The following is a 144,179-nucleotide window of genomic DNA, read 5'->3' as shown; positions in this document are numbered from 1 at the left end:
AGATGAGTGCGCAGTTTCATTTGATATTATTTTGATTTTTCGGTGATTATCTTCTGATCTCATAATTTTTCTGTGATGTTTATTTGTTGGAGCCTATTTGTTGTCCTGCTTCTCAACCTTCATGTTGGCGGAGAATTAAATTATTTCGATTGGCGCATTTTTGTTTTATTACAATTTTTTACTTGCTGGTTGTAGTCAGGCCGGAAATGGGTTTTTGGACTAAGGTCATTCTGTTCCTTTATTTCCTTTTCTTTTTGTAAAATTTTCTTATTAGCTATTTCAAGTTTGTTTCTTATTGATGGTTCATGTTCTGGTACTTTATGTTAAAGATGTAATTAAAAAATTAAATTTACCTCATTCCATGGCCGAAAGCTCTTTCGGGACAACCAGCGATTTCACACTATATCATTTCTTTTGTATGTTATGTTGATTAGTGATTACTATGTTAAATACAACTTTCACATCTAAGTTACCGGTGATTTTACACTATTCACCTCAAACCATCCAAACCGACACAATACAACCGCCAACTACCGACTGTAAAATATTCTATATTAAGATCTGATAGTCAACGTGCATTGCCTCACTTATTTTTTGCTATCTTAAGTCAAATTTGGACGGGGGTTACTATTTGGCAATTCCTGGTCTTGAACGTGTAATATGTCAATTTTTGTATATTGGGGCATAAAGTATAAAACCTTCTTAGTTTATGAGTGATGTGTATGTAACCCTTTACTATTCACAAGAGTGAAAGTTGCAAAGAAGTAATTTGATTGCTATGGCCCACTGTTCGATCTTATTTGTATTTTAATGTATCACAAACTTTTGGGAAGAACTTTAGGGATGTCCTCGTTCAAATTCTCAATCGTTATGCAGAAGATTCAAGTTTCAGTTCTTTAATTATTTTCTTCTTTTATAATATTATCAGATTTTCAATTTTTGGTTTAAAACGTATTATTTTGGGGAGTATATATGTTCATTTAATAAGGAAAATTTTCTTTCTAAACAGTAAAAAATATTGGTGTTTCATGTCGCCTCCCCTGCTGAGAGCTGTGGAAGGAGAGCAGAGCGATGTCTCTCTAGTGGCTTCTTCACCTACTGTGGACTCTATCTCCCAAAATGGTTCAGGTTTAAAAGAACGCAATTACATGGGTTTGTCAGACTGTTCTTCAGTTGATAGCTCTGCAGTCTCAAGCTTGTCAGAAGAGAAAAACAACAATCTGAACTTGAAGGCAACGGAATTGAGGCTTGGTCTTCCTGGATCCCAATCACCCGAACGAAGCTTGCTGAACACAGGGAAGCTTGATGAGAAGTCACTGTTTCCTTTACTTCCTTCAAAGGAAGGAATCTGCTCATCAATTCAGAAGAATGTTGTTTCGGGCAACAAGCGAGGCTTCTCTGACACCATGGATGGGTTCTCAGAGGTGAAAAATTCTGTGTATACTGCTGGAAATTGGATGTTTAATGCGGCTTCTGAGTCGGAATCTCCACAATCTGTGGAGCAAGGGAAGTTTCCTGGTAATTCTGGGATGAATGTAGTACTATCATCCAGGCCTTCTGGGGCTCAGTCCTCCATAATGAAGGAGTTTCCCGGAAATCTTTTGCAGGAACATCATCGTGCTACAATTGGAACTAGCCACGACCATAAGACTGTTTCAAACAACAACAGCAGTGCTCCCGCTCCTAAGTAAGTGAAGGATCTATGAATAAGGTCCTTAATTTCTTGTTGTATCAGAGAATGGTATTATAATTGAGGATGTTTTGGTTTCTTTTCATAGTTGATCTCAAATTTCTACCCATTACAGGGCTCAGGTTGTTGGTTGGCCTCCAATAAGATCATTTAGGAAGAATTCATTGGCCACCACTTCAAAGAACAATGATGAAGTTGATGGAAAACCAGGCCCCGGTGTTCTTTTTGTGAAGGTCAGCATGGATGGGGCTCCCTATCAGAGGAAGGTAGATCTGAGATTATATGCTGCATATCAAGAACTGTCAACTGCTCTTGAGAAGATGTTCAGTTGTTTCACTATAGGTGAGATATTTTTTTAGCTTTGTTGCAATGGCAATGTACAACAGAAAAGAAAAATAGCAAAAAAACTTAAGATTGGTGGATTGTGATTCTTAATATTGTTCAGATGTGGAGTACGTTAATTTTTTCCCTTGGGTTCGGTTATTAGTATTTATTGTGACATCAGGTCAGTGTGGATCCCGAGGAGCACCAGGAAAGGAAATGATGAGCGAGAGTAAATTAAGGGATCTGCTACATGGATCAGAATATGTGCTTACATATGAGGATAAAGATGGTGACTGGATGCTTGTAGGGGATGTACCGTGGGAGTAAGTATTGATCCCTATATTCTCTTTTCATTTGTCTTATGCTTCTTTCGTTACTTACACTTGTTTCTTAGTGAATAGTAGTTAATCATAAATGATCTGCATGCTCATTGCGATTTTTCTGTAGAACTAAAGATCTATGCTCAAACTGAAATGTGTTGTATGATATTCCTTTGCCTTTTCCATGCAATACAGGTAAATTTGAATGACTTCAACATTAAATATTTGCAAGTTTTTCTATGAGGGTACTATAGCCAGTGGTGGAACCACATTGTGATATCCCATATGATATGGATAAGGGTAGGTGGTGTATGAGATCCCACATTGCTTGGAAATGAGAAGTTATTGCTCTTTATATGGTTCTAATGGGGCTCCAATTGTATAATTGACTAGTTCTTTTGGAGTATAGGTCATGTGGTTTGGGCCTTCCATTGAGGCGTTACAAATGGTATCAAAGTCTATCTCAACCAGTAATGTGGGACTTGAGCCATGCCACCTATAATGGACAGGCCCGACGGGGATGTCGGGAATTTAAGGGGGGTAGATTGTGATACCCCATATGATATGGATAAAAGTAGGTAGTGTATGAGATCCCACATTACTGGGGAAGGAGAAGTTCTTGTTTTTTATAAGGTTCCAATAGAGCTCTAATTGTATCATTGACTAGTCTTTTTGGAATATAGGCCATGTGGTTTGGGCCTTCCATTGGGGCGTTACACACATGGAGAACAATGGGGCCATGCCATCCCACCCAAAGGTTGATTAGTCCTTTACCGTGTGTGTGTGTTTTGGGGGTGGGGGTGGTTTCCAAGAGGCTGAGCTTATGGCTTCCTAAATCCCAAGTGGAGAGAATTTAATTGAGATTTCAGTTAAAGCATTTTGAAATTGATATATCAATCATGGAGAATTATGAAATTTTTGTTCAATGGATGAATCGTGTCAAGGATTAGTAGAGAAAGAAAAGCCAAAGGGGCTTTCCATCTATTAATATATTTGGTTGGTTTGTCTTGTGAGACTCTATTCAACTAGTGACAATGAGCAATTAAACTGTGAAAATTTAAAGCAAGGCTCTGCAACAATATGGCGATTGGTGGCTGGGTTTCTTATAGATAATTTTGTTGGTCATGATTAAAGGGAAATTGCCAAGAAATTCATTTCGAATTCTATTCCTGATGATTGTAGTTTAGCAGAAAAGTTATGTTGCAATTCTCGGGAAATATACTGGCTTTTATAATTTTGTTTCTTTTTGTACCTACATGATGATGGACAAAAGATTGGTGGAGATATCTTATTTTTGTCAATATCTGCACATATTTGGCAGGTTTGATATATGTACTTTTATTAGACATCTATTGGTTTAAAAGACTTGCATCTTAAACTATGTTTACATTTTTTTGGTACTATTATATGTAGCTAAAATACTTGGTATGCAGATGAAGAAATAAAATCTTGGCCCTTCCAAAAATTAAATCATCGCTTTGCTGTGAACTTCTGAGCTAATATTTGGTTTAGCTTAGATTCAACGTTCTGGAAGTTACTAATTCACCATTTGGTGCCTAAGTCTCATTCATGATGGTGGCCATATATAGTTTCTGAGGATTTTCTTGACATGAAACTTAAGACCACGCACGATCCTTCCAAAAAGAATAGAAATAATATAAATTAATATACTTCTTGGATTATTTTTGCTAGAAACAAAGAAAAGTTACAAAATAGTATTATATTTCAGTCATGATATCAACTTCAACCCCCTGCTTTATGTGAATACTGTTATTCAATTATGCAGTTTCCATAAGCGGTGATCAGATTTGAAGAACTTAGTATAGACCAGTGAATTATGTAGTAACTGTCTGCGTTGTCATGCATACCAGAATGTACTTGTAGTTCAATTACTTGTTTTTTCTTACTTTATTTAAACAAACTGGTGAACGGAAAATCTTATTGCCTGTGAATGTTTATTGTGAAATAACGTGAAAGTCCAAGACCAACAAGTGGTGTTTCTTGGATGAATTAGAATGCACAAACCTTTGAGGTTGATAATTATTTCATTTCAAATACATTGTTTGTATGTAGTTTGATCATTACAATCTTAATCTAAGCTTCTTGTTCTACTCATATCTTGCTCAGTTTGCTCTGTAACTTTTTCATTGAGCTGTTTCCACTCCACACGTTCGAACTATTGCATGGGATGACTTGTCCTAAATTAGATTTCTGTTACATGAAAACAAATAGATATTAATCATTGTATGGACCGACCGCACATTTAATATGGATGAGCTGATTTTTTGTGTCACCATATTCTTAGTGGCTGCAACTTGTTATCTTACAGGATGTTTATTGACTCGTGCAAGAGGCTGAAAATCATGAAGGGCTCTGATGCCATTGGCTTAGGTATGTATATTTTATGAATCCACACTTGTATGGATGATATTGGTTCTCATTGCCCAATGTTATCACGTGTAGCTGTTGGCTTGGATGAAGACCAGTCAACTGAAACCTGTATTCCGTTGTACTTTTTTTTTTGTGGGATTGAGAAAGGGGGGGGGGGGGGGGGTTAGCAATAAGAAGAAAGGTCAACATCAGAGAAAGAGTTGGAAAAGAGATGGGGATTTTGATAAAAATCCTCCAAATTTGGTGATTGGATGATTTGTAAATTCCAATTACAGTTGAGGTGACAATGGCACGCTAATGGAGGATTTGCGTCTGATAATACTGCCTGGGGATTGAAAGCTGAAAACCGGAGTGACTACCTTGGGATTGGTGTCATTATCTGCAATGAAAATGGTTCTGAATATAAAACTAAGAACCGTTTTTAGTCAGATGGTCCAAAATATGACTTCATGGCTTCTACATCAATACTCTTCTTTGATCAGCTCATCAATTTGAGGAATCTGCACCATGAACGGTGTGGCAATGAACATAGGTAAAATTAGTGAGAATTGAATCCTGGTGTTTGTAGGCATACTTGCAAAATAGTCATTGTTTAATAGTGAGATATGGCCTGGGCTTTCAATGGTTTGGTTCAGGTAACTCTTGCATTTTTACATACAAAATATAGGACTGCTTCAAATTGGTAGTCTTATTTTATGTGAGTGGTATGTAGTTCCCAGTTATGTATTTGACTTGATATGCCCCATAAGTTTACACCAATGAGATTACAGATTTTAAATTGCAATAGATGCCTGTCATAGTGCTCTGAAGTTTGTATGTTTGTTTGTTTTGTAGCTCCCAGGGCCGTGGAGAAATCCACTAATAGGATCTAGCTAATCTCTGAGACTCTCGACTGTGATGTGGTCACCAAATTAAAGGCTTGAATTTGAAGCGGGTGAGGAAGGTGGAGGAAGCCATTGAATATGAAGGAACAGGAGAGGACAGGATGGCTGCGCCGGATGGGAGGTCATGTTCAAATCTTCATCTTGTCTCTGGAGTATCTATGTTTTGATATCTTCAAAAAAGTTTGCTTGTCTGTCAAAGTCGGATCGTTTAAATGCTGGTAAAGCTGTTGGGAAAAAAAAAAAATTGATATTGGAGTTCATAATCCTTATAAAACCTATTTATTTTATGTGTTCTGTATGAGATGGATGTGTTGGATCAAAGACCACTTGGATGGTATGCAGCTGCTGTTTCTTATTGGCTGCCAAAGTGCTGTGATGGTTTGATATTAACCTCTATTTTGATCAGATGTTACTACTAGTTACTATTTTACAGCCTCCCTCTCCCTTTATTAAAAATGTTTCATCCCTTCTATGTACCCAAACAAATCCACAATTCACATGCCTCTAACGAGTCGTTGAGAGTCGAGTCGAGACGAATCGGAGACTACCCAAATATTTGTAAAATTTGATTGTTCCGGCTCTTTCATTCTTAATCGGTTCAAAATTCTTCTACAAATTGAAGCTTCAGGAATACGTTGTTTTAATGTTTTGCATGCGAAATGGAAAATGGCTTGTTGTAGAGGCCCAGATATGATTTTATATGCAGGAATTGGGTTTAGACAGGTCGCGTGTTCAACCCGTTGTCTTATGCCACTTTAGCTATTCTTTAGTCTGATTAGCATGTGCTTACAGTCAGCATCCTCTCTCGTCTCTCGCACGAGGAGAGGTTTTCTTTCCTATCCTCGTATAGGGATTTAGCAAACTATGTTTTGCCAATTCTTTATGTTTTGATAGTCCAACTGTTGACAAACCATCACTATAACAGGGAAGCTTACAAAAAAATGTTGAAGAAAATATGGCGTCCAGTGAAGTCATTCAAGATTTGGATTCAAAATTTACTATGAAGTCGTTAAAAGATTCAAGATTTGGATTCAAAATTTAATATTGCTGAATTTGAAGATGTTAGAGATAAAGAGAAGGTCATTCAGAAAGGTCTGTGGTCATTTGATAAACAATTGGTATGAGTAAAGAATTTTGATGGATCTCAATAGGGGTGTAAAAATTAATTGGGAAACTCGTTCAGTTTGGGACCCGTTCCCTTAGTTCCAAAACGGGCTGGAACCCATCAGGTTCCGGTTCTTTACTTTTTAGGACTGGTTCACTATATTATATATTTTAAATTAATCTTTTTAAATATTATATATAATTTATATTATTATTAATATAAATTATAATTATATATAAGATAATGTTATTATAATTTATAATATAAAATTTTAATCTTAAACATGAAAATTTATCTGAGTATATGCTTTAAACATAAAATATATAGTTAATAACATTTTATGGCCTAATAAATTTTTAACATATTTATTTTGATACCTACATAATACATTAGTAATATTAATATACATTAGTATATTAATTACATTTCACTTTAGTTAATTACTATATATTAGTATACTAATGTATATTAGTATATTAATTACATTTTATACCCTAATACTAATACAATTAAAATAAAAAAATTAGATCGAACCGGTAAAATCGGAGATACCGGTTTAGGAGGGTAACTGGTGCGAAATCGATTTTTGAAAATGCAAAATCGGTACATATCGATTTGGTCTTAAATTTTGTCCAAAACCTAATCGAATCGGACCTGTTATACTCCTACATCTCAACAAGTTCATCATATACAATTGACGGAGGCCTCTTTCTGAATTATGATTCATGATTTACCACTAATGGCTTGAAATGAGTACATTGGTAAACTAATTGGCAGTGTAATTGGAAGAGTTGAGGAAGTGGATCTTGTTAAAGGGAGATGGCCTGGGGCGAATTCATGAGATTTCGAGTGTGCATGGATATCACCAAACCATTGCTGAAGGGGAAGAAATTATTTATTGGATCCAGTGTACCATATTAGGTTCGATTTTCTTATGAAAGATTGTCGGATTTTTGTTATGGTTGTGGTAAACTAGAACATGGTTATCGGGACTGTGAACACGCTCTAAAGTTTGTCGAAAAGGATGGAAATTTTTCATACGGTCAATGGCAACGTGGTGGAGGTTGAGGGCGTAGAATTGGAGAGAATATGAGCGGAGTTACAACAAATAGTCGCTGGAGGGGGACGTATATCAAACAACTGGTGGCAAGTCGATTACAACGACTAATTAGGAGAATGTTATTGATGATTCACATCCAACAATAACCATATACCAGGTGCGAATAACGGAGGAGATAAAAGGGGGGGACGTGATAATGGGCAGATAGCAGTTATGGGAGATTCCTTATGGAAATCACAGGAATTACGGAATGATAAGGAAGTTCAAAAGGAGGTTGAAGATGAGGAGCTGGAAGTCATGATGGGCCAACGTAGCAATGATGAGGTTAAGGGCCAGGTGGATGTGAGCTAGGTAGAAGGGAAGTGGAATGAAGGCTGACATGATAAAAGTGTAGTAGGCCAACGTAAATGGAAATGGCAATTGAAGTCTATTTTTTCAAGTCCATCAAAAGAGAAAGTGGGTGTTGGTGTAGAGAAGAGGAAATTTTCGATAACAGAGGAAAAAGGGAAAGCACTGTTCGGGAGGAGACAGAAACATATTGTAACTGATGGAAGTCAAGAGGAAGGCCTTTTTAAGGTGCAGATTAAGTTCTCGGCAGAGGCTGGATTCTAGCCCTGCCGATAGCCATGAAAATCCTTTGTTGGAATTCTAGTGAGCTTGGAAACCCACAAGGAATTCGAGCCCTTCACGACGTGATCAAGAAGGAAGATCCTGACTTAGTGTTCCTCCAGGAGAAGAATTTGAGGGCATGAGCTATGGAAAATTATAAACATAGTATTGGTTTTGTTAATTGTATTTTAGTTGATTGTGTTGGGAGAAGTGGAGGTTTAGCTTTGTTATGGTAGAAGGAGATAAATTTATCTGTTAAATCTTTCTCTAGATTTCATATTGACGTTGTGATTAGATATGGTTTTCCTAATGAATGGTTTTTTACAGGAATTTATGGGAACCCTGATATTGCATGTAGAGTTCAAACATGAAATTTGATTAGATTCTTAAATTGGGGGGAAAGGTTTCCTTGGTTGTATGTGGGGATTTCCATGAGATTCTTGATCTATTAGAAAAAAGAGGTGGAAGACCAAGACCTGAGAAACAAATGGTGAAATTTAGAGAAGTGTTACAAGATTGCTTTTTGCGAGATATGGGCTATTGAGGTCCTAAATTTACATTGAGTAACGGGAGAGATGGTAATGGGGGAATTAGTGAAAGGCTTGACAGATTCTTAAGGAATTACCAATTGCACCAATTATTTCCATAGGCTGTGGTGACACATGGGGTTGCAGCACATTCAGACCATTTACCAATATGGTTTGATACTGAGGTGAGTGAAATTATGGTGAGGAAGAAGAAACCATTTAGGTTTGAGGCTATGTGCATTGGGGAGGATAAGTGTGCTCAGATAATCAAGGATGTGTGGGATAGGGGAGTTGCTAGAAATAGTAAGGTGGATGTTATGGGATTGATTAAAGGGTGTAGTGAGAAACTGGAAGTGTGGAATAAGTCTAGTTTTGGACATGTGAGGCATCAATTGAATAATGCAAGAAAGAGACTAGAGCAGCTACATGGAATGGAGCCATTACAGTCTGACCCTGCGAGCATGAATGCTGCGAGAGAAGAGGTTCAAATCTAGCTGGAAAGGGAAGAAGTTATGTGGAGGTAGAGATCTAAGAGCATTGGCAATGGACTAGCCAAATGCCAATACAAGTCCAAACTTTAGCTAGATGTGAGAAAAAGCCTCCACATTGGACTAGCCAATAGTCCAAAGCTTAAGACTTGAGTTATAGTAAATCTTAAATCCTCTCCAAACATGACTAGCTATTATTCACAATGGAAAGTAATATTTTATTATTTCATCACTTCCATCTCTCTTTAAATGGTAAAACATGCATGGTATGCACATTATTTCTACTGATTGCGAATATTGATAGAGTAGACACATTATTTCTACAAAGCATGAAGATCTAGGAAATATATGAATTGTATTTGTAAAATAAATAAATAAATAAATATTATATTATATTATTATTTTAACTTTAAGATAGCTAGTCCAATGTAGACTCATTTAGTCAAAAATTGATACTATAGCTAAAAGTTAAGATTCTAGCTAAATTTTAGACTTGGCAATGGCCAATGCTCTAAGATGTACTGGCTTCAAGATGAGATCAGAATACAAGATATTTCCATTCCAAAGCTTCTCAGAGAATGAAGAAGAATTCTATCAAAAGGTTAAAAGATGAAAGAGGGATATGGCACGAGGGTGATCAAAGGGATGGACTAATTGTATACTACTTTAGATCCATTTTTACTGCTTCTGAACAAAGGGCACATTTGAATATCTTGGAGAGTATAGAACAAAGGGTTTCTGATGAGATGAATATTGAGCTTACAAAAATATACAATGCTGATGAAGTTGTTGCTTTACAACAAATGCACCCCACAAAAGCACCTGGACCAGATGGAATGTCACAAATTTTCTATCAAAAGTTATGGCATGTCATTGGCAACTCAGTTACCTCAGCTGTGCTTTAGACTCTAAACTCAAGTGTGTTGCCTAATGACCTCAATCATATGCTGATTAGTTTGATTCCTAAAAAGAAATGATGTGAGATGGTTGCTGATTATCGCCCTATTAGTCTTTGTAAAAGAATCTATAAGTTGGTATCTAAGGTAATTGCAAATAGACTTAAAAGGGTACTGCCTTCTATTATTTTTGAGTCACAATGTGCTTTTGTTTCTGGGAGGTTGATTACTGATAATGTGCTGTGGCTTATGGTATGTGAATTATTTGAGACATAAGAGAAAAGGGAAAATAGGGTAGATGTCTTTAAAATTGGATATGAGCAAAGCCTATGATAAGGTGGAATGGGGTTTTTCATAGAGGATTATGCAGAAACTTGGCTTTGCTAACAGTTTTGCGAAGTTAATTATGGAGTGTGTCGGAACTGTTTCATTTTCAGTTTTGGTCAATGGTTTACCACATGGTCTAATTTTTCCTAGTAGAGAGATAAGGCAAGGAGATCCATTATCCCCTTACCTATTCCTTCTATGCATAAAGGGCTTAATTGGTCTTTTAAAGTCTACTGAGAGGGATAGCACAGTCAAATGGATGCGAGTTTGTAGAGGAGCTCCTACGATTAATAATCTTCTTTTTACTGATGATAACATCATTTTCTGTAAGGCTGATGTTAGTACTACTAGAAACATTCAGTCTATACTAGAAAAATATGAGTTTGCTTTTGATCAGATAATTAATAAAAAGAAAACTGCTATGGTTTTCTCAAGAAATGTGAAAGAGGACAGTCAAAGGGAGCTTTTGAGTTTGTGGGGTGTTAGCTCTTTTCAATAGCATGAAAAGTACCTAGGTTGCCTAACATGGTAGGTAGGTCAAAATCAATGACTTTTGCTGTGATTAAGAACAGAGTGTGGAGTAAATTACAGAGTTGGAATGAACATTTGCTTTCATAGGGGGAAGAGAAGTGCTTATTAAAGTTGTTGCTTTATCCATACCCACATATGCTATGAGCTGTTTTAAAATACCGATTGGTTTTTGTAAAGATTTGGAGAGGATGATGGCAAGATTCTGGTAGGGGCAGAAAAATAATGAAAAAAAATTGCATTGGATGAGTTGGGACCGTATGTGTCAGTCTAAGTTTAAAGGAAGAATGGGCTTCAAAGATTTAAAGTTTTTTAATATGGCTTTATTAGCTAAGTAGGATGAAGGATTTTACAAACTGAGGATACCCTATTACACAAAATTTTTAAAGCAAGATACTTTCCAAAAGGGAATTTTTTTTAGTCCAAGCTAGGACCAAATCCCTCTTATACATGGGAAGGGATATGGGAAGCCAAAAAATGGTTGTTGAACGGTGGCAGGTGGAGAGTAGGGACAGGGGAAAGCATTAACATTTGGAGGGATGCATGGATTCCTGACCATAAGCCTTTGGTGCAGGAAATGGTATTAAGGAAAGGTACCCATTTGGAAGCGATAGTGGACACTCTCATTGATCAATAGACCAAAGGGTGGAAGGTGGATTATATTAGAGTCTCTTTAATCCAATAGTGGCTGTTGATATCCTGAAAATAAGGCTTTCATCAAACCAATATGAGGATAAATGGATATGGACACAAGAAAAAAGTGGCAATTTCAATGTTAAAAGTGCTTATCGACTAATTCAAGATCAAAGCAACAATAGTCTTGGGGAAAGCTCGAGCATTACAGATAGAAGAAAATGTGGAAAATGATTTGGAAGATGCAGGTCTCAAGGAGAATTAAGACTTTTGCATGGAGAGCCTGCAGAGATATATTGCCAACACTTAGTAACCTGAGAAAAAAGATAGTAGGGGTAGAAGATAGATGTTGCTTCTGCAAGGTAGTCCCAGAAGATGTTCATCATGCCTTAGTTTCTTGTCCTTCATTCAGAGACTTATGGAAGAATTATGTGCCTGTTATGCAGCAACTAACTTCAGATATGGAGTTTTTGGAAGTGATTACATTTGTTCTGGATAAAGGAACCAATTCAGACTTTACTATGTTTTTTTCTAATAACTTGGGGATTGTGGTTCAGACATAATAAGATGCAAATGGAAAAAACTTGGTTCAACCAAGTCAGGTTATAAACCATGCTTTGTCTTGGCATAAATCTTTTAATGGTCTCAAGAGCTCCTCAACTCAAATTGCTAAAAGAATGTGCTGTTAGGAACCTCCTCCAAGGGGTTTTCTCGAGTTGAATGCTGATGGAGCCATGTTTTCAGATTTGAGAAAATCTGGTGTGGGTGTGGTACTTCGAGACAACAAAGGAAAACTGGTGATGGCTACAAGCAAGATGGAAAATGAGGTTGAGAATCCAGCTACCATTGAGTTGCTGGCTTTACTACGAGGATTACAGCTTTGTGTCCACTAAGAATTTTCAAAAATTGTTGTTGAAAGTGATTGTTTGTTGATGATTCAAGAGTTGAAAGATAATCGAGATTCATTCTCAGCAAATGGTAATCTTATTAAGGAAGTAAAGAGTTTACTACAACATTTTCAGGAGATTGAAATCCAACATGTACATCGCATAGAGAATGAGGTAGCACATAAATTAGCTTATTATGCTTGAAATGTTGATAATATTTCCATGTGGTGGGAAAATGTTCCTACTTTTGTTGATCATTCTGTTTGGATTGATCAAAACAATTTGCATTGAAGTTTATGAACGAATGAGTGTTTGGTTATCAAAATAGAAAAAAAGCACGTGCTTACAATACTAGGAAACGACAAGAGAAAATAGTAACAAATCATTGTTGAGGAGGCGTAAAATCCCATCCGTAACCCATTTTTATACATGTTGATTGGCCTTTATAATTTGGCACATCAGAATAGGTGGGCCTTGCATTTGATTAATTTTTCAAGACGGACATGGACTGGAAGATTAGAAAGCTTTTTGCGGGCCGAACAAGCCCAATACTATAGTGATGTGCTAAAGAAGGTAAAAATGGAAACAACACTGGTCTTCATTGACTTGAGGTGCAAATATTGAGATCTCACATAACATGATGGTTCTCGGGATGCTAAGAAGATTGCCAAAGATCTTTTTTACAATTTTTCTTTTTGAAGATGAATGAAAATCTTGCAGTTAAAATATTGAATAATTCTATATTTAAAAGCCTTTACACCACACATCATTCACGTGACATAATTTAATTTAAAAAATAAATTTTAAATCTGAATATTACAAATCAAATTATATCATTGTGTAGATAGAATGTATTATAAAGGCTTGCAAATAGCATTACTTAAAAATCTTATATGGCACTAACAATGGGCCATGATTCAGATTTTATGTCTTACCATAATACCATTGGACAATCTATATTCTCTTACCATTTTTTTAAAATATTCTCTTAATACTTGACGTCTTGAATCAAGATAGTTGGGAGAATAAAAAAGAAGAAGAAAAAAAAGAAAAAAAAATAGTTGGGCGACATTAAACATCTAACAATAATCAAGCAGGATAACATGCCACCGCATAAAAGATCCCGGCATCTTTAATTTAATTTTATTATTATCTTAATTTGATTTCATAATTATCAAATCATCTTATTTGATTTTCATAATTTTCAAAATCAAGATATTTGATATTCAAATAAAATGTTTTGTATTAAAAAACAATTGATAATAGTATTAGGGGATGCTTGGGGAATGAGATGAGATGATAATTTTGTAAATAGTAGTGAAATTATTTGAATTACGATATATTTTGTAAATAGTAGTGAAATTATTTGAGTTACGATATTTTATTGAGTTTTGGGAAATGAGGGAAAAAAATAAATAAAAAATCTTATAAAATTAAAATATTGTTAGAATATAATTTTTTAATATTAGTTTTGTTTCTAAATTTGAAAAAGTAGTTTATTTTTTGTACTTTGTTTGAAAGTTTGAAAAATTTATAATGATTAGATAAAAAAGTTAAAAATTTGAAATTAAAAAGTACTTGTGTTTAAATGATGTTTGTAAAGAAAATTATGAGATGAGATGAGATGAATTATGTTTCCCAAACAATCCCTTAGTGTAAAAATAATATATGGGCATCTTCTTATGACAAAACTTAGTCTAATTGAGTTATAAATATGTTGAGTAGAAAATAGGTTGCAAAGATTGCAAATTCGCAAGACCTAATGAAATCGACCTAACTAAAGTAAATATGTCATAACTTTTGATTCTCATATCAAATTGAGGTGATATTTGTGGTGTTGGAAAACTAAATTAACAAATTCATGCTTCACAATGATCTTCAAATTCCAATGTTGATTAGGTCAAAACAGTTAGACAAAGTCACAAAGGAAAATCTAAACAAAAAGTTTGTTTGACTGTTCACTTGATCTTTGTTCAAGCGAAAATTCTGAAAATCACTTTTCATTAGGTTTGGAAGCTCTAAGTGGCCTATTTAAACCCTAAGTATATATAGAATAACTTGCATGACTTCTAGGTCATTAAGAGAGGTCAAAGTTGTCGTAGTAATTGTATTCTTGAGAGAAAACTGTAAAGAAATCCATTGTACATTGAAGATGTATTCTTTCTTGATAAACATACCTCCATCATATTGTGCTCGTGCTCGAGTACTATTGAATTCATTGACGTGGATGTGTTCTTTTGGCTGAAAGGATTTCCAATGCTGCATGGGTGCTAAGATCGAGTTGGTGCTCATGGTGAAACCATAGAAAGACAGATGGTCTAGCGTTGTCATGGTGCAGAGATCGAGTGGAATACTCGTGGTGTTGCAAATCAGATTTAATTACTTCAAGGGTCTTATAAGTGTTTCTAAAACAGTTGTAATGAATTAAATTTTTATAGTAGATTTTAAATAGTGACTTGCACCTTGAGTGATTTTAGATTTTGTAAGCATTCTTCAAATGAGTTTCTACTTCATTACCAAAAGTGATATGGTGGTTATTTCTTTTGATCTAATTGATTGATTGTTAATTTAAATAGTCCAATAAATTTGGAAAACACCTATTCACCCCTATTTGGGATACAAATTCCTGATTTTTCAAATAGAAAAGATCCCTCAAAATTTTCTCCCCATCACTTTCTACCTAAGCTAAGATGATTTTCTTCCAATGAATTACATTTTCCCTTGTGAATGTTTTTTTTTTCAATTCTGCTAAAAGTAATTGATTTTAGAGACTAGAGGCTATAGATATCAGAGAGACAGAGAGAGTGAGGTGCAATTGGACTCATATGCCGGGTCGAGATTTTTTTTGAAGTGATGATGATGATGATGATATATATATATATATGTATATACACAGCAGAACTTTAATTAAAACAATTAATATATATATTATTATTTATATGATGCCTATGTTGACATTGTGTGCATGGATATGGATCATAACATGAGAATTGTAAAGCCGGAAGATTTTGTATCCAAAAGTAAGATCTTTGTTAGTGGCAGCAATCATTATAGAGTTATTGGAATGTCAACATTATGATTTTGTTCTTTCTTGGTACAAAGTATATTATCTCTTATATATATATATATATATATATATATGCGATCCCAATATGATTGTGCGTACATGAATATTGCCAATACCACATCTCCAAGCTAAGCTAAGCTAAGATAAGCAAAGCTCTCAAGATCAAGTACTCTTTCCTTAAGAGTCATTATGTAAGATGTGACAATTACACAGACTCGATTATTGTACTTCTTGACTTTATTACTAATCTCCAATTTATATATATATATATATATATATATATATATATATTTTTTTTTTTTTTCACGTTTTCCGGTCCTAACTCCCATTATATCTTTTCTCCTGTATTAGCCCTTTGATATGTGGTATTGGCTTTATTTTTATTTACTTTTTTTTCTCGATCAGATAGTGCAAGCAGCTTTAATCATGACAAACAAATTCAGTCAGTTTTTATTTGTTTTATTTTTTATTTTTTCGAGGCTTCGTTGCTTATTCTGGGACGTTCTTTGGATTAATTTATATATATATATATATATATATATATATATTATATATCGTGTTTGTTTTATTACAATCATGTAAAGTTGGACGGCACATGATGGTGTCGCTGCCCTTAGGAATCACAAACGTCCTTTTTTACCAGTAGGGATATGTATTTATACTCTTACTTTTATAAAGTCTATGCAGTAACCTGCGCTCCTGAGGAAAACAGTGCCAAAATGACGGCGGGGATCGATCATAGATTTAGATCAGATAGTCAAAGGAAATATTATGCTTCTGGCTGTGCATGAGTATCATATGGTTTGGAGTTTCAACCCCTTTGTCCCTGATCAATAGATGTAGATCAGATAATTAAATTCAATCCAAGTTTCAATATAATTCTGAGGTTTAATTTGTTGTTTCTGGTTAATCTCAAAAAAAAGCTGTAGTGTTGTTTTTTTTTTTTTTTTAGAAGAAGAAGAAGAATAACTAATTTTATTCAACTTTAGCTTAGCAAATGTTGCATACAAGGAGAGACTCCCTCCAAAGAAATGCTCTCCTCATAGAGGTTTAATGCATTCTTAGCTAAACAGTGAGCAACACAATTGAAATTTCTAAAGACATGCATGACAAGCCAATTTGGCCTGTTTTTGAGCTCGACTTTGATGTCTTGAATGATCAAACCTATTGTACTCCAGTCCCTTGCCTCCCTATTAAGATCTTGAACCACATTAAGTGCATCCCCTTCAAGTATTACATTGGGTATACTTAACTGTTTACACAAAAAAATAGGTTTGAGGGCAGCCACAGCCTCGACAAGCTTGACATCAGGAAACAAACTCCTTTGGGATCTCAATGTAGCAAACACTTGGCCCTCTCAATTCCTGACTACCACCCTATTCCCACTCTGCAACGTACTCGATCAACAACTGCATCCCAATTGGCCTTAAATACATTTAGTGGTGGAGGAGTCCAGTTAGACACATGAGGCCTCTCTAATTCCACAACAACATAGTTCCTTTCATTAGCAAACTTATATTCTCTAACCAATTGTCGAGCAGTATGTACTAGCTCTGTACTGTTGTTGGGTACTAGATCTCTACTCGAGTACTGAGATAAATATTCAAACAATGAGTGCTACAGTCATAAAGAGATTATACAAAAATAATTCTATAAATTGACGTGACTTTATGCGATCCGCCAGATCTACTTTATAATGAAAGTAAGTTTACAATCTGACAAATTATATTAAGTTACATTAGTTTGTGAGATTACTTTTATATAATTACTTTATTTTCTATCCAAAAGAATGTTGCATTTTATATATTGTCCTGGTCAAAAGAAGACTGATTTCATATAATACAAATTCCTTTTGCTTTTTGGGACCATTAAGAGTACTGCTTTCTGGAAGCCATGTTCTGTAATTGAAATAATTAAATGCAATATTGCCGTCTTAAGCAGTGGAACGAAGAATATATAAATACACACACATACATACATATTATATAATATGTATGTATGTATGTACCAAAAAGGTAAAGCCGGCCATCCCGATCGATCGATCCCATGCATATTTTCAACTTTTGGAGAGCTTTTTTTACTTTTGTTGGGTGTTATCTTCATTCTGGTGAAGATTCACTTAATCTTATGTATTGGATTATATATATATATATATATGTGTGTGTTTCTATGATGTGGATGTAAGCTTTTGAAATGTAGTCGAGTTTGTGGGGAATGTGGAATTATTAGTGTCAAAGAGTAATAATTAATATAGAAGAAAAAATAAAACGGAAAGTTGGTGTTGTTGGTAGGATTAGTTGTAATGAACTAATCACGTACGATTAACTAATTAATTGGTGGATCGAGCAAAAAATTAGGTTTTAAGACTGATGATATTTTAGAAACGTCGTCGTCACTGTTTTCACCATGTACGTACGTGTGACAACTGTTGAGAAGAGATGCGACAAATTATACGACAATGGATGATCACAATATTGGGATCTACGAACGTCGATCTAGGACCTTCCTAGCTAAGCTAATTCATGCATCTGTTGTTGCAGAATGAGGTGTTACACGTACGCGCGTACACATGATCATAAACTGCCATTTAAATTCTGTCGTAGTGTCATGAATATGACTTTTCAATACACAATTGCAAGCACGTACGACGTACAGCTCTGAGTAGTAAATTAAGAAGCACAAGCAGCTAGCTGGCTAGGACTTGTCATAATAATATATACATACATATATATATATCCAAGAGCCAGCCAAGTGACGTACTTATTTAGAGCCACGAAAACTAAGGCCGGTTGATCGATGCCCCCACCAAGGATCGATATATATAACTTCTTAGACCCACACTTACTATTCATGATCCAATATCCATCTATCCTTTAGCAATGAATTTAGAACAGTACGTAGTACCTCAAATGGGCGGTTTGAAAATCTATGCATATAGAATAATATAGGGATAGATAGGAGTCATTTTCACACACACACACACACATATATATATATATATAGCTGTTAGCTAGCTAGCTAGCTAGGCAACAACTTGTATGAATGAGCCATGCATGAATATGACGTATCATCCTCACTGAATTATTATTATCATGCACATCTCCCATTGCTCATGTGCACTCACCTCACCAGAAGCTTCATCCGCTTTGCATGCATGTCTAGACATGCATAAATCTTCAAGGGTACTTACATTAATCCCGAAAACCAAGATTTTTCTAAAAACGATATGGCTCTCAGCCTCTCTCTCTCTCTCTCTCTCAAGCCACACGATGACCGTACTCATCAGAATAGAAGACAAATTACACGTCTCATAATTAATGAGAACGAATGTGCAACCGAAATTGATTGGATCCCAATTGTCTCTCACTACCCAGTGGACGACTAGTCCTGATCCTTTCCACCAATTTGCAATCATTTGAGAATCAGTTTCTAAACCTACAACCCATAAAAGTTAATTTCACACAAAAGTTTCAAACAATCCAATAAAACATGCAGGAATTCAGAATCAGGGGTCGCTTAATAGATGAGTTAAAAGTTAAAAGTTGAATAAAATTTTATTAAAATAAAATTTTTTAATATTATATATTTTTGTCTTGAAATTTGAAAAAGTTGAATTATTTATTATATTTTATATAGGAATTTGAGAAAATTGTAATAATTAGATAAGATGAGATAATTTGTGTAACGAAACGATGCTTCAAGTTGAGTTCCCACCTCCAAATGAGCTCATGAAAATGCGTCTACAAAATCACCATCAGTATTAATTATGATCATGATCATTTGAATGGCTTCATTCCTAAAGAGTTGCTATATACAGTTATTTTTACATACTCTTTGTGCACTCCACTGAGATGATTGATCAATCACATTAATAAAATGCATAAAGAGTATGTAAAAGTGACTGCACATAGAATTTTTGTTCTCTAAATTATTGGAGCTTAATTTAAAGATTCACTACATCGATCAAGAGTGGAAATTAAGGTACCCGCCCCTCAGTTATATTAGTTTTCTCATTTCCATTGTTAAATATCTAATCGTGAAAACTAGATCTCATGTAGTAGTTTCAATTGGAACGTCGTACTCGCGTATACGCTCTTAGCTAAAGAAAAAAAAATTTAAAATATGTATTTATTTGCCCACTTTACTCAGCTTATATTTCTAGAACAAGCATGTAAAAATCAATTTGAAAACTTGTTTATTTATATATCTAACACATCTTAATATGTAAACTTTTCATATTTTTAGTATAAAATAACAATAAATTTTGATTTTTTTTTATAATTATAATAAATCTCACAACAAACAACTGATGTCATGTTTACGTACAAACTTGTAAAATATAGCATAACTCGTTATCACTTATGTATGTGCTCAATGCTGCCTCCAAGTATCGCTCCTCGACTGATCAGAGTCCTAATCTGTCTGTCGAGTTCTTCATCGAGGAATCCACACGTTTGATCTCCAGCCACCGCCCCATTCAACCATGTCGTTATATAGCTAGCTAGGTATATATATAGGTTAGGTATCGCATGCATGCAGTCATTCTTAGAAAACCTTTGCAGTCTCTGTCATTCGCTAATTGTAACTTTCTGATATGGACATTCATAAAAGTCTTTTCCTCAATCCGGTTTCAGCAGAATGGAACTATTTTGTATTGGGAGTTTGGGAATCCAACGAAATTGCCGTCCGTTTGTTAAAGTGATAACTGTTAACCGTTCACGTCATGATTTTGAAATCGTACGAACTGATAAAGATGTCGAGGACGGCTAGATCAGACTTCTTCGAAGAATATAATTTCCTTGAGCACTATAGATAAATTGTTCATTTTCTTGACCATAGATTGCAAGAAGAGAAGAAAATAAAAGAGAACATGACTAAACAGTAGAGCAAAGCCTTTATGCAAAACTCATCATGTCTTTTTTATCTTAGTAAAGGTCCGTGAATACAAACCCATCTTAACTCATCTCATCTTATTTCATTGTCAAAACGGCTCATAAATGTTTTATCATCTCATTCTTTCTTCTTTATACATTATTTTTCTCGAAACCCTAGCTTGAGGGTTATCAATTACACCATATACTGCAAAATGACGCCCCCTTAACTCATGTCTTCCCCGAGTATAGCGCGAGATGCGTTGTACGTACCAGACAAATAAGGAGAGGGGGGTAGTTCTGGGATTAATTATAGTTGGTTGGAGGGGGATTTTAACAGTTATGAGTTCGCAGCATGTGCTCTAATAATGGCAACCACGCAACCACCAACCAAGAGGGAAGGGATAACTCAACATCATCTATCACAGAATATGATTATTCCTAGTCCTCTCAACACTAGATTTGTGGGATTAATTATCCCTCCTTCCCGCCTTCCCTATACTAGTGCTTATCCAAGTTACTTTTACTGCCTTGTTCCAATGGCAGTTTAGACGAATCTTCTTGAAACTAAATCATCATCCACTTTTAAATCGATATAGGAATATTAAACAATTGATTTATCTGATCTTTTGGTGATTATTATGTCTGTTCATGCATTCCTTATAGTTGGACATGTTGTGAAGGCAAGCAATATGGTTAACCCATCATTGGCATCTGTCTTTATGCGAAAGGTTTTCAGACTCTTGGCAATTAGCACTTTGCACCAGGGTGCATGGTGATGTGGGGATGTCTTCTTTCTACCCACACTTCACCATTTATACGCTCAAAAGCTCCAAGTTTAGTGGAAACTCGAGAAAATCCCACTTCTTATAAATTGATAGCTATATATATGAGTGGCCATATATTTTATTCCTAAACGTGCTTATCATGAAGTCCCAACATTCTGTAGGATTCTTAAATATTTCACATAAAAAGAAGAAGAGAAACATATACATAATTTTGCCAAGGAAGTATAATATATAATTAATATACTCTCATTCCAATTAATTTATCTCATTCTATTCTATTGACACGACATTACTTATATTTTTCAGGATCAACTGTTGCATTTTCAAGAAAACAATTTTAATAGTTAAGAAGCAATATGACATCAACATAGTGAGATGAAAGTGACATATGAGTATAGGGAGGTGGCTCTATATGAGCCATTGCTGGGGCTACCGATAGTGCATTTTATTATTATTATTATTATTTTTGCTTTATTTTCACATGTATTTTTTAATCACTTTTAAATAATTATTTTTTAAAAAAAATCACATCATTAAAAAATATTTCTTTAATCATTAAGTTCAAAAAAATTCCAGCGGGAGCCCAACAGGATGACTAGCATTTTCCTACAAGTATATTATATAACTTAACTTAATTCGTTTGGCATATGCATTATTTCTGGTGCATGAACCACTCCCCGGTGTGACAAGATAGATCATATGCTTGCTTTCCTTAGATCTAAGAAAAGATCATGAGGGTGTAGACTAATTTCCTTAACCACGTGTTGGAAAAATATACGTTTTTGAGGATCTACCATATGGGGGAGGGTTGTAGCGATTCCATGTGGAAGACTGTACCTTTCAACTTTGTTAATTATCTAACAGGCATAATAATTAATAAGGGTGACCACTTAATTGATTGGTTAACCTCCTTGTATAAGGACACATTTGTCTTCTTAAGAAACTATTTGGCTATCGTGGGCTAGCTAGATGCTTGCAACCACTTCATCCGATACCTATGTAATTAGTCCAAATTAAGCGCACCGGATGTGCGCTAAATGATTGTCACAGTTTTTGTATAATCCTTCCTTGCTAGCTAGCATGCATGACTAGTACTTCAATTTTCGAATAAAAAATTGTATACCCAAAAGGAAGATGGGATTGGGTTTTAATGGTTGTCATGTTGATTAAACTTGAAACTATTTATTAATTACATATAGAAATGTATGATCATATGCTATGCACTCATATATCTCATGACTCCCATCTTAATATATTGATCGATGTGGCATTTAAAATCGTGGTTGATAGAGAATGTTAAATCAACACGATATTACAGAAGGTGGAATGAAAACATAGTATATTCATCTATATATAACTCTTTATTATATCTGTCTACGTACCAAACCCTAATTTCAAATTGTTTTTACAAAATAATTTTTAGAATCTATAAATGGAGAGTGGTCAAAGCTGGAGATATTGCATTTGTCCCTTTAGATACATGATTAAGGATTAAAGGGACAGGTAAGGATGTTTAGACACAACATCTCGCACTACAAATGGGCTTCTACCCTGTGGAATTCATGTGGTTGTGTTCGATACTGCATGTTGCTTGATTTTTTGAATAGGCCTTTTTTGTTTTCTTCATCAGCCGGTGAAAGGTTTTCATAAATGATGGAAGGAGACGTGACATCAGAGTTAGGGATGAGAGAGATTCAAATAGATGGGGAAGGAAAGATTGGTGAGACAGAGCCATCAAAGTCAATAGAGAGGGCCCATCTGGCAGAAGTCATTGAGCTGCGATTGAGGTTACTTGATCTTGTGGATGTGCCATTAGGAGAAAGATCAGGGATCGGTAACATTCACTGAATATGATGGATGGAAATGCATTTGTCAATCTCCTGATGGAGAAGGGTGTTAAATGACTGAGATATGAAAAATCATGATGAATAGGCCTGTACTAGTTCTGTCATCGTCTTGCTGACGAGCCTTCTAGCGAGAGTTTTTTTTTTTTTTTTTTTCCTCCTCCTCCTCCTGAAAGTATAGACGAGAATGATACTTAATTTGATGGATGCGTGAATATTGGTGGTGTTTAGAGTATACAAATGCGCATGTTTTGTGAGCTAGACTGCTAGTTTTTAAATCATACTTCCATTTTATTAATTAATGTTGTTGAGCGCGCTGGAAACCATAACATGTTATTATCTTTGAATTATAATTGTTGTCATAACTTTGCAAAAACAAATAAAAATAAAAATTATGATAAATAGAATTTTTTTTATTATCGAGTTTTTTTAAAGAATCATTCTACGCATCAGCATATAGCCGCAGGACACCACACATTATTATTTTTTATTTTTATTTTTTTTAACACTCACATGAGTGTGCTGCGACTATGGACTGATATGAATAATTTTCCTTTTTTAAATATCTAACAAGAAAAAGAATGCTAGCTGAAGATCGAGACAAGACAAACCATTCTAATCAATTGGAGTGTAACTTTGCATCATGTACACATCAATCTCGCTTAAGCGAGAATCAATTGCTTGAGTCTTTGGATTATATTGTAAAACCCTATATTAATAGGGTAAAATAGATGATCAATTATAAAATTATAATATTTTCAATTGTTGTTTGTATCTCGGATTCGATCCCACGGCCTGTTGTGTTATTTTTTTCATTTACGTATATAATGTCTGCATATTTTGAAGGAAAAAAACACAGAAATCATTGAAGCATTATGCCATCATGTGTCTCACGAGAATATAAGAATCCTCGGCACGTACGTCCGTGTATCGTGTGTGAGAACAATGCTGTACAGTGATGATCTCATACTGTTGTATTTGAAATTTTCTATAAGGCCTCTGTCGAGTCTGGGAACAAAGTGCTATTCTCATATATTCTCAGGAATTTTCATATATTTTATTTTAAAACATTGCTTAAACAAAAAATAATTTTAAATTTAGTTTTAATTTTTTTTATTTAATCATTACAACTTTTTCAAACTTCCAAATAAATTAAACTATATTCAAAAATTATATTCAAAAAAGTTTTTAACTTTATAATATTTTTATTCAAATTTTTCTCCATACTTTCTCAAAACTCAATAAAATATCTTAACTCAAATTATTTCACTATTATTCACAAATTATTTCACAAATATTCTGAGATATTATTATTATATATCCAAACAAGCCCTAAATTTCCAATCCAAATTTTAAGAAAAGAAAACCCAAAATAAAATTATTATATATGTTAAATTGTTTATTACAAGAAAAATAATATTTACAGTCCTGACTATGCGAAGTTTCATGCACCCTCTTTGAAAAAAGTAAATAAATCTAATAGTTACATGAAGAAATTATTTTTTAAATGATAGACTCTACATTTTTCAAATTAAATATGTGAATCTTGCTCATCTTATAACTATACCTAATAATACTCTTGCTACAATGTCTCGGTGAAATCGGATTATTCCGCATCAGCTAGGTGCAGCTTCTTAAAGATTACGTTCACTTTTTTAAAAAAAACTTTTGACTAAAAACCCAGCTTGATCAACTCCACGCATCTAGGAGTTAGGCTAGCGGATCCCAATTCATGCCTCTTAAATGTAGGAGATCAGGACATCAACACTGCCACAAAAATATATAATATCTTTGTAATTTTCTGGAAGAAACTATTTTTTATTCAACAACGTAGTGTACTGAATCTACTGATGCCATTAAAAAAATATATATATATTTTTTATTTTTTTAGATTTTCAACTTGCCGTGTGTTAAGTTCCTCTACATATTTATTTTTGCAATAAATAATCCACAACGTGGTACGTGATGCCAATTTAATACATTTAGTTCATATTTAGACTGAGAATTAATTAAAAGTTCCTTTGTGGTGGAGTAAAATATTTAGTGAGAAGATTGACTATTGAGAAAGAATGACTTTTTTTATCCCCTCTCACAAGCTGCTTGTTTCCAAAGAATTCTTGAAAGGGTATGTTGTAGTATATATATGTGGCTCATATCAAGAGGAACACGTATACAGAAAAAGCAGGCTGATGCCAAAAGTGAAGCAAAATGGAATGAGGGAGCGAAATGGAATGAGGGGAGCATAGGGTAAGTATAAATACATATGATGTAACTCTACTTTTGACAGTTAGTGAGAATTCAGCCCTCGCTCCTGTAGATGTAGGTATACTGCCGAACCACGTTAAATCTATGTGTTTTTCTTGCTTTCTCTTTTTACGTATTGTTCACAACTATCACATGTAGCACATCAGGGTACTTCTACTCACAATCCGTAAATCATGCACACACATGCTAAAAATAAAAGTACATGTATGATATATGGATTATTGGATTATGAGTAAGATTTTTCTTCTTGAAATCGTACCCAAATAGATTTAGATAAACATAAGTTAGTTTGTGGACCATCTAGGTTTACATCTTTAGATTAGTAAGCTTACAGTTTGCTGAGAGTTCATCTGATGTTCTGCTGAGAATCTATGATCTCTTCGTTGCCACCTTGTGTTGCGATCGAGACATTGGCAAATTCGTCCAATATTGGCGATGCTTGACCAACCCTTCTGTGATTCTCACTCTCGTACCTTCTCTCAATCTTCTTTTCAGGTGTGATAGTATCTTACACAACATGTAAATTCGATATGAAATAAAGAATTTAGATTTTTATATAAATTTGATAAAACATAATTTATAAATGAATCAATTATGAGTCAACTAGCTAAACACGTAATTAACCCGTATAACCTAAATTTGTTATATTTTCAACAAGATCAAGGATGACACTCCACTTCTATCTTTCAATTCTATAAAATGCTTGTATTTTTGTCCATGTTGCTATTCATTTGATGTAATAATATTGATATTATTATTTGACAGCTTAATATGTCAAAAGTATTTAACTTTTTTTCGTTGGTATCTAATTTTGTTTAGACATTAACTATAACGTGACAACTAAAAATTATGAATATAATTAGTTTCCTTATGTAGATATTAGTGGTTTAGATATTGATTTGAAATAACTTATCATGAATCTATAGTTTTAGTTGTGAATGATTTGTATAGTTATGATTATTTTATATATATGAAATTATATATGTTAATAGAGTTAAAATAAATATATACAATAGTCAACTCAATCCATTTGTACGAAGTAGGTCAAAAGTAAACTCACCAACTTATATGACTTCATATGATATGTTAACTATACTATACTATAAAATTAGATTTATAATCTAACGTACTAAATCAATCAATTTCAATTAATTATGAGTTTAATTTGATGAGATCTCTTTATATTTAAAGCATTTCTCTTCTCTCAAGCTTTGTTTGGATCCTAAACCTATCTCAACTCATCATTACAATTTTTTTAAATTCTAATATAAAATATAATAAACAATTCAACTTTTCTGAATTTCAAAATAATAATAATATCAAAAAATAATATTGTAATAATATTTTATTATCTCAATTCAACAGATATAGTCTCGAAGCAAACGCGAGATCTACAACTTTTACCCAACAGTTTTGAATGCACCCTTGTTTTACTATTTGAGCATATATAGTAGTACATTGGCGATTGAATATATACAATTTTAGTCAAACGTTTTCTGACTTCTTCATATGTACGATTAGTTGTTGGTAACGGTCTATTGCGCCAATCTTCAGTTGTTGATGGGTTCTCGATTAATGTTGTCGTTACAACAAAGGAATCTCCTTCCCACAACAGCTGATTTATGATTTCTGTTAACAATTTTTTTTTAGGAGTTTTGCTTTACAACTTTCACCACACTCCATACTCTACATTTTTTTAAATTTTTAATTTTTTTAATTTTTTTTATATTTTTTTTGAGTTTATTTTTTTAAAATTATTTCAAATTTTCTATTCATTATTCATATAATATATATTTGATAAAAGAAATATGGTGCTCTATAAAAGAGGTATCTATAAAAGAGGTATTTTCTATAATATATTCTTACCTTACCATTTATCTACAAATTCTAAATTAAAAGCAAAATAATGAGGGCATTAAAAACCTAAGGTAGAAAAATGATGATAGGGTTCCATATAAAAGAGGTGGCCATCTTCTTTTTGTTTTTATTATTATTTTTTTGGTATTTATTTTTATTATATTTTAGTAAGGGCAATATATACGATTTTGTCAAACGTTTTCCGACTTATTCATATTTTACAATTCAATTGAACAGAGGGTATCCATAACAAAATTCTACTCTCAAGTCATGTAACATTTACTTTATTTAAATGGTAATATTTAATTTATAAGATTCAATTTTAAAATTTATCTTTTAAATTATGGCATGTAAATATTTTAATAAATATGTTCTATACACATAACTCAAGAAAAATAATCCTCCGTATTTTAGGATATGATATTGTTTTTTTAGGGTATAAAATATAATTTAAATAACGATTGGTGATTGGGCCATCTCAATAGCTTTTGTAGATATGGAAAATTAAGAGATACGAGAATCCGATCATTATCCAACATCTATCATTTAATAAGAAAAATAAGAAAAATCCTTTAATTGCATCACTTATTGAGTTTTGATTTTTATCCCAATCTCTTAATTTGTAATCAAAAAAATATTTCAGAAAAATAAATTCACAAATTAATATAATTTAATATTATACAATAGATCTAATATATAACCTAAACTCGTGTCAGTTAATTATAAAAGAATTATAATCTTTTTTCTTTTATAACGGTAACATTTTTCTTTCTTAAAAATAAAAAGAAAAAAAAGAAATGTATACTCTTAAGAAAAATGAAGTAAAAGAAAAAACATAATAAACCGGGAGAAAGTAAAAATGATTAAGGACCCACTTAACGAGGTTAAAGTTAAACCGATGTTATTTGTCACTAATTACGTCATCAAGTTTTAGTTTTATTTTTTATTTTTTTTATTTTACCCTGACTTGATGATGACACTAAGAGAACGAGTTTCGAGGTTAAAAAGGAAAATGAGGACGACAGAGTTGACTAACGCCGTCCGACATGGTTGCATTTTCCGATGAAGAGCTAACGGCGTTATACGAATGTACAGTAGCACATGAGTCTTGGAGAGAGAATAATTGAGTGTGAAATACTGTGAATATGTCAAATCAGTCTTTACTCTTAACCCCAATTGGTATTTCTTTTATTTTTATTTTTATTTTTTTGTTGCTTTTATGGGGAAGGGTGCGTACTTCCTCTTCTGCTTCGGTTTTCTCTTCCAAAAGGGCTTTTGTTTTACATTTTTCTATGGTATTTTTGTTTTTCTTTTCTCTTTTTATCTGTTATGATTTTCTCCCTACACGGAATTTGATGGTAAAAATACAACTTTATGACTTTTTAGCAAATAATTGTTTACTACCACTATTACTATGGCTCAAATATATAATCATTTCCTACGTGGACATTTATACTTCAAATATATATATATATATATATATATATTTTTTTTTTTTTTGTTTAAAAGATTCATTTGGTAAATATAGAAATAAGAGACTTACTATCGGTTGATACCTTTATGCAACTTATTAGTAAAATATTAAATTTCTAAAACTCTTTTTTTTTTTAATTTTATATTAATGTGTTTGATTTTTTCTTGAAAAAAACATTATTCTATTATGTAATAATAATATAGTTATAATTTAGTTGCCATCGTATCATTGCTCCAAATACCTTATTCTAAGGATTTTTTCAAATTAAATTCAAAAATTATTAGAAAGTAAGATAAATAATAGAATAATACTAAATATAGTATTAAGGTGTGCAAGTTTTACGTACTTTTTTTTTAAAAAAAAATCTATAATTAAAAAATAACTTATACATCTTAAAACTGAAAATATTATTTTTTAAAATAATAAAAACGAGAAGATAGGATGATATATAATATCTTTCTTTATAAGAATTATAAAGTGTTTTATTTAATAATACTTTTCATATTTTATTTATTCAAATTAGAAAGTGCACTTGATTATGAGGATTTTAATCATTTCGTGGTAAGCCAAAAAGGTATATGGCTCTAGAATCTAGAGACTATTTTACATTATTGTCGATGAAACTCAATTATCCCATGCATAATGCTAGTTGGCATTATCGATATCTTCTCTTTTTGCTATGTATTTTAGACAGCTAGCACAAATTTAATTGCTAGACGTTTTCATTATTGTTGGTGATCTTTATAAGCAGACCCTATGTAGTAATTAGTACTTAGAGACCATAAATTAATAAGAGCACCTCAATTAAATGAATGTATGTTTTTAACATGGAAAGGCCTATAAATTAAACAATTGTAAAAAAAAAAAAAAAAAGTCTCTATTATCAAGTGGGGTAGAGGATTAATTGCCAGTGCTTGATTAATTAGCAACAATATATCTATGGGGCCAGCTAGGATGAATGATTCCATATAACCATCCTTCACCGATCACCATGGCTGTATAATTGCAAGCAAGCTGCACTATCTTCCTAGTAATTTTAAAAGATTAGTGATAATTAAAAAAATTTATCTGCAAGTTAGTGCCATTGATCTCTCCACATTGCTCGTATGTCATATTTAAAATTTAAATGTTAGATTTTAAAGTTCTCTAATAAATTGATTAAAATGTATTTGCTCTGCAGATTTGCACTCGAAGGTTTTTACAAAAAAAAGAATGTTGCATCTCAGCTCCGTTTGGATGTTGAGCTTTTACAAATTTCAAAGCAAATACAATATTAAAAGTTATATTATAACAATATTTTAATTTTATAATATTTTTCTTCAACTTTTTCTCTCTTATTTTTTTAAATTTCATATAACGTCTTAACTTAAACCATTTCACTATTATTTATAGATTCGTCATCTCATATTATCTAATCTCAACATTCAAACGAGACAGAGTTGGTTAGGCCAGACTTTTATGTTTGGTATCTTTTTCTTGAAAAATTATACTTATAATCTCCGATACCATAAATTAATATGTGTTTAAATACATACATATTGATGTGTAAATATATGTATTTAAATATAAAGATAAAAATGATAAATCACATATATTATTAATATATGGTATAAAAATGATAAGAATGATGTCTCTTTTTTCTTTCTTTATTTGCAATGAATATATCGAAATAAAGTTCAAACTAATTTTAAGAATAGACAAGTAAAGATTCGGGACAAGTGCACACGTACATATATACAACACATGATTCAAAGGATAATTTTTCCAAATGATAATTCAAGTGTAATTTATACGAATCTCCAAAAATCACTACGTGACTGCCAACCGTACTCGTTACGATTGACGTATTGATTGGTGTTTTCAAGTGAAAAGATATTTTTGAAAGGGGGATCACAACATTTACGTACTGTGCTGGCCGCTAGCTAGCTGCCTACCACCACCATGCATGCAATAATCTGACCGTATTAGATAATAGATGGCCCACATGAATAGCATACTCATAATGCGTGCAAATCATTAATTTGTCATAACCACTAACTCATTTTCCTCCATAAATTAATGGCAATATATATATATATATATATGATTTTTTTTATTCAATATTGCATGAGAATTATTTGCAAGCCCTTCTTGCCCAACTTGGTAGTTTGTCGAGGCTCCCCCGGTTAAAATATTCTTATTTGCCGAAGAAATATTATAAGGTAGCAATTTTCTTTTATTATCAAAACTTTATTTATTTTTTATTATGAAAATGAAAGTTAGTTGATTCTCGATTCAATTGAGACCAGGGATATGTTATTAACTCAATCAGTTGCATTCTTTCTTTTAGAGTTATGTTATTATCAAGTCGGTGTGTAAAACAAATAATTCGTATCATTTAAATGATAAGATTTGATTTGTAAAATTCAGATTTTAAAAATTATATTCTAAATCAAATTATCTCGTATAAATATTTTACTAAGTTTACTTTACACATCAACTTAAGAATAGAAATTCTCATTCTATAGGTGGGAGTGTCGCTAGTGAGGCGTTACAAATTAAATATAATCAAATTCAGAATTGAGGAAGAAAGATATCATTGAATTGGATGATTTTTACGAAAATTCTTAATTGATATTTTAGTGTTAAAAAGGTTATAAAACACATGTATTATAGAAATTTTAAACAACTAAAACTAAGAGTATGAGGGAGTTTAAAATACAATTAATGAACTATAACTCCAATAAGAATATGATAGAAATTCAAATAACTTTAGTAATACGAAACTGGCATTATTTATTAGTAATGAAGTAAGACCATATATGATCGGAATATTAGGAAGATTATATATAATTGATTTTAAATGAAATATGAATTTTAAATAAAATATTATTTTTTAATATTATTATTATTTTAAAATTTAAAAAATTAAATTATTTTTTATATTTAATGTATAAATTTAATAAAATTAATATGAAATGAGAATAATGAGATAAAATGAAATTAATTCTCTCAAACGCCGCTAATGTTTACTCCATCCTTCAAATTTTGCACCCAGCCATACGTCCGTAATCAATTATTTTCATAAAATAGGTGGCCCATGAATATATACGCAGCAGTAGTACCATAATAATGCAATCGAGTATTGTAATATTAATGCAAGTTCTTATCATCAAGTTTGGAAGTTATTGCTTGTACAACTTGAGTGTGTTTTTGGGATTTTACTCAAGAATACAAAACCTTTTTTTTTTTTTCATTTTTTATTTTATTTTTATAAACGGTTTAAAATCTGATTGTAATATATTAAAGACTAAGAGTGCGTTTGGTTACTAAACTCACCTCAACTCATCTCAACTCATCATTATAATTTTTCAAATTTCAATACAAAATATAATAAACAATTCAACTTTTTCAAATTTTAAAATAATAATAATATTAAAAAATAATATTCTAACAATATTTTATCATCACAACTCAACTCAACTCAACTCACTTCAACATCAACACACACCCTAATAATATTATTCTTATTTCCAACACTTTATATTTTTCTGTTGCATTTATATTTCATTTGTGGCGACTATTTTTTTTTTTTTATTTAAAAAAAATATTTGTAATTGTGAATTATGTAATGACCGTATAATTATTTTAAAAAAAGTAAATAACATATAGGACTCACATAAAAAAAATTAATTTTTTAATAATAAATCTCATTTTTTTTAAAGTGATTACACGACGTTTATGTATTTTACAGTTATATGTAGAATTATTCTTTTATTTATATAAAGAGAGGACTCCTATGTGGGCATTAGAACCTATGAGCCCACTCTCTCTTTTGTTACTACAAAATGAGGAAATTTCTTTTCAAATTTAATATATAATGTTCGAAGCATGAACATTGTCTATTACATTTTTACCATTTTTTGATTAGTACAATGCTCGGATGACTTCCATATGTGCATCCCAATATGCCCCCTAGTGCAATTACGCTTTTTTTTTTTTTTTTTTTCTCATTTTTCATTTTTTTTTAAATATTTTTTAACATTCTTAATTATTAAAAAAAATTTATAAATTCACTAATAATCACTTCTTTAATCATAAAAAAAAATTAAAATATACGAGGAGCACATTTTGGAGTCAACCAATCATTTTCCTTTTGGTTATATTGCATGTTGGGTTAGGTTTGCATCTCCCTCAAATCACACAAAGATGTAGCTTCATAATTACTACCAAAAAGATAATGGTAACTAGTAGAATTAATGTCCCTTAAATTTTTATCTTCTAACTTTGGATCTTAATAGGAGAAATATAGATATATAAAGTTAGTCTTAAACACATAACATTAACTTAAAAATTCAAGTGAATAATAATATGTTGTGAGATTCATATCTATAAGTGTTTATTTCTCTTGCAAGAATTTTTGATAATATTGATTCAGCAATAAGTCACTAAGAAGGGAGAGTACAACAATGATGATTTTCATATTTAATTTTATTATTCTTAATCACATTAATAATAGATGTAACATTTTAATATAACTATAAAATCTGATCGTATCAATTAATACGAAAATTTTAAGTGTTTTCGTAAGTTAATTAAATGAAATAAAAATTATATAAATAAAATTCAAGAACGTCTAAATAATAATAAAAAAAAATCAAGAACATCTTCTTTGCTTTAATGCTGGAAAGGTAGAAGCTACCATCTATAATGCAGACGAGAAACTTACAAAAATAAGGTCCTAGCTAGCTAGCTGGCACGAAAGATGTAGGTATCCGGATATGTGTTGGAGACAATTAAAATATGAGATAAAAAGAGTAATGAGATGAGATGTGATGATTTTAGATTAATTGAATAAAATATTGTTAGATAATATTTTTAATATTATTATTATTTTAAGATTTGAAAAAATTAAATTATTTATTATATTTTATATAAAAATTTAGAAAAATTATAATGATGAGATGAGATAAATTGAGAGTATTTTTATATCCAAACTGAGCCCAAAAGTGTTTGATCATAAAAAATAATTGATAAAAAATTAGAAAAATTATTCTTATTACCTACTATTTATCACCTCACACTCTATCTCATAAAAAATACTTATACATTTTATGAAAAATACATAAACACTTTATAAAAAAAACTATAAAGATGAAGTTTGTGATGTAAACGTTGATTTTCAGCAAAGCTCAAAAAATTTAACATTGTGGTAAGCAAGACACAGATTTGGGGGTTTGAGATTTGTAGCTTTATTGTTACTACATAGGGGGGTTGTGGTATCTCTTGGGATTGATGTAACCCCAAGAAAAAAAAGATGAAAAATAATGGCTGTTTTAATTATTTATTTATTTATTGTAAATTAAATAGGAAATGGGGAGGGAGTAATTATCAATCACAATCAGCTTTAGAGAGAGAAAATGACTATTAACTCCACCCTTTCCAACCACAGAAAAGAAGCCAGCCATATTGACATTACATTGAAGATCCCACCCATTAAATTCACTTGCAACGGAATGGACCCCATCTCCATGAACGGACCAGATCAGAAATGGATCAGACTTCAGAGATCAACTCAGCTGCTGAGTCAGCTAAATTTTGCAGAGAGCAGTGAATTCCCATGACCCCACAGATGTCAGTAACTCCATGCACCATAATATGTCAGATTTCTTAATTATGAGACTGCCAAAAAAAAAAAAAAATACATACCCAGAAAAAGCAAATTTTGCTTTGTGAGAAAAAGGGAAGGTCCCGAAGAGTAAGGCGAAAGGGTGAATCAAATGTGCCCTTAACGAGGGCACCATTGCCACCCCAATGAGATTTGAAATCACGTTGCAGATATAGAGAGAGAGAGAGAGAGAGAGAGAGAGAGGGTCGGTGACCAACTGACCATAACGTGGGAATAGGACAGTGATACCAAATTTCAAGAGACGGCCCCGTTGACTTGTTACAGTACTTGGAAACCTCCAGGAAACCTCCAGTTGCCAGTCATCCCCCACCTTTGTTAATCCCAATACCCTCTAACTTTCATCTTAAATATATAATGATTCCCATATGAGATTGAACTTCTGTATCATGTATTCTATTTGCATAACTCATGTCCCACGGCCATAGAGAGGGATTTCTATTTGGAAGGAACAGTGAGGCCTTTTCATTTCAGAACTCTTTTTGGGGATCTCGAAAGAGGGAAAGAGAAAGAAACATCAGGGATTGTGAAGAAGCAGAGAAATAGGGACATGGAAAAAAGGGAAGCTGGAAAGGGTGTCTCTATCTAATCCATTTCGTTTGTCTTTTTAATCACTTCCATTCCCAGCCCGTTTTGTCCCTCTTCATAATACCACATCAATTTATTTCCTTTTAGAAAAACACCTTTTGCAGAGTAGCAACTGGGAGAGTGAAAATGGTGACTGGGTGGAGACGAGCGTTCTGCACATCCATCCCCAAAGATAGAGAAACCAAAGTATTATCAGAGAAGCATCGTCAGCAACAACAGCAGCATTGCGAGAATAGCAACATCGTCCAAAGTCCAAAACTCAGCTCCAAGTTCGGCTTTTTCTCCAGTCCATCCACGCCTCGGTTGCAGTCTCAACCGGTCTCGAGCTCCAGCCTCCGATGCCGAACCACCTCCACCACCACCACACCCACACCCACTTCGTCGGTACCCAATAGCCCGAAACTTCAATGCAAAACGGCAACTACCCCAAAGAACAACAGCCCCGGATTGTTCCAGCAATCCAATCATCTCTCCCCCAAATCACCCTCCAGCCTCTCACTCCTCAAAGCCAGCTTACGACTCTCCAAAGTAAGCATTTTTCTTTTCTTTTTGTCCGTTCGTACATTTATGTTCGATTCCCATCGACACCTCTCCAGTGAGTCATGAATGTTCTTTATTCCTATTACTTTCCGTGACGTTTTGGGTTATATTTATTGCAGAGTAGATGCGGAATCTGCTTACAGAGCGTGAAGACCGGTCAAGGAACAGCTATTTTCACTGCCGAATGCTCGCACACTTTTCACTTCCATTGCATATCTTCGCACATAAAAAAGCACCAACTTTTGATTTGCCCTGTCTGCAGCGCAACCTGGAAGGATCTTCCTCTACTCGCTTTCCACCAGACCCAGAACCCAGATAATAGCCAAGCAGATAATACTTGTGATAACAACTGTAATAGAGAATTCAAAGTCAGAGATGTCAATACGAAGTGGGTGAAAGTATACAATGACGATGAGCCTTTGATGTCTCCCACTTTGGGTGCTCGGTTCAATCCCATACCGGAATCCGATGAGAACGAAGAGGACGAAAACGGCACCGTTGAGTTCCAAGGATTTTTTGTAAATTCTGGTCCCTCGTCTTCCCCGAGACTTGATGGAAGAGCGACGAGTGATCACGTAGTCAGAAACGTCGAAGTGAGGTTGTTACCGGATGCCGCGGTAGTGGCCGTCGGTAAAAGCTACGAGACCTACGTCGTCGTTCTGAAGGTCAAAGCCCCACCTTGTTCAGTTCTGAAACCGTCGCGTCGGGCTCCTATTGACTTGGTAACGGTGCTTGATGTGAGTCGGAGCATGAGCGGGTCCAAGTTACAGATGATGAAACGTGCTATGAGATTGGTCATATCTTCGCTCTCTACGACGGACCGTCTCTCGATCGTTGCCTTCTCCGCGAGCTCCAAGCGGTTGTTGCCTCTGACGAGGATGACTGCGAAAGGCCGGAGATCGGCGAGAAAGATCGTCGAGGCTATGGGTTGTATCGGTGACGGAACTTGTCCGAACGATGCGCTCGTGAAGGCCGCTAAAGTACTTGAAGATCGACGGGAGAGGAACCCCGTAGCCAGCATTATTCTTCTGTCCAACGGTCACGACGAACGCGACTCAATGAGCTCTGCCAATCGGAAGCGCTCCTCTCCAGCAGTCGTGTCGTCCACGCGATTCGCTCACTGGGAAATCCCTATCCATACCATTGGGTTTAACGATAGCGGCGAGTACGGGCACGCGCATCCAGAAGACGCATTTGCCAAGTGTGTTGGTGGTCTGTTGAGCGTTGTGGTTCAGGATCTAAGGTTTCAACTCGGGTTCGTTTCCGGGTCGGCACCGGCGGAGATTGCGGCGGTATATTCTTTAACGGGTCGGCCGGCGTCGCTCGGATCCTGTTGGGCCCGGCTGGGCGACCTCTACGCTGAGGAGGAGAGGGAACTGCTCTTGGAATTGAAAAGACCGGCTTCTTCCATCGGGTCCCACCTCCTGCTGTCCGTACGACCCTCTTACAGGGACCCTTCGACCCAAGAGCTCGTGTATTTGAAAGAACAGACGTTCCTCGTCCCGCGTCCCCACTCCGTCCGATCCTCGTCTCCCAACATCCAACGGCTGAGAAATCTCCACGTCACCACTCGCGCTGTGGCCGAGTCTCGGCGGTTAATCGAGCACAACAATCTCTCCGGAGCCCACCACTTGCTGTCCTCGGCTCGAGCCTTGCTGATGCAGTCCCAGTCGGCCGAGGAGTTCTTGCGCGGCTTGGAAGCGGAGCTAGCCGAGCTTCAGAGGCGGCAGCAGCAACATCAGCAGCTGCAGAGCCAAAGACAGGGAGGAAACAATGGACGGGAACTCAGTCGAGTGGAAGAGAAGCCGGAGCCGCTTACGCCGACTTCGGCTTGGAGAGCGGCCGAGAGATTGGCTAAAGTGGCGATTATGAGGAAGTCAATGAACAGAGTCAGCGATTTGCACGGCTTTGAAAATGCGAGATTTTAAGTTTAGTTGTGTTCTATTTTTTTTATAATATTTGTAGTATTTAATACAGAGAAAATTTTAAATATAAATAATTTTCATAGAAAAAGGAAAAAGGCAAGAAAAATTATGATTGGAGAGGGCCCAGGCCCATGATGGCGACAAGAAGTACCCGACGGCTAGGCCCTTTTGAGCAGTGGGAAAGTAACGGATAGTGAAAGGACAACCCCACATGAATTAATTGGAGGGCTTTAGGCTCTCTGATTTGTTTCCTTTTTTAATTTTTTTGGCAAAAAAAAAAAAAAAGGAAAGGACTTTAGTAGGGAGTAGGAAGGTATCTCTATAATATGTCTCCCTCTGTTTGCATTATTGAATCTTGGTTGTTTGGTTTTGGGGGCCTAATAGATAATAGAAGAAGAAAATGTACATTTGGGTAGTAGCAAATGATGAAATGGGGTCCATTTTATGAGCTGTAAGTTGTTTTGTTTTGTTTCTTTCTTTTGTGGTTAATGCCAAAGTGGGTTGTCTTTGAAGTTAGGACACATGAGGATGATGCCAAATGCTTGTGGATATTTTGAGTTTTGGGTTGGTGTTGATCGGTTTAAGATCTTTGGGGGGTTTGGTCGGAGTGATTTTGTCCTAAATTATGTAATGTTCGTGGTTTTAATAATATAATCATATGATTTCGTACGTACCTTTGCCCATTCGGTGACATTCTTTTAAGTTTAATGCCACGACAAATGAGGCCATTATTATAGTGTATTTGGTCACAATGAATACTTGAGAGAAGTTGATTGTTTCATCTCCTTTATTTTATGTCTTATGCACACAAAGTAAGACCATCCCCATGTTTGTGTCTGTACACAGGCATCTTAGTTTTAAAGATTTTTTTGTAGGATTTTTGTTTATGTTGCAGTGGTCGTTGTCATGTTAGTCCTGTAGCCTTCAGAGAAACAAACAAAAGACATGATATATAATTTAAGAATAGTTTATACATTAATATTATCTTGTTATTCAAGATAAAAGCATCCTTGCTATATTGTCAACACCATATTTACAAGTTGGTGAGTTTGATGTGCGATTATTGCAAAACCTAAAGGTGATACGTCCTTTTCTTTTGGTCTTCTTGATTTGTTGAGATTTATACGCAAAAGCAAATTGACATAACTTGAATTTTGCTGAAAACTTGCAACTGTTGTATTTTTGTCCTTGTGTATTTTAACCTCGTAATTTTCAAAACTAATGTCCTTCAAGTGTCATGCTATGTCTGAATCATTGTTGCCAATTTTCATGGAAAAAAAAGAAGAGAAGAAGAAGAAGAAGATGAAGAAGCCTTCACTTCAGGTTAGCATGAGTTTGGTTGAGCTTTTTTCTTGAAGAATGAGAGGAAAACAAAGAAAAGGGAGTTGGTGGAGCCTTGAATCTGCGTGAAAAAGATAAAAAGGGTGTGACAGTAACTTTAAGCTTAAAAAAAAAGGTCTGGGTGAGAGACAATTGGATATTGCCTCGGGAGGGTGCTCTTTTTCTACTGAAACGCCTTTTGCAGATGATGCTGATGTTTTCCTTAAATTGCGAAACACTTTTATGCGGTGTTCATGAGTGGCCAACTTTATGTGCTATTATTTATTGTGCGTCCCAACGGACATGCATTTTTTTATTTACCTTTTACACTAAAAGTTTGAACTCAAAGCTGAGCAGTGAGCACATCAAAATCATACAAATTCTAAGCAAGTCTAGAATGCTGAAGTTATGCCCAAACAAGCCAATTGGGTCACTCCAAATGATGGATCCATGTCGGCAAACCAAACCCAAAAGCATGGTCCAATCGAGCAGTTGAACCAAACAATACGGTTCAGTTTGCTTTCTAAAGTATTCATTCTATCCATAGCAATTCAAGACCCAACCCGGTCGATCTGGTCCATTGGCATGGGCATCTCCCCGTCAGCTTGGGCCCGGGCCTTCATCCAAACTCTTACTACTCTGACATTGACGTACAATTTATTAAATAAGAAGAGAATATGAAAAATACTATAAACATAAAAAGATCTTACAAATTAATGTGGCAAGATATCAGTTTTTTTTTTTTTTTTTTTTCTTGGTTTCATTTTCCCCTCCTTTGCACTTGGTTTCATTTTCCCTTTAGGAAAGAAAATTGGAGAAAAAGAAGACAAGAGAATGTCTATAACATTTCAGAATAATCCTTACAAACCATTGCCTCCACTACATTTATTGTCAGGAATCCATAATAGAAATTAACCATAAGGCCATGGGCCAGTTTGAAAATAAGAAGACTTAAGTAAATAAACATAAATCTCTACATTATAACTCCGACCCAAGGAACAAGCTTCCAACCCACTAAGACAAACATAATAATAAAAAAATAAAAAAAATGAAGTAGGCCCATCAGGCCAACCCAGCTCACCTAAGTTGACTAACCCTCGGTGGTTAATCTCAAGTACATAGAACCCTTCTTTCTCCTCTATCCCGAAGCTTTCTCCCTCTTCCAATCTTCTATTTGAAATCCTAAATCTAGCTTATGACAATTCCCTCTCTCTTCAATACACCTTTGCTCGCAAGGTGGAGGAAGGACCCCTTCAACCCTGAATAAGTTTCCCACATTGCATCATCAGTATCTTGCCCTTGCTGGCGGACCATCAACTCTACTTTGGCTCAATTCCTTGCCTAGGTCATGCCACATGCTAAGATTTCTTATGGTTTCAATTTGATGATCCCTTTTAAGATTGTAAATGAATCAGTCTGTTCGATAACTCGCTCGGTATTTACCTAGTTAAATTCGAATTGAATTCAACTTATAAAAAAAAAAAGCTCATTCGTAAAAGCAGATACTCACTCGATTAGTAAATGACACATATCCGAAAAAATTTGACTCAACTTGTTAGCTTGACTCAATTAAAGCTCATTCATATATTAATAAATATATACATACACTTATATATATGTATTACCTGATAATATAAGCATATCACTTTTATAATTAAATATATAATGTATAAATATGTAATCTAAGTAGTTATGCATATTATATTGAATAGAGGAAACCTTCCCACAGGCCAACTCGTTTTTCTCCTTTTAATAGAGTCCAACCAAAAGCTGCCACGTATGCCATACACAGAATAAACTGCGTGATGCATTTCAGAGGAATTATTTTTTGCTCTTAGCCTGAATCAGCTTTCCCTCTTTCTCTCTCATTTTTTTCCCTCTGTTTCTTCTTCCCCACCCCCGAAGGACCCTTCCTGCGTTCCTCCTCTCTCTCATTGAAACTATTCTCTTCCTCCAGCGTCACCCCATCTCTTTCTCATTTTTTTTTCTTCTCTCGAAACCCCTCTCTCTATGTCTCATTTTCTTCTTCCCCAACCCCCGAAGAAATCCTCCTCTCTCTCTCTCTCTCTTTCATTTTCTACGTCCTGCTTCCCCCTCGATTCTCTGCTCCCCTCGACTACAATGAAACTAAAACCCATAAAATCCTAATCTTAACCCTCCCTCCCTCGACTACAATGAAGGTAATTTTCTCCCACCAACGTACTGATATTGGGCATTTGTTGTTAATTGTTTTCATTTTTTGTGGATATATGCGTCTTGGGCATCTGTTTATGTGTAATTTTCTATGGATATATTTTGCATCTTGGGCATCTGTTTATGTGTAAGTTTCTATGCATATATTTTTTTGTCTTGGGCATTTGTTTTGTGTGGATGTATTTTCTTATCTTGGGTGTCTTGGGCATCTGTTTCTGTTAGGAGATTTAGTGGAATTTGTTGTATGGCTAGTTTCTGTGTAATTTTATTTATATGGCCAGTTTTTGTGTAATTTGTTGTATGGCCAGTTTCTGTATTAAACATTTGTTTTCAATTATACATGTGTGGTATGTAAGAGCAAGGGTGATATGTATAAACAATGCTTTCAATTTTTTGCTAGTGCAAAGATGCATGCCATTGTTTCACCCAACACACACCTGTCTAAAGTAGTGTTTTAAATTCCGAGATATATTCCCTGCACTAGTACCAATCCAACACAATATATATAGCCCTTCCGTGAATAATGCCCTTATAAGCCCATTGTAATATATAGCCATTCCGTGAGTAATGCCCTAATGTTTTTGTTGATGTGGACATGTATTCTTAATTCTCATGCAGTGGCAGATTTGCTATGATGATCCTTAGCATGTTAGCTTGTGCATTACAATCATATCTTAGCATCACCATTTGCTATGATGATCCTTAGCATGTTAGCTTATGCATTACAATCATATCTTACCATTTTAGCTTATGCATTACAAAATACTGAGTGTTCTGCTCTGCTTTGTCAACTTCATATAGGACTATCACTGAAAACAACAAGAAACCATGTGAAAAAAAAATCTAAGAGTGTGTTAATTAGTTAAACCATCAAGAGAAATTGTGCAGACATTTAAAAATATTGACCTTTATATTCTGGCCTGAAATTGACATTGCAGACTTTAGGAGGGACTGCATATTGACTGCTTATTTCCTTGACTAAGGATTTCTAGAAAACATACTAGTTTTGGCAGACGTTTTTTCAATTGTCCAAACTATAAGATTAACAAACAATGCAGATTTTTTCAATGGATTGATCTCGATATGGAACAAAATAGTTGTTGCAAAGTGACATTGGAATTAGCTCAAAAAATGAATGACAGGCTCAATCAAGAACATGTAATGACTGAAGAAGCAAGATTTAAAGTTATGGAAAAGAAATACAAAGGAACATTAACGGCTTTACTATTGTCTTGGTTATGTATTGTTGTGATTAGTGTTGTAATTATTTTATATTCGAACAATGGTCATGTATGTCAGCTAATGCTAAGATCCTATGGTTAGCCCATTTTGTGTAAGTTTAAAATGCATTTCCTTATGTATTTGGGAGTGATTGTAGACGTGTTGAAGTTGCAAACGCTAATATATATTTGGGAATATAATGAATATACGTGTTTTTAGATGCTTTTATTTGATCAAAACAAGTTGTCACATCTTCATTATGAGAACATGCTCTTTTCTCAACAAACCATCTCTCTCTTTTTTTTCCTCCCAGCAAAGAAAAAACCTGTTGCACAATCCACTAATACCTGCATTCCCCCACATGTATAAAAATAATGACCAATGAGAATGTACAAATTCATATATAAAGGATTCAACCCAGAACCTGTGTACCAAAAACTAGGAAATTTTTACATTTCACCCTCCAATTTGAGTGATTACTACAAGTCCAAATACATAGGTTCAAATATATTAAGTTTCACTACAAATGTTCAAGATATCCTAAATTCATTCAATAGCCTTAAACAGCTCCACATCTTCAAGAGCTCCAAATAATCCTTCGAGTCCACTCTAACAAGCCTCTATCTCCACCCTCAATAACTGTCACATAATAAAAAGAATCCAATAAGTTTCCGAACAACAACACCATCACGGCATATAGAGAATATTTTAAACACCACCCTCATGTATCTTCTTAAAGATCCACGCTTTGTGATATATTGTCATTTATCTTTTTAAGATCCCTGCATGTAAGACAATACAATAGAAGCATAAAAAATGAAGTTATTAGATTAAAACACAAGTAAAAACGCTAATAAGTACTATACCTCACTGAAGGGCAATTGTTCTTCGCATGACCATCAATCTTGCAAATGCTACTATGCTTTTCTTCATTGATTGAGTTTCTTTCTGGTTCTTTGCTCTCAAAGATTTTGATCTTCCTTTTGTTAGCACCTGTTGAGGATCTTGTAAAGTTTGTGAAAAATTTGATATTATTTGTGATCTTAACATATGGGAATCATTCATTGACATGTCTTCATCTTCCAATTTTTTTTTTCAATATCTTCCATCAAAAGCAACTTGTTGTGGACCTTGTCTAAGGCAAGAAAGAGGTGATTCATTCTCGACTTGATTGTGAGTCAAGTTCTGCAATATCATAGAATTGCATAATCAACTTATTTTTTCGTATTATCGAATCTTCTTGTGGCATTACATGCCCCACCGAATTTGGTATTTCATGTATAGCTCGACTCTTAGCATTGATTGTCCATCGCTCTAGAATATAATAATGTGGCAACATACTCAATTTTCCTTTCTGTCCAAGGACACATAGGATATGCCTACAAAGAATACTCAGAAACTCAAATATATGACATCTACATATTGCGTTTGCTTCTCCACTCTCCAAAGTCACATAATAAATAGGTTTTTCTTTGCCATAATGTGTCACTCTATACATCTTACTTTCACCCACTTTCTAAACTTTGTTCGTATTGTATTGTTGGCTATTAAATAGCTCATCTTGATAGATAATGAAAAACTTTCTTGTATACAATTTTGCCGCTTATTCTACTATTGTGTGACAGGCTTTTAAAATCGCTCTAGTCGATTTCGTTCTCACATCCTTCTCTTTCACCTTGAAATATCGTGCATGTAAGGCTTTCTTGTGTTGATGCACAAAGCCACTCACCATCGTGCTCGAACGAACATAATCCTTGAAAAATCTATTCATACTCTTACTCCTTTGCGTGGTTGACATACTGGCACAAAACGTGATTCGCAAGTAAGCCGAGACCCACTATCCCGTCTGTTGTAAAGATTTTGCAGCCATTCATTATCAACCAGACCATATTTCACCAGTATTGAACTACATTCCTCCTCGAATTCATTAGTTGTTGTTGTCTCATGGATACAATGCCAGAACTCTTTTCCAAAGTCTGGAAACTTGTTATAGAAATGTGCCAATTGTTCAGAAAATTTTTGTAAAGTATGCCACAAGCACAATCGGTGAGTTGTATTTGTGAGTACCTTTGCAATGGCCTTTGATATGGCTTTGTCATCATCAGTAATAATGGTTGGAGGGGCACGCCCAAACATTGCTTCCTGCCATGTTCTCAGTAACCACATATAGGATTCAGTTGTTTCATTAACTAACAACGCACAACCAAATATTATGTTTTGGTGATTATGATTAACTCCTGAAAACGGAACAAATGACATCTTATAAATATTTGTGAGGTACGTTGCATCAAATGTGACAACATTCCCAAAATATTAATATGCAGACCTTGATCTTACATTTACTAAAAAATAACTTCCTATACACTCATTCTCATGAACCTACATGGAGTACACAAACTCAAGTTCTTTACATTGTCGATCAAGAAAGTAGGCATACAATCTTTGTGCATCTCCCTCTTCAAACAAATTTCTTCTTTTATTTTCTAAATAATCTTTGATGTCCTTACCAATATAGCTAATGTTAAAATCACCACCTGATTATTTGCATACACCTTGTAAAATGATTGGGCATCTTCAATCTCATCAAATTCCTTCCCAACAAATGATTCAAAAAGTCTACTAGAGAAAGTGAAATTCATATTGACTCCATCTCCATCACCATCTCCATCTCTCACATTCACTCCATCTTCCAAATTCACTTTATCTACACGATCTTCTATATTCACACCATCTCTGACATTCAATCCATCTCCCACATTTGTTAGCATCTCAACTTTATCACTATCCGAACTCCACATACAATCCTTCATCCCAACATAAAACAATGCGATCAATAAAAAATATCATAGACATATCAAGTTTACAAAATAAATAAACAAATAGATACATCCACATAAGATCCTTTTGTTTTTTCCTCTAAATGCATGACCCAAAACCTAAAGATACATCCATAAAAATCTGCAACCCAGCATACAAGATTGAACCCAAAAACTTAATTTAACTATACGGTTTTGAACCCAACATCCATCAGAGGAAGACCTTTCACTTCCAAGAAAAATAAATCAGAGACTTATAAAAAAATATAAAATGATAGAGTGAATTAATACAGAGACTTAATGTAAAGAGTGAATTAAAACGCAATGGGAAATCAACCAGAACTAGGCACTAGCCATGAGTTTGAGTATGGCTTGAACAAAACATACATTTTTTGGTACTGCATGGAGAAAAATTAAAACGCAAAGTGAAGGGGGTTGGTTAGAGTTTCATTTCTTACCATAGAACTAGCCATTTGCTAACAGACTGTGCTTGATGAATGGACAGTGCTGCGTACGGTGGCAACTAGAAGGAGAAATGGCCAATGGTGAATCAGATGCAAGCAGGGTGAAATTTCTACTGGTTTGTGCTATCGTGTGTGACGAAAAATTAGAAAGGGTGCGACGGAAGGGGTACGCCGGTATACTCTGAATCTCCTCCACTGGCTTGCGGCGTACGGCGTTGGTCGAAGGCTACAATGGGGTGCGGCATATTTTCTATCCAGGGCTTTTGTCGAGAGGGAGGTTTGCTACTGAAGTGAGATTTTAGTAATTGACCAAAATGTCCTTATTATGGTGCAACCCAGATTTAGATTTCATCTTTGTGCAATGCTGAAGTGTCATCCATTTATTGGTGTCCGATAAACTGCCTTTGTAGGACAAACCTACCCAAAGAGGGACTGTATTGAATATGGTTCATAGCTATATTTTAAATTTGTACAATAATTAGTTCATAAGATTTAATAATTTCATATGCTAGTATATGGAAACCATATATGAAATAGATATATGCTATCATATTATGTGTATGTATTAATAATTTATGTAGGCATATAATATATTGTTATTATGGATAAATATCAACTAGTTAAATATTAATTATTTATAAATTTTTAAAATCTTATAATTTAATTGAAGTTCTAATTGTTAGTTGTACAAATTCAATATTAGGCTTTTAATTTTTTATTTATCTAATTTATTAATTATTAAACCTGATTAAAAATAAATAATAAATAAACAACTCGAGTCGAGGTTGAGCTCAAACAATGATTAAATAAAAATCTCGAGCTCAGCTCGAATTTTTTGAGTCGAGCCGAGCTCGGCAAGCCAAAGACTGCCTTGACTTGGCTCAATTGCAGCCATAATCCCTTTGTCATCGACGAAGGGTAGCACTGGTATGACTGTGGTTGAAGAGTCAAGTTTTCTCTTAAGCTGCGCTACGTGAAAAGTGGGGTGGATCTTGGAAGAGGTGGGTAGATTCAATTGGTAGGCTATCTTCCCCATCTTTTGCAATATCAGGAGATAGTCCATGTTAGGGTTGAGCTCTGACTCCGACAGAGTCGGAGTAGCCGTTTCCGAGCTCCAACTCCGATAGGATTCAGAGCGGCTTTTTTGATCCGACTCCGATATCCTATTGGAGCTCCGACCTCCGATCGTCTATTGGACTAAAAAAAATAATAATAATAGTACTTGGTCAATTTCTTTTGTTAAATAAATTATATGCAAAAATAAATTTAATTCATTACATGACATAGCACTGTTAACAGAGGTAGGTGTGTCTATGACTTAATCTAAAAATAAATATAAGACATTAAGACTAATAATTTAACCAAGTCCAAACCTGTAAAAAAAAAAATACTGAAAAGATAAAAAAAAAAAAAAAAAGCGAAAAAAAAGCTTAAATACAATAATTTAAAAACTAAATAACATATATGATGTAACCATAAGTTATAACAGTCTCATTTATAACGTAATAACAACATTGACATAAATATTAAATGCTCATGTCACTCAAATCTCAATGGTCCATTGATAATTTGATCATACCTGAAATGAAGATATAAAGTTACAAATCAATAAATGAAAAAAAAAAATTGATAAAAACAACTGAAAATGGTAAAAGTAGAATTTCATTCTTACCAAGAAATGGAATTCTCTCAACTCCATCCCAACTCTCAAGGGGCGTCCACCTCAGACTCTCAGTCATCGACAATTATGTTAGGGTTTATAATTATATTTATAAAATTATAAAAAGTAGAAGTTAGAAACATTAAAAATAATTAAATAATCATTTAAAAGCATAAAAACTTACCTGATTCAAGCCTATAGCTCTCGGCATCAACGTTAACAATATCTAGTCCAATAGGCATTTCACTTATCCAATTCTATGTGCAAACAAGGGCCTCCAGGGTTGACGGTGACAATAAACTCCGATAAGCATCCAACACACGACCTCCAGTACTAAATGCCGACTCTGAGGCAACCGTAGTGACAGGAATGGCTAGCACATCTCAGGCTACATGGGAAAGTACTGGATACTTGGTGGAATTAACTTTCCACCAAGTTAATAGCGAAATACATCCTTAGGTGCCTCGACAGCTTCCATAAAATATCGTTTAACCTCATATGTACAATGCATAATATTCCTTGTTGACATGAGTTGATAATACTGCTGGATAATACGATTGCTTCTAACCCCTATAGATGGGTCAGAAGCACCTGAGGAAGCTATCGACCCCGTCGGCCTCGAATGTGAGGAGTTACCAGCTGCTGATGAAGGCTGATCACTATTGCTGTAGTGATTATATAGGTCATCAATATCACTTTTTAGTACTCTAATAAACTCTGCAGCTTTCATTGTCCCGAGAACAAAATTTACCCAAAATTCTAGAACGGCCAGCATATATCGGGGGTCAAGAATCACAGCCACAAATAGTAATCTATTTATCTTCTCAATATCCCCTAAATATTTATCATATTTGGTCTTCATCCTCATAGCCATAGCAGATAACAATCCACCAGAGTCAGTACAACTATTTTCCAAGTGGAAGTGAAGCTCCGAGAGCTCGCTGAAGAATGAGTTCGCAGTCGTATATTTGGATCCAGATAGCGGCATGGTTATGTCATAAAAAATTCTTAAAAATTCAACAAAATAGCTCACACTGGTCCAATCATGTGCGTCCGGCGCACCGAGCCCCTGTCTTGCTGGCTCCAACAAAACATACCTCAAGCCCCCATCCTCGACCTCCATCCGCTCGAATGCTTTTTGGTACTTTTGTGCCACATCCAACATCATGAATATAGAGTTCCATCAAGTCAGAACGTTCAGGCACAACATACTAGAACATTCAATCTTAAGATCTTCTGCTATTGCCTTAAACTTGGCAAGCCTTTGAGGGGAACCCCTCACATATCGTACAATACTGCGAACTCGGGTAATGGAATCATCAACCTCTTTTAACCCCTCAACAACTATGAGGTTGATGATATGAGCACAACATCGAACGTGAATAAACTCGTGGGCCCGAATGACATCATCTCTCACCGTCGTGCTCCGCTTAAACCAATCAATTGCTGTTTCATTGGCACTGGCATTGACAACTGTAATACACAGCATTTTTCAAATTTTCCAGTCCTTTAAACAATCGTCCATCTTCGCCCCAATGGATGCACCTTTATGATCCACAATATTTTTAAAACCAATAATTTTTTTATGCAAAATCCACTCACTGTCAATGTAGTGTGCTGTGATACACATGTAACAGACGTTCTGTATGGAAGTCCATGTGTCAGTCGTAAACGATACTCTCTGGCCAGTGGTAATAAACATCTTCCTCATCTCCGCCTTGTCTTTTGCATGCCTCTTTATACAATCTCGCATCACCGTATACCGTGATGGAATGGGAAATCGTGGCTCAACAAAATTTAGAAACTTTCGAAAGCCTCTTTTCTCGACTGTGGTAAAGGGCATCTCATCAGTAATTATCATCTCTGCAAGCATGTCCCTCAACATCTTCTCACTGTATTGAGGTATGACCAATCTCTTAGTCTGTGTACCATCAATGGCTGTAGAAGTTTGGTAACTGAGGTTGGTCTGATCATTGGCTTGCAATCCTTTCGCTATCTTATATCGTTGGCAACCATTTAGATGTGTTATTAACACACCGGTACCTTACTTTTTCGAATGGCATCCACAAAGTGATCCACAGTAATGACATCTTGCTACCGGGTTCGCAACATCACCAGGAATTTTGGTGAAATGCTCCCATGTCCACGACCTCTTTTTAGAAGGTCGTGATGGTTGATTTTGCTCAATGAGCATCTCCTCCTCTTCGTTGAACATATCCTCATCCACTATATCAACTGGGAGTGGGAGTCGACTACTCGCACAAGATGTAGCTGCTCTAGATGTAGCTGCCCTAGATGTGGGTTTATGGGTGGAAGTACCCACCGGTGTAGGAGTTGTAGCATTGACATCCGCCACATCCCCTTGTGGACGATCATCTCCACTACGTCTAGGATCCATATCACAATCAATGAAGCTGAAAAAATAAATTAGAAGCAAAAAATTAGTTTAAAAATAAACTAGGCTATATTAAAAATTTAAATCAACGCAAAGATATAGGACATGTATTATTGTATCATAAAGTATTCCAAAACATTACTAATTTAAGCATATGTGGCAAAATAATAAAAGCAGTGAGTTTTACTATATTTTCCTATGAGTTATCTAAAGATAAATTTATTCCTTTTAGAACAACAAAGTAATACTCATGATGAACTTATAGCCCCAACAAATCACGACGCTCAAAATCTTGAATTTTAAGTTGTCTTGAACATTGGCTCGAGCGAAGTGTCGAGTGCAAGTCGAGCGAACCTCTTTGTATGGGTTCTGCTCGAGCGCTGCGTCGAGCGCACATTGAGCGAGCCTCTCTGTATGGATTCCGCTCGAGCGCCATGTCGAGCGTAAGTCGAGCGAACCTCTCTGGAAGGTTCCGCTTGAGCGCCAGTCAAGCGCCAGTTGAGCCGTGTTGAGCACACTTAAATCTTTTTCATGTTACATCGTTTCAACACTTGTTACAACTCAATTTTATACAAATTTTCACAAGAATATGCCAACACAACATACACAACACTTGCACATTTTATCAAACACATTGCGTGCATATAACACAACTTACAAACACAACATACAATTCATCAAACACATTTCCTACTACAAATTTACAAAACCAATTCACAAGAATCACAACAAAATACCAATTCATAAGAGACGTGCTGTAGAAAATTAAATTACTTGAATTAAATTTAGGGCTCGGAACCCCTTACTCTCACTGTAGGCGAAAGCTTAATAGAGGAGCAATGAGGAACGGTGGCACGGAGTAGCAACGAGGAACGGCGGCATGCCAGCAACAGAGACTCGAGAAGTGAGACGCGAGACTCTTCACTGAGGTTCAGAGTTCATGAGCCGCGAGAGAGAAGGTTCCACTGAGAAGGAAGACCGAAGCGGCAAAGAGGAAGAAGTGATTCGGGGGGGGGGGGGGTCCTGCGTTTTGGACCCCCCAATGTGATGAAACGACGCCGTTCCACATTATTTTTTTTTAAAAAAACTCAGCTGTAAAACGACGTCGTTTTACAGATAGGTTTTTGTTTTTAAAAAAATCAGAGTCGGAGTCGGAGCTCCAAGGAGCTCCGATTCCGATTATCTATTCGGAGCTACTCTGAATTCTGACTCCTTCGACTCTGTCGGAGTCGGAGCGGATGTCGGGCGGAGTCGAAAATTTTGAAAATTTACACAGCCCTAGTCCATGTAGTCCATGCAATATCCAACAACTCTATTGAGAGAGGTAGTCCATGTAGTTTGAAAATATGTTTGAGGAACAAATCTACTACATCTTTGGTTGAGTATGAGTGCTTTAGAGGTGTGTTAAGTGGCTATATTCAGTAAACCCATCAACCACCACCCAGAGGTTGTAAAACCTATGGGAGATAGGAAGTCCTTGCACAAAGTTTATTGTTATGTGGGTCCAAGGTTGAATAGGTGTAACGCCCCTAATTTTCTAACTATTAGAGGTGTTTCCATTGACGTCAAAATGATAACGTAGACAATAATAAGTAAAGAACTAAAAAAAAACTTATATATATCGGGTTCAAAACATTAAATTCACTTGAACTATTCGTACATTTAAAAAAAAAAAAACACCAATTACAGTTCAAACTATCCCACAAATAAGACTTATTCCATCACTCTTAATCTAACCCTTCCACGTATCATCTAAGCTCCCTTTTTGTCTTGCTCCTCTTTGACATATGTAAAATGAGATTTTACAAATGGAATGGTAAGTCCACGACTTGGTAAGTATGATTGATTAAGCTGGGTGTAACATATGAGCCTCATAAAATAAACTGATAAATCAAATAAATAATAGCTGATATCATGATAACACCATAAAAAAAAATTCTTATACCATGTAAAAATACTTCCAAACACTTTCTCCATAGGGAAACTACCCCTTCAAAGGTAGATATCCTTCCCATAAACTCATCATTTGGGACCTACACCTTCTTAAATATCATTCGGTGTAGTTATCCTTCCCTTTTTCCCTTTCCATTTAGGGTTTACACCTTCTCATTGTCCTTCAGTGTAGTTATCATCCCTATACATTTCTCATTGGATGGGTCTACACCTTCTCAAAGTCATTCAATATAGTTATCCTCTCAAATAAAAATTAGTAATGGTACCGCACTATCATATAACCCATAAAACATTTCACGTAACTATAATACACATAAAGTTTCTATAAATATATCATGACTACTTACATATAAGTTTAGGCTCATGTCACACATTTCATGATATAATAATTTATCTTTAGATGATCTAATATTTTTTTATGCAAAGTAAAATAATTTCCTAAACAGTACATGCTTTAATAAAAATGAAGAGTTTAGAATCTTCTAATAAAAAAAAATGCCAGATTAATTAAACCTGCTTACCTTGTTACCCGAATTACCACTTGCCAAGAACAGTCGTATTACTCAAGACCTAAATGAAAATATAAACACAAACTCGATTTAAAGTCCATCTCAACATAACATTTACTCAAAAAGCTAGGGATAGGGACTAGTCCTCGCTTGGAAGTGAGGTTTCTCTCTAGAATAGAATGAGTCTTTGGGCTAGCTTGTGCTGGTCGGAGAGAGGTGATTATGGAGGAGTTGTCAAAGCAATGGGAGAGGCTGTGTCTCATAGAGGAAGAAAAAGAAGAGGTGGCACTAAAACACCATCAATCAGTGAATACTATAAAGCTGAACCACGTTTGTCTACTGGCTATGATTGTGGCGGAAAAAACTATTAATAGGGAAGCATTCAAGAGTACCATGTCAAAAGTTTGGAAGTGTGAAAGCTGGCTACAATTCTTAGAAGTTGGAGCTAATAAGTTCCTGATTGAGTTCCAGAGCAAAAAGGATATGGATAGGGTGATCAATGGTAGGCCGTGGTCATTTGATAGATGGCTCCTATGCATGCAGACTTTCAATGGGTCCATGTCCATTAATGAAGTTCAGTTTAACAAAGAGTTTTGGATCCAAGCTTACAACCTGTCTTTTGATTGTATGAACCAAGACATTGGTTACCAGATTGGAAACAACTTGGGAAGGTTTATTAAAGTTCATGTAGATAAAAGAGGCATTGGATGGAGAAAGTTTCTAAGAATAAGGGTTGAGCTTGATATAACCAAAGTTCTCTTAAAGGGTATGTTCATCACAGTGGGGGGTAAGAAAACATAGGTGTATGTCAAGTATGAGAGGCTACTCTCTCTGTGTTTCAAATGTGGAATCATCAAACACTCGTATAACTCATGCTCAAACGGTAGGGGTGGGGATGGGCAGGCCCAATATGGGGCTTGGTTAAGAGCTCCTCTAGTAAGGGAGAGTGAGTTGCAGTTCAAAAGATATGGTGAAAGTGTTGCTTAGGCTTCTCAGCCTGATTCACGGCCATGGAGGGAGAGAGGGGAGGTCAGGGATGAAGATATAATTGGTAAAGCAGATTTCAAGAAGTGGTGTCAGATGCCTACTAAGGAAACTGATATTCTCGAGGAAAAAGGTGATGGTAGGGGAAAGAGGCAGGCCTTAGGGAATATGTTAAAGTCAAAGCCAAAGCTAGAAAAGGGAAGTATGGGAAAATTGAAAGACACTGCTAATGTACCTTTAGACCTAGTTGAGGAGACATGTGACATGCTGGGAGTGGTGGCTTCAGGATTAAGTAATGGAAATATTGTTTCTAAAGAGACCAGATTTGACCTCAGCTTTGACAAAAGACCACCAAAGGGTACTAAAACCTCGACTGATCTAGTGAGCCAGATTCATGAATTTGACCAGTTTTTTTCCAACCAAGTAAAAGTGCTTGAACAGGCCAAGAAAACTATCAGCTGGAAGAAAAGGGCTCGAGACATCTGCCTAGAGAGGTGCTCCTTGGGTGTGGGGGCTAACTCAGGCTTACATACAGGTAACAAAAGAGATAGAAGACCTTTGTTGGCTACTGAGGGCCAGAACACAATAAAGAAAATCAAAGTTGAGGAAGATGACAACTTTGTTTCCTCTCATTTTGATATGGTGGAGGCTGTGGAACAGCCCCACCAAGACAAATGAGTTGCTTCAGTTGAAACTGTCGGGGGCTTGGGAACCCCCTAGACAATTCATGATTTGTACCAATTGGTGCTTAAAAAGTCCACATCCTTTGTTTTCCTTATGGAAAAAAGTGTAAGAGAACCAAAATTGAAAGCCTAAAAAAACGCTTGAACTTAGATAATAGTTTTGTCATTGATTGTAAAGGACTGAGTGGTGGGCTTGCCTTCCTATGGAAAGAAGACATGGAAGCTGTAGTGCACACATACTACCATATTTCTCTAATGGTGAAGGGGCTGAGGATAAGAAGTGGCTGCTGATTGGGTTCTATGGAAATCCAATTACCACAAAAAGGAAGGAAAGTTGGCAACTCCTTCAAGTTATTAAACCAGAAAGTTCCAAAGGTGGGTGTGTGTTGGTGATTTTAATGAGATACACAACTATGGAGAGAAATGGGGTGGAGCCTTGAGACCAAGTGCTCAGATTGAGGCATTTAGAGCTGCTGTTGAGGCCTGTGAACTTTGTGACATGGGTTCTATAGGCAACAAATTCACTTGGACTAATGGAAGATATGGGGAACTTTTACCAAAGAAAGGCTGGACAGAGCTTTTTGTAATGCCACTTGGGCTGAGTCCTTCCCTAACTCAAGAGTATTTACTCTCCCAGCTTTGAGCTCAGACCATTGCCCTCTGCTGGTCACCATTGAGGGGAGTCAGCCTTATAGGAACAGGAAGGACAAGCCTTTTAAATTTGAAGCAAACTGGGCTCTAAGGGAGGATTATCAAAACCTGGTGGAGGAAGCTTGGATTAGCCATGAAGAGTCTGAGAATAAACTGCATGCTATTAAGGAAGGCCTTAACCAGTGCAAACAAAAGCTCTTGCAGTGGGATAAATGAATGTGGGGCAATTCTAAACAACAGATGTCAGAGAATATGGCTCTATTGACTGAACTTCAAAAAGAGAATAGAGGCCATCTTAATGAACAAATCAAGCTGGTCCAGAGGGCTATAAACAGACAATTAGAGGAAGATAATCTCATATGGAAGCAAAGAGCTAAGCAGAGATGGCTGAGAGAAGGTGACAGAAGCACCAAGTTTTTTCACCAATGTGCTTCCTTCAGAAGAAGAAACAACATGATCAAGAAGCTGGTGGATGATGATGGGCAGGAAGTGTATTCCAAAGAGAGTACTAGTTCTCTCTTCCAAACTTATTATAAAGAACTTTTCTCTACCTCCTCACCAGAAAACATCTCTGGATGTTTGGAATCTATGGAGCCTTGAGTCACAGAAGAAATGAATGCCACTCTCACAAGACTCTACACCCAACAAGAGATTGAAGAGGCTCGTTTTCAAATGGAAAGCCTCAGCTCTCCTGGCCCAGATGGCTTCCCTGCTGCCTTTTATCAGAAACAATGACCCCTCATTGGTAAACAGGTCTGTGAAGCCATCTTGCAGGTGCTGAATTCAAATGGTAACCTTTCTGCTGTAAATAACACTTTCATTTCATTAATTCCCAAGAAAAAGAACCCCACTAAAGTTACAAAATTCATACCCATATCCCTATGTAATGTTTTGTATAAGCTCATTTCAAAAGTAGTAGCTAACAGACTTAAAGCCATCTCGCCTCTCATCATATCTAGTTCTTAGTCTGCTTTTGTACCCAATAGACTCATTTCTGACAATGTAATAGTGGCTTTTGAACCCTTGCATACGATGAAGTCTAAAATGGCAGGCAAAGAGGGTTACATAGCACTGAAACTAGACATGAGCAAGACATACGATAGGCTAGACTGGAGCTTTATCAGAGTTGTGCTGTGCAGAATGGGTTTTTGTAATCAGTGGATAGAATTGGTGATGAAATGCATTGAGACAATATCATATGCTCTCGTAGTTAATGGTATTCCTCAAGACCCCTTTCATCCTACTAGAGGCATAAGACAAGGTGATCACCTTTCACCTTATCTTTTTATTATATGTGTTGAGGCCCTTAGTTATCTTCTTAGTAAAGCTGAAGGCAAGGGATTGATCCATGGGGTTCCTATTGCAAAAGGCCATATCATAATATCCCACCTCTTTTTTGTTGATGATTGCCTCCTTTCTTGTAAGGCTAATGCCATTGAATGAGGCAAACTTTTTAGACTATTGAGAACTTATGAATTAGGCTCGGGTCAAAGGCTTAATCTGGAGAAAACTTCCATCATTTTTAGTAAGAATACAGCAAGGGTCACACAACAATATATCTTATCCATTGCGGGGGTGAGACATGTCATGTCTTATGAGAAATATTTGGGTTTGCCCTTAGTGGTTGGAAGGCTCAAATGCAAGACTTTTAAAGGTATCTTGGACAATGTCAGATCAAAAATCAGTAATCACAGGGTAAAATTGTTGTCTCAAGCTGAGAAGGAGGTCTTCACAAAAGCTATGCTCCAAGCACTGCCAACCTACACAATGTCTGTTTTCAAACTTCCCAAATCCTTGCTCAAAGAAATCAATAGTGTCATCAACAACTTTTGGTGGGGGTAGCAAAGCAATGAACACAGAATCCTTTGGATATCATGGGATAAGTTGGGAAAAGCCAAATCTGAAGGGGGAATGGGCTTTAGAGATCTTGAGGCTTTCAACAAAGCAATGTTGGCCAAACAATGTTGGAGGCTAATCCAACATCCAGATTCTCTGGCTGCTCAGGTGATGAAGGCAAAGTATTACCCAAGTTCCACCTTTCAAGAAGCAAAATTAGGCTCGAAACCTTCTTATGTTTGGAGAAGTTTCCTAGTAGCTAGACCTTTGGTTGAGGCAGGTTCTTATTGAAGGATAGGGAATGGGAGTCAAGTGTAGATCTGGAAGGACAAATGAATTCTCTATCCAAATCCTAGTAGGGCCCAAAGTAATGTTAGTGTGCTGGAGAATAATGCAACAATATCTAATTTAATTGATTCTATCACTAAGCAGTGGGAAAGTGCCCTGGGGCAATAGATTTTTAATTTGAGAGAAGCTGAAATCATAATTAAAACTCCCATAAGCTCACTCAACAGCAGAGATAGACTAGTTTGGCAAGGAACAAAATATGGTGACTTTTCAGTAAGAAGTTCCTACCACAAGGAACTAGAGAGAAGCCTCCATGCCTCAAGTCAAGCTTCAAGCAGTTCTTCATTCAAAGCAGTTTGGCAACAGCTATGGCATTTAAAAGTGCAACTTGGAGATAAAGTTTTCCTTTGGAGATCCTGCCTAGAGGCCCTTCCAACCCAATCAAATCTCTTTAAGAAGACAATAGTTGAGAACCCCCTCTGCCCTATCTGCAACCTGGAAGAAGTAGATTCAGTTCATGCTATATGGAGGTGTGAATCAGCTAGAGATGTTTGGAGCCAGTGTTCAAAAAGATTACAAAAATGCCATCTCCCTTACATGCCCATGCTCCAACTACTTGAAGCCTTATTTTAGACCATGGATAGCCAAATCATTCAGGAGTTTGTTGTGGTGGCCAGGAAGATATGGTAGAGAAGGAACAACCTTTTTTTTAAAGGTTCTTTTGCTCACCTGAATGTTGTTGTGAAGGAAGCAAGAGGTATCTTGGATATGCTAAATGAGGAGGATACCAGACAGGATCATGGGCAGGCTTGTACATCAGCTGAGGATTGGCAGGCTTCTCCATCAAATTGGCTTAAGATGAATTGGGACAGTGCAGTAGACAAGGCCAAAGGAGTAATTGGAGTGGGAGTGACAGTTAGGGACAACTTTGGTCAAACCATTGCTACCATGAGAACCAAAAAACATCTCTTCCCTGATCCATTACTAGCAGAGGCATTTGAAGCCCTTAAAATAGTATAGTTTGGTATGGAGCTTGGCCTATCTCAAGCGATTATTGAAGGGGACTCTTTACAAGTCTTCAATGCTCTGAGAAGGGATAAAGAAGGCTGTAATAGTACAAGTATGTTTGTATGTGAGGCAAACAGCTTCTAAAAAATTTTGCCAAGTGGGAGGTTTCTCATGTTAGGAGAAATGACAATATTATGGCTCACTTGTTAGTAAAAGATGCTCTTTCCATCAATGATCATATTGTAACGTTGGGGGATCTTCCTCTTTGTATCCCTTTGGTTTAATAGAATGGAATTGAGTTACTAAAAAAAAAACAAAAAACATAATATTTACTCAATACAAAAACAAGCTCAATATAATACTAATTGAACGTCAATCAACCCAAACCAACATTCGGGACGACTTATTACTGGATTTTCCTTTCATTTAATTGGAATACTACCATCTTAATAGTATGGTAACATATAAGAAAAATATGTGTATCAGCGTGCAACTTTTGCACTATAAAACTCACCTTGTCGATTTATATAAGAAATATCTATCCCCAGACTTTATGTCAAACAAATGAACACCCAAAGTCCCAAAAATTTCCACAATAATGATTTTCATCAACAATGATTTTCATTAAAAACTGGTTTTTTATCAACACTAAGACAATAACATAAAACGATAAACCACGGAGAAAATGTTCAAAAAATGTAATACTATGATATTATAAAAATAAATCCACTCACACCATTGAGAATAAAATATAAGGAATATAAGAAAATGAACTTATAAAAAGCAACCAAGTTGTAGGGAAGATTTGATGATAGATTATTCCGAGAGAGAAATGGTGAGAATTTCGAAATCATCTTGGAAGAAGACTTTGGGTTTTTGTAAGGGAAAAACCATTCACTTGAGAAGGAAACCGATGACTAGAAATTAAGAGAGTTACGATACGGATCTGAAGGGCTAATGATTTCATCTTAATGGATATTTATGAGAGGAAACAATAGAAAATGCAAACTGTGTAACGAGAAATGAGAAGTTGAAATGTGCGATTGAACTTGGAATGAAAATAGAGCAAGAAGAAGGTGAATGGCTACTGTGTGTAAAAATAAAAAATAAAAGCAAAAGCCCTAAGTGAACAGTTTCACTTAAGTGACTTTCTTTATTTTTTTTTACAAAAACAAACGGGTTGGGCTAACAAAGGGCTGGGTACTACAATAGGTATGGGGAGTGGTTGTAGTAGTCTGTAGCCCACTTGGGTGGGTGTTCGATACCTTATTCTGTGACAGGAGTCACATCCTGTGATAAATTCCTTGACATCCTTTTTTAGGTCTCGCCAGAAGAAGTCCTTCCTAACCCTTTATATGGATTTGTTATACCCCAAGTGCCCTCCCTAAGGGCTGTCGTGTGCTAGCTCCAACAATTTGTTCTTAACTCTACATTTTGGGGAATGTAAAGTCTGTTTTATACAAGAGTGACCATGATCTAATAGACTAATCATTACCCAATTTATCTTCTAGTTAGAGAGCGATAAAATTTTGTACTTGAGGATCAATAGCATAGGCTGCCTTTAAGGCATCTATCCAATCCACAATTGGAAATGTGATCAGCATCACGATGCCTTCTCTTTCCTACCCCTTTTTTGATAGTGCATCAGTAGCTATATTTTCAACCCCTTTCTTATATTCCATAAAAATCATTCCCCATTAGTTTATAAATCCACTTTTGTTGTATAGGTGTCCCTATTTTCTGGTCAATTAGGTATTTCAACCCCTTTCTTATATTCCATAAAAATCATTCCCCATTAGTTTATAAATCCACTTTTGTTGTATAGGTGTCCCTATTTTCTGGTCAATTAGGTATTTGAGACTTTACTGTCTATTTTGATCACAAAGACTCTTCCCAATAGGTATGGTCTCCATCGACAATAGCGGAAACAAGAGCAAAAAGCTCATTTTTGTAAGTTGACATCAATAGGGCTCTCCCTTTTAAAGCTTAGTTGTAAAAGGCTATCAGCCTTTCCTATTGCATTAAGATTACCCTTATTGCAGTATTCGAAGCATTACATTCAGTGGTGAATTGTAGGGAAAAATCTGGTAGGACTAGAAGTGGTGGGCAAGTGACAGCCTCTTTCAGCTTGAAAAATGTAATCTTAGATTCCTCACTCCAATGGAAACTATCCTTTATGAGCATTCTGGTTAAAGGGCTAGCAATCTTCTCATACCCATTGATAAATTGTCTATAGTACCCAGTCAAATCCAAAAATCCTCTCAATGCCTTTAGTGAATTAGGTAGTGGCCAATCCCTTATCGGTTGCAATTTTTCTAGATCAGCCCTAACTCCTTGGATAGAAATCAAATGCCTTAGATAAGCAATTTCCTTGCATCCAAATTGACATATTTGGATTGTTTGGCATACAGTTTGTGGTGTTTCAGGGTTTCTAGGGTCACTTATAAATGTTTTACATGCTTAGATTTGGTCTTGCTATATATCAAAATATCATCAAAGAATACAAGGATAAACTTTCTCAAATAGAGCTTGAACATCTCATTCATAAGACTTTGGAAGGTGGATGGGCCTTAGTTAGCCCAAAAGGAATAACCAAGAACTCGTAGTGACTCTCATGGGCCCTAAATGCTATTTTGTGTATATCAGTGGGCTTAACCCAAATCTAGTGGTAATCGGACCTCAAATCTAGCTTAGAAAAAATAACAACCCCATGAAGTTCATCCATCAACTCCTCACTACATGTGTCGGGCCTAAATCTCACACCAATGGATAAAACCTAACCAGGCCCATTGAACGAGCCCTGTGAACCGGATCCTATGTGCAGGGGTAGAGCTATCAAGGGAAACCAATAGCCCACCTCCTTATTCATAAGAAGCCCATTGTGAAGAGCACGCCAACGTGCTCACAGAGCGAACCTGTCCTTGTCAGGAACCTCAGAGGGCATGCCGCATTAAATGCGTTGATGCACCCACTCAAGAGGGCAAGTCTGGGACAAGCGGGAGTGGTATTGAGGCCTAGAGGGCTTACCAAATTAAATGTGACGACAAGCTCTCTTAGGGAAGTACAACTGCCAAACTGTCAAAATTAGTAGGTGAGACTCCTGCCGAAAGCGAAATACAAATAAGGAACAGGGGGAAATCTAGAGGTATGCCCATACTCTCTCCTTTGAATGATAGAGAAAATCTCTTTGGTGGCAATTGACTTAGGCATCGGAGATGACCTCTAGCTAAGGAGGCCTAGCCCATCTTACTTTCTGATTTCATGTACAAGCAGGGTCACCCAGAACCAACGCGGGCACATTTGCTGGTGTGCAAAACATGTTCTTAACAACAAGTATAGGGAATTTATCTTTAATTATGGTCCCATTTAGTCCCTGTAGTCCACACATAACCTCTATGTCTCATTTGCCTTCCTAACCAACAATATTGGGGAAAAGTACTAACTTTGTCTAGGTCATATCACCCCCGAGGCTAACAATTCTTGAACTATGCTTTCTGTTTCATCCTTTTGAAAATATGGGTATCTATAAGGTCTCATTCATATAGGTTTGGTGTTTGGGATTAAATTGATGGCATGGTCATAGGTTCTAGTAGGAGGAAGGCCCTTAGGTTCATCAAACACCTATGTATACTGCTTTAGAATATTCATAACTGCTGTTGGAGTCTCACTAACCACTTCTAAGTATTCTCCAACATCATTTTCTAGTACTTGTAGGATTATCCCTTTTTTCTAACTTGTTAAACTTGTTAAGGGAGCTCTCCTCAATCAGCTTGAATGCTACCAGACCTTGCATTTCAACTGTTTTTCCAGCAAAAGAAAACCTCATATTCAACCAAGGAAAATTCCATAAAACAGACCCCAACTCTTAGAACCATTGATTCCAAGTACCATGTCACAGCCAGCTAACACCAACACATGTACCTCCACTGTGAATGTAGTACCTTGAATTTCAACTTGGACCTTAATGCACTTCCTTTCACTGAGAATCAACTCCCCACTTGCTACCCTCACTCTAACATTCTCAACAAAGTTAAGTGGCCATTTAACCTTCTCTAACATTGCTAGATTCAAAAAATTGTAAGTGGATCCAGTATCAATTAGGATAGAAACCCATTGAGCCCCAATTCTTCCTACTACCCTCATGGTTTTTGGGTTTTAAGAACATGTTAGAGCTTGGAGAGATATTTCAAGGTTCCCTTGGATTATCTTTTCCATCCACTGCTCCTACTTCTTCCTCCTTCTTAGCTGGAAGATCTTCTGTGCTGCCTTCCCTTTCCTTTTCCATCAAGACCTCTTCTAAAAGATAGAGCTTACAATTATGACATTTGTGACGAGGACTCCATTTAGCATCATAGTATATATAACATAGCCCTTTTTCCCTTCTCTCCTTCATTTAGTGTTGGTTTATTTTCTGAATTTGTAGGTTGGGTTTGGGTACACTCTTGCTGATTTCCCTAAGGGTAAGTTGGGTTTCTTAAGTATTCATGGGTCATGAGAGTAAGCAAGACCAAATCTATTGTTTTTCTTGGATAGGTTTACATTTTCCTAATGTATTTTGGCTAAACCATATGCAGCCGTCAAGTTTGGTGGGTTAAATATCCTAACTGGGAGTCTATTGTCATCCCTCAACCCACTAATGAAGCCACTTAATTTATAAGGGTCAGATAATCGCCTTAGTCTATTGGATAGTGTTTCAAATCTAGGGGTGGGCAAGGGGCCCCGCATCCTCTCTGCCCGCCCACCTCCCACCAAGCGATCCCAGTTGTCAGATGCGGGGTGCGGGCCCCCCCACCTGCACCTGACCATAGACGCGAGGACAGGTTCACCTGCATTGGGCCCCATTCGTTCGCTTAATATATATATATATATATATATATATATATATATCTTTTAATAAGAAGATTTTGTTTTGAGGCTTTCCCCAAAACAAAGTCTTTTTTTATAAGGTTCTAAATAAAAATCCCCCCGGCCCTTCCTTAGTACATCAAATCCTTGCGTCTGTGTGTGTGTGTGTGTGTGTGTGTGCTGGTTTCATGGCAACACCGTCGCCGTCGTTGTCTCTCTCTCCCTTTCTCCGTCAACTCCAGTCGATATCTCTCTTTGGTTGGTGTTTGTTCACTAGTTTATTGAGCCATGGCCGAATTGCCAATGATTTTTGACATTTTGGTTGGTTGATTATGGAAGACCAAGGGCCAATCCACCCTCCGACATGCGGACGGGGGGTGGGGTCGGAGTCTCGGGGCAAAACTCCACCCCCCCTTCCCCCAACCATGCAGGGGTGGGGTTCGATACCCTTGTCCAGGGGATGCAGGTAGCACACCTATTCAAACCTATCTTTGTACTCCTTTACAGTCCCATTTTGCCTAAACTAAATAAGAGATTTCATTTGATCATCATAGGCTTTCGATCCAAATCTAACCAACAATGCCTTCATAAATGAATCCTAGTAAGCCATTTGCCCTAACTCCTCTAGGTCTTGAAACCATATTAAGGCTCTACCCTGAATGTGAAATAATGCTAACTTGATTTGATGTTGTGACAAGGTATTGTGAATGGCAAAAAACTTGTGTACCTTATAAATCCAACCAGCTGGATCTTCTCCATGGAAGACTGGGAAGTCCAGACTTACTAATCTGGCCTGCACCCCACCTCCATGCCCACTAGGGCTATTGTTCTGATTTCTCCTCTGCAACTCCACTGTCAAAGCTGATAACTGATTAACAATGGGATCAGTTTTCCTTTTCAGTGCTAGCATTTTGGTTTCCAAGTTTTGATAATAGAGAATCTATAGATTTTTTTAGGGCATTGAGCCCATCTTGTAGCTGGTTCAGTCTAGTGCCCTCTGCCTTTGCATGTAATTAGTAAACATAGATACCAATGTCTCTCTGACACCAAAGTCACAAAAATGCTCTCTTCGAGGATAACTCCTCCAAATGATAGAGAAAAGAAAAATGGGAGAGAAGAAGACAAGATAACATCTATAACATTCCAGAATAATTCTAACAAATCATTGCCTCCAGTACATATACTCTCACGCATCCATAAACGAAAAACAATCATAACTCCATTGGCCAGTTTGAAAATAAAAAGGCTAAAGCAAATACACGTGAGTCTCTATATCATAACTCCGTCCCAAGGAACAAGCTCCCGGCCCACTAAGACAAATATAGAATAAAAACGTAACAAAAGAAATGAAGTAGTTGGAGGCCCATCAACTTGGCCCGACTCACCAGCCATGTACTTCAGTTGAACTACGTTGACTAACCCTCAGTAGTTAATCCAAGTACACAGAACCCTTCCATCCCCTCTGTCCAAAGCTCCCTCCCTCTTCCAATCTTCTTCGTGAAACCCTAAATCTAGCTTGTGACATCCCTCCATGCCATTCCCGTCCCTGACGTTGAAGCCCCCGTCCCTCATCTTCTCTCAATACCCATTTCTTCCCCCAATTTCTTCACTCCATTTTTCCGCTCGCTCACCATCCATCTGTAGCTCCACCATCATCGTTGACATGCCTCTCTCTCTATGTCAACTACTACCCTTCATTCACTTTTTCCTCTTTCTCAACAATGTTTTAATTTGCATTGTTCTTCAACCATCATCAACCTTTCATTTCCAATACTGAAACAAAAGAATGGGAATCGCACCTGAGGTTTTCATTGTTCTCCATTTATTCGTCCAAAATGGTCTACACAGATGGCTAAAATCGGCATACCTGGCAGCAAGCGGGGTTGTGCAAGCGAACGACTCTCTGCCTGGCGGGTTCGAGTTGGGAAAGTGGGGGAGGGAGACTGGCGTGCGGGAAATGGAAAAAAAAAACCTTAACTGACGTGGTATGTAAATGATCAGACTGAGAAGACAGTTTCATTAACAACAGACAAGGAATATCTATTTACAACAATGCAACGACAGACATTAGATCGTAAATTTTTGCCACCATCACAACACATTCCGCTACTGAACACAACTGGTTTCTTCTACACAACATGATTTAGTACATGAGAGAGAGAGAGAGAGAGAGAGGTTGGGGGGGAGTGAGGAGAAAAGAGAGGAATACCACCCCATGATTCATGAGCATATTGAGGTGTGCATCACAAATAAAGTTGCCTACATTTTGTTGCTTCAACATCGGATGGACAGTAAGGGCACTTGAAAGATTTTGTGCTGTTCTTCGACATCTTCATAATTGATTGCTTGCACAGCACATGGCCACAAGGCATCAACATTGGTGGGTTATCGTCAGTCGATTGCTCCTTGGACACTGGACATACAAAGACGGAATGGAACTGAAATTCCTTGTCCAACTCCACTGGCACAGGCAACTGCTTCATGGTTTGCCATTCCTGCTTCTTCCCTGCCATCACATTCATAAACTTCAAAAGAGGTGGCAACCCCTGGACCCCTGCTGCTATAGTCACACTTAACGGGCTCTCAAAAGAGTACCCAAGAATATTGCAGAACTGTTTGCTCAGCTCCTCAGCTAATTTCTCCCAGTTAGTTGGCGATATTAATGCAGAGTATGGGGAGCTATCAAGTCTTCCAGTGAAGAGAAGACAGGCCATGAGCTTCTGTAATTCAGCCATGTGGTCGGAAGAAAAGGGAGTGAGGTGATTTCTGGCATATTTCAGAGCTTCATTTCTACTTCCCTTCTTCAGTATTTCCAGAAACTGCATGCTGTGAAGTCTCAGAACAAGGTCTGATCCATTTTGTTTAAGTTTATCAGAGTTGTTTGCTGCCCAGTTCAGTGCTGGCTCTAGGTTCCAATGCTTCATAGCTTCAAGTATCTGAAACATTTCCAAAAATGAGGATTTCATAGAAGCAGCAGGTTCTAGTTCCCTGGCCTCGCTTATGAAGCAGTCACCAATGTCAAAAAAACCGTGTCGATAAAAATGGATGGCAATTATCTGGTTCACCGTGTGCACGTCGAATTCGATGTTTCGATAAGCCTTAGCTATGTCTGGATTGAAAGATTTCTCAATAACCTTTGCATACTTGCTTAGTGCTATGTTCAGCTCCTTTTGGGTACCCTCCAGCTGACTGAGTGGAGCAATATCTTTTAGTGTGGTTCGAAGATCAGAAAGGACATGATTATAATCAGAAAGGGACGGCTGTATTTTCCCTAATGCCTTCTCAATTTCTTGGATAATCTGGTCAATTACTTCTTGACTTTTAGAACAGGACAGCTTTTGTTTCTTTGCAACACGGTCAAAAGCATCTTTAATACTATTCAGCTCCATCTTCCTGTTAATCACCCTATCAGAAATTTGTGCTGCAGAACACCTGTAGGAAAGATACAAGGATTCATATGATTGTAATATCAATGTATCAATCAGGGATTCAGGTTATACTACTCCAGTGCATAAAATGAGGAGACTAGAAGCTTCGCAAAAGCAATTTCAGAAGAAAATATTTGCTTCTTAGAGGGCCTGTACTGTATCAAACCCTAATTGATTGAAAAGTTTTAGGGCCAGTACCAACATGCGAGAAATAATTACATCGAAAAACTTTAAAAGCAACTTTCAGAAGAAACGAAGATGGCAGTAACTTGCAGCCATTTCTGCCACAAAGGAGAGGGGTGATAATGGTCACTATCTCCAATTAAATGTATCATGTTAATCAAATCATTAAAGAACATATCTACTGCCAAAGAAAAACTACAACAGAAGTGGTCGTGAATGAAGACAAAGTTACAGCAGTCATTTCATGGAATAATAAACAAACCAGACATAAAGAAAAAGAGATTCAATATGAATGCCATGAAAGCAATCAGACTCCAACCCCTATGTGTGATTTGGGGCTTCTAACAATACCCTTATAGATTCACTTATTAGTAAGCATAACATCAACAATAAGTAATGATTAATCATTTATACAAACTTCATGATATGGAGTAACTCAGCCACGAGGCCCATCAGTAGGTGTGTGATTGTGGTTTTAAATTGAGGATGTGATTGCACTAAAGGCCAACAAGGCCCCTTCCCTGCTGATTTTCCATTTTAGATTAAAAATAAGGCAACAATATTAGCTTATAACTTTGATTCCGATTGTGGGACATTCAACAGACATGTTTCAAATCTGAAAAAAAGAAGCTTCCATGGGCTGGCTGGGAGATAGCACCATGCTCGGATTGACAATTCAAGTCCCATTCATGTAGGCTTGTTCACTGCAATTCCCAATGACAGCAAAAGTACTACTAATTTAGTTGTCCCCCCATTTTTTTTTTTTTTTGTCATTCATTTTTCCAGAATTCCCTTCATTCCTAATTACAACATTATGCCTTGGCCAGATCAAAAGCAACACAAGCCTTAGAGTGCTTCAATCTATTTATCACTTTTCATTACCCTTTTTCGTTTCTTTTCTTTTTTCTCGTACACCAATCACCTTTCCCTAATATCGACTACTTAATTCTCTTTTAAGTGCATTCTGCATAAACCTCATGGCATGCTAGAACTCAACGAATTTTCTACCATATTTCATAGCAGAAAATCCTATGACTCAGATGTAGATAATGCAGGACCCCACCTATCAGAACATTTATAAAGCTACAGCTCCTCACTTACTAAGTTTTATAACTAAAATAACTCCAGCTGCAAGGATAAATAAAATTAAACATTGGTGTATTTTACTGATATTATTCTCACCAGTACTTTTTTTTTTTTTTTTTTTTTTTGATAAGTAAGAAATTTCATTGATCGAACAAAACTAGGCAAAGCCCATGTACACAAGAAGTATACAAAAGAGACACCTAGTTACATTCTAGAAAGTTGAAAAGATAGCAAAAAGTCATGAACATTCCCTCCCTTTAAAACTATAGCAGAAAGCCATTGAACCAGAGAAAGTACAAAAAAATTCCATAATTCCCCACAGCTCTCTCCTTGTTGTTGAAGCACCTCTCATTTCTTTCCATCCATATACACCACAATCAGCACAAAGGAGCCATCCTCCAAGTTGCAGCCAGTGGAGGGCTATGATGATGCCTATTCCAACATGCTAGGAGCTCCACCACACTCTTGGGCATAACCCAAGTCAACCCGGCTCTACTAAATATGTCATCCCATCCCTTGCCACCTTGTAATGTAGAAAAAGGTGGTCAATCAATTCACCATTGTTCTTACACATATAACACCACTCCATTACAATCATCTCCCGTTTCCTTAAATTGTCAACCATCAAAATCTTTCCTAAAGCTACTGTCCAAGTAAAAAATGCAACTTTGGGAGGCATAGGAACTCTCCAAATACCCTTCCATGGAAACGCAATGGGCTGATAATTTGTCAACACCTTATAGAAAGATTTAACAGAAAAATTTTTACTCCCCGAAGGTTTCCACAGCATTCTATCAATCCCATTACCTCCTATCCTCTTGGAATAAAGCAAGCTGAAAAAACCTGCTATCTCCTCAACTTCCCAATCCTGCACATTTCTAGAAAAGATCATATTCCAATGCACTGTATCATTGGCTCGACACAGAACATCTGAGACAGCGGCCTGCTGATTTCCAGCCAATCTGAAAACACCTGAAAAAACAGAAAATAGAGCTCTCTCACCACACCATTCATCAAACCTCATCAAACCAGAACCTAATTCTTGTGCCCTCTCCAACCTCTAAATTGATGTGTTGCAAACACCTTCCACCCCTTTCTAATAAATTTCCAAAGACTCACACCATAAGACCCCCTACGCTCCTTGGAACACCAACTCCCCCAATCACAACCATACTTCCGACCCACAACCATTCTCCACAACCAAGTCCCTTCCAATTGGAATCTCCACAACCACTTTCCTAATAGAGTTTTATTAAAAGTGATCAAGTTACGCACCCCCAAACCTCCCAACTTCTTCGGACTGCACACTTTTTTCCAATTCACAAGATGAAATTTATTTTCCTCACCCATGCCACCCACAAAAAGGCTCTACATAATTCTTCAATCAGATTAGCCACCCCCACCGGTAAAGGAAACAAGGAAAGAAAGTACATGGGAAGATTGGAAAGGGTACTTTTGATGAGAGTTAATCTCCCTCCTTTTGAAAAATAGAGCCTCTTCCAGACTGACAAAACTCCACATAGTTATCAATCGGTAAACACAAATATCCGAAGCATCTAAACCATCCAATGACTGCAGATATATGATGTGCAGACTCGAATAAAATTTTCTTTTTTAGGTTCATTTGTTCTTCCTTTAGATTGCTTTCCACACAGTCACAGGTCCCACCCAAAATAATCAGAAGAGCATCTGGGAAAGCTCCTAAGAGCAAACACGCATCATACGGAATCATACCAACCCTATAGTGGAAACCCAAAGATGCTCAACAAAATATAAGTTGTCTTAAACACTGTAGGAGTTCAAAACAAAATTATTCTAACACTCATCAATTAGGTGTTCTCTGAAAACTCGAAAAACTAAACCTACAGTGGAAATTCAAAGAATCTTAAGATTACACAAATTTCAAAACAAACTAATCTCAACTATATTAATGACAGGCTACATAAATTTACTTGTCATTCGCAATGTAGATTTAATTACAAAGCCATGACATGTAAAGCACGTGCATATCAATTAAACCAGTTGCCTGCTTTCCGATCCAATACTCTAAATTAGAAGAAACATTCCAATAACTATCTTAGTTTCAGAATGTATTCATTTTGCAATCATAGATTTTAAATTTCAAAAGCTATTCACGGTTTTTATTTGCAAGAAAAGTCAAATCCTATACTCGTTCACTCAAACTTCGGAATTAAAAGGAAAAAAAGAAAAAAAAAACTCACTTTCTAAGCTGATTAAAACAGTTCCTTCGTCAATTGCTTTTAACTGAGTCGTATTTAAAAAAAAAAAAATCATATTCATCGCACCGCCAAAAATAACTGAAAAACTAATCATATGTTTACTAATAATTGATGAAAATCTTATTGGACTAACAGATCAATAAGATTTTCAACCAGGCCAAAAAAAAAAAACCAAGAAATAAAACGAATCGAGTTTTAAGAATCAAGAAACCAAAACGAAATATTGAATTCAAATTCAAGTAAGTTGGAAACAAAAGCAAAGTATGGAAATATGAGATTCAGGAGAATGCCACTTGAAATTCCAAGATTTGAATAACTGTGTAGACGCAAATGTTCTAAGAAATAAATTTCTCTGCAACAAATTCTACCAAATATTCTGAGAGAGAGAAAGAGAGCCGTACCGGAGAGCGGAGAAGCGAAGTGGAGAAAACCGATTCGGGCAAGGTGATCGGAGGGTATCTGGGAGAGAAACCTTTGGAGAAAGCAACGCCCTAGACGCAAGAGAGATTTGTCCGTGGATTTACTAAAATCGTTATTTTTTTTTTTTCTATAGAAACAGTAAACTCTTTATTAATGCATCTCATAATTGTATTTCATTTAAAAACTAATTTTTATATAAAATAATTGTAATGTGAGTCTGTCACGTCTATTATATATATAATATAATATATATTGATGCATGTGACACCTAATATTATATTTCCTGCATTTTTATAATTTTCTTTACATACAAATCACGTCAGATTATTTTTATCCAAAGATATAATTTGGACCGCTTAGTATATGGGCTGGGGCCCATCCGATTGAATCTAAAAAAAAATTAACGGATACGTGAAAGCGCACTAAAAATTCATATAAATTATTGACAAGTTTATCGTACAAAATAGAAATTTATTTCTCTTTCTATTTTATCCTTTTCTTTCCTCAGTCAACCAGGTTATCAAATGATTGTGGCCTTTTATTTTGATTTTGATTTTTTACAGAAAATGAAAGTCTTAATAAATGGGCCCATTTGAATACAAAATCTCATCTCATCTCAACTTATCTCATTTAATTTTAATTAATAATTTTATTACTATTCACAAATTATCACTATTTATATCATCTTATCTTACTGTCCAAACGAGTCTTCTTATTTTTTATTTAAAAATAAATACTCCATTAAATTTTATACCTTGTAAAAAGATTTATTATTTCTCTTTTTTTGCTAAATAAGATTCAATAAGAAAGTGAGAAATACACAAAGATCAGTCTACATAATAAAAATAAGAAAATTTAGATAAACTTTTCATGAGGAATACTATACATCAGTCAATATTTACTTTCACATCTCATACCTATAGCTTTTTCATACTCTCACATCCCATACCTATGACTTTTTCATAAGGTGTGAGGATATTTTTTATAAAATGTGAGATGTTTTTCATAAGGTGTAGGATGATAAATAGTGACTGATGAAGAGAATTTTTTATTTTCCATATTTGAGATTCAACCATTGTGCAACGTTTTTTTAGAATTTACACATGAACCTCTTACATCACAAATTGTCTTTGTAAAGTTATTACATCTTGAGATTTTTTTTCTCTTATTTTTTAAAACTTCGAATTAAAAAAAAAAGTAAAATTATAATAACTTGTTTTACAAAAATTCAAAAAAAAAAAAACAAAATAAATAAATAAATAAAGAGTTTTGGCAGGGAGGATAGTCCTTCACCCCACTGGCCACCCCACGACCTCATGGATGGCCAAATCCTACAAAGCGTGGTCGAAGCAAGTTAGTTTGGTTGCCACTAGGTGTTCAGCCCCCTTGGAGACCGAACCAGGGTCATATTCGGCCACTCATGGTGGTTGAAGGAGCGAGATACTTCCAAAAATATTCAACACGTGACTGCCTTATAGGATGACACGTTTGCCATTCATTAGGATAGACGAAATTTAGTTTCACTTCCTCTTCTAGTATAGGTTTGGGAGCCCTACAGACAGAAGGACTAATTCAAAAATTGCATAATGGCCAAATCTCAAATATGATCAAATACAGGAGATTTTCATCCAAATTTTTCTAAAAAATAAATGGGTAGACTACATCAATGGAAAATGGATGATGAATATTATTAAAAAAATGCTAGGTTTGTAAAGAAAATTCTAAAAACAATTTTACAAATTGACATGTTTGATATATAAAACTCCTTTTTGTAAAGTTAAAATAATATATCACATCAAGCCAATCAGTTTGTAAGTTTAGTTTCGTAAAACCTCTTCATAAGCTTAACGCTTCTCAAATGATTAGATAGTTTGGAATTATGAATGATGTGGTACTCTCATCTTATCATACAATGGCACGACATCAAAATACATGACATCCTATCATAGAATAAATGTACCACGTACTCATATTCAAATACTAGTGAATAATTACTCATCCATCGAGTGATTTTGAAATTGCCCATTTGAATAAATTGTGGTTGAGGGAGTTTGTCGAGCTGTTAACTTTCCCGACAATCTAAACTCTTCAAACGCGCGCGCGGGCGCGCACATATATATATATATATATAAAGTGGCTATCTAACAAAAATTCTTGTTTTAACAGATTTTATTATTTTCCATTAAAGTTAACGCTTTTTTTCTAAATCAGTCATGCCTTCTTTTATTGTCATTTTAATAGTAATTTTTCGTCTTCCATTCTGCTTCCCAATTTTACCCCTGCAAATTTGTAAAGGACGGTTTGCTCCTTCTACCGTTCACTACCTCAGCGAGTTTCGTGAATTCTTGTTTTAATGATTTTTATTGTTTCCCTTAAATTTAATAGACCCCATTAATGCAAATTGATTTTTGTGCTGATTATTAAATTGCTTGCTAATGGAAAGAAGCCGGCTAGAGAGAAGTCAGACTTTCTCTATCTAGGAGGTGTAAAACTCTTCTACACTTACTGTTGCTAAATTTTTGAGTAATTATTTATTTTACAGAAAGGTTTTCTAAACATCTTGGTCTGCTAAAGCAATCCTCAGTTTCCTTCCAACCATCAAACACTTCTACGTAGATTTCATCTTCAGATGGATATGAACTCACTGATCCTTCAAACAAAAGCATTGTCTTGGCATGATCTTAATCTTCAACCTGATCCAGAGATAGCAAAAGCTACTTCAGACAAAATCCTAATAGGAAGGTTAGTAGCTAATAGACCCTTGAACAAATATGATATTCATTCTAGTATTAAAGCCTCTTGAAACTTCATCCAAAACTTTCTCATAGAAGATATGGATATAAAGAAATTTATATTCACGTTTAGAACATCTCAAGATAAGTTCAAAGTGCTTAATCAAACCCCTTAGAATATCAAAAGGCATTTGCTTATTCTGAAACCATGGTCCTCGAGTGCATCTCTCCATGAAATCAATCTAAATCTTGTGTACAAATTCATGGATTTCCTCTGGATTACATAACACTCAACAATGCCAAAGAAATTGGGAAAGCAATTGGTAACTTGATCAAGATGGAGGAAGATCCTCTCTATGGCTTAACTTTCCGAAAATTTATAAGAATTAAAGTTGAGCTAGACATCACAACACCTCTTCAACAAGGGTTTATGATGCCAAGACTCGGTAACAATGAAATCTGGATAGCTATCAAATATGAAAAGTTATCAGACTTTTGCTATGCATATGGAAGACTTGGACATTCCCAAATCTTCTATGGTTTTCTAAGCTCACCACCAACAAGACTAAAGTTTGGACCATAGATCAGAGCAGAGTTTAATAGTAATAATGAGAATAGTCAAGCATTTCATCCAACAGATAGTGGGTAGTACGAAGAAACTAAGCACTTGGAAAATTTTTCTTCTTCGGTCTCTACTATTGGTAACGACTACAAGGGAAAAGAAATCATCCAAGCAAGTAAACAACAGGAAATCATTCTTAAGGGCCAGAACAGATTTGCAAGAGATCATATAGAGAGAGTATCAGTCAACAAACCGGATTTCTAGAAATTGTTTTCATCTTCAGTGAGTTCAAAAAGGTCTTCTAGAAATTTCATGAGAGAAACCTCAACAACGCCTTGCATCTACAGTGATCCAGGATCATTAATTCTTCCACCAAGAAAAGTTAATTTTTTCATTGTTCACCCAACCACTGAATCAAGCAACCTTACCTCAAATCAGAAAATATCCCTTTTGTCTTCTGCTTTAAAGACGCAGGTATCTGATGCATTTACTCCATCGGGACAAGAATCTTCTACAGCCATTGAGTCAATGAAATATAGTCCACCATGGAGATCTCAATGGCAGCAGGTTTATTCGGCTGTGAATAAATACAAATCTCAAAAGGAAACACATGGGCTTGGCTTAGGAATTGGGCTTGGACTTCACCAATCTTTTCTTATGGAGCCCACGGGTACTTCAAGTTCACAAAGGGAAACAAGACCTCTTTTTATGGATTCTCACATTTAATTTCTAAAAGGCCCCAGGCATCATAATCAGATTTAAGCCCATTAATTATTCAACCCCATGCAACAATTACGGAATATTCAAGCTTCAACCCTTCAGCTCCTTGTGAAAGCTCCAATTTCAATCTTCATTGTTCACATGATTCAGATGACCTTCCATCTCTCAATGTGAAAGCAACTGTTCCATGCAACAGTCCCGAAATTCACTCCCACGAAAAATCAATGGAATTCCCTCCAAGCCAGATGAATACTCTACTACTTGAAGAATTAAATCCTCATTGTGAATTCAGCCCCATGCAACTTGACCCAACAACATTTTTATCAGATGATCCTATTCACAGTGAAATTAGTCCTAAGGCGACTCTCCCATGCAAAAGGAAGCAGATTGTTGAACTCTCTGAGGCACCAAAAAGAAAGTCTCAACGCATTATCAAAGTGGCGAAAGTTGATCCAAGTGAAGGTAAAATTCTAAAGCAACAAACTGATGAAGCCTCAATGGCTTTAACTCTTATGGAAATGCATGCATCTTTGGGGAAGGAAAAAAAATCAAAAGGAAAAGCCAAATTCAGCCCTTATAGCAGACCACCAGTACCCTCTCAAGGAAAGTCCAAATCAGCTAGCGAGGCAAGCTTAAAAATGCCTCTAGCAGCCAAATGAAGACAATGGCATGGAATTGCAGGGGATTAGCAGTCCCAAAGCAATTAGAAACTTAAGGGCTAATATTAGAAATTATAACCCGGATGTAGTTTTTTTGTCGGAAACCTTGGTGACGAATGATCGCACCATTTCTATTGTAAATAGTTTAGGTTTCCATCATTTTGTTCATGTTCTTGCTGCTTGTAAAAAAGGGGGACTGTTACTTTTGTGGAGACCGGGTGTAGAAATAGAACCTGTAAATATAAATATTAATGCAATTTCAGTTCTAGTTTACTCTGATCCTACACATCAACCTTGGTTGATTACTTTTGTATATGCACCAACCCAATGGAGATTGCTTTTTTCAGATGCTACATTGCAACACCTAGCATCATCAGCTTCAGATCACCATCCAATTTTGTTAGCTACTACGACTAATATTCGTCAAGCTCCATCTTTCAAGTTTGAAAAATTCTGGACCCGTGAGCCATTAAGCCATCAAATAATCAGTGAAGCATAAAGTAAACCTTATTTGGGTAATCCGTCTTGCAGCTTATGCAAGAAAATCAAGTCTACTAAGGAGGCTCTCAAAATCTGGAACAAGAATCACTTTGGGCAAATCAACCAAAATATAAATCAGATAGAAAATGAACTTCTCGAAGTACAAGGTAATCTTATGACTCCTTCCAATCAAGAAAAAGAAAGATTCTTGCAACATAGACTTCACAAGCAAAGAGAATATGAAGAAATCTTATGGAAGCAAAAATTCAGACTCACTTGGCTTACTTCAACGGATCTCAACACCAAGTTCTATCATTTGACAATAACCATCCGAAGAAGAAAAAATGCTATTGAATCAATCAAACTGGCACCAGGTAATTGGTTAATGGACCTTACTGTTATAGAGTCTTCCTTTATTAATCATTTCAGAACTATATATTCCTCTTCAAATCCAAGTATTCCGACTCAACTGGATAGCCTCTTTGAAAAGCAAATTTCGGATATAGAGAATGAATCTCTAATTGCCATACGAGAAGAAGAGGAAATACTAGAAGCTCTAAAACAGATTCCTAGCAATAAAGCTCCAAGGCCAGATGGAATGACAGCTCTTTTCTATAAGCATTATTGGAGCATTGTTAAAAAGAAAGTTATATTGGCAGTTCAGAATTTCTTTAGCGATGATCAGCTTCTTAAGCAGATTAATCATACCAACATTGCTCTTATCCCAAAGACGGCAAGTCCAAATATCCGAAGCCAATATCACCCTATCAGTCTCACGAATGTCAACTATAAGATTATCACCAAAATCATAGCCAACCATCTTAAAATCCTACTCCCAAAAATCATTTCTCCACTACAGACAGCCTTCATCCCGGGTAGAAATATTAAGGAAAATACTATCATAGCCCACGAGCTTTTTCATCATCTCAAAAAAAAGACAGGCAAAAAAGGTCTGATGGCGATTAAGCTAGATATGGAAAAGGCATATGATCAGGTAGAGTGGGATTTTCTCTTTATAGTGATGCAAAATTTGGGATTCAATCAAAAATGGATAAATCTGATTAAAGAGTGTATAACAACAGTGTCGTTCTCTATCCTCATCAATGGTTCACCAAGAGGCTTCTTCAAATCCAGAGAGGAATCAGGCAAGGTGACCCAATATCACCATTTCTCTTTATATTGGTCACAGAGGCCTTATCTAGGATTTTATTAAAGGCTGAAGCCCAACAGAAATTGAAAGGGGTTCGAATTAGCAAACACAGTCCAACAGTGTCACACTTATTAGTTGCAGACGACACAATCATATTTGCAAAGGCCACAGAAAGAAATGCTCAAAACATTTCAGAGTGTCTTACAAAATATCAAAGCTGGTCAGGACAAAAAATCAATATGAGCAAGTCTTCACTGTTTATCACCAGAAACACAAGCCAAGCAACAAAAACAGATATTTCTCAATGGTTACCTTACAAATCAACATAAGCTAGAATGAAATATTTGGGATTGCCCACCTCCTTCAGTAGAAGAAAAAAGAAAACTACAGTGAAATGCTGAGCAAAGTGAGGAAAAAATTGGAAGATTGGAAGTCAAAACTATTAGCCCAAGCTGGCAGAATCATGTTAATCAAATCAGTAGTAAGTACAATACCAACATACCATATGAGTACTTTCCAGCTACCAAAATCAGTCTGCAAAACTCTTGATACAGCCTTCAAAAATTTTTGGTGGGGATTCTCAAAAGACAAAGTTCATAATTTGACACTCAAGTCTTGAAAATCTATCTGTCAACCTAAAAAAGAAGGAGGCATTGGTATCAGATTGATGGAAAAGATGAATCAAGCAATGCTAGCAAAAAAAGATGGGAATTAAATGGATCTAGAAATGACTTGTGGTGCTCTATCCTAGCTGCCAAATATTTACAAAACACAATATTTTGGGAGGCTTCGCAGAAAACATCAGATTCGTGCATGTGGAAATGAATACTCAAAACAAAAAATTTACTCAACAGAGGTCAATGCTTCCAAATTTATAATGGAGAATCAGTAAATATCTGGCAGGATCTGTGGGTTCCCTCTTTGATAAATTTCAAACCACAGCCAATCCAAGGTATGGATCTGGAATATCCAACTCTCACAGTATCAGATCTTATAAATATCAATCTCAGGATTTGGGATGTTCTAAAAATGCAAACTCTATTCGATGAGGAACGCATCTCAGAAATACAAAAAATTCTAATTCTAATAAGATCATATGAGCAGGATAAAGTGGTTTGGGCTTTAAACCACAATGGGAAATATTCAGTGAAATCTGCATATCAGGCAACAATAATAGATCAAGTTTCAACTCAGCAAAGTCCTTCAATGACACTCTTCAAGCCAATGTGGAGTTTTAAAATCCATGATCGTCATAAACTACTGATTTGGAAACTTCTTTGGAATATTCTTCCTACCAGATCTAGACTTGCTTAAATCATTCCTCATCAAGAAACAGAAGAATGTATATTTTGCAACCACGAGAAAGAAATTTTAATGCATCTTTTTGTAGAATGCCCTATTAACAGAATATTGTGACAACAAAGCAGTTGGCCTCTAAACCTTGCAAATTTGCCTATTATTTCTATATCAGATTGGATTCGGATGATCATTTATCCGGAAAGAGAATTGGAGCTTCAAAAGGAGAAAAAACACAACTTCCAACTGTTTGCAGTTATAATGATGGAGTTTATCTGGAGGAAGAAAAATGATGTTGTTCATAATCACACTTCTCTATCCATTGAAGAGGCAAACCTTCAGCTCAAGCACATCTATAAAAACTATAAAGAAGCATGGAAGGGAAAACTATTTCAGCAAAGCAAAGAAGAAAAATGGTATCCCCCTTCTTCAAACTATTAAAGCTTTTCTTTTGATGCAGCAATGCATGATCAGTTTTCAGTAGTCTCAGCAATACGAAGAAACCATAATGGAGATATTCTGGAAATCATGACAGAAAAGGTACAAACCACTATCCCTTTAATTGCAGAAGAAAAAGCAGTACTGCTAGCAACCAAGATGGCTTCAATTCATAATCTTGCGACAATAGAAGGGGATTCTCAATTGGTAATTGCATCTATTGAAAACCCATATACAATCTCGTTCTGGAACATATCAACAATTATCAAGGACATTAAGCACATATCCAAAAATCATCACGGTTGGAAATTTGCTAAAATACATCGATCTCAAAATCGATGTACGCACTCAGTGGCACAATGGGCAGCTACCAATCATGTTTTTGGAAGCCTACCCTTAGATAAAATTCCTAGTTGTTTTCTGTATATTGATAGTGGAAATGATTCTCCTTAAACATTATATCTTTTATTATCTATAATATGCTTGCTTAGGAAAAAAAAAAAATTGCTTGCTACTGGGCCGGTTTCAATTATATTTTTTTTCTATTGATTTTGAAAACTTACTGAAACAAATCACATGCATTGATCGATCTCTTTGTGAGGATGGAAAATCAAAATAGGGTTTAATAGAGTAAAATAATATATAGTAAAAATAAAATTAAGTTCCATAATTCAGAAACCAAAAACAAATTTAAACAACAAAAATATACTTCACACAAGTCATATTATTAAATCAGGAATTTTGTGGAGCCATGCATTGATCAACTAAGAAACAAATTCATTACAAAAAATCTGTTTATTTATGATAAGTTATTTTCTCTAAAAATGAATCTATTCTCTATATTATAAATAGTTATTTTTTTTGTAAATAATTTATCATAAATTTTAATTTAATTAAGAGAAAGATTGGTAAACATATAATCGATACTTTTAATATTCAAACACATTGAATGAATAAATCTAATCATATATTTAAAGTTAGCATGATTTATGGAAGTTTTTAGAAATTGGGGAGTGCGGATATATATTAATTAAACTTGGAGGCCTGTAGACAGGCGGGCAAGTTGCTTATTCCTTTCGAGGTGATCTAGGTCCACTCGCAAACCATCATCTTTCCCCTCAAAATTAACAATTTAAAAAAAAAAAAATCATAACACCCAAATAAAAAATTAGTAGAGGAATTTTTTAAAATAATTAGTAGAGAAATAGTTGGTAGTTGCTTGGAATGGGGAATTAAGTTTGGCAAATAGTTTCTAAAACATTTTTTGTATGTGATATTGAAATATGCTTTTGTTAGATTCCAATTTCATAGTATATTATCATTTGATTATTTATTTAATTGAGTGTAGGAAATAATTGTTATTTCTTTATTTCATCTTGCTTGTGTAGAACAGTATCCAACAGTTAAAACAATCATTTTATTCATTAACATAATGAGAAGTAGTAAGATTCTGTAAATAATTTTCTCAAAAAAATTTACAAACGAAGATAAATTAAATTAAATTAATAAATTAAAATTTGCAACCCATGGCGGTAAATATTATTTTATTAGTAATAAATTAAAATATTTACAAAAGCATTCATTCTAAAAATTGATTATGATTTAACATAGAAAGCAAAATTCTGGATAGAGGCGAAGATAAATGTGATTGACTTGAACCAAATATTTTATTACATGTCATGTGTTGGCTGTAATAAAGGAACTGGATATAAATACAATAAAAGTTTCGTTTGTATATATTGCAAAAGCCAAGGGGTCTGCAAAACACAGTATGTATTTTACAATTTTAATTTATAATTGATATCTAATTTAATTTAGAATTTAACACTATTAAAATTTAAAATAATATATTCAATGCATTTAAAATGTTATGGCATATGTTGAACTGGACGATAATACTAGAAAGCTAGCTGCTACTATGTTTGGTTAAGTAACAGAAGAGACATTTGGTTGTTCAGCAGTTGAGTTGATGGAACATATAGAAGAGATATCTTTTGAAACTTTTATTCAGAAATTGAGTTTGATTATAATGAATTAATTAAAAAAGAAATTAGGTTTTTATTAATCATGTAAAGCTATTCAAATTTTATTTTGCAAGAACATCAAACATATATTAAAAGCGTTGTGGAGAAATTATCAAAAAAAAATTGGAAGATTCAAGCTTATGTAGATCTAGAGAAACTGAAGGAGAAAAAATATAGGCATTTTGATGTCCTCTCTATTGAGGCAATGCAAGATGAGGAAAATGTTAGATTGTCATCATAGGCATTTTAATGTCCTCTCTATTGAGGCAATGCAAGATGAGGAAAATGTTGGATTGTCATCATGAAAAATACTAGATCGTTATCTTAGAATCAAAATTATTTCAAACAACTTTCATAAAACTATGGACGATGTTTATTTATAGGACCATGTTATTTATAGTTTTTATTAATGCTCTTCTTTTATAATATATCACAGTGTAATTATTTATAAATTACATAAACATTACATCGTTATTTAATTAATTGAAAACATTACGTCCTTATTAATAAAAAAATTAGTTCTTAACAAAAAAAAAATTTTAATATAAACTAAGCAAAAGTGTATTGCACATTGCTTTCACCTAGTGTATATATATATATATATATATATATATATATATATATATATATAAACATATATTTTACTTTCCCCAAATGTGACACACTGATATTAGATCTTTATCTCAAGCTACAAAGCCCTTAATTGCTTCAATAAGGTATACCATAACCCCAACATCCTTGAATATTAAGGATCAAAATTTAAGCAAAATCTTCGTTGTAGATGCCCAGCAATTTTTGAAGAATTCAGAAGTAGATGCCCCAACAGGCAACAACCCATGTTTGGCTGCAGGGCCCCAGGTATTAGACGAACCCCCATCAGCTTTGGTTAATTGAAGCTGCATTGTTTTCCTGCTTCAGACCTGAACACAGGAGAGGTACTTTCCAAAGAATAGTGTATGATTATCTGCATAAGAACACATCTTCTTTTCTTAAATACAGAAAGGTGCCGAAGTAACGAGCTACAGCAAGAAATGATGGACTTCTAGCATAAATGAAATGGGGTCAAGGAACTGAAGGAAAATTCCAAACATTCAAAAGTGAATGCTACAATTTCAGAACAACAAACATGTTCATGAAAAAAATATCTAAACTAAAGAGGGAATATATGTTCCAATCCGATCACATGTAACTATATTACCGGGTTTTGGGTGTGGTTAAGTTGATTGGCTTACTCCAGCTAATATTGCAATAGAATTTAGAACAAGAGACTCAATTTGTCATTTTTGGGATTGTGGCCATTATTTGTTGAGTTCCAATTTTACCTAGATAAAATGAACTAGAAGAAATATGCCTAGGTAACTTCAGTGGGTATGATCTAGATAAGAATGTCTAGATACAATGGAAAAAAAAATGCCAAACTCACGTGCTTGTCTTCATTTTGTCGACAGAAAAAACTCTTGAAAAAAACCACAAAAATTCATCTAATCCCATTGACCAAGAATCTATTTTCATTGACAAACTGATAGTAGCTCGCCACCCCATAAAGTTTCCTGAAGGATCAAAAAAACAACATCAGCTCCCAAATAAAGATCAAAAGAACAAATGCAATGCAAGTTAATTGAAGTTCTTATTTGCAGGAATCTTCACTATCCATAAATCATTTTTCGATATAATAGAATAAAAGAACTAGATTTTTGAGGTATTACATGTTCTTATATGTCTTGGTCCTTTCACAATACCTCAATTTGTTGGGATTTTCATATGCTTATGCAGCATATCATTTTTTTTTATATAAGTTATGCTGCATATCTTTTGATCTATTCATGCTTTATTTGATCCTTGCTTGTTAATGGTCTTCATATTACTTTGCAACCACACAAAGCACATATCTTACAGCTGTGGCATCTAAACAACTATCAAGGTCAGGTACTAAAAATTGGGTTGAAGTCAAGAAAAAGTGTATAAAAACTATAATATCAACATTTGAGGTACATCAGATTTCAATGAGTTTAAAGCCAACAAACTTGGTGTATTGGTAAGGCTCCATCAACTCAGCCAAAGAGCATTTCCTCACCACAAGAATTTGAAATTCCATACAAAATGTAATTGAAAACCAAAAAACATGATATATTCTATGGTTCCATCAACTAAGCCAAAGAGCACATCTTCACCACGAGTTTTAAATTACATACATGTAAAAACAAAAAGGCAAAGGTGCACAATGGATATTCTAAATCCATTGATTATCACAAACCCTTCGGTACTTCTGCCGAAAGTAATCCTGGACAATGGAATATGTGCCCATCAAATAAAATGAAAGTAGTTTTTGTTGGGCGCTTAACATATTGAACTTACGCTAAATCTGCCAAGGATTCTGATTTGATCACAGCTTTTCCCTCCGGGAGTTCAAGGGAAGAATAATGCATGATCATTTCCTTCAACGTGTGCTTTGTGCTTTTAATGTCATTATCCCAAAAGATGCTCTGAAATCACATGTGGAGAACCAGTTAGCCCACCCAATCTTCAACATGACCTACTAGAATGCAATTCTATTCTGCATGGCAATTATGACTTCTATAAATACAGACTAAGTTAAGAATGAATACTCCAAAAGTAAACGTCCTTTCAAGAAATAAATTTCTCTTCAAATCTCTCAAAAAAATGAGAAACTCTACTTATGACACAAAGAAATCAACATATATATATATATATATATATATATATATATCATAACCTATTCAGGGTTGTTCCAGAGAAGGGTAAGCTCTCTCTTAATCTGGCGTAGGATCAGGCTATTTCAATCTCTCTTAGGGGTTGTTTGGATGCAAAAAGCCTCTCAACTCATCTCATCTCATCTCATCTTATCTAATTATTACAACTTTCCCAAACTCCCACACAAATACAATAAATAATTCAACTTTTTCAAATCTCAAAACAAAAATAATATTCTAACAATATTTTATTAAACTTTCATCTCATCTCATCTCATCTCATCTCAACTCACCATCCAAACCTCTACATCTTACAACCGCTTTACCAATCAGAGTTGAAGCAGGAAAACAGATGAATTTTGAGGATAAATAGTTAGCTCATAGTTGAGAAGGCTAGATAGAAGGAGTTGAGTGTTAAGGCATTCAAAAAGATAAAACAATTCTACAAATGATATAAAGGAATCATCAATACATTATCAATTTCATCAAATTAAACCCATTCAAGTATAACAAGAAATGTCACAATGAGAAATTTACCTTCCTAATATATTCTCTTTTCACATCTTCCCATGGTACTTTGCCTAGGGGAGAGAAAATTGAAGCATTCCAAAGAGCTCCTCTGGCAACCATCACCGATGAAGCACCTAAAGAAAACCAGTATTAGTTAGAAATTGTATCTATTAATAAATATTATAACCAAGAAAACAATAAAAATTTATGAACTTAAAGGAAAAAAAATCAATAACAAGGGAAGAAAGATACCAAGAATACAAGACATAAAAGTTTGAAATATTCCTCAAACAGACAGCTTTTTTCCTGGTATAAGTAATCACTAAGACAGATAGCAACAACCCATATTTGCAATCTTTAGGCCGAAGGGTTTTGATGATACCACATGCTCTCTTTATCCCTGCCTTTCCTTCAAATTGACATCTCTACACCTTAATATACTGGCCAATGTTTTACTTATCAAAAAAAAAATATACTGGCCAATGCACCACACCCTCAAAATATACCTTCTTCCATATAAGTCAGGGTTCCTACTGGCCACAATCTCTAAACTCGCCCACAATCACAACAATAAATTGAATTCAGAAAGCAAATAATTTCTTTTCATTATTCTTGTATCTCCAAAGTGACTGTCTCTTCACTATTATTATGCATGCCTACTCTCGCTAATAAATTTCCACTAAACACATATTCCATCATCAGGGACAAAGAGAATATTAAGTGTAAGGAGAGCCAAGATGGTCTCAAGTTTTCTTAAGTTTTATTTTTTGTGGCCAAAGACCTTTTGAAGAAGATGAGGTGCATAATGTCATTAGCAGCATGGCCAAAGACAAAGCATTTGGGCCGGATGGGTTTTCGATGGGGTTTCTCCAACATTGTTGGGAGATTGTGAAATGTGATGTTATGCAGGTCTTTCTTGAATTCCATGCTTTCCAAAAGTTTGAGAAAGTGCCTCAATGTGACGTTCATAGCCCTCATACCAAAGAAACATGGGGTGATGGAAGTTGAGGACTTCCGCCCCATCAACCTAGTGAGTGGGGTCTACAAAATTATTTCAGAGGTTCTGGCTAATCGATTAAGCATGGTAATGGAGCAAATTATTTCAAAACCTCAAAATGCCTTTGTTTGGGGGAGGCAGATACTTGATTCAGTTCTTATTGCCAATGAGTGTTTGGATCATAGGTTAAATGAGGGAATATCAGGCATTCTATGCAAACTTGATATGGAGAAAGTCTATGATCATGTAAATTGGGATTTTCTCCTTTACTTACTTGGGAGGTGTAGCTTTGGTGATAGGTGGATTTCATGGATTCGACATTGCATAACTACTATTCATTTCTCAGTGCTAGTTAATGGTACTCTTGCGGGTTTCTTTAACAGTTCTCGCGGATTGTGGCACGGGGACCCGTTGTCTCCATTTCTTTTCGTTATTGTTATGGAGGCACTTGGCCGGATGGTGAAGGCAGCTGTAGAGGGTGGCTTTATAGCTGGGTTTTTGGTGGGCAATGGTACTAATGGTTCTATCATGATCTCACATCTTTTATTTGCAGATAATACAATTCTCTTTTGTGAAACGTAGTTGGGCCAAATTCAAGCTATACGAGCACTTTTGTTGTGCTTCGAAGCCGTGACAGGACTCAGGGTAAACCTGGGCAAATCTGAGATGGTGGCGGTGAGTGTGGTGCCTCGTATCAGTATACTAGTAGAGATGTTGGGGTGTGAAGTGTCTTTTCTGCCTATGAAATATTTGGGCCTTCCTTTGGTGGCCACTTTCAATGCTAGAGGCATCTGGGAAGGGGTTATTGAGAAAGTGGAGAAACGGTTGCTTGGGTGGAAACGGTTGTATCTATCGAAGCGAGGGCGACTCACATTGATCACGAGTACTTTATTTAACCTCCCGACCTATTTCCTACCTCTATTCCCGTTGCCTGCGGGGGTGGCGCATCTGATTGAGAAGCTATTTCGGGCTTTCTTGTGGGGTGGTCTAGGGGAGGAAACCCAAATTCCATCTTGTTAATTGGAATAAAGTTTGCTCCCCAGTCTCAAGTGGAGGATTGGGTGTGCGCAATTTGAGGACTTTCAATAAAGCGCGATTGGGGAAATGGCTATGGAGTAATCACTTGGAAGGGGAGTCATTGTGGAAGGAAGTTGTGATCTCTAGACATGGAGGTGTTTGGGGGGTTGGTGCACTAATGTAGTCGGGGGGGTTTGTGGAGATATATAAGCGGGGATGGCAATGCTTTGAAAACAATATCCGATTTGTGGTTGGACAAGGCACTAGAATCAGGTTTTGATAGAATGTTTGGTGCAGAGAGCGCTCTCTGGAGCGGGCCTTCCCAGCTCTCCATAGCATTGCGGCTAATAGGGAGGCTTCGGTGGCGGATCTGCTTGTGTTTGCCCAAGGCTCTAATCGGGATAACCATGATTGGGAATTGTCTACCATTTCAGAATGTTTCAGCTTGATATACTCCTCAGGAAGATTAATGGCACAAGGCGATAGGTTACAATAAAGGTGCAGGGGCAGCAAGAAGTTCTTGGTCAAGACATATTATAAAATTTTGGCATCACAAGGTAATGTATCTTTCCCGTGGAAAAGCATTTGGAGGTCTCGCGTACCTTCCAAAGTGGCTTTTTTTGTGTGGACTGCTGCCCTTGGGAAAATTCTAACCACAGATAACTTAAAAGAAGAGGGGCCTCATTGTGATGGATTGATGTTATTTGTGCAAAAAACATGGAGAATCAGATCTATTATTGCATTGTGAGGTGACGAGAGAGTTGTGGAATGGGATATTTAGTAGAGTGGATGTTGCTTGGGTTATGCCGGCAAAGGTGGTTGACCTGCTTGCTTGCTAGAAGGGTCTACAAGGTTGTTCCCAGGTAGCAGCAGCATGGAAGATGATCCCGTTGTGCATTATGTGGTGTACTTGGATGGAAAGAAATGCACGGTGCTTTGAAGATAGGGAACGAACAATGGCGGAGCTTCAGAATTTTTTTCTACATACTTTACTCCTATGGTTTTCAGCCATTGTCCTTAATGGAAATAGTGTACATGATTTCTTATCTCTAATTTAGCATTTTTAGAATGTATTTAAGCGTTTTCTTTTGTATACTCCATGTGTACATGAGCTATGCCTATTTATTTGGGAGGGGGGGGGGGGGGAGTTGTAGCGGGTATGATATAACCACCACTGTTTTGCTAAACCACTTATGTTTTCACTCACACTTTCCTATTGCTTCAAGATGCTGGAATTATAAAAGACCAGATATCCTCACTTAATATGAGAAGACATAAAGCAACACTAGGTTGAGGTGGCCATTGACTTTAAGAATCTGTCTACTTAAGATTGGAACAATGCATGCAGATTGAACGGAGGCAACATTCTCCAAACACCAAACTCAGACAAGATGAAGTAGCCCTCCCTACACTTTCAGATAAAAAGTGATATGAAAATAAGACAGAAAAATAAACCAATTAGGGCAACAACAGCATCTCTGCACCATGTACAATGGATCAATTAGATTCAGATAGTCTCTTGAAATCCTATTTAGATAAGCTCCAATCCATCAGAAATATGTCCATTAAATGCCTGATGGTAACAGCACCAGATATCATTAATAAATATTTACTTGCAAAAAAAGAGACTGTAACAGCATCAGTTAGGATTCAAGTAACATCCTTTACAATAAAAAAAAAATTTGATCGGTAATCAAGGTATTCTATTCATAAGTGTCGGATTTCTAGGAGATAAGTTAGGAAGCTCTTTTTTAAATATGTCGGATTTCTAGGAGATAAATTAGGAAGTTCTATTTTAGATAAAATCTGAAATAATTATTTCAGATTTTAGATATTTCTGTATCCTGTTTTATAGCCTAGAGATTTGCTGATTTGACTTCCTGATTTGGTGGCCTTCCTCTATTACTTATATTGTAATCGTTTCTATTGGAATTTTTTTTTTTTTTTATAAGTATTTCTGTTGGAAATTAATAAGAATGATTATTCTTCTTCTCAAAAAAACTACAATAAGAATAGACAAGACCCAAGTACACAAGAAGTATACATGAGAAATATCTAACTAGAATTTACAACTGCTAGTAAAAATCCTTTTCAATAATAAAATTGAGAATCTCTCAACTACATGTAGCATCTTTGATGCACTGAAAATGATCATACTCAAAGGCATCACCTCACATAAGTATAAAGTAACATCATTTACAATAAATTAGAGAATCTCTTAACTACCTGTAGCATCTTTTATGCATTGAAAATCATCATACTTGAAGACATCGCCATTTGCTATAACTGGAATGGATAAGGCTGCTACGACATCAGCAATTTCATCCCACTTGGCTGGATCCCTGGGCCTATCAGCAACCCTTCTGCAAGTAATTGAACAGGAAAACATTAGTTTTTTTACTTAACAATTAAGATAATTTTGTATATTTAAGTTTACTAGAGGTCCCAAACTCTAAAAGAATGGTAAGCTCACAATCCCACTTGACATTGCAATTACAATCCTACAGTTTATTATTGTTCTTTTTGTTTATCAGGATGTTTCTCTCTTTAGCATTATACATGTGAACACGTTGGTGCTCTGTAAAGAATTGCCTTTACAATTGATGACACTTCAAAAGCCTTATCTTTAACCTCACTTTATTGAGTAAAACTTTTTCCCTCAACCACTCATCATTGTCAAAAGTACTTTAGAAGCCTCAGTATGTCCTCATTTTGAGTTCTGCTAAACAAGTCAACAGTTGAGGGTCTGCTACCTCACCTACTACTGGATTCTACTAAGCTCTCCTTGTCTATCTCTGGCCTAAGACACTTACAATTTCAGCCATCAACACCATCCTTTTTTCCACTGCTAGCCTTTTCCCATAGCATTTTTAGCTTCCATAATCACTCTTAGTCCATCTCATTCCCCGATTCACAGTTAAGACCCATTCTGTCTAGTTAGACCAAAATGTTGGCTATATGTATCCTCTGTTCTGTACTTTGCTTTTCCATGATGTCAAACTATAAGAAAGAAGGAAGGGAACTATCCAGTGGACACCACTGGAACAAAAATCCACGGGGGAAAAATAAGAAACAAGAAGCTCTCATGCATCATTTCTCTCCCTTTTCCAGGAATCAAAATGGCGGGGCAAAGATGAATGGATTATTTCCTCCCTCCCTCACTTCCATTTTCTTCCCCCTTGAACTAAACATACCAGTAGGAATATGATTACATGTTTCTATTACTTTCTTTTAGTGTTGACAAATAGAAGTGTTAAGATACACCATGGAAGTTGATATGATAATAAAAGCCTTCATGACTGTAAAAGCCAATGGTTTCTACCATTTTTTTTTTTTTTTTAAGACGTGGAACCTCTCCCTAAGGCATGGCCCCTTGGACCCACTCCTGGCGAGTAACCCCATGAATACACAACCCTATCTGCTACAACCATGTATCAGGTAGTCCAGGGGAACTCCTAGCAGGGAATAAGACTCAGGATGTTTGAGTTTACAGATTATCCTAAGCCTGCGCTTCAACTACTAGGATGCTCCTTGAAGGGTTACTGAAAATTATAGAGATCTAGGACAAAAAAGAAAGTGAAAATTAAAGACTTACCTGCCATGGACAGCAAGAGCAGAAACACCAGTTTTCTCAATTCGCCTCGCTAGTTCTACGGTATCCTGAGGTGATCTTAAAAGTCTAATCTTACATGTAACTGGTATCTCCAAGTTCCTCCTTAATGTCGTCAGAATCTTGTTTTTAAAGTAATCAAGGGTCAAGGAAAAACCACAAAAGTTGCTCACAGGAAAGGGAGGGAAAAGACAGGAAAGAGAAATAAAGCATTTTGAGAGGATAACCATTGCATACATCATGAATTAGCTCTGGTTTAGTCAATAGTGCAGCACCCATGCCCCCACTAATGGAAAATGACTTAGGGCAACCCATATTGATATCCACTGCTGCTACATCTTTACAGCTACAAGAAGGAATACTGTGTCAGTAGTTTACTCATCACACGAATGAAGGTAAGGTAAGCCAATCCATACTTGATTTTTCAACAGATACACTGTACAGACCCAGAAAACAAAAATGGAGAACCTGCTAAAAGTGGGGAGAGGTACTTTGTAAAACATAGACCTAAAGAAACAAAAGGGTAGATAGCAGACATGTAAATGGAACTAAAATCTTACAATTTTATCCAAAAGTTCTTTGTTATACAAGTAATACTTTCTATCGAAAATTATAAAAACAAAAGCTTAGAAGTGAGTAATTATTCCAGTTAAATTATCCTAATCTCATGATAAAGAAAGGCAAGGAACAATTAACTTACACTATTTGAGCAGCAGTGAGAGCTCTCACAGCATCAGAAGTGCCAATCTGAAATACCACCTGGTTTCTTTCTTGGTTGCATGTACGGAAAACAACATTCTCTGTCCCCTTCTCGACAAAATCAATACACCCAACACATTCTGACCAAGATTGAGACAAATGAGTTTCCCAAAGCAACAAAAAAAAAAAAGTTCACAACAAATAGGTTGAATCATTTCTTTCCACGATTGCCATCAAAAACTTATTCTTTTTGTTGACCAATAACAGCATTGATACCCCCAGGATTAGTCAAAACTTTGTTCTCAAATACCCAGTGCCAATAAAAAATAAAATTTAAAATTTAAAAAACCTCACTTCAACCCCTAGGAGTTGGCTCAAGTGGTAAGAACTGTGGTGTTGGTGGTATGCTCCCTCCAGATCTAAGGTTCAAAACTTCTTGGGTGCAAACAATTTCTAGGGCCATTGGATTGGGGAAATTTCCCCTTGAATTACTAGACGTGCACTTGTAAAAAAACTCCTTGTCGAGGCCCTATGCACTCCTGGAAATAGTCTGGACTTTGCTATTAGACACCCGGTGCCAATAAAAAAAAGAGTCCTCATTTCTCCTTCGCCAGCAAGTTTGTTTAAATCTTTATGTCAGTCCTCACCTAGCGTATGACATACATCATCTATTCAGTACAATCAGCTGTGCCCACAGCATTTTTGTACTGATCTTTTTTCTTTTTTTTTTTTTATAAGTAAAAATATTATATACATCAAAAGGAGAAACCAAGTACACTGAATGTATACAAGAAAACACCTTGCCCAAAATGGCCCAAAAAGCCTAGAAAACACCAGACCTAACCCCAACCCCTTGTTTTCCGTAGAACTAAAACTCTACCCGAACACCCAACTCCAAACCCTTGATTCCCGTCTTCTTTGTACTAAACTTAAACATAGAGGACAAATTTACCATATAATCAATCTGCACTCACGACTTGACTAGTCCCTAATCAATACTCTACTCCTCGTCTACAATATTGGCACCTTATTGAGCAGGTAACCTAAAAATCCATCATTAGCCCTACGAATAAAATACTTTGGAACTTCATTAAATTCATCAAACATGAAAACAACATTATTAAATTCAGCGAACATGAAAATAACACTGAATCACTATGGAAGAGTACCTCAAATTCTACATGCAAGTTGATTATCATCAAAAGTTTTTTTTTTTTTTTTTTTTTTAAAGAAACCACTAAGGAGCCCAGATCTGCAATCAACCTGCTAGTCCGCTAACTTGTTGACTAAATGAAACTGGGTTCAATATTTAAATCCTGAATGAGCTCAATGCCAAAAACAAAATAGGAAACCCATAAGAGAAAATTAACATTTGGCTCTGCTATAAAATGAGTAATTTCTAGATAAACTTCAGATTAACCACTCAAAGAAAAGTAAAAGAGAAAAGGGAGGAAAAAGAAAAAAGAAAAAAGGAGGAAGCAGATGCTACTTTGTGTTATCTTAATGGTTTTTATACCGTTACAAGCCTTGATCCTTCTGGTTGAATCAGATCTAGGGTTTCTTCTAACTGAGATCTGTTCAACCAGAAACCAGGGTTTCTTCTAACTGAAAAGCACAGAACCTAAAAATGTAACAAATCATCCTCTATATGCAAATAAACTCAATTTCTCTTACGTCTAACCATTGAAAGCTTATTATTTTATCATCTATGGCATTAAAAGAAGGAGAACCAGACTCGGAGTAAACTGCAGTAGAGAAGGAGCCTAAACATCTATTATGATCCTGAGGGTTAAAGGCTTAACCAAATTAGTATCCAACAATCCTAGGGCTTTTGGATCAATGGTTAAGTCTTTAACAATTGGTATCTAGAGCCCTACGATTCTTCATGGCCGACGGGACAAGCTTCAAGAAATAGCAAGAAAATTTGTTGTTGATGGAAAAGATTCTTGAAGCAATGATGCAGCTCAAGGATTTAGTCAACCGAACACAAGAAAATTACAAGGGTTTCAAGCAACAAGTAAAGGAATCCTTCGTGGTGTCTGAAGACCAGGTTGCGGAGGAGTACTTAAAAGATGAAGAGAAGATTCATCTCCAAGACCAGGTTAGTGCGAAGCAAAATGAAGAAAGAGCAGCCGAGGATGATCCCAACACCCACCAAAACCGACTCCATCCCCTTAGAACCTCAGCCGAACATCTGATTCCTAACCCAAGAATCCTTCATCACCACCATATGCCTCCTCTAATATCCGAACCAACCCAAATAATAGGAAAACCACATCGTCTTAACTCTCTCCAAACCAAATGCCCAATAGGGGTCGAGGATGACCTTCTGGGCGCCAAGGCCGAGCTGATGGGAGATCTACTCTTGAGCATCTCCTCCTCCGATGCAACATCCTCATCATCCAAACGAACCACTTGGGAAGACCTAACTATCTCCTTCCGACTGGTACAGAAAATTTTTGGTGCAAAAGTCAGAGTTAGAAAGGCTATCCAACCTCGGCGTTCTGGTTCACTAGAATCCCGAGAAGGAATTTCTTGGTGTCTCGGATGGGCTGCTTGCAGCAAATGCAAGAATGCTCAAGCTTCAGGTGGCGTCGATGCTTCCAATGGATGCTTTCAACATTGTTCAAAAATCTTTTGAGGCCAAGAAATCCCAGCAACCCACAGTGAACGAGCAGTCCCTGATGCCATCGTTGTTCGGCATGCTCTCAAAGATGGGAGGGGTAATATGGCACTTCCCTGACACGATGGCTGACAGGAAGCATGCTATGGGAGAAAAGCTGTGCAACAGACCTATCACTAACATGGGTGGTAGGGGAGCCCCTATCACAGGTAATATGTTAGGAGATGTAGAAGGGGTGCTATGGGAGGTCAGAGGCCATTTGTCAGGGCTATCAGAAGAGATTTCAGCTCTTATGAGGAAGGTTGACTGGGGCTTAGGCACATTAATGGGACAAAGAAATGGGCACGCGCAGGAACAGGCCTGGAAAGGCTATGCAAGAACAGGCCTACGCAGGAACTGTAGAGGCCCATGGATCAGGCATGCTCAAGGTTCTCAATGGGTTGGGCCTGTGAGCCTTCAAGCCTACCAAGCCTGTGACCCCTCTCGGGCCCGAGCCTCTCCCTCAAGCTCGTGTGCCCTAATCCCGCCGGCAACACAGACATCGTTGTCGAACCCCGTCGTTCCTAACAGTATCGTCTATGCGCGGCTTAAGGGCACAACAGCAATAGCATCGACTTCGACAGCACTGTTTAGAGAGGATAATGACATTGCCGCCTCTTCTCAGGCCATCAGAGGTTTGACGCCGCCTCAGAATCGACTGATATGCTCAGTCGAGCCCTTGGGTTGCAACCTGGACCCTCTCACGGCTCGGGATGAAGTCCCATTGTTTAGAGAGGAAAATGATGCCGCCGCATCTTAGGCCATCGGAGGCTCGATGCCGCCACAAAAACATCTGATATGCTCAGTCGAGCCCTTGGGTTGCAACCTGGACCCTCTCTCAGCTCAGGATGAAGTCTCCACCAACCCAGTGGTCATTGCCCTCTCTGGCCAACCCATTTCCGTAGTCCCCATGGGTCTTCTCTCAATGGATATCTCCAAGGTCCTTTGCTCAGTTGAGGAAGAGGAAGAAACTGGTTCTGAAGTGGAGGAAGAAGAGGAAGTCTCATCTCCAACTAGGTCTGGAGACATTGTGCCTTTCGCTAAAATGGGGGACGTAGGGGATGATCCCAGTCCTATCTAGTCTCTGCACCCAGCTTTACTACGGTCTGATCCACAGCCAAATTGGGTATTATAGAAGATAGAAGAGATTCGGCATTGCGCAAGGATCTCCTGTGTTGGTTTCAAGGACCAAGTGACAATGCTATTCACAGCCATTGCAGCAGAACAAGGGAAGGAAGTGTTAGTAGGGGGAGGATTATGGATAGGGCGAACCTAAGCGATCCATGAAGCCCAAGATCCTTTCATGGAATGTTCGGGGTTTGAATGACTCGAACAAACACCTTAGAGTGAAGAACTTAATCTGGGATTGGAAGGTAGACATTATTTGTTTGCAGGAGACTAACTTGAAGTATGTGAACAGGAAAATTATAAGAAGCCTATGGAATTGTGCGTATGCGGGATGGCTAGTCTTGCTTCAAAGGGTGCATTAGGAGGTATCATTGTGATGTGGGACAAGAGAGTGGTTGATTTGGTGGACGAGTTTATTGGGGAGTTTGTGGTTGCATGTTCTTTCACTACTTTGGAGGATAGATTTGGGTGGAGTTTTGCAAGCATATATGGATCTCATAACGACAACAGCAAGAAGCTTCTTTGGGATGAGATTGCCGGTTTGTGTAGCTGATGGGAGGGCCCATGGTGCATTGGAGGTGATTTCAACATCACTCGGTTCTCGTGATGTGGGACAAGAAAGTGGGACAAGAGAAAGGGAGTTTGCTTCAAAGGGCACATCAGGGAGTATCATTGTGACGTGGGACAAGAGAGTGGTTGATTTGGTGGAGGAGTTTATTGGGGAGTTTGTGGTTGCATGTTCTTTCACTACTTTGGAGGATGGATTTGGGTGGAGTTTTGCAGGCGTATATGGACCTAATAACGACAACAGCAGGAAGCTTCTTTGGGATGAGATTGCTGGTTTGTGTAGCTGGTGGGAGGGCCCATGGTGCATTGGAGGTGATTTCAACATCACTCGGTTCTCGAGTGAGAGGTCGGGGGTTCTAACTCGAGATCAGCCATGGCTGACTTTTCAGCCTTATTTCTTGAACTGGACTTGATTGATCACTAGCGGCAGGTGACTACACTTGATTAAATGGGAGGGCATGGTCTTGGCTGGACAGATTTATTGTCTCTCCTTCCTGGGAGACACACTTCCCCACTCTATGCCAGAAATGCCTCCCTAGGCTTTGCTCAGATCATTTTCCTCTTTTGTTGGACTGCAGGGGTCTTCATGAGGGGCGGAGATATTTCAAATTTGAGAATGTGGCTGAAGGTGGAGGGGTTCATGGACAAAATTAAATCTTGGTGGTCCTCCTATCATATCTCGGGCACCCCCAGTTTTGTTTTAGCCGGGAAACTAAAAGCCTTGAAAAATGACTTGAGGACATGAAACATGGAAGTCTTTGGGAATCTAAATGACCAAAGGTATAAATTTTTTCAAGAATTGCAGCAATTCAAGGACAAAGAGGTGATTGGAGCCCTTACGGATAATGAAAAGGAAAGGAAAATGGTTGTTGTAGCTGAATTGGAGAAAATCACACTTTTGGAAGAGATATCCTGGAGACAAAAATCTCGGGCCCTTAGGTTGAAGGAAGGGGATAAGAACACTAAATTCTTCCATGGGGTTGCTAACTCTCATCGAAGAACCAACTCCATCGAGATTCTCCATTCCGAAAGGAGGATCATATCAGACAGGGCAGTCATAAAGGAGCACATAGTCCACTTTTATGACCAACTCCACAAAGAGCAACACCCCTGGCGGCCCAAGGTAGATGGACTGACTTTTGATTCTATCGATTCTCCTAGCGCAGCGTGGTTGGAAAGGCTATTTGAAGAGGAGGAGGTGTTTAATGTGTTAAAAGGGATGGGAAAAGACAAGGCCCTAGGCCCAGACGGTTTCACAATGGCTTTCTTTCAAGCTAGCTAGGACATTGTCAAGGAGGACATATGAAGGTATTTCTCAAATTTCATTCTTTCTTGAAATTTGAGAGAAGTTTCAATGCTACATTTATCGCCCTTATTCCAAAAAGGGCAAGATCAGTGGATGTGCATGACTTTCACCCCGTTAGCTTGGTGAGTGGGGTCTATAAAATCATCTCCAAAGTGCTAGCCCAGCGGATGAGCACAGTGATGGGGAAGATCATATCGAAATCCCAAAACGCCTTTGTAAAAGGGAGGCAAATACTTGAATCGGTCCTCATTGCTAACGAATGTTTGGAAAGTCGAGTCAAAGCCGGCATTCCAGGTATTTTATGCAAGTTGGAAATGGAGAAAGCTTTTGATCATGTAAACTGGGACTTCTTGGTGCACATACTTGGCAAGTACAGCTTTGGGGAAAGGTGGTGCCAATGGATGAAGCATTGTATCACTACAACCAGATTTTCTATTTTGGTGAATGGCACTTCTGAAGGCTTCTTTGATAGTTCTCGGGAATTGAGGCAAGGAGACCCTTTATCACCTCTTCTTTTCATCTTGGTAATGGATGTCTTAAGTAGAATGGTGGATGGGAGTTTCATCTCGGGTTTCTCAGTAGGTGGCTCCACTCATGGTAATCTCTCAGTCTCTCATCTTCTCTTCGCTGATGACACACTGATTTTTTGTGAGCCAGATCCTAATCTGATTCACTCTCTAAGAGCTCTCTTGCTTTGTTTTGAAGCCGTCTCTAGCCTTAAGGTCAATCTTACGAAATCTGAAATTGTACAAGTTGGTGTGGTTGATAATCTAAAGCCCCGTTTGGATTCAGAGATGAGTTGAAATGGTTTTAAATGAATTGAATAAAATATTGTTAGAATATTATTTTTTAATATTATTATTATTTTGAAATTTGAAAAAGTTAGATTGTTTATTATATTTTGTGTGGGAATTTGAGAAAGTTGTAATGATGAAATGAGTTGATGTAAGTTCTGAGTCCAAACAACTTTTAAGTGAATTGGCTGATTTTCTGGGCTACAAGGTGTCATCCTTGCCTATGAAGTATCTTGGTCTCCCTCTGGGCGCCTCTCATAAATCCAAGACAATGTGGGATGGGATTGTCGAGAAGATTGAGCGCAAACTAGCGAGTTGGAAGCATCTCTATTTGTCCAAAGGTGGCAGAGTCACTCTTATCAAGAGCACACGCTCTAATCTACCCACATATTTTCTTTCCTTATTCCCCTTACCTGCAGGTATGGCGCATAGATTGGAGAAGACCTTTTGTGATTTCCTATGGGGCAGTTCGGAAGATGAGAAAAAATTCCATTTGATCAAGTGGGAAAAGGTTTGTACACCTTTGTCTAACGGTGGATTGGGGCATCTCAACTTGAGAACTTTCGACAAGGCTCTACTGGGTAAATGTTATGACGGTATCACCGGGAAAGAGATGCCCTTGGGAGCATGCAGGGAGGTTGGTGTTCCAATTAAGTAAGAGGGACCTATGGCGTGGGTGAGTGGAAATTTATACGTAATGGCTGGGCAGATTTTCTTGCTAATTGTAGGTTTGCAGTGGGCAATGGCATTCAAATCAGTTTCTGGCACGACACCTGGTGTGGCGAGGTTGCTCTAAAGAGCACTTTTCCCTCCCTTTTCAGGATTACGTTCAATAAGTAAGCTACAGTTGCTGACAATCTGGACACCTCAAATTGGTTAGTGAGATTCACTAGAGCGGCGCAGGATTGGGAGCTGGGAGATATTGCCAATTTTTACAGCACGTTACATGCGCTAAATCTACATATTGACGGAGAAGATCGTTTGCTTTGGTCATCCTCAAGGAACAAGAGCTTCTCAGTGCATTCCTTTTACAAGATATTATCGACACACCCCTTCAATGCATTCCCCTGGAAGTGCATATGGAGGACTAAGGTTCCCTTAAAAGTGGCTTTTTTTGCTTGGCTAGCACCCCACAGGAGTATTCTAACTATTGATAAGCTGAGACGGTGCGGACTCTCTACCTAATAGACTAGTGCTTCATGTGCAAACACAATAGTGAGTCAACGGATCATCTACTCCTTCATTGTGGAAGTAGTTAAGGTTTTATGGGACGACATCTTCACAAGGTTAGGTATGTCATGGGTAATGCCTAGAAGGGTGATAGAGCTATAGGCATGTTGGAGAGGAACCCAGGGTAAGGGGCAGATCGCAGTTATTTGGAAGATGGTGCCTCTTTGTCTAATGTGGTGCACTTGGAACGAAAGGAATAATAGCTGTTTTGAGGAGAAGGAGCGTTCATTGGAAGGGCTTAGGACTTTTTTCTCATACTTTATTACTTTGGGCTTCTTCTATTATACTGAATGGCACTTCTCTCAACGATCTTTATGCTGCTTTTCACAACTCTTAGCTTGTATCTATGCTCTTTGTATACCCCATATGTACTCGGGCCCTGCCTATTTCCATGACTTAATATATTTCTTTTTACTCATCAAAAAAAAAAAATATGGCACTTCCCCTCATACCACTTCACCATCTCAAAAGGGGCAGCAATTGTGCCTTAGTTGTTTGTGAAAATTTCCATTAGAAGTGGTGTCAAAGGCCAGCGAACTCTCCCATCTCTTATTTACACAGTTTGATTTTGCTAAAATGGGTGAACTCTTGCTTCAAGAGTGTGAACCGTGCATAGAAATAAAAAGGAGTTCTAGCTCAGAATTGGTGTCTTTGGATGTATTGAGTATATTTAAGGGTTTAGGATTTTGCAAATTGATTTTCAAGGGTTTAGTATATATGTGACTTGGCATTGGGTGTGTTCGAGTGGGTTCGAAGTCGCAAGGATTGCAAATTGATTTTCAATGGTTCTGTTGTTGCTGTTATAATTAATATTCGTGGCAAGGATGTTATGCGTGTAAATGAATGGGAGAAGGATGTGCTGCAAAAGAATTTGGAGTGTGGAGTGAAGAGTGGGTTTGATGTGAATAATTAGCAAGGACAAAGAAGGAATCAGAGAGTTCTTGGAGACATTGGTAATCTAGATGTGTTTCCTATTGCGGATGGCAAGCAAATTTCAGGCCCCATTACAAGGAGTTTCCACGCACAACTATTGAAAAATGCACAAGCCAAAGCTGAGAAGAACAAAAACCCAGTTGTACCAGTTATGGATGATAAGGTAGCTATTCAAAGAAAGAGCGGCCCTCAAAAGGTTGAGGAAGCTCAAAAGCAAGCAATTGATAGGCCCAAACCTGAGACTAAAGTTGTGGTTAGTTTTGATGAAGATGAAAAGGTTAAACCTCTCAATGGTAGAAAGTCAAGAGAAAGGTCCTCAAGGAAGGAAATCAAGACCCTTACTACAATCCTCACTGCTCAAAGCAAGGCTGCTTGTGGAGTTGTGATTAAGCCGGAAAGTCTGATTGTGAATATCGATGCAGGAGATGAAAATAACGATTTGGCAGCAGTCGAATATGTAGATGACATCTACAACTTTTACAAGCTCACAGAAGATGACAGTTGAGTGCACGATTACATGGTCTCACAGCCTGAAATCAATTTCAAGATGCGGGCTATTCTCCTTGTCTGGCTGATTGAGGTTCATAGAAGATTTGAACTCATGCCTGAAACCCTCTACCTCACCATAAATTTAATCGACCGGTATCTTTCCATGAAGATTATATCGAAGAGAGAACTTCAATTAGCTGGCATAAGTTCCATGCGCTTAGCCTGTAACTACGAAGAAAGTTACTGTCTAAAAGTTTATAACCTGGTTTGCATAACAGACTATGCTTATACAAGTAATTAGATACTTGTCATGGAGAAATCAATTTTGGAGAATTTGGAGTGGTATTTGACAATTCCTACACCGTATGTGTTTCTGGTTCGTTACCTCAAGGCTTCTATTGCACCTGATCAGGAGATGGAGAATATGGTCTTTTTCTAGCTGAATTGGGTCTCATTCATTATCCAACAACCACTTTGTTCTGCCCATCAATGATTGTCGCTGCAGCTGTCTATGCTGCACATTGCACTCTCAACAAGAATTCTTTTTGGAATGAAACTTGAAGCACTACTCAGGCTACTCTGCTGAGCAAATAACGGATTGTGCCAAACTCTTGGTTGGCTTTCACTCAACTGCTGCAGAAAGTAAGCTCATGGAAACCAAGAAGTGTATGCACCTCCCTAACCATGTGGTTCAATGGAAAATTTCCAAGGAAATGCTGCCCCAAAACAAAGCCTTCAGGGTTATCTACAAGAGTTGGATCAAGAAGTGTGCTGCCATCGATGACTATGTTGTTGGTCAATTCAAGAACATTAAAGACAAGAAACTTATCTCAGCTACAAAAGCAGTGTTGAAATAACAGCACCTTGTGGGCAAGGTGCTCTAAGGGGGGAGAATGTTAGGAACCTAACTAGGTTGAGTGGAAGATGTGCAAAGGTTGAAATGAGAAGAGTTGAACTGAAGATGAAGTCGAATCTCAGTACAGTGTCGTTTGAAGCTGGGAAAATGAAGATGGCGTTTGGAAAGGTTTAATCAGATGTGGCGTTTTATGTTGTTGAAACAGTTTGTTTGGATCAAGATGTGCATTTTGTGCAAGCCTTTTATTTACTTGTTTGTTGTTTTCCTTTTGATGTCGTTAGTCATTTTATCGTTGTCTTGGTCTGTTGAGGTTGTACGTTGTGGGTGTTGACTGTTGAGCGAAATCCAAAAGGGGGCGTGAGGTGAGAGAGGAATTCATTCTGGAATCTTGTAAACACTGGAACTTCCTGGAAGTGGATTGCCTCGAACAATCCTTTATCCTGTAATTTTCTTTTCAATGCAATTTATGATGTTTTGACCTTCCATTTTTATTGCATCTTCATCCTCCATAGTCTACTAGCTAAAGAAGCTCTTTACAGAATCTTAACAATTGATATCAGAACAGGGACCACGTCATGAGTTCAAGTCACGAAGGGAGCGACCTATAGGCTGGATTAAAATGTCTTGGTACTATATATGGGCATGGTGTCAAGTCATTGAATATTGATAGATGAGTGAAGCCGTCAAAAGGGAAAAGGCTACCACCGGGTCAGTGTCAATAGAGTGGGCTGCCGTGGATGCTGGATTCGGAAGCGTGGTGAAATGTTATGATCCTGAGGGTTAAAAGCTTAACCAAATTAGTATCCAACAGTCCTAGAGCTTTTGGATCAATGGTTAGGTCTTTAACAACATCTCAATGAAACATTCTTGGAGAAAAAAGGAAGATACTAGGCTCAAATAACAAATAAATGATTCTTAGCTCTTTACAGATCAACTGTCCTTATATCTGCCCTAAGATGTAAAAGCAATAAATTTGAATCACAAAACTATTGAACTTACACTATCAAACACCCGCAAATTATGAATTTTACTTCTAATGGTACGAGTATAATCACAAAACTACAATCAAAGGAATGAAGCAGAACAAAATCAGTCAAAGCAAATAACCAGAAACAAAGCTTGTATTGTTTAACAGCTATATTTTGCGGCAGCAGGATCAGGATTACTTGAAACCAAAGCCACGAATATATTAACTGTAAGAATAGTGCCGTACCATTCACTCTTCGCTCGCATTTGACTAATTTATGGTCAATAATCTCTTCCCCGTATGTGATATCAGCACCATACTGAGCGGCTAGTAATCTGAACGGTAGCGTTCCCTAGGAAAAAAAATCCCACCAAACCCAATAAGTTCCTCATTCAAAATCGGAACACCAAGATTTTCTTTCTCTAACTGTTTCCTAGGTTTTCTCCGTAACCGGACAAAGAGAAAGAGTAACTGTGACCAATAAAACCATGATGAAGGCAATAAATGAAGAAATTGATTTGAACAAAAGTTTAGACAAAGTAAAACTCCAAGAGTTTGGAAACTCACAACGCGAACCATGGGAGCGAGGACGAGCTTGTTCTCGTACTCCATCTTCGCCGGGCGGGCAGCTCAGATCGAAGACCCGGGTTTGACCAGTTTAGAGGAGTCCGTGTTCAGCATGGAAATTGCCACTACTGGCTGATCAAGATTGTCGGGGGAAACAGTGGGCTGGACTTAGGTTATCCAGCCCAATTAAGCAAGTGGTGACAAAAGAGACACCCGCCCAACTCTTGTACTAAGAATGATAAATAAATACGACTTCTAGATAAATCCTCGGGAATGATGAAATTTGACTCTAAAATTACATTTTTTTTATAAATTAAGTAATTTATAAACAAGTTTAAAATTTTATATATATATATATATTCGTAAACATAAACTATAATTCAGTAAATTGAAGTTTGACTCATGTTCAATTAAAAATTAAACTCGAGATTTAACCCAATTAGATGCCGGAAGTCCAGTGGCGGACTCACTTTAGCCTTAGCCCTAAGAAATTTATAACCTCATATGCCTTCTAAGACTTTCTAAAATTTTAATATACTTAGAAATGGCTCTCTCTAATTTTTTTTTTTTTCTATAGTTCCAAAATTTTATACAATTTCTATATATTATCTCTTTTCAAGACTATGATCTCACCAAAATTAAATTAAATCTAAATATGAGAGAAATAATACACTTATTAATATGGATCTTAAATTTTTTTTGTTATACAATATTAAGTTTTTTAATATGAAATTCAAAATAAAAGTACAATAAAAGTCATTTAAGGTTGATGATCTGTATGAAAAATATTTGAAAAGTTTTATTATCTAGATTTCATTGAACAAGAAAGAATTTATTTAATGTCTGAATTATAAAGGTATATGTTTAATGTAACACGAAAATATCTAAATTTTACATAAAACGTAATAAACTAACTTACATACTAAAATATAAAATGACTTTCTAAAAAATCACTTGATAGTTTATATGAAAAAATAAATTTTATATATTTTATTACAAAAATAATTGAAAATATTTCATTAAATATTTTTTAATTTTATAATTTTTTTATTTTATTTAAATGTGTCATACGGTAAAAAAATTTGGTCCCCGGAACCGCCACAGCGGAAATCCACAAACTAACTCCGTCGAAACAAATCAAAATCATAATCTAACCCCACCAAAATATCGTATTCATGAATGAATATGGTAAGCATTTTTCCACGTGTGAGATTGAGATTAATCGGACACTACACCATCGGCCATCCTCCTGCTGGTCCCCGAACCACCCTGGAAATTCTCTTTTATATCGTACAGGACAACCCTCTTCCATATTGATCAGTGAGATCAATCACCCTGTCGTTTAGCATATCATTTCATAATTCCCAGACCCAGATATGCATGGCTGCAATAATCTTGATTACAACTCTTTTTGGATCATATGCGTATCCGCAATAATTAAAACGGGGTAAATTATAGTTGTAGTTATGAGTGTGTAAGTATCGTGTAATTATTTTTAAAAAAATACGGAATCTACATAAAAGGAAAATTAATTTTTTAATAATAAATCTTATTTTTTTTAAAACGACTGTACAATATTTATACACGAGAGTATGTAGCATTAGAGTCCAATCCATCAAATACTTCTCTTTATTATTTTTTAATATAAATAATATATCTAAACCCTCATTAGTTAGTGAAAATTCTGATAATCGTAATTTTTAAAACTATTTAAAGTATTTCAAATCTATAAGTATAATGAGAAGTAATAGAATTTAATACTGCTCGAAATCAAAATATTTTTTTTATAAACAAGAGGAGTGAATAATGAGGTTGTGAACTTAATTAGCATCAACGTTACGATGTTTTACAAATATATATATATATATATATTCAAATAATGATGGATATAAATATTAAGTAATGTTCAAACAAGACTCACATACGGCTCTAAACGACAACTGAAAATGGTAGGTCGAGGTGGATGGACGGACACTAGCGAGAAACTTCGCAACTACGTGAATCAACACCACAAAAAAGAGGTAACAACAGAGGGAGGGAGGGCATGTGGGATGGGTTTGGTCGTTGGAATTGAAAGGGGAACTAATTACATCAATGAACTTCTTGCACGTAGTGGAATCCCAAGTCCTGCCCATTGACATTGAAGTTTGAACAGCTTCTTTTGTAACATCACAAGTCTCCGATTTTGATTTTTTTTTTTTTTTCTTTTTAACAAAAGATCTTTCACGTCAACATTCAATATGGTGAATTTATTAAAAGCTCACGGAACTTGACCTTTTCAGCACGGATTATTAAATAAATTTTAAAATAATATTAATATTAAAAAATAATATTTAATTTAATTTTTAATTTTCATCTCAATTCATATCTCACAATTTAAAAATTAGTTCGTACCACGGTGGGAAAAGATGATGGAGGTCGGTTTATCTTCTCAACCCAACTGTTCCAAAAAGTAGAAAATCTCACTTTATGATTTATCCACAAACAAATCACAGCAAAAAGAGAGAAAAATAAATCATTTTCTTTACACGTTCACATAAAATATGAAGCCAGCACACCAAACACACTAACTTCATCCAACCACCCGCAAAAAAAAAAAAAAAAAAAAATACAAGGCTTTTTGGATTGGATATATATATATATATATATCTATAGAGCATATAGATCTTATATTTTTTAATATTAGGATATATACCATTTCCATTTTGCACTTAATACTTCAAAATTTATACGCTGTATTTAATAAATAATATTAGGTATAATTATTAAATATGTAATTTTTGTGTACTCACTTGTTGAAAATAAATGGAGTCGATCATTAAAAATAGAATTTTGTATATAAATTTTAAATTTATCTTATTTTTACAGAGATGACGCGAAATTAGAGAAAAAAAATTATTATATATTTTAATATTTGAGGAAAAATCACATCTTTCAATGCCTGAGATCCCATTTGAATTTAAAAAATATTTTATTTCATTTTATTTCGTTTCATTTCATTATTATAATTTTTTTAAATTTGTATATAAAATATAATAAATAATTTATTTTTTTAAATTTTAAAATAATATTCTAATAATATTTTTTTAACTTTTATTTTTTATTCAAACTCATCTAATCTTATTTTTAAATACAAACCAATTCAAAAGGAATTTTCAATCTCCACCAAGCTTGGAAGTAAAATCCCACCACGCCCATTTTGTTTATAAATAAAAAATTAATTTACATATCCAAGAAATAGTAGCCACCTCCTCCCAAACCAGACAAATCCTGACCATACCTCCCCCCAAACCTCCACAGGAATCATGCAAACCCTGAATTGACCTATCCAAGTCACAAGACTCGTTGAAAAAAGCACTGAAAAAAGGGCCAAAAAAGGAGGCATTGAGCCTCTACCACATACCCCCTCCCCTAGCTGCAACTACCTCGCAGGCCATCAACTACTCCGACTATATATAAAAGCCGCTTCATCTTTTTGAATTGACGTTCACATTCGCAGAAACTTTCATTGGGATTTACGATTTCAATTACTTCGGGCTGGGGGACTTCAATTTTCGTGGTGCGGCCCCCCCCCCCCCTCTACTCATGTGAACGGGTATGTCATCTCTGCAGCGCTTTGAATCGAATGGCCAGTTGTTAGACATCAAATCAATATCCACTTTGATCGCGAATAAAAAAAAACAAAAAAGGCAACATGCAGATACGTTTGATAAGGTTTATGGATTCTTTATGGATAGCATGCACTTCGGTCCGGTACGTACAAGCCAGAACCAATAAACATCTTTGACTGCAATTGCTTGTACGACTAATCCTAAGTTTTAAATGTATAAATTTTTAATAAATATTTTGTAAAAATGTTAGCCTCATCAATAAAAAATAAGTTTTTTATACTTTTTTATTATAACATTTACTTCTTTTTTTTATAAAATAATTATATGAGATTTGTGTATTTGAGATTTATATATATTATATATCAAATGCACAAATCTCGTACAAAATCTTTTTTTTTTTATATGAAACTCACATTTTTATAAAAAATTTCTACAAGGTTTATACATTTAAAACTTATACCTAACATTACTCCAATATAATATCCTTTCTCTTAAGCACAAAACTAGAGACTCACGTTGTAGTTACGCTTCCACTAATTTCTAAGGCCTAGTTTGAATAGAGAAATGTTTTCATATCATCTCATCACATCACATCTCATCTCTATACCCAAACATCATAAGCATATTTTTCAATTTCAAATATTCAACTTTTTCATATAATCATTATCTAATTATTACAACTTTTATAAACTTCCAAATAAAATACAAAAATCTATTCAACATTTGTAAATCTCAAAATAAAAATTATTTTAAATAATTATATTATAATAAAATTTTAATTTTATAAAATTTTTATTCAATTTTCTCTCTTTTCTTTTCCTAAATCTCATAAAACATTTTAATTCAAGCCATTTATATCCATCCCATCTAAATTAAAATATCTCATTATTATTTATAAATTATCTAAATTCATCTCATCTCAATTAACTGTTCAAACCAGGCCTAATTAATATGCATAGCTCCATTGATTTCATTTACCTCAAATCTCTTAAATCTGTTCTATCCAACTCTCAACTCCATCTCCATGGACGTGAGTCCCGCACATCAACTCAATCGCAGTTGGCCTTATTTGCCAATTGCCACGTAGAATTTCTCTTTTTAATAATCAACAATAATATTACAAAATCAAACTATTTCATTTCATCTCATCTCATTTTATATAATTATTATAATTTTTTTAAACTTTTACACAAAATATAATAAATAATTTAATTTTTTCAAATTCTAAAATAAAAATTATATTATAACAAAAATTTATTCAACTTTCAACAAAATATTTCATTTCATCTCATTTAAATTGCATAATCAAACGAGACCTAAAAGAAGTTATTTTATCTCATTTCATTGTTATAATTTTTTTAAATTTTTATATAAAATATAATAAATAATTCAACTTTTTCAAATCTTAAAATAATAATAATATTAAAAAATTATTTTATAAAAATATTTTATTAAATTTTCAACTTTTATATCATCTCAACTCATTATCCACACCTAAATTTCAGCAGATAAATGCTATAAAGAAATATTGCACCACACAGATTCCATTCTCTTCTCCTGTGTTATTAATTTATTTTCAATGTAGTGGTGATTGAGAAATAGATATCACACTAATTGTGTTACAAAAAAATACTAAATCCTCAAACATTTCAAAAAGTGGGATTAACGATAACTCGAGAAAAAAGGGTGACCCTGATCTAAATTATAAACGTGATAAAAATAAACGTTTAATCATTTTTTAATAAAACTAAAAACATCTACATAAATAAAATATAATTTAATATTGAGTTACTTATAACAAGGACCTTAAATTATTAGATTGATTATCCACCGAGCAATTCTAACTTGTTCATAGTCAATTTGATTAGTTCACGTTGGTGTAAAAAACGATGTAAGAAAGTAAAGTCAAATAAAATATCAATTACATGATACAATATATTTTCGTGGTTCGATAACGTGTTTATGTTCACAAAATTGCATAAGATTTTATTATCTTGAGAAATATCAAAGTACACTTTGAGACAAAATACACTATTGTATAATTAACCATACTATTCATAATTACATATTTTATAAAATTATATGGCGAAAACTTTAATTTCACGATTCATGAATTATTCGCTAGAGCGAGTGTCAAGCGAATTTTCTATCTAAAATTCAATTGAGCGACTTGTCCCACAAGTCTAAATTTTTTGTCTTTCATTTCTTGAATCACAAATTGGGTCAAAAAGTTTTCTTGAGAGAACGAGGATCAGCCCAAGCCTGCGCTCCATAGCTCAAGTCTAATTGAAACTCTACTAAAAACCAATAACAAATCATTGTCAAGTTAGATCATCAAATCAGATCACCACAAAAATAATCTAGGCTCTACAAACCCGACACATGAACACCACTAATGTTACTTACGTGAAGAGTGAAATTCTAAGGCCATGTTTCATTGACATCCTTTTTCAAAAATCTTTCCAACTCCAATCCCAACATTTTTTAATCTTCAACAAATCCAACTTTTCATCTAATTATTTTCCTAATTTTTAATGAAAAGAAAAAAACATAAAAAAATAAAAAAAAAACATATTTTTTTTTTTATAAAAACCAAAACAATAACTACCATTAAAAATTTATAGTAAATAAATTTCTCAACTCTCCCTATTCACTTTTAACCCTATTATTCAATATTTTAAAATAATAATCAAATTTTTCTATTTACATTTAAAAACTCAATAAATAATGGATTAAAAAATGCTTGCTGTTGAAGGAAAAAAAATTCTTCACCTTGGGGATGTGAGAATAATTTCGTCATGAATAATCAATAAAGTAAAAGATTTTATCCACCACTTGGAGGGAGAAGTTCTTTATATTTATTTTTTTAATTAACATAAAGAATTCTCCATCCAACTTTCATACATTTTCCAAATGTGTATTTCTAAAGCTTCAATTTTTCAAACCATGGAACAATTCAACTCCATTTTGTCAAAATATAGCTCGATAGCATGACTAGGTAAAGCATTTTTCCCCTCGAAAGATAAAGGAATCAATGCGTCCGTGGACCGCTCGTGTGCTTAACAGCTCCCTAGCCGAAGTATATTCAACTAGTGGGTACTTGAGTTTTACAATTTAGTATTAATGCAGATTAACATGAAACCTATATAAATGGATGGTGACTTGGTGCCATGTCCCCTTGCCTTAATGGGTAGATTGCCTTTTATACAATCTCTTAGTATACTTTATCAAAGAAAAATGATTTGACTGTTTTATAAAAATAAATTTATAATTTATGCGATTTGATGTGACACTTTAAATAATAAAATTAATTTTATTATAAAATATATCTAATATCTAATTAATTTTATTTTATAAGATTTTGTGTCAAACAGACATTAGGCTTTGTTTGGTTTATAAATACATATCAACTTATCTCAATTTATTATTACAATTTTTTAAAATTTCAACACAAAATAATAATAATATTAAAAAATAATATTATAACAATATTTTATTATCTCAATTCAACTCAGTTTAACATCTAAACGCATGCTTATTTACTTTCAAATTTATGGCGTTAAATAAAGAGAAATTGATGTGCGGTTTGAAAAGTGAGTTGAGATGAGATGAATTGAAATGAAAGTTAAAAATTAAATAAAATATTGTTAGAATATTATTTTTTAATATAATAAATGTCTTTAAATTTTAAAAAATTAAATTATTTATTATATTTTATATGATAATTTAAAAAAATTGTAACGATAAGATGATATTATTATATCTAGACACTCTAAATTTTATTGAAATTTCACTGCCTAGAAACGAATTAAATTAAGATCTTATTTGAATATAGAAATACTCTTCACTCTTCTAATTTTATTATTATAATTTTTTTAAAATTTTTATATAAAATATCTAAAATAATTTAATTTTTTTAAATTTTTAAATAATAAAGATATTTTATTCACCGTACCTAAAATCATCTAATCTGATTCAAAACTAGTCGTAAAAGATTTTTTCTCATGATGTCATATACCGGAATTTCTCGGGATGTGCAGTTGAAATGCTTAAACCTCGGATAGTTTCAAACGAAGACAAATGGCGTGGCGCTTCTTTTTCCGGCTGTTCTCGATTCGATGATCGAACGATAAGCGGCTGACGTAGACGTAACGATGTGAATGCCATCAATAATGACGCGTCGGCAAAGAATAAGAAAAGGACGGGTCGGGCTCGTATCCTGTAAGCCTGAAGAGTAGGTCAACCTTATAATTTTTTATGGATAGTGATAGACGTATTACCTATTACCATTTCTCTATTACTCAAATGTATTTTAATTTTTTAATTTTTTTATCATTTTTTTAAGTATTTTTTTAACATCTTTAATTATTAAAAAAAAATTAAAAAAAATATATAACTTTACTAATACTCACTTCTTTAATCATTAAGTAAAATAAAAAAAAATCAAATATAAAAAGAATATTAGATTGATAGTAATAAGGTACTAAGCCTATCGTTATTCATTTTTTATTCTTGTTTTGTAGGTATTTTATGAATTTTATTAAGATATATTTAAATATAAATCAGTTATAATATATATTTGAATATATAAAATAAGTTGTGATAAGTTTAAATTTTTTATAAAAAATTGAAATGATAATAAATTTTATTAATAATTAATTTGAGATAGATTAATGTGATATTGAGATTCAAACATAACCTTGCAGCTACACATCTGGAATTGCCTTTTGGGAACCGCATTGCCTAAACTACTAAAACATTTCAATGCAATTAATTTTCCTTGCAAAAATTTTAAATTATTCCTAAAATGTTTTTAAGTAAGGATTTATTTTTTCAAATTCTTAACATTTGCAATGTTTTAGTATTCTGTAGGTAATTATGTCAAGGTAATTACAAATTTTGTAATAATTGCGGGGGTTATGTGTATTTCCTCCTTTATTTTTTATATTATATGAGTAACCTAAATAATAAACTTCATAAAATCTGTCTTAGGTTCCGTTTGTATGCATAAATACTTTTAATTTATTTCATCACATCTTATCATAACAATTTTTTTAAATTCTCATATAAAATATAATAAACAGTTTAACTTTTTTAAATTTTAAAATAATAATAATATTAAAAAATAATATGTTAATAATATTTTATTCAACTCATCTCATATTATCTCACTGATAAAACCAAAACGAGCTCTTAAAGAAAGGAAATATAAAACCATAAATCACGGGAGTATTTTTTATTTTTTTGTATTTGGGCAAATGCACGATGGTAGTGAAAAAATAACTTTATGGCATAGGTAGTACAATTTTTGTGGTTCACCAACAAGATAGCAACGATCGATTCGATGATTCGTTTTCAATGGTTATGGGCCTCTACCTCTTTCCTTACCAAGTGGACAATATATATACTCTTATATAAATAATTTTTTTTTTATAAATAAATAAAAAATACTAATAAAAATATAATAATTTACTTTTAAAAATAGAACAAAAAATAGATGGCGGGGAGAGATGGTTTTCCTTCTCCGTGTGGACCACCAGGTGATAGCCTAAGCTAAACAATCCTGTTGGATGGCTAGATTCGACCACTCTATATATCGTGCTCACTAGTCACTATTCTAACCACCGAGCGGCTAGAACAGAGATTAGCACGTGGCATTCTTACAAAATTCCACGTGTTTTAAATGAACTTGGATGGATATTGAAATTTCTAATGAAGGAGATTGATTCAAACTTTATAACATTAGATAACAATGTTAATCTAATGTTATAAAATGAGAATATTTTTATAAAATTATGTTACTTTTATAAAATTTTTATAAAAATATCCTTCATTTAAAATAGTGTTATATAAAGTGTTGTAAAAAATATTCTATATAAATCATTTTCCTTTATAATAACATGAGAGGTTATATAAAAATAAAAACACGATGTGTGAATCTCAATCAAGGCATCGCACAAAGAAGTTAGATCTAACTATATATATATGAGTTTTTTTACTCATCAACTTTACATACCACATACCACACTTATTTTTATTTTTATTCTTTTGAAATTAATTGAGTTATTCTACTTATCATCTATATATCACATATTTGATAAGAGAAAAAAATTAAAAAATTAAATATGATATGTGGTATGAGGATGATTAGTAGAATTTTCTTGAGCAAATAGTATCTAAGTATAATGTTTGGTCAATACACAAGATGTGTCCTTTATAAAAAAAATTATATGCATTATACATGATCTTATCAATACTCTTTTTATTTACATTATAATATATTATATATGTGTTTTTTCTTTTTTATTTAAAAAAAAAGTATGTAGAAATTTAAATTTGCCGAATTTGTTAGATAATAATGATATATATAAATTCAAAATATACAAGCTTTTTATAAAAAAATTGATACCACTATAAAAGATATAAAAAAATAATAATAATTAATTTTTTAGTCCACTTTTTAAAACTCGTTCATAATATTACATTTGCATCTATTGCTGCATTTACTCGTGCTATGAAGTTACAGCAGATTTTAGCCTCCCAGAGTGATGGACGGCTGATGATTGATCATGTAGACAAATAAAATTGAGCTGGCCCTACCCATTTAACGGCTGATAGATCTGCACTTCGATGGTTCGCGGCGAACAGACGCCGATGAGCTTCGTGTAAAATCAAACTAGAGAATAAAAAAGCCGCACTCACTTGCTCAGCGACGGAGGGAAGTTTCCGGAACTAAAAATGGAATTAAATTCAATTGAATGTAACAAATGGAGAATAGAAGGGTATTTTACATTTTTGGTGCATGCGCGTGGGGGCTACGTTGCTCACCGTTTGCATCTAGCTGTGCATGCATGCATTCATTCATTCAGAGAAAATCGGATGAGGATAGGAACATATAGTCCGGCCAATGACCATAAGTGTGCGTGCGTTTTTTTTTTTTTTTTTTTTTTTCTATAAATGTAAAATCCTAAAATACAATCTAATAGTTTTTATACATTTTTAAATTTTTAGTTTTATTACTTTACAGTTTTAAGTTAATTTCTGGAATGAATAATATTGATCGTTTATCCTAGATTCCTAGATTTTGGCACGGGACTTACACATAGACTAAGAAAAATATTCTTTTAAAAATGTAAAATTTATATTTAAATGAAAAATACATAAAATTTTATGCACAAAAATAAGTTTTTTATTTTTTATTTTTTATTTTTTTTTATTATACATTTTGAGTTTTAAAAATGTAGAGAGAAGGAAAGAGCACGTAGCTACGGTGGGCACGAGAAGCACCAGATTCGTACGTTATATCCGAGTTCAGCTTCTCGTTTAATGGGTTTTGGAATTTTTCTCCTTTTCGAGCTTGACCCCAGAGGAAGATAGGATTTAACTATGGTTACCAAACCACTTGGGTTGAAACCCTGGTTAAGTACGGTCCAATGAAGCTTTAAAAGGAAGCGCCCCCTCGCCATTTTTCCATCACCTCTTCTCGTTTGTTTTCTCGAACCGATATTGCAACTTTCATGGTCACAACCCTCCCTTTACATTTCATTTTCCTTTAGCCTTTTCGCTTTTTCCTTCCTCATTTTCATTTCGAGCTCGCAATCTCTGGTTCGAACTCTCTCTCTTTTCTCTCTCGCTTGTAGTTTTATGATCTCTAGCTCTTTTCTACTCTCTCTCTCTTTCTCTGTTCGTTATTATCTTCTCTAGGATGATAACTTGAAAAGCTTGCTCTGTGTTGCATGCCTGTTGTCTGAATGATCTGCTAGATCGTACTTTTGATTTTCAACCATGTAACACAGTTACCTTCAAACCAGATTTACCAGACCTGGAAAAAAAAAAAAAACAAGACTATCTGGAATAAAAATCCAAGTTTTTTTCTTGGAAAAACTTTTAGCTTTATACTTATCTGATCAGATGAATCCTAGCTATAGATCATTTTTTCAGACCTCAGTTGAACGTATAGGAACTAGGAAGCATGACGTTGTTAATATTGTGCTGAAATGTTATGTCTTTTTTTTGGTTTTGATAATAAAAGTTCTTTGTGTGCAGAGGAGAGAGATGGCAGGGAACGGAAACGTGAGCGGAGAGTTCAGCTTCGGGACGACCACTACCGGGATTGCAGGGACCGGGACCGGGACGGCACGGAACGGCCTGGCGAAGATCCAGACGAACAAGAAGACGAACGGGATCTGCCACGATGACAGTACACCTCCCGTTAAGGCTCAGACCATCGACGAGCTGCACTCGCTCCAGAAGAAGAAGTCCGCACCCACCACCCCTATCAAAGGGACTCAGGGTTCGTTCGCCACCATCTCTGAGGAAGAGCGCCACAAACAACAACTCCAGTCCATCAGGTTATATAGACACACCGACGCACAGTATTACATCACTAATCATACGTTAAAGCAATACTTAAAAGCAAATTTTTTTAAAAAAAAAAAAGCTTTGGCGTCTGGAGTATGGGACCCAGTAATAAGCGGACCCGGGCTTTTCTTTTCTTTTGACTCTAAAAAGTAGTATGATCGGACGGTGTAGACATATGATGGGCGTTGGAGATGGACGACTGGGACCCGCGTAAATATTCGGTGATGTGCCATCTTTAGTAACGACACGTTAGCAGATGCAGAATAATTTAGGCCTTTAAATCATTTGCTGGATTCCCGAGAATCCGATGAAATTATTTATTAAAGTTGGAAAGACTTAAATACCCTTCAGTGGGGCCAGCCACGAGGCCCAATGATAATTAACGAAATTGTTTCCGGGGAATTTCCCGGCGAAGAAATTGCTTTGGTTATTATTATTATTATTTAAAATAATCTGAGGTTGTTTTCTTGTTGTGTTGAAACAGTGCATCTTTGGCGTCACTGACAAGAGAAACTGGACCGAACCTAGTGAAAGGAGACCCCGCTCGGAAGTCTGAGACCCCGAAGCACGTGTCGCACCACCATTTTACGCCGGCCTTCAACGTTAGTGACAGTGCCTTGAAGTTCACACACGTCCTCTACAATCTCTCTCCAGCCGGTACATGTTCTGTTCTTCTTTATTAACTAATTATCACTATGTGAATAATTAATACGAAAAAATCATTTATCATATCAATAAATACGACAAACAAAAGGATTTGTATTTATGAAAATCTTAATTAATATAGTTGGCAATAAACGTTTTTTACTAACAGACAGACGCCGCGTTTTTAAAATGAAATAGTTAAGGATAATGACAAATTAACTTATTAGCTTTCGGGACTTGGGATTTGGTGCAGAGCTATACGAGCAGGCTATAAAGTATGAGAAAGGGTCGTTCATCACAGCTACTGGTGCCTTAGCAACCCTTTCTGGAGCCAAGACCGGCCGAGCTCCCAGAGATAAGCGCGTTGTCAGGGATGAGACTACTGAGGATGAGCTTTGGTGGGGAAAGTAAGTTTACCCCTTTGATAGTCAATTTTTTTTTTTTTTTTAAATCTCTTTTGTCGGCAATTTCATCTATCTTCTATCTTAAAGCCGATCTCTTTTGTTAACATCCACAATCTTTTGATTATGCTGTCTGTGAATAGGGGTTCACCTAACATTGAAATGGACGAGCATACATTCTTGGTCAACAGAGAAAGAGCTGTTGATTACTTGAACTCTTTGGACAAGGTTCTCTTCTACAGCCTTTTATTTACTTTGCCAAAGCAGTTTTGATTTATTTAACGAGTTTTGATTAAGAAAAGAATCACCTTTTAAAATGGGTCAAAAAGAGGAACATGAAAGGAAGTTGTGATCTTTGAATCCTTCCCCCTTTGGACAGGGTCAGGGTGATATCAGGGCTGGTATCTACTTTTTTTTTTTTTTCCAGTTGACCAAACGGCCTCTGATCCTCTGAAAGACCTAAGAAACAACCGTGTCCTTTTTTTGTACGTAAAGAAAAAAACTAACTTGCTTGTCCGTGTTGTATTGGTATCTTTTATTTTATTTTTTTTCAACAGGATTTTATTTAATTATAGATGTCTTATTCAACCTCACCGATTCAGCAACTGTAGCCCAGATAATTATGAAGAAAATATTGATGCCTATAATTAATAATTCGATGAATTTATCCATTAGGCATTAAACTATTAAGTACTAGCATGCCTTGCTTATCTTTAGTTATTCTTTTCCTTTTTTGATTATGTCAACACATGGGGAGCATGCATTAAAGTATTGGGAATTAATGGTGAAATATGATGGAGAAGACATATTAATATATTCTTTAATCATCATATAAAGCATAGAGGTTGATGGTAATTGACAATGGGCTTAAACTCATCATTTTCAGGTCTTTGTGAATGACCAGTTCTTGAACTGGGACCCAGAGAATATAATTAAAGTCCGGATTGTCTCTGCCAGGGCATACCATTCCTTGTTCATGCACAACATGTAAGTATAAAGTATGAATGATTAATCAATTTACAATACACTTTGTTTCTCTGTTGTCTCTTCCACAGAGGTCTAAGCCTGCCAGATAAGTCTCCTTTAACGTTGACACTATGCAAAATTTATCCTATATTGAGTAATTATCATCCCTGGCTAGAATTCCATGGAGGAAACTCGATGAGAAATGTAATGGTCTATTAGCTTAGTGTACAATTGGATAACTGGGTGGGTGGCAGGTGTATCCGACCCACTCCTGAAGAGCTGGAGAATTTCGGTACTCCGGACTTCACTATATACAATGCTGGGCAGTTCCCATGTAATCGTTACACGCACTACATGACATCCTCTACTAGCATAGATCTTAATCTTGCTAGGAGGGAAATGGTCATCCTCGGCACCCAGTACGCCGGGGAAATGAAGAAGGGTCTGTTCAGTGTTATGCATTATCTCATGCCTAAGCGTCAAATCCTCTCCTTACATTCTGGCTGCAATATTGGAAAAGATGGAGATGTTGCCCTCTTCTTTGGTCTGTCAGGTATAGTATCATCGGAGCAGGGCATGATGTGGCTCAAAATGCTGCAATATGATATGTGCCTTCTTACTCTATCTTGCCGCCCTTGAGCCGTTATTGTTATAACTATCATGAAACAAGATTTGCCATGTGCGCTCAAAAAAAAGAAAAAGCAAAAATGATTTGGCATGTGCCATTTTTATACTCTCTCCCTTGGTCACTCATGGGCTTTATTTTCAAATGTCTTTATTTTAGGCACTGGAAAGACAACTCTGTCTACGGATCACAATAGGTATTTGATTGGAGACGACGAACACTGTTGGAGTGACAATGGTGTGTCAAATATTGAAGGCGGTTGCTATGCCAAGTGCATTGACCTCTCAAGGGAGAAGGAACCTGATATCTGGAATGCCATTAAATTTGGGACTGGTAATAGATGAAGTTAAAGATATACGAAAGGATCCTAGTTTTACTCTTATCTTCAAATATTTCTTCTTTATCCATGTCATCATTAAAATAATTGAATTCAATGTCAATGGCAGTGCTGGAAAATGTTGTGTTTGATGAGCACACCAGAGAGGTCGACTATACTGACAAATCTGTTACAGGTGAACTTTCCTTTATTCAATTTAGTTGGATATGACAAACGTTTTACTATCATCATCCAAAGAATGGAAAAATTTGGAAGCAAACCCAAAGAACTTATGATTTGAATATGATGAGTACTATCACTACTGAAACTTGACAAAGAATGGGAAGCTGACTTTGTAAAGCCAGTGAATGGCTGAAATGGATAATTTTAAGGGATGAAAGTCTGAACATCATAGACCAATATGCTTATGTATGACTAACTAAATTATTCAACTTTTCATGAGGTGCTATTCTTGTTGAAACAGAGAACACGCGTGCGTCCTACCCTATTGAGTACATCCCCAATGCAAAGATACCATGCGTTGGTCCTCATCCAAAGAATGTCATACTTCTGGCATGTGATGCATTTGGTGTGCTCCCACCAGTGAGCAAGCTGAACTTGGCACAGACTATGTACCATTTCATCAGTGGTTATACTGCTCTGGTAATTTTATAAAATACTGTGATTCCGATTAACATTAGGAGCTAGGTTACTGGTAATTTTGGTAATAGCTGGGATTCCAATTAACATTTGGAGCTAAGTTGCACACATGCTCTGGTTATGAAAGGAACATGCACTTCTGCTCTGTTTCGGAAAGGAACATGAGATAATGGTTTGCAAACAAATTAATTTGGCTACTAATTTATCTGACTGAGCCTTTTTTTGATGAAAATTTTAGGTAGCTGGTACTGAAGAGGGTGTGAAGGAGCCACAGGCAACATTCTCGGCTTGCTTTGGTGCAGCATTTATTATGTTGCACCCTACCAAATATGCGGCCATGCTGGCTGAGAAGATGCAGAAGCATGGCGCCACAGGATGGCTTGTCAACACTGGCTGGTCAGGTGGAAGGTATGAATTGAAGATTATTGTCTATCGAGCTCATTGAAGTTAATTACACTAGTTATTACTTTTTTTTTAAAAAAAGAAGGGAGCTGATATTTTCCTCATTGCAGGTATGGTTCAGGGAGTCGAATCAAGCTGCCATATACACGAAAAATCATAGACGCCATACACTCTGGCAGCCTCCTCAAGGCAAATTACAAAAAGACTTCAGTGTTTGGGCTTGAGATCCCTACTGAGATTGAGGGAGTGCCTTCTGAAATCTTGGACCCGGTGAACACTGTAAGTTTGCCTTCTACTTGATACCTTTCACCTGTATTTGGCAACAATTCTATCTTCATGTGATTGCCATTTTCATTAACCCGATGCATGTGATCTTGGGTTGCAGTGGTCAGACAAGAAGGCTTATAATGATACACTGTTGAAGCTGGCTGGTCTGTTCAAGAAGAACTTTGAAACATTCACCAGCTACAAGATTGGCAAGGACAACAAGCTGACAGAGGAAATCCTTGCAGCTGGTCCAAACTTCTAAGCCCCGAGCAGCAGCAGCCAGCAGAAGAGAAGCAAGCAATAAACTATGAACTATCTTGGGAGGTTTTGGTCGATGGAAAAATAAGAATTGTTGGGATGTGCATTACTTGGTTCAGTTAACTATATGTAAAATGGTTGGTTTCTGTATGGTCCTTCAGAATGATATGGTATATTTAGATGAAGTTTGATCCTTTATGTCCAAGTATTCTTTGGCGTGGAAAATCCTTCGTTTTTTTTTTTTTTTTCTTGCACTTGGTGTTCGGCTTTGTTGTCTGTAGTGCTTCATCCAAATTGCCATGTTTGCTTAGTTAGCCTTCGATTCTTGGCGTATAATTGAGGGCTTGAATATGAGAAAGGAGGAACAATGTCTTAAACCCATGAGGGTAGCTTGTGAAATCATGACCAATGTCATCAACATATTTATGAGGGCTTGAAAGTAAAACTTCAACATCTTCAGGGTGATCCATCTTAAAAAGCTACATTAAAGTGAAAAATATGCCAGACGTTCCCGTGGTTTGAATTTATTTTTTATTTTTTTCAAAACCCAAATTTTAAAGAAGGGAGAAAGAAAAAAGCTTTGGAGACATGAGATTTTATTTTTATTTTTCGCAATGGGGCAAATGCCAATTCTCAATGAGAAGTGAAATGAAATGAGTCAAGACTTACATCTTTAGATGTATTATGTTAAAAACTGATTATCTTAATGATTGTTTGGTCATTTTCCGTTGGATTGTGCACCAATCCATCTTTGCTAAAGAGTTTATTTTTTTGTACAAATTCTTTACAAGTAACAGACTTGGGTGGGGTGTGCAAAACGTAAATAAATAAATAAAAACAAAAAAGATTATATTTACTGCAAGGAATAATCGAATATGAGAGATTTTGAATTAACTTTTTGGTAAATTATGTGGAAAAAGTACAGCTTTGGCACATCCTATATTCTTCTTCCTCCTTATTCCTTGATCTAGTTATTTATTGATGAGTTTTGCTATTTATCATCCCCACACATCACGTATTACAGTTATTTTTATTTTTATTTTTTTTGATTTTACTTTTCTTAAATTAATTGAGTTCTTCTACTCATCATTCATATACTATACATTTGGTAAGAGAAAAAAATTAAAAATTAAAAAGTTATGTGTCGCGAGGATAATAAGTAGAATTTTTCTTTATCGATAAACCTTGTGCTAGAATAGATGAGACATTTATTTCTGATGGTTAAGTAACTTTATTTGTTACAGAATCTATTTAGTATAGTTTTGAATGGATGAAGTTAAGTATCTCGGGTTTTGTATATCAACGTTCGAACCACAGAAAATGTTTAGAGTAAAAGTATAGGTGTTGGGGTTGAAATTAGTACAAATATGAAGCTCATCCAAAGAAGAACAAAACCCAGTGATTTCAAGGTCTTGATTACACATAAAACTAGGGGATGGAAAATAAAGGAGGGGAAGGGACTTGAAGGGGGAAAGATAGAAATGGTCACGCAAGCACCACTACAAAATCCTTGTCTCTTTTTTTTTTCAAGTCATTATCATTAAGCATATGGATGAATACTTCGAGCATTCTCCCCTACCAAGCACCACTACAAAGAGAAAGAGGTCACGCAAGTATACTATTGAGGTCTCCGCATCAAAAAATGCATAAAAAATAGGAAATCATTATCTGCAAATATAAACCTCATTGAAGACATCCATCACACGATGGAAAAACTCACATGGAAGTGGAGGCGTGCAAGACATCCTATCCCTATGCTACAAGTTATGTTAGGGGTGGTAATATGTGACACTCTTTATGAATTCAATATGAACATGATTCGAAATTAATGATTTTGAATTTGATATTAATGGATTCGGATCAAAACGGGTTGACCTGTTAAGATATGATTAATAAACTGGTCAACCCACAATATCCCATTTAATTTTATTTCAAAACTAAAATTTAATTATTGTTGGTTGTAATGTTGGTATTTCTCAATATGTTTATATTTTATTGTTGGAATTGTAATTTTAGACGTATGCTCATATTTATTATTGTTGAATTTAGTTCAACTCATTTATATGAAAATGGTTGAAATGAATCGCGCCATGTTTATCTATTTTTAATTAATTATTAAACGAGTAACATGACACGACTCATTATTTAAATGAGTTGTGTTAGGATCTAAAGATCTTACCTATTTATCTTAATTGATCCTATTCAGATTGATTTATATAGTTGAATGTCCATAATTTGATATGACACGAATATAACCTGCAAATACGAATTGTCATTTTTTCTTTGAAATACGAGGAATCTTATTTCATCATTTTTTGTTGGTATGTTCTATATACCAATTAATGTTAATAATAATTAATAGTTTTCTAATGACTAGAGCTTGGATTAGTTTCTATAAAAATTAGCAAATGGGATTAGCAAGAGTACTTGCTGATTTTCATAAATTTCTTTATTTATTTATTTTTTGTAACAATAGACACATAACAAGGAGGAAATAGAACACCTAGAGAATGAAATGGTGATATTAAAAAGACTGTTTTTGTAAGAATTAATTATAAGAAAAACAATTATCAGTTGCTATAAATCTGTATTATTACCGTCAAACTATATTTGTAACGCGAATTCTTTTTCTGATATTCTAAAAAATTGTTTTTTTTTATCTGTTTTGTATTTTTTCTTTGTGAAAAAATAAGTACAATGGAAAATTTGTTTGGAATCTTTTGATGAAAATTTCTTCTTATTTGTTATGTGATGAGTTTTGGATGTCCATTTGGTTTTTATGACTGATAATTTATTCCTTTTCTAGAGTTAGCCTGCGTTTGGATCTCAAACTCAACTTAGGTCAGTTGACTTTAATCTAATATCCAAATACCTAATTTGAAAAAAACTAAACTCATCCTAACTCAAAACCTTCTTACACGTGAAACCCACAACTTTTTTCAACTTAAAACATATTTATACGTGGGACCTATAACATTTTTTAATTTTTCATAAAAAGTACTAAATTTATTTTAACATCTAAATACATTTTAAACTCAGTTTAGATGAGCCACACATTACTTTATCCATTACTTATCTCACTACTATTAATAAAGAAGACTTGTTAGGTACAAACAGTTTGGCGCACCAAATCGCGTACCAACATTTATATAGTTATTTTTATTGAAAAAAGAAATAAAAAAAGAAATTTTGAGAGAAGAATGCCTTACATTTAACATCAGTGTATGGTTTGGTGCGCCAAATTGTTTGCAAGAAGGATTTTCCTTAATAAAGAACTCAACTCAGCTCAGTTCAATTCAACATTTAAACGCAGTCTTAAGATAAAAAAGCAAATCAGGCATTTTTATTACATGTCATTTAAGTGCTATGCTTAAAAATTCACTTCAAACATAATTCGCAATTTATCTTCTAGATAAAATTAGTTGAGACAATAAACTTTATATTAAGGTCCCGTTTAGATTTAGAGTTGATCTCAACTTATCTAATTATTATAATTTTGACAAACTTTTACACAAAATATAATAAATAATTCAACTTTTTCAAGTTTTAAAATAATAATAATATTTTATTCAATTTTAAACTTTCATCTTAACTCATCTCATCTTAATTTATTATTCCAACGGCATCTAAGTTAATTGTCAAAGTTTAAAGAACAATATATCACGATCTAATAATTAAATAATAATATTGATAATATGCATTTTCTTAATTGTCAACAAAGAACATGAATTATAATCTTTTATATCGACAATATCGCAAAAGAATGACAATTTATGTTTATGAATTGTATTTGTATCGTTTCAAATCATAGATATTAAATTATACGAATGAATCCAAAAATTTTGATGAATTTATTGCCGTAAAAAAAAGACATGTTTTACCTTTGAGAAGATAGTTATAACTATTACTTCAAAAACAAATAAAAGATAGTGATAAAAAATTAGAAAATTGCTTCAGTAACAAGTAAACGAAGAACAGTTGAAAAAAAGAAAAAGAAAAGAAAAAACAAGTAAACGAGCCAACGAGGAACCCAAAATTTTTATCAGAAGTCCGAACAATTCAGATTCAAGCCTTGTGAAGCTATTCCCATCGATTCATCTAAGACGAAGAAATGGCGAAGATACCCAGAGACGACTCGGCACAGAGTCCTTCATGGTTCACCCCAAAAGGTACCCGCATCCCACCGCATTCCTCCGTTTTACCGGATATTTTCAGTGAGAATATTGTATTGTAAATTATGTTTCCCAAAATATTATCTTCTGAAAGTTCTGACCTTGCGTCTGATCGATTTCTAGGTTTTCTTTGATGTTGCGCTTCGTTTATGTACTTTGAGGTGGTGGAGTAGGGTTGAAGATTCGTCTATGTTTTATTCAATTCTTGGGTTTTTCGTGAGAAACTATATATCAGTCCAAATTCGGTCTCTGAGTAAACATGGGATACTGGAAAAATATTGTTTGTTGATGATCTCTTTAGTTTGGAGTGGCAGTTGGGGAACTTCTTAATTTCTTTTTCCTTTCTCCTGTAATTACACAGCAACGGAAGTGGAGTGAATAATAGATGGATGAATTCATTTGGACTGAGTTTGCCTAGGATGACTGCAAATTTTCTAGATGATAGAGAACCAATCTGCCAACATGGGTTATTGTAGATGGGCATTTGTAGTTTACATCTTTTAAAAAATATAATCTTCTAAGCTGGATTTTAATAATTAAAAATGTAAAAGGAGCTTTCGGCAGCTTTGATACAGTTTCATCTTGCGCAATTAGTTGGGTATTCTGGTGAATTAGGTACATGTGTAGTGAGTTGGTTGTAGGACTGTTGGGCCTTTACGAGGTTAGGAGCCATTCATTTTAATGCAAACATTTACTTTTTCTGGCCTTATTTTTATCATGACAAGAAAATCTGTGATTTGGATATTCTGAAGTTATACTTCTCCGACCTTGAATTAATGTTGATTTCCGTTTTGATAGTGGTCATGTTTAAAGCTCAGCTTGGATTGTAATGTTTACTGAATGGAAGTCTGATGTGCTTCATGCTCTTTAATTGTAAAAATGAAATTAAATTTCCTAGTTGCTGGCTTTTGCTTATTATAAAGGATTTATTTCTTGTTTGCAGGTTACTTATGATCTTTTGTGTAATTAACATGATAAATTATGTGGATCGAGGAGCAATAGCAAGCAATGGTGTAAATGGTAGTCTTGGGACTTGCACTGATAGTGGCATTTGTTCTTCGGGTAGCGGAATTCAGTAAGATTTACTGGATGATTTCATGTCATTTAAATACTAGTTTTACAACCTGAATCTAATATGCAACACGATATTTCTCGTGCTTAGTAAGAGTGCCTCTTATGTGAATTGAATGCAAAGAAATTCAAAGTCTCTTTCCATGTCATGCTATTTTCTTATATTGTACCTTCTCTTATCATCACCAATACTTGAAGCTTTGTATTTGATCATAGAGGATTTTATATTCCTGGATGGCTATGAAATGAATTTCTAAATGAATATGCTTGAAATGATTGTTGAATGATATTTTTGGAAGTCATATTCATCCAATGCTATTGCATGGATATTTAGGTCATGAAACCGACGAGCTCTAACTTCATTGCACCTTTTCTACCCGTAATAAAGGGGTGGAGGGTATAGTCATGAGTTCAAGATCCACTAGGTGTTCAACTTATTCATTTGAAAGTTTAAAAAAAAAAAAAGAAAAAAAAAAAGAAGGTCATGTGGCTCATGAATGTGCTTTTCCTTCTCGTGCCACATCCCCCCCCCCCCCCCCCCCCCCCCCTTCTCTCTGATCCACGTTGTGTTATTTCTCTTCCGGTGCTCATAAAGGCATGTATTTATGTTCCATGGAACAAGCAAGGGACTCCAATACTATACATCAAATGCAACGCCAACCAATGCATCAAACTTTTTACATTACACATTAACTAATTGGTGTGCTCACACTTATATATATATATATATATATATATATATAAATTGGTGTGCACATTGGTACATTCTATTGTACCATCTAAATCAAATTTGAAGATAGGAAATTTGTTCAAGTCTTATAGAACTTTATATGTGTGTGTTTGTATAAAATTATTTAAATTAGGTATTAGGTATGCATCTTCTTAAGCCAAAGCACTAATTAAAAAAATCTTCGTATGCCAAAACACAAGATTGTCTTTTGGTGTGATCTAAATGGTGCCAACTAATTTGTTGATCAATCTTAGTTTTCTTGATAAATTCTATATGCACGTGTGGGGTGCTCATGTGTTTGTAGGGCTTCTTGTTGGGTTTGTGCTTGCTACATGCGTGCTTGACAAATACATTCCGGCACAAGCAAACATCAATTATTTGGCTTTTTTTTTTTTTTTTTTTGATAGGTAAATTGATAGCTTTATTGAATAGAATGAAACTAGGCAATGCCCAAGTACACAGGAAGTATACAAAGTAAGACACCTAATTACATTCTAGTGAGCTGAAAAGAAAATAGAAACTCATGGACACTCCGACCCTTCAGTACAATAGCAGAAAACCATTGTAAAAGAGAGAATATGAAAAAATTCCAGATTTCCCCCACTGCACGCTCCTTGTTGTTAAAGCACCTATCATTCCTTTCTGACCATAGACACCACATTAAGCACAAAGGTATCATACGCCACGCTGCTGCCAATTGTGCACTGTTATGTCTCCTGTTCCAGCACGCTAGTAGTTTCACCATACTCTTAGGCATTGCCCAACTCAGGTCCGGCTCGATCAAGGATACCAGCCCATAATTTCCCCGCTACCTCACAATGTAAAAGCAAATGATCTATCGATTCTCCATTACTTTTGCACATGTAGCACCACTCCATGACCACCATTACCCTGCTTCCTTAAGTTATCAACCGTCAATATCTTTTCAAGCGCGGCTGTCCAATTAAAAAACGCAACTTTAGGCGGAACTTGTGCTTTCCAAATACTCTTCCACGGAAAAAAGATGGGTTGTAGTACTGTCAAAGCCTTGTAAAAAGATTTAACAGTAAAATTTTTTCTTCCCGTGTGAATCCACAACATACGGTCTTCCCCATTTCCTCCTACCTTTGCTGAATACAAGTGGCTAAAAAAGGCTGCCATCTCATCAAGTTCCCAATCCTGAGCATTTCTAGTAAAAGTGACGTTCCAAGTTACCGTCCCATTGGTACAACACAGTACATCTGAAACTGCCGCTTGCTGATTTCCAGCCATGTTAAAAGCGACTGGAAAGATAATGGAAAGAGGTCTCTCCCCACTCCAAGCATCGTGCCAGAAGTGAAGTCTTGCTCCATCACCCACTCCAAACCTAATATGTTTTTCAAAGGTGTTCCACCCTTTGCTAATAAATTTCCATAAGCTCACTCCATATGACTCCCTACCCTCCTTAGAACACCATCCCACCCACTCACTACCATACTTGTGTTCGATTACCTCTCTCCACAACGAGTTCCCTTCCATTTGATACCTCCACAACCACTTACTAAGAAGGGACTTGTTGAAGATGTTCAAATTTCGCACCCCTAATCCCCCGTTCGCAATCGGACAGCGCACCCTTTGCCAACTTACAAGGTGGAATTTGGTTTCCTCCCCCATGCCCCCCCACAAGAAAGCTCTAAACAACTTTTCCATATGGTTAGTCACTCCCACCGGCAAAGGAAAGAGAGAAAGATAGTAAGTAGGAAGGTTGGAAATGGTACTTTTAATAAGTGCTAATCTCCCTCCTTCTGATAAATATAGCCGCTTCCACCCCAATAGTCTTTTCTCAATCTTCTCTACCACCCCATCCCAAATGCTCTTTGCTTTAAATGACGCCCCCAAGGGGAGTCCAAGATATTTCATAGGAAGTGAAACAATTTTACATCCCAACAACTCAGCTAGAGAAGCAATATTACTCCCAAGATATTTGGCTATTTACCACCAGTAAATCATGATTTGTCTTAGATGGTGAAATGGCCAGGCTGGCAGCCTTCATACACACAACCACCGTGCACACACACTATGATCACTCCTTCCCTTACGCACATACCACAGTGACATGCTCTATACATTTATTTCTGAAGATGTTGCTTTTCTTAAAATATTGGTTGAAAAATTTCAATTATTATATTACAGAATTTTGACTAGTAGTTGAGCATGATATGCTATAGCATCTGTTTATTAATAATCTTGGGTCTTTTTCATTGGCTTATCATATCATGATTCTTGCAGGGGGGATTTTAACTTGAACAATTTCCAAGATGGTGTTCTATCTTCTGCCTTTATGGTCGGACTTCTTGTAGCTTCTCCAATATTTGCATCCTTGGCAAAGAGGTGAACATCTTCTTTACACACTAGTTGCTTACCAGTTCATAATTTAAGGTTGGACAATGATATCATGATGATAGATCTTTGATTAAGATAATTTTTATCATACGATGGATTAGTATCTTATCCTTTACCCATATGGTATCCATGTGCTATATATAATACATTATTCCTCTTGCAGCCACAATCCTTTTAGGCTTATTGGAGTTGGGTTATCTGTTTGGACATTTGCTGCAGCCGGGTGTGGTAGTTCATTTGACTTTTGGTCCATTGCAATATGTCGCATGTAAGTTCAACAAAGTTGTTGCTTTCAACAATGCGGTTTTGTTCAGTGCTTTTATCATCTTCTTGTACTAGGCTGTGAATTTGATTGTGGATGTTGTCTGTCTAGGCTGGTTGGTGTTGGAGAGGCTTCTTTCATAAGTCTTGCTGCTCCATTTATAGATGACAATGCCCCTGTCGCTCAGGTTAGTTTCTTTTTGCTTATTTTTTCTCTTGTTTGGTTATAATTAGAATTTTGGAATTTGCTATGTGAATATGTGCTGATTTTGCAATTTACACTGTATTAGTCTTTGTGATGGTTCCAGAAAACAGCTTGGCTTGCAACATTTTACATGTGTATTCCAACTGGAGTCGCTCTAGGCTATGTTTATGGTGGACTTGTAAGTTCTCGAATCGGGATAGTTAATCTTCGGATTATATTTGTCAGCTTCGATTCTCTTTTTGGTTAAAATAGCAACTTTTGTTGTTTTCTTATATGAAGGTGGATTTGGTTGTTTGTAGTTCGCTTACATTGATTCATCTTTTTTAACGTTTCTTACACCCATTCCATAGAGACATTCTATCCCATGAGATGTGTATATAATTTTCTTCATTCTGTCAAAAGGTTCCCCAAAAACTGTAAATTGGATTTAGGCCCTCTTGGGTTTATGACGAAATTTCCTATACTATCCCTATGAGGATGAGGGGTTGTTCTCTGCTATTTGGTCAGTTAGTGTGACTGATTTTCATTGTGACATATTAAATCAGAGAAGCTTCATTAATTAGCGTGATTTGGTTTTAGAACCAATATTACAATGCTCCAAGAGTCTGCTTGTCCTTATCTCTTTGGATGTGTTAAATCATCTCCTATGGTCACTCAATTTATGTATTAATTGAGTTACTTAGAAAAAAAAAATTATGTATTAGTTGAGTTAGTGGCATTCTTTTTTGATTTTACTCACCATAACAGACTTCAGTATTTGTTTTTTTTTTTTTTCCTTTTTAGGTTGGAAACAATTTGAATTGGCGTTATGCATTCTTTGGAGAGGCATTTTTTATGCTTCCATTTGCTGTTTTGGGTTTTGTGATGAAGCCTTTGCAATTAAAAGGTACTTGTTTTGGAATGCATAATTTTTTCTTAATAAGTTTGATTGTTCCATACACACTCACCACAATTGGGTAGTCTTACTTACCAAAAAGAAAAAAGGTTTTGATTGTTTTTTATCCCACATTATTAATTTATTTTTCCTTAATCTGGCATTGAACTTATTATAACCACAGGTTTTGCCCCTGTTGAGCCAAAAAAAGATTTGACATCTACTGACGCTGTTGCTTGTGCCATTGAAGGTATTATTTTTTCATTTTTTATCAGTGAAATTAAAACGCAAAAAGGGGCTTTACCCAAGTATACACGAATTAACAAGGCATATGCATAATGAAGAGTAAAAAAGAGCAAGATAATCTTGGAAGCTAGAAATGGAAAAGCATTTATGAATAGCTGTCTAGAGGTAAAGTGAGTTGAAAAAGGCCTAAAGTTCCACCACCATCTTCTCACAGTCTTAAAGTCTTTAATAATTTCTTTTTCATCATCCAAGCACACTCCCTTAACTCCATGGAAGCCGAACACACTAAGCTTCCCATTTTGTGAGCCAAACTACCATCATTGATTCTTCATGCAAACACACTCCCTTACAAAAATCCATGTATCCAACCACACAAAGTTCCCATCTTGTGATCCAAAGCTCCCCTCAACTTGCCTTATACCAAGTCCAATTCTTGCTAATGTTCATCATGCAACTGTTGCATGCCCAAAATCTGAGTGATTATTTGAACCCCAATTCTAGCAATTTTTACTCTCATAAAGAAGCTAAGATAAGGGGTTCTCTTGGTATTTTTGTTTATGGTTAGGCTTGGTTTTGGTCTATTTTGTTGAGGCTTGGTGCTTGAGAGCCATGAGAAGAGATTAGGAGATTGAGGTGATCTGACCTCCATGATTGCCATGGAAGCTGGAGGCCGACAACTCATCCCATTCTTTGTTTGTGTTGGTTGTTGGCTGTAGAATGAGGAGCTGGATTTGAGACGTGTGGAAGAGGAGTTATAGACTATGTTGCTCTTGGACCGGACATGCTCCATCTTATACTCACCTTTTTTTTTTCACCCAGAGTTTGCCATCAATTGGCATTGTCTAGGGGCGATGTGTGGTCTCATGTGAATTAACAGGATTCACATTATTAGAATTGAATGGAATGACTACATTGAATGCAATTTAGGTGTTCAATGAGTAAATTGTTCAAATAAAAAAGTGAGATTCTTTTTCATCCTAGATTTTTTCAGCCTCAATCACCCTTGTTTATGGACACACACATTTTAAGTGGCTGTTGAGTTATTGGTTGACATATTAAGCTACTTAAAATATGTCATATCAGCAGGCCTGACTAAAGTGACAAAATCTAGGATGAAGAGTAGCATTGTTCAGGCCTGACTAAAGTTTTAAGCTACTTAAAACTTGAAGCGACCGATTTTGACTTGGGCCTTAAAATTTCTTATTGTACTAATTGTTCATTATATTCTTCTTTTGATTTGAGGGTTCTTTCACTTATTAGTTCCCAATTATAGATTCAAAGATTCCAAGTGTAAATGGCTATGTTGTGGTTGAAGATGAAGGTTTTGGTGCTCAAGCCTCTAATAAAGCTTCCAAGTAAGTGGCTCTTGCGGCTGTCCTTCTCCATATCTCTTTATGCTTACATATGCTTTTACATGTATCGGTGGTTGCTAATGTTGAGAAAAATAAAATAATGCCTTCTTTTATGACATTTATAGATAGTGAATTGGAAAGAAATGAATACTATCATTTTGTGAAATTCCTTTATTCTGGGTACGACTGTCTCTTCTCCTTTTGTATTTCAGGTCAAGGGGTGCATTCAAAATTTTGGATCAGTTCTCTAGATTTTCGAGAGAGATGAAAGTGCTTTTGCTTGATAAAGTCTATGTTGTGAATGTTTTAGGTACTTTTTTTTATAAGTAAATGAATGTTTTAGGTACTTTATCAACCCTCATTTTCTGCACAAGGCGACAGCTTTTTATTCGTTTATATACAAACTGGAGAAGTATTAGTACAAGAATATTCTGAATTCTTATGATATGGATATGAAATTATGGTCGATCATAGTTTTTGTTAGCGTTATTCCAGAGTTTCTAATGGAGTGGTGACTTTCAGGTTACTTGGCACATATGGTAAATATGGGGTTTTATTTTTGTTTTTGTTTGGTTGTTTTGTTGGCAGGTTACATATCGTACAACTTTGTCATTGGAGCATACTCATACTGGGGGCCAAAGGCTGGTTATAACATTTATCACATGGTATGACACTTTTTTAACTTCCATCTGTTAACTTTTTATCTTGAATTTTTTCCTGTTAAAATACACATTTTCTTTGATTCAAATCCTCATTTCTTGTATAATGAGAATACCATCTCTTCAGTAATGATAGTTACCCTCTTGTTACTTGGGTCTTTGGGCAGAATAATGCAGATTTGTTGTTTGGAGGGATCACAGTTGTTTGCGGAATTTTTGGGACGTTATCTGGAGGCCTCATCCTGGATTACATGAGTGCCACAATCTCAAATGCATTTAAGGTGAGTTCTGTTGCGTCTAGGGTACACGTGAGGCAGATGCCTCTTTCAGTGCATAATCATTCACTCATCATTATCCCAGGCGCTGAATATACTTTAATATCAAGTTTGTACTATTGAACAAGACATTATTAAACTTTTACATAGTTCACTTGTACAGATATGAGCGTTTGTTGATGTTGCATAAATGCAAGAACTTTCTGTTTGAGAGACTTCGATATGATTTACTTGAACCATTTCGTTCATCTAAATAATTGTGGAAAGAGTTTTGAAAAAAACCTCACAATTTCCCCCTGAATCTCACTGAATTGTTTCTATTTCACGTCCTATTATTTCTTTAGCACATGAAAACGTACACATTATATTTGGAGCAGATAAATTTTGCTGGTTTCTTACTCAGCATTTCCTGTTATTTGTTGAATAATGAGTTTTATTTATTTATTTAACTTTACCTTCTGCAATTTATCTATTTGTAATCACCATAGTAGTCATACTACTCTTTGAAGAGGCTGACTTGTACATTGAAATGAGTTTTTCTGACTTCTTTCCATGTTTGTATGCTGGCGTTGGTGGAGAACTTATCATCTGCTGTTGATTAGAAATTTTGAAGTTGTTTCATATTCTTAATTTCTGAGTTGTCGGACAATAACTTGTATGCTCTTAATTGTATTCTAAATTTCTCTACTCATGTTACAGCTTCTTTCTGGAGCAACATTACTAGGTGCAATGTTTTGCTTCAGTGCCTTCTGCCTTAAAAGCTTGTATGGTTTCATAGCTCTTTTCTCAGTGGGCGAGATACTAGTCTTTGCTACACAGGTAAATTTGTAACTGTCTGAGTTGGGTTAAAAATTTGATGATCCATGGCTGTTTTTTTTTAATAATGTGCATGAGAGAGAGAGAGAGAGAGAGAGAGAGAGGGGGAGATAGTGTGTCTGTGGAGGGATAGTTGATAAATGGGGCATTACTGTTGGAAACAGTTGCATTGTGTGATGTATAGGACTCGGAATGGTTCCGAGCTGCCAGCGATATTAAAGCCATTGTCTGGCACATGACATTCCATAAACAAATCATGGTAACCTGTAAATATAACTTAACATGGATTATATGATGATGGACGCATGTGGATGGGGGCAAATACCTATGTTATTAACTTTGTATTAAACTGCTCCAATTTATGTTAGGGACGCTGAGGAATCCTTTCAGCATTTGACCATGTCATTCGGTATATGTTGATGTCATCCTGTCATTGCAATGAGAAGTGATACCGTTAGAAAACTTGGTGATTTGTACAAACTTTCTGTTGTATTTTGTGTCTTGCTTAAAAAAGAATCCTTTCTTCTTCACCTTGTTTCTTTTGAAGTCTTTAAATTACATATGAAAAGGCCTAGAAATCTTGAGGAGACTTTTATAGTTCAGAAATCCTTTATCCAATGTTAGAGTGACGGAACTTTATTTATTTTTATTCTTACTTGTATAAAAAAAAAGAATGACGGAAGTTTAAAATAAGGTGAATCCCTTTTTCTTGGTTAAAATATTGTTTCCCTCTTTTGGGTGCATGTAGGCAAATAATATACATATGTATAGGTATTTGTTGAGCTTTTATTAGAATAATATATTTTCTTACAAGTCATTTCTTTCTTTATTTTAGAGAAAAACTTTCTTTGTTTTATGTGTTTAAACTTTTTGTTACCTTAACGATATTCTGTAGAGTTTTGGTAGTTTGTTAAGGATTTGCTGAAGGTTATTGCTATAGTCCTTGAAACTTTTTGTTAGCATAACGATATTCTGTAGACTTTTGTTAGCTTGTTAAGGATTTGCTGAAGGTTATTGCTATAGTCATTGAAAATGTAAGGTTGGACTTGTCGGAAAAAAATGCTTTTGATTTTGGATCCTCATCAGAATGGTTGATGAATATATGACGCATGTATAATATAAATGACATGTTACTATCACTTTTAAGAACTTAATACAATTTTCTACTTTATTTGTAAATGCTTTGGGTTTCAATTCAACTGACTATATACTTGCATGTCGATGCACTTCTGCACATTGACATTAATTTCTGAACTACTTTATTCTCAAATAACATCCAGAAATTTGATCCACTCATATTTCCTTCACAGTATCAATTTGCTTTTGCAGGCTCCTGTTAATTACGTGTGTCTCCATTGTGTCCAACCTAGTATGAGGCCTCTGTCTATGGCTATATCCACCGTTTCAATCCACATCTTTGGCGATGTGCCTTCGTCACCTCTTGTTGGGGTTCTTCAGGTGTGGCTTTAAAACTCTCTCGATTTATATCTTTGAGGAAGGAGAGAGAAATATAGTTGATATTATGTTGTGTTTCCTTTACATGTATATGCTAATCCAACATACACCGAATTTACGTTTTTGTATTTATTTTGCTGCAAGTATGGCATGTTCTGCTGTGGAAAAATAATCTCGTTACTCCATTTTGTCCTTTAACTGAAGTTATTGTGGCAAAAGCAGTTTCCAGTTATATAGTATTAGCTGCAAGTGCATTTGGTTACTAATTTATTTCAAATCTGGTGTTCTTTCAAAATCATGAAAAGTTACTTTCGGCAAAGTATAGCATGTTTCAAAAGCTACTCCGTATTTTCCTTTAATTGTGTGTAACAAAATTTGTTGTGGGCCAGATATAGAATTAGAAGCAAGAGCATTAGGTTGATTATTTATATAAAATCTGCAGTTCTTTCAAAATCATGAAAAGTGACTTTCAGAGTACTGTTCCACGGGCCATGCATGTGTGGGAAAAGTAGTGAAGAAGAGATGGCCAAGTGGAGGTTTTAGAGATTATGGGGCTAGAAATGGCTGCATCGAAGAAATTCGTTGGCCTATAATCCTGTTGAAGCAGGATGTGGTGGACCCCAATCTTGAGAAGCGTAAAGCACACACTCCAAACAAATTAGTGCTTTTATTAACGTTGGTCAGGAAAATTAAATAGACTTTTTTTTTTTTAATTTCAAAGCAAAAGGTTGTGGAGTTTCCTCTGTTAACTCTACAGTATTGATTGCCAGTATCATTACATTACGCAGTTAAATGATAATAACTCGGATTTGTGTGCTTTTTATTTATATGCCGAAGTAATGACTAAAATCATTATGTTCAATGTTTGAAAATGCACTCGCAATACCTTTTCCAGCTTGTGATGATAAAATTTCTAATTTAATTTCACTCATAAAAAAAAAAAAAAAAAAAAAAATCTAATTTGGTTTCCTTGACTGCTTTGGGTCCTTAGTCTCGATCCCTTTTTTTTTACTTATCTAATTTTTGACAATGTTATTTTGGCTTTGGTAAATGTCACACACAGGATCATGTTAACAATTGGAGGGAAACAGCACTTATTCTAACATCCGTTCTGTTTCTTGCTGCTGGAATATGGTTTATAGGTGAGTGACCAAGAATCAGATAAATAGCTTGTATAGATGTGACGATAAATTATTTTAATGAGAGAAAGGTACTAGTGTAACCAATGTATTCAGAGCGGCTCTTTCAAGCTTTGATTGACTACCTATCAGGTGCTACCATTATTTTTTGTTTAATTCTCCTTTGGCACGGCTTCCTTAACTTTCAACACACTGGTTCTTTTTGAAACATCTCCATTACTCATTTCACCAAGGATATAGAGACAAAAAGTTTTGTGGCTTCATTCACAAATCACGCTGCTGAACTACTAAAAATAAGATGTGAACTCGGGTTGAAATGGAAGTCCATACAAGTTGCTTGTTTTGTTGATGAAATATTCAAAAAGTGAGTTACAATGCAAATTGTATTTACTTTTACAGGGATCTTCCTGAACAGTGTGGACATGTCCAACGAAGAAGATGAAAATAAAGGCTCCACGGTTGAGAAGGCGGCTAGCACAAAGCCTCTGCTGGGAGGAAACAGAAATGAGATGCTAGATGACTCTGTCGAAGCATAAGTTCTATATGCAAAGCCTGGAGTACCTCAAGGAATAGACTTGAGAAGAAGGAACTCCGACAACAAACTTTTCAAGAGTATATGTGAAACCATACTTATGTTAATCTGTACAGTTCTGGTGCCCTAACATGTCATATGAGTGTAGAGTGTTAGGTTCCCACTTGGGGGAAAAATTGCTGTCCAAGCTTGTGTGTTGAAGATTTGTAAGAGAACATGAAAAGAATATTTCCCCTTCGAGTCAGTCAGAACACAAGCAGCTCAGTGTCGAGGTTGTGCATTGCTATTTGTTTCACAGACAACTTGTAGATAAGAAAAAGCATATAATCAGAATATTTGCATTGCTTGCAGTCCCATTTTCAGCTGTATAGTCTTTCCATTTATGTAAAGATAAATTATTGCTGACAGCGTTATAAAATGCTTGTACTACGGTGTGTATTATGTTCATGAGTAGTGTCAGGCTGCCGCACCACTGGGTGTGCCGCCCAATATAAATTTGTCTTTTTATTTTTTTTCTCTCTTTTTCTTTTCATATTTTTTTAACATATTTAAATATTTTTAAAAAATAAGAAAAAATTCATTAATATACTAAAAATCATTTTCTTAATCATCAAGTAAAAAAAAAAAAAAAAAATCTTGAGTGATCAAATTGAGGGTCAAACTCAGGTGACATACTAACATTTCTCTATGTTCTTTAGACTCCGTAAATAAGTTTCACAAGCTCTTTAGACTCCGTAAATAAGTTTCACAAGCGACTGGGCTGATTTGTGAAACAAGACCAAAACAAAAAAAAAAAAAAAAAAAGGGTGGGGGAGAAAAAACAAGAAGCAAAGAATGGAGACTTCCTTCAGCACATGATATACAAATGGCAAACCCCCACCTTAGGACCATATGACAAGTTGTAGAAGGACAAATGAGATGGTAATTGGGGGGAATAGGCCGTCGTCTTTATGTGTCAACCACCAAACTGACATGTTTTAATATACATACATACATACATATATATATATATATATATACTGTATTCAATTTTGAGTGTCTTTGTGAAGGGGTCCTTCAGCTCTCTTTCATTCACTGCGAATCCCAATGCCAATGCACTATCATCTTCAGAGATGGGTGTGCTACTCATTCAAGGATCCATCCTTATCATTCCAGATAGATTTTACAGTGTCATGGCCTCTGACCCTAACTCAACTTTGGCAATGCGTTTGTCAGCAATATAGATTCCTGTTTTCCTTATCTGTCAGCAATCTGAAGAGAAAAAAATAGTATATTTTTAGTAGATAAGTCATATAGTTTCATACTATTACCATTTTTTTGTCTAAAATATATATTTTTATTTTGAAAATTAAAATTTCTATTTTTAAGCCAGTGTTCATAACACTTAATAAATTGTTTACACGTCATAATTTTAATTAGAAGATAAATTTTAAAATTTAAACATTACAAATTAAATATTAACATTTAAGGAATGTGGATGATATGTTCTACATACTGACTTAAAAATATAATAACTCTTTAAAAAAAGATAAAAACATAGAGATAATTAGTGTAGGCCTTAACATTCATAGTTTTGAGCTTATTTTTTGTTCTATCACTGTCTAAATTATAGAAAGCTTTTGAAAAACAATTATTAGAAATAATAATCGTGATTTTAAGACTTTTCAGAAAAAAAATGAAAAACTCTCGTATAATTTCAGTCAAGATTAGTTGGTGGAGAAAGCTATGTCGATAATACATTGTAGAAAATGTCGACATCATATACCAATATGCTTATGTATGACTAACTAAATTATTCAACTTTTCATGAGGTGCTATTCTTGTTGAAACAGAGAACACGCGTGCGTCCTACCCTATTGAGTACATCCCCAATGCAAAGATACCATGCGTTGGTCCTCATCCAAAGAATGTCATACTTCTGGCATGTGATGCATTTGGTGTGCTCCCACCAGTGAGCAAGCTGAACTTGGCACAGACTATGTACCATTTCATCAGTGGTTATACTGCTCTGGTAATTTTATAAAATACTGTGATTCCGATTAACATTAGGAGCTAGGTTACTGGTAATTTTGGTAATAGCTGGGATTCCAATTAACATTTGGAGCTAAGTTGCACACATGCTCTGGTTATGAAAGGAACATGCACTCCTGCTCTGTTTGGGAAAGGAACATGCGATAATGGTTTGCAAACAAATTAATTTGGCTACTAATTTATCTAACTGAACCTTTTTTTGATGAAAATTTTAGGTAGCTGGTACTGAAGAGGGTGTGAAGGAGCCACAGGCAACATTCTCGGCTTGCTTTGGTGCAGCATTTATTATGTTGCACCCTACCAAATATGCGGCCATGCTGGCTGAGAAGATGCAGAAGCATTGTGCCACAGGATGGCTTGTCAACACTGGCTGGTCGGGTGGAGGGTATGAATCGAAGATTATTGAAGTTAATTACACTAGTTATTACTTTTTTTTTTAAAAAAAAAGGTGCTAATATTTTTCCTCATTGCAGGTATGGTTCAGGGAGTCGAATCAAGCTGCCATACACACGAAAAATCATAGACGCCATACACTCTGGCAGCCTCCTCAAGGCTAATTACAAAAGACTTCAGTGTATGGGCTTGAGATCTCTACCGAGATTGAGAGAGTGCCTTATGAAATCTTGGACCCGGTGAACACTGTAAGTTTGCCTTCTACTTGATACCTTTCACATGTAATTGGCAACAATTCTATCTTCATGTGATTGCCATTTTCATTAACCCGATGCATGTGATCTTGGGTTGCAGTAGTCAGACAAGAAGGCTTACAATGATACACTGTTGAAGCTGGCTGGTCTGTTCAAGAAGAACTTTGAAACATTCACCAGCTACAAGATTGGCAAGGATAACAAACTGACACAGGAAATGTAAAAATACACGAAAATACATGCTAGAAATCAAAATCTAAGATAGCAATGCTGAAAACGAAAATGGTGAAAATATACCTGCGGAAGCCATATTTGCAGAATGCATATAGGTAGATCTCCTCCTCCTTGCTCCTCACAAATTATCAGCTATCAATGGGGCAAGCCAATGGACATCTGGAGAGGAGGAGGGACCTAGCCTCTTATAAAAGAAAACTAATGGAGTCCACCCATTAAAGACTCAAATTAATATGGGTCTATAAAAATTCCATAATCAAGACCCTTGATTTTCCAGGCCTACATACTTAATTATACCACAATATAAATAGGATATAATCCTATATTACTAAGGTGCAACAAACCCCAAATGATCACTCAACTTAGTGGGTTAAAACAAAATATCATTGTGAGCTATATATATGTCTAACCCGTTTTATAAAATGTGCAATCAAATGAAGCCCATATTTAAAATATTCTAACATTCTCCCACTTGGGCAAATATTGATTGCTATAAAATAAAACTTGTTTGAAAAATGACTCTCGGGTTAGACTACATAGGTGGCCACACAAATACATAGCTCAAATGATAGCACCTTAGAAAACATGATCCGGTCCAACAAGAATATCAACATCGAACATGGAAATTGTTACACCACTTAAACGATGTAAGACTACTCCACAGCTACAAATGCTAATATCCTTATCGACATGGATCCCCATCCTCCGACCAATGTGGTAGTATGTAGTATGAACTTAGCACCAATGTGATCAAAAACTGTGCTAATTCATATCAGTCCTCATAATGCTTCAAAATGAAGCCATATGTCTCTAAAAGAGACTCATCTTATGTCTATTGCCCATATATCTCGAGATCATAATGATATTATAATAAAAGACATAAGCCAAATGCATGCTCAAAAATTAGTATATGAATAGGGGAGATTTATTTTTATTGGAAAAGGGCTGCACCCTAAAACAAATGGGTTGCCTACGTACCCTGTAAAGGAATCAAGCCAAAACGTAGTTCCTTTTACATAAGTAACTCCCACTAACCAAAAACATCAAAAGTTTCCACAATACCCATATTAGTAACATGTGTTTTAAAAACTTTAGGAGCGAGTCCCTTAGTCAAAAAGATCTGCAATCATCGCCTCTGTATTAATTTGCTCTATCTTTGTCTGCCATTCTTTAACTCTATCTCTGACCACCAAATACTTGATGTCAATGTGCTTGGATCCACTAGAACTTTTATTATTCTTTGAAAAGAATACCGCTGCACTATTATCACAATAAATAGTAATTGGCCTCGAGATGGAATCAACAACTTTTAGTTCAGAAATAAAGTTCCTTAACCAAACAGCTTGGATAGTAGCTCCATAACACGCCACAAATTCAGCTTGCATAGTAGAAGATGCCACCAGAGTTTGCTTAACACTCTTCCAAGAAATAGCACCCCCAGCAAGCATAAAAACATAACCTGAGGTCGATTTCAAATCATCTTGACATCCAGCAAAATCAGAATCTGAGTAGCCTACCACCTCAAGGTGATTTGAACGCTGGAATGTGAGCATGTAACCTTCAGTTTTCTTCAAGTATCTCATAACTTTCTTAGCTGCTTTCCAATGCTCTTGCCCTGGATTCGACTGAAACCTGCTAAGAACACTAACTGCATAGGCAATATCTGGTCTAATGCAAACTTGAGCATACATCAAACTCCCCACAGCACTAGCATATGGTATGTTCTTTACAGATTCCCTTTCAAGTTCATTTCTGGGACATTGAGTTTTGTTAAACTTATCTCCTTTTATGATGGGTACATCACCAGGTGCACAATTATGCATTTCAAATCTTTGCAGTACACGTCGTATATAAGCTTTCTGAGAAAGTCCCAACAAACCACGAGCTCTATCACGACATATTTCAATGCCAAGCACAAAAGAAGCTTCTCCCAGATCTTTCATCTCGAAATTAGCAGATAACATTTTCTTTGTTTCATGAAGTAATCCCAAGTCACTGCTGGCAAGCAAAATGTCATCTACGTACAGAATAAGAAAAATAAAGTTTCTCCCACTGGTCTTGCGATATATACACTGGTCCACTACATTTTCAACAAAACCAAGTGAAGTTACAACCTCATCAAACTTTAAATACCACTGTCGAGATGCTTGCTTCAGGCCATATAAGGATTTATTTAACTTACAAACCAAGTTCTCTTTTCCCTTCTCAACAAAACCTTCAGGTTGTCTCATATAAACTTCTTCATAAAGATCTCCATTCAAAAATGCTGTCTTTACATCCATCTGATGAAGCTCCAAATCATAGTGTGCCACAAGTGCCAGGATAATTCTAAAAGAATCTTTAGACGAAACTGGTGAAAATGTTTTATTATAGTCAATGCCTTCCCGCTGAGTGAACCCTTTTGCAACTAATCTTGCCTTCTTTCGTTCAACATTCCCTTTCGAGTCTAATTTACTTTTAAAAATCCATTTGTTGTCAATGGCTTTAGCATCTGGAGGAAGTTCAACAAGTTCCCAAACTCTATTCTTTTCCATAGAATTCATTTCATCTTCCATAGCACTAAACCACTTATCTGACTCAAGACATGTCAAGGCTTGCTTAAAAGTAACAGGATCAACTACATGTCCAATATTAAAATCACTTTCTAACAAATAGACAATGTAATCATCAGGCAATGCAGACCTTCTTTCTCTTTGAGATCTTCTGACTTGTAGCTCAGAAAATGACTCTACTATTGTTGGAATTTCTTCTTGTTGTTCAGGTTCTTCACTAACAATCTCAATTGGCAGAGAAACAGCTCTTTCCTGTACAACGGGAACTGGAACAACAATTGGATTAGGATCAGCAAATAACTCCTTCAATACAGAACTCCCACTGACACCAACATCATTTTCCAAAAATTTTGCAGTAATGGACTCAACAATTCTGGTGCCACGATTAGGACAATAGAACTTATATCCTTTTGATCTATCTGGGTACCCAATAAAATAACCAGGAGTAGATTTTGGGTCTAGTTTCTTTTCAAGCGGATTATAAATCCTAATCTCAGCTGGACACCCCCAAACTCTGAAATGAGCCAAACTTGGCTTACGGCCTGTCCACAATTCAAAAGGAGTTTTTGAAACAGCTTTACTAGGAACCCTGTTTAAAATATACATAGCAGTTTTCAAAGCTTCACCCCATAGATATTCTGGCAAATTTGTTCTGCTCATCATACTCCTAACCATGTCCTTTAGAGTTCGATTTCGTCTTTCAGAGACACCATTCTGCTCAGGTGTTCCTGGCATGGTGTATTGAGGCACTATTCCACACCCTTGTAAAAATTTTGCAAAATCGCCCATGTTTTGACCAGACTCATCATATTTCCCATAATACTCGCCGCCTCGATCAGATCTTACAACTTTAATACTTTTCCCACATTGATTTTCTACTTCCATTTTGAATATCTTAAATTTCTCAAGAGCTAGAGATTTATCATTAATCAGGTAAACATATCCATAGCGTGAGAAATCATCAATAAAAGTTATGAAGTACTTATTCCCACATATGGTAGAAGATAAAGGTCCACTAATGTCGGTATGTATTAAGTCCAAAATACCGTCACTCCTAGTAGAACCCTTTCTTGTGGATTTAGTCAACTTTCCTCTTATACAGTCCACACATGTGTTAAAATCTGAAAAATCAAGAGAGGGAAGTATCTCAACTTTTACCAATCTCTCAATTCTTTCCTTTGAAATATGTCATAATCTCTTATGCCACAACATAGAAGATGATTCATGGATTAAAGACCTTTTCTTCGCTACATTGGTAACACAAGAAACTTCACCAAAAGAAGTCAAAAACATTCTATATAAACCATCACACAAAAGACCATTTCCAACCAAACGAGAATCATAGAACAATTCAACTTTTCCATTGCCAAACTTCAAAGAAAAATCAGATTCATCAAGTTTTGATATAGAAATCAAATTCCGTCTCATTGACGGTACAAAAAATGTGTTCTCCAAAACAAGAGAAAAACCAGACTCCAAAGATAACTTTACTACTCCTATAAACTCGACCTTCACTTGAACTCCATTCCCAACACATAAGCTCACTTCATTCTCACTTGGCCTCTGTTTGCTTACGAACCCCTGCAAGGAATTAGCAATATGAATACTTGCACCTGAGTCTATCCACCAAGAATTTAAAGGCACATCTACTAAAGAAGACTCAAAACAAACTAAGGCCAAGGAGGTACCTGCCGAGTTCTTCTTCTTCTTCTCCAACCAAGTTTTAAATTTAAAACAATCCTTTTGCCAATGACCCTTCCTCTTACAAAACTTACATTGATCATTTTTCTTCACAGTTTCTTTAGGACCACCAGAAGTCTGACCTTCAAACCTTTTACTGTGCTGATTTTGATGTGACTTATTTCCCTTGTGGAACTTGGACTTATGATTATGAAAGGACCCATTGTTTTGTTGTGGCTAAAAAGCTAATTGCACAGTTTCAACAGTCTCACGACGCATTCTACACTCCTCTTGGGCACATACTACTATCAAATCATTTAAATCCCATTTATCTCGCTGAGCATTGTAAGCTACCTTTAGCTGATTAAATTGGCTAGGAAGACTATTAAGAACATGATAAACAAGAAAAGGCTCAGCAATGGAAATTTTGAGGGCTTCTAGCTTAGAGGATATATGTATCATTTTCATAATGTACTCCCTAACTCCACTAGAACCATCATATTTCATACTCATCAGTCTATCCATCAGGTCTCCAGTTTCAGCTTTATCGGATTCAACAAACCTTTGTCCTATGGCACCCAAAAATTTCTTAGCACTATCATTGTCAGGAATAGCTCCCATAATGGAATCTGATATAGAACGTTTGATGATCTTTAAACAAAGTCTGTTTGCTCTATCCCACTTTTGATATTCAGCCACATATTCAGCAGTGCTCTTATCAGTAGGTTTTGAAAGTTCGTCTTCCAGGGCAAAATCCAATCCCAAAAGACCAAGAGCAATTTCTACGTCTCGTTTCCATCTCACATAATTATTCACAGTCAAAGTTTCAATAGCAGATAATTGACTTGAAATAGAGGAGGCACTCAAAACTGTGGAAACATGAAATAGTACATTTCATTTAATTATCATCCAAATAGATAGCATGCAGTCAATAGATGATATCAAATCTTTCTAATTAATATGAGCTATTAATTAGACAATCCATAATTAAGCTCGGAACCATATGAGCTTCATTACGGTAAGAGCCTTGGTGTATCATTGTAAAGTCACCTTTGGGCTGACTAAACAACATGCTATAAGGTACTCTTAAAACATATCACAAAACTAATTAATAAAATCACATCAGTTTCAAAATACCATCACCTTTAGGCAGAAGGAAATTTCTAGACTAATGTAATCTCATTAACTAATTTACACCATTTTCTAAAATGTCACACACAATAACACCTTTGGGCAAGATATTATGTGCAATAAATTAGGAAAAACAAAGATATCCTTTTTTTTTTTTTTTTTTTTTAAATATCAATGAGTGTGCCACTTTGGCGGCTACCACCCACGAATATTTCAAATTTTTTTTTTTAAAGGAAAAATAAGGATAATCTGAATGCCCATGAATTACAATCACAAAATGATAATAATAATCATCAACTTGATACAATCAAAGTTAGAATTCAAATGTGATTGTGATACTAAAACAGTGTGAATAGATCAAACATATAAGACAATAGATATGTCTAAAATTAAATATGAATTTTGAAAGCATATATATACAAAATACTTATAACAAGTCACAAAATTAACATGCATCTAAAACATGTTGAGAGAGAGAGTACACATATGCACAGATCATATAAGATACTGACTATTCACCACAAAAAATATTATAATATTCAGTACACTGTAGCCCACAGAAAAATGTGTAAATAATATTCAAAAATATAAAACAGTGTCTTATGATGTTACAAAAAATTTTCAAAAAATATATATAGATTTACTAGGGCGAGTACATAAATACTGGAAAAAGAAAACCAGAAAAAACATTGTTCACTGTGCTACACGCGCCGCACGCGCCGCCTGCTGCGCGTGGGTAACGTTCTGGCTGGAGGTGAATTCATCTTCAACCTCCAGCCGGGTCTGCAAGCGGGTCACTGGTCTGAAAACCGGGTCTACAGGTTTTTAAACGGATTTTTCTCAATTTCTTTCAATTCTTGGATCAAAAACTAAAATTAATTTAGGGGAAACAATATATAGTGCCCGAAAAACACATATATGATGTTTTAAAACAATGGGTATCTATATTTAAGGAAGATTAATCAAATTTTGAAATGGGTATTAACCCTAGTTTTGTAAAAACTCAAAACCAAAACTAAGCATCGATTAAACACATCTAAAACAAGTAAATAGCATTCCAAAAAACCGATCTTGATATGAGTTTGATCAATCGATTATGAAATACGATTTTCTTGCCCAAAATTGGTTTTGAAAATTAAAACAAAAATATAAATGGTGAAACCATAACAGTAAAGTTGCGGAAGCAATGAAGAGAAAATAAAAACCCAACCAGATTGAAGATTTACGGCAAATAAATCCTACACATTTCATTTTGAGCGATCGATTTGCATAAAGAAAATAAAACCGAAAACAGAACAACAAAAAAAAAAAACTGCATCATCGCATTCTTAACGAGAGATTCTAATTCTAGCATGGAGGCTCTGATAGGAAATGTAAAAATACACGAAAATACATGCTAGAAATCAAAATCTAAGATAGCAATGCTGAAAACGAAAATGGTGAAAATATACCTGCGGAAGCCATGTTTGCAGAATGCATATAGGTAGATCTCCTCCTCCTTGCTCCTCACAAATTATCAGCTATCAATGGGGCAAGCCAATGGACATCTGGAGAGGAGGAGGGACCTAACCTCTTATAAAAGAAAACTAATGGAGTCCACCCATTAAAGACTCAAATTAATATGGGTCTATAAAAATTCCATAATCAAGACCCTTGATTTTCCAGGCCTACATACGTAATTATACCACAATATAAATAGGATATAATCCTATATTACTAAGGTGCAACAAACCCCAAATGATCACTCAACTTAGTGGGTTAAAACAAAATATCATTGTGAGCTATATATATGTCTAACCCGTTTTATAAAATGTGCAATCAAATGAAGCCCATATTTAAAATATTCTAACAGGAAATCCTTGCAGCTGGTCCAAACTTCTAAGCCCCGAGCAGCAGCAGCAGCAACCAGCAGAAGAGAAGCAATAAACTATGAACTATCTTGGGAGGTTTTGGTCGATGGAAAAATAAGAATTGTTGGGATGTGCACTACTTGGTTCAGTTAACTATATGTAAAATGGTGGGTTTCTGTATGATCCTTCAGAATGATATGGTATTTAGATGAAGTTTGATCCTTTATGTCCAAGTATTCTTTGACGTGGAGTGCTTTGTTGTCTGTAGTGCTTCATCCAAATTGCCATGTTTGCTAAGTAAGCCTTCGATTCTTTGCGTATAATTGGGTGCTTGAATATGAGAAAGGAGATACAATAGAGTAGCTTGTGAAATCATGACCCATGTCATCAACTTATTTATGAGGGCTTAAAAGTAAAACTTCAACATCTTCAGGGTGATCCATCTTAAAAAGTTACATTAAAATGAAAAATGTGCCAGACATTCCCGTGGTCTGAATTTATTTTTTATTTTTTTTAAAACCCCAATTTTAAAGAAGGGAGAAAGAAAAGAGCTT

General features: G+C 35.6%; 7 protein-coding genes and 2 pseudogenes across 11 annotated transcripts in view; 6 read left to right on the top strand and 3 right to left on the bottom strand.

The window, feature by feature from the left end:
* LOC121259813 (auxin-responsive protein IAA9-like) overlaps positions 1-5,976 on the top strand; it is a 6,623-nt gene extending 647 nt beyond the window's left edge. The window contains exons 1-6 of one of the 3 annotated variants that reach the window (XM_041161579.1): positions 1-42; positions 1,010-1,687; positions 1,806-2,032; positions 2,196-2,337; positions 4,664-4,725; positions 5,560-5,976. The exon at positions 1-42 is cut by the window's left edge and continues 45 nt beyond it. In XM_041161579.1, the coding sequence (XP_041017513.1) occupies positions 1,029-1,687; positions 1,806-2,032; positions 2,196-2,337; positions 4,664-4,725; positions 5,560-5,597 (1,128 nt within the window). In that variant the 5' untranslated portion in view covers positions 1-42; positions 1,010-1,028 and the 3' untranslated portion in view covers positions 5,598-5,976. Of the gene's footprint in view, positions 43-1,009; positions 1,688-1,805; positions 2,033-2,195; positions 2,342-4,663; positions 4,726-5,559 lie in introns of those variants that run through there. The other 2 variants (XM_041161578.1, XM_041161580.1) reach the window with 2 other exon arrangements.
* A 28,592-nt stretch (positions 5,977-34,568) lies between these two features.
* Positions 34,569-37,634, top strand: LOC121260052 (E3 ubiquitin-protein ligase WAVH1). Its single transcript, XM_041161904.1, has 2 exons — positions 34,569-35,616; positions 35,748-37,634. The coding sequence occupies exons 1-2, from the start codon at positions 35,215-35,217 to the stop codon at positions 37,554-37,556; spliced, it is 2,211 nt and encodes a 736-aa protein (XP_041017838.1). The 5' UTR covers positions 34,569-35,214; the 3' UTR covers positions 37,557-37,634.
* Positions 37,635-64,373: 26,739 nt separating this feature from the next.
* On the bottom strand, positions 64,374-69,870 carry LOC121260332 (protein RMD5 homolog). The gene is made up of 2 exons (XM_041162161.1): positions 69,718-69,870; positions 64,374-65,811 (listed from the first exon to the last, which is right to left on the bottom strand). The coding sequence occupies exon 2, from the start codon at positions 65,766-65,768 to the stop codon at positions 64,623-64,625; it is 1,146 nt and encodes a 381-aa protein (XP_041018095.1). The 5' UTR covers positions 65,769-65,811; positions 69,718-69,870; the 3' UTR covers positions 64,374-64,622.
* An 11,351-nt stretch (positions 69,871-81,221) lies between these two features.
* On the bottom strand, positions 81,222-100,982 carry LOC121260858 (tRNA-dihydrouridine(20) synthase [NAD(P)+]-like). Its single transcript, XM_041162907.1, has 9 exons — positions 100,841-100,982; positions 100,520-100,625; positions 89,343-89,481; positions 88,880-88,988; positions 88,628-88,764; positions 87,259-87,395; positions 83,046-83,152; positions 82,153-82,280; positions 81,222-81,347 (listed from the first exon to the last, which is right to left on the bottom strand). Exons 1-9 carry the CDS (start codon positions 100,883-100,885, stop codon positions 81,275-81,277), a joined length of 981 nt encoding a protein of 326 aa, XP_041018841.1. The 5' UTR covers positions 100,886-100,982; the 3' UTR covers positions 81,222-81,274.
* Positions 97,491-100,502, top strand: LOC121260857 (annotated as a pseudogene).
* A 10,942-nt stretch (positions 100,983-111,924) lies between the features above and the next one.
* On the top strand, positions 111,925-136,043 carry LOC121259753 (phosphoenolpyruvate carboxykinase (ATP) 1-like). Of its 2 annotated transcripts, XM_041161483.1 has the most exons (13): positions 111,925-112,056; positions 112,498-112,802; positions 113,297-113,469; positions 113,711-113,864; positions 114,002-114,086; positions 114,745-114,845; positions 115,079-115,377; positions 115,609-115,782; positions 115,896-115,961; positions 116,250-116,428; positions 116,664-116,833; positions 116,938-117,106; positions 117,213-117,591. In XM_041161483.1, the coding sequence occupies exons 2-13, from the start codon at positions 112,507-112,509 to the stop codon at positions 117,354-117,356; spliced, it is 2,010 nt and encodes a 669-aa protein (XP_041017417.1). In that variant the 5' UTR covers positions 111,925-112,056; positions 112,498-112,506; the 3' UTR covers positions 117,357-117,591. The 2 variants fall into 2 exon arrangements, with proteins under 2 accessions (XP_041017417.1, XP_041017418.1); XM_041161484.1 differs by lacking the exons at positions 116,938-117,106; positions 117,213-117,591 and adding an exon at positions 135,965-136,043 and having other exon boundaries at positions 116,664-116,892.
* Positions 121,311-133,850, top strand: LOC121259756 (probable sphingolipid transporter spinster homolog 2). Of its 2 annotated transcripts, XM_041161488.1 has the most exons (16): positions 121,315-121,521; positions 122,468-122,599; positions 125,573-125,674; positions 125,850-125,954; positions 126,060-126,135; positions 126,256-126,330; positions 126,936-127,038; positions 127,211-127,276; positions 128,546-128,627; positions 128,837-128,934; positions 129,213-129,289; positions 129,451-129,564; positions 130,258-130,377; positions 131,704-131,832; positions 132,893-132,971; positions 133,368-133,850. In XM_041161488.1, exons 1-16 carry the CDS (start codon positions 121,505-121,507, stop codon positions 133,502-133,504), a joined length of 1,512 nt encoding a protein of 503 aa, XP_041017422.1. In that variant the 5' UTR covers positions 121,315-121,504; the 3' UTR covers positions 133,505-133,850. The 2 variants fall into 2 exon arrangements, 1 of the variants encoding a protein (XP_041017422.1); XR_005939629.1 differs by lacking the exon at positions 133,368-133,850 and having other exon boundaries at positions 121,311-121,521; positions 131,685-131,832; positions 132,893-132,912.
* LOC121259627 lies at positions 134,613-136,401 on the top strand (annotated as a pseudogene).
* A 4,480-nt stretch (positions 136,402-140,881) lies between these two features.
* On the bottom strand, positions 140,882-143,239 carry LOC121259626. Its single transcript, XM_041161263.1, has 2 exons — positions 143,227-143,239; positions 140,882-141,513 (listed from the first exon to the last, which is right to left on the bottom strand). Exons 1-2 carry the CDS (start codon positions 143,237-143,239, stop codon positions 140,882-140,884), a joined length of 645 nt encoding a protein of 214 aa, XP_041017197.1.
* Positions 143,240-144,179: the final 940 nt, after the last annotated feature.

The sequence above is a fragment of the Juglans microcarpa x Juglans regia genome, chromosome 4D (genome assembly GCF_004785595.1).
Source record: "Juglans microcarpa x Juglans regia isolate MS1-56 chromosome 4D, Jm3101_v1.0, whole genome shotgun sequence".
In the NCBI taxonomy this organism is placed as follows: Eukaryota; Viridiplantae; Streptophyta; class Magnoliopsida; order Fagales; family Juglandaceae; genus Juglans; species Juglans microcarpa x Juglans regia.
This window is presented reverse-complemented; position numbering and strand designations above follow the sequence as displayed.

Bases quoted from the DNA above. Each gene is read 5' to 3' on its own strand.
- LOC121260052 (XM_041161904.1), top strand. From the start codon at position 35,215: ATGGTGACTGGGTGGAGACGAGCGTTCTGCACATCCATCCCCAAAGAT. The intron at 35,617-35,747 runs GTAAGCATTTTT...TATTTATTGCAG, and splicing joins CCAGCTTACGACTCTCCAAA to AGTAGATGCGGAATCTGCTT.
- LOC121260332 (XM_041162161.1), bottom strand. From the start codon at position 65,768: ATGGAGCTGAATAGTATTAAAGATGCTTTTGACCGTGTTGCAAAGAAA.
- LOC121260858 (XM_041162907.1), bottom strand. From the start codon at position 100,885: ATGGAGTACGAGAACAAGCTCGTCCTCGCTCCCATGGTTCGCGTT. The intron at 88,989-89,342 runs GTAAGTTAATTG...TCCTTCTTGTAG, and splicing joins CTCACTGCTGCTCAAATAGT to CTGTAAAGATGTAGCAGCAG. The intron at 87,396-88,627 runs GTAAGTCTTTAA...AATTACTTGCAG, and splicing joins GCTCTTGCTGTCCATGGCAG to AAGGGTTGCTGATAGGCCCA.
- LOC121259753 (XM_041161483.1), top strand. From the start codon at position 112,507: ATGGCAGGGAACGGAAACGTGAGCGGAGAGTTCAGCTTCGGGACGACC. The intron at 113,470-113,710 runs GTACATGTTCTG...GATTTGGTGCAG, and splicing joins CTACAATCTCTCTCCAGCCG to AGCTATACGAGCAGGCTATA. The intron at 115,783-115,895 runs GTAATAGATGAA...TGTCAATGGCAG, and splicing joins TGCCATTAAATTTGGGACTG to TGCTGGAAAATGTTGTGTTT.
- LOC121259756 (XM_041161488.1), top strand. The intron at 128,935-129,212 runs GTACTTTTTTTT...TTTTGTTGGCAG, and splicing joins CTATGTTGTGAATGTTTTAG to GTTACATATCGTACAACTTT. The intron at 130,378-131,703 runs GTAAATTTGTAA...TTGCTTTTGCAG, and splicing joins TACTAGTCTTTGCTACACAG to GCTCCTGTTAATTACGTGTG.